This window comes from Trichosurus vulpecula, chromosome 8 (genome assembly GCF_011100635.1).
Source record: "Trichosurus vulpecula isolate mTriVul1 chromosome 8, mTriVul1.pri, whole genome shotgun sequence".
Classification (NCBI taxonomy): domain Eukaryota; kingdom Metazoa; phylum Chordata; class Mammalia; order Diprotodontia; family Phalangeridae; genus Trichosurus; species Trichosurus vulpecula.
Window position 1 is genome coordinate 63,002,025 of NC_050580.1, and position 144,179 is coordinate 63,146,203.

At 41.0% G+C, this 144,179-nt stretch overlaps 3 protein-coding genes and 1 pseudogene across 6 annotated transcripts; 2 read left to right on the forward strand and 2 right to left on the reverse strand.

Moving 5' to 3' along the window:
- Window positions 1-706: 706 nt before the first annotated feature.
- On the reverse strand, window positions 707-39,886 carry PLAC9 (placenta associated 9). Of its 2 annotated transcripts, none has more exons than XM_036737148.1 (5): window positions 39,742-39,886; window positions 9,959-10,059; window positions 7,296-7,419; window positions 4,768-4,873; window positions 707-3,907 (listed from the first exon to the last, which is right to left on the reverse strand). In XM_036737148.1, coding segments are annotated over exons 1-5 (411 nt in total). In that variant the 5' UTR covers window positions 39,821-39,886; the 3' UTR covers window positions 707-3,906. The 2 variants fall into 2 exon arrangements, with proteins under 2 accessions (XP_036593043.1, XP_036593044.1); XM_036737149.1 differs by lacking the exon at window positions 39,742-39,886 and adding an exon at window positions 31,924-32,161.
- A 3,248-nt stretch (window positions 39,887-43,134) lies between these two features.
- Window positions 43,135-45,807, forward strand: LOC118829523 (annotated as a pseudogene).
- Window positions 45,808-49,627: 3,820 nt separating this feature from the next.
- LOC118827821 (L-threonine dehydratase catabolic TdcB-like) lies at window positions 49,628-85,323 on the forward strand. Of its 3 annotated transcripts, none has more exons than XM_036734139.1 (12): window positions 49,628-49,822; window positions 52,418-52,444; window positions 62,691-63,018; window positions 68,052-68,168; window positions 69,953-70,197; window positions 73,426-73,591; window positions 73,959-74,055; window positions 75,820-75,895; window positions 76,020-76,145; window positions 80,190-80,357; window positions 81,665-81,722; window positions 84,815-85,323. In XM_036734139.1, the coding sequence occupies exons 1-12, from the start codon at window positions 49,722-49,724 to the stop codon at window positions 84,911-84,913; spliced, it is 1,608 nt and encodes a 535-aa protein (XP_036590034.1). In that variant the 5' UTR covers window positions 49,628-49,721; the 3' UTR covers window positions 84,914-85,323. The 3 variants fall into 3 exon arrangements, with proteins under 3 accessions (XP_036590034.1, XP_036590032.1, XP_036590033.1); XM_036734137.1 differs by having other exon boundaries at window positions 49,649-50,044; XM_036734138.1 differs by lacking the exon at window positions 52,418-52,444 and having other exon boundaries at window positions 49,649-50,044.
- Window positions 85,324-96,607: 11,284 nt separating this feature from the next.
- Window positions 96,608-102,388, reverse strand: TMEM254 (transmembrane protein 254). The gene is made up of 4 exons (XM_036736910.1): window positions 102,244-102,388; window positions 99,256-99,359; window positions 98,982-99,041; window positions 96,608-97,507 (listed from the first exon to the last, which is right to left on the reverse strand). Exons 1-4 carry the CDS (start codon window positions 102,331-102,333, stop codon window positions 97,387-97,389), a joined length of 375 nt encoding a protein of 124 aa, XP_036592805.1. The 5' UTR covers window positions 102,334-102,388; the 3' UTR covers window positions 96,608-97,386.
- Between the last annotated feature and the right edge of the window lie 41,791 nt (window positions 102,389-144,179).

Genomic DNA, 144,179 nt, shown 5'->3' on the forward strand with positions numbered 1-144,179 from the left:
TTAGTTGTTCCTGGTTCTGCTCTCTGTGATGTTTCTTGCTTTACTCCTGCTTAAAAGCCTAAAAAGGGGAGGAAAATTTTTTTGTAGACCAAATTGTTCAGAGGACAATCGCTGTGCTGAGAAGTGTATTCTGGGGGTCTGGGGGTGGGGTTTGCTAATAAGCTCCTGGCCAGTGAATTTGACTTTCCTGTGACTACAGAGGCAGACTTGATAATTCCTCTTAACCCTTCTAGGCTTACTCCCATAGAGGAAGGAACAATATCTGGGTTGAGAATACATGCAAACATACCTCCGGGTGAGTTGGTAGGGTTCTCCTCTTTCTGACAGGGACTTTTCTTTTTCCTTCCTCCACCCTATCCCGACACATTCTCTTTTTTGTTGGGGTTTTTATTATTGTTATTCTAGACCCATAATTTCATCTGTGCAGGGAGCTCCCAAGTGAAGAGACGCCTTCTCTGCAAGTTAAACTTTTAGAGTAGGTAATGAGGGGTTAGCTAACTTGCCCACGTTCAGATAGGTAGGCTTAGTCAGAGGAAAGACTCAAATTCAGATCTTGTCTTTGAGGCTAGCTCTCTCCTCTCTGCCTTGGCGCCTTTCACCACATGCTGCATAGCTCATATACAAGTATAGCCTACATACCTAAGTAATTATTTAAAAATAAGACCAGAAATACCAGGCAAGAAAAAAATCACACGGAACAGTTCCATAGAAACAATAATATATATAAGTCATTAACTAAATGATGTTGCGGTGGGACTTAACTACTTTACAGTGAGGTTTTGTTATAATGTATTAACGATGTTGCTAGACACAGCAGCTTTCTTTAAAGGAATACGCCTGTATGGTGACTTAGGAATCTACAAGGCACATTTTCTCGAAACAACCTTGCGAGGTAGATTATGCAAGGAATAATTACCTCCATTTTATAGATGAGAAAACTGAGGTATAGAAAAGCTAAATGTCAGTAAGAATATCAAGAGTTGAATTGCAGTTTTCACTTCAAGTTAGAATTTAAATTATTGCACCAGTGATTCCTATTTAGTGTTTTACAACCCACGCCCCATCTTCCCACCCCCCCACCCCACCATGGTCCAAAGGGTTCATGCTAAACATTCTTTAACGGTGCCATAAGCAATAAACAATTACCCAATTATGTTGCAGATAAGCTTCGATCAGTTAGTGATAAAAAGAGTTGAACCGTGAGCATGTTACATTTCTAACACACATGTATAGATTTAGGTGACTTTCCCACATCTGAGTTATCATTCATCTGTTTGAATGGAGGGAAGAGTTGGCTGTCTTCACTCACCATCCTTTTCACCTGAGTGTAAATACCATACGCCATAGCTACAAAAATTAACACATTTTGCAGACATCTCAAAAAATGAATGAACTCCGCACATCGTTAGAGGGTGTAAATGTAAACATTTCATGTTCAAGACAAAATGAAAAGTATGATTAAGACACTACAATTTCGGAATCACATAATTAAGAACAGTACTGAGCTCTGTGATATTACATAATTTTATTGGAATGTGAACTCTCTTTGGCTTAGATTGTGAAGAAAGTCATCAGCGATCACCTGAAATTTTTAGAAGTGACTTTCAATGAATAATTTCCTGAAATTTCCAGTAAATTTAATTGGACTCATGGACACATTTGATATGTCTTTTATGTCTGGCTGATTAAATGACAGTGGATGAAAAAGAAAGTTTAACTGACATATCAATGGATCTTGGACTACGAACATCACTTAAAAATGACAGCCTTGTGCATTTTTGGATAAAAATTAAAATGAGTTTCCATCTCTCAGCAAGAGAGCTTGTAAAATATTCTACCATTTTCCCTACAAACTTGTGTGATTGAACATTTCCACTTCCTTGTTTTAAATCAAAACACAGAAACAAACTTGATGGACAAACAGATTTAAGATGGTTTGGTGTTGAGCCAAATATTGCAAACCTTTGTTCAAATAAAAAAAAAAGTACAACATTGAATTTAAGTGTATGTGTGATTATAATATTAAGTTAAATATCTTCCAGGTTGTAACTTAGCTCATTAAAATGTTCTTTATATTCAACTAAATTTATAAAATAAATTTAATATGACATCTTACAGAAAATAGTAAGCACATGTGGTCTTGCTGGATTACTTTTAACTCTTACAGAATGTCTTATAAAATACTTGCAATTATATAATTACAGCTTAATAATTTTATATTTTGTTTCCATAATTATAGAATATGCAAATATTCTATTTTCTTACTCTATTATAGAATTACAGAATAATGCAAATTTTAGTTTGAGCTTTGGGGGATAGGAATTATCACCGTAGTTATTGTAAGCACTTAATGAATAAATCTAAAAGAATGTTATTACAAGTATTAAATTATCCATGGGGCTCACAACCTGTTTTTGTTGTTGAAAGATGGGATTGAGGAACAGAAAAATGTTTGGAACCACTAGGTTATTATAGTAAATGAGCTATATAGTTAAGGAGCTTTAATGATCACCTGATTCAACCACCTTGTTTCAAATATGGGGGAGACATGCACAGAGATTTTGCCCAAGACTACATAGACTAGGGGTGGAGGCCATGTGACCTCAAGGCCGCAGAGTCCCCACCCCTGATGTAGACAGTTCCACGGCAGATCAGAGGGCACCCACTCTTTGCCTTTTCAAACATCTTTCCCCCTCTTCTCTCTCCCTTTTTGGCCTTTTCTTTCTCTCGTCTCCAATTCCCTTCTCCCTTTCTCCATTTCCCCTTTCTAATCTCCAAAGAAGTAACTATCTTTGGTATACCCAAATCTCCCTTCCTTCTCTGCAGGGGGCTCTTAATCTTTTGTGTCATGGACCACTTTTGGCAGTCTGGTGGAGCCTATCTATGAACCCCTTTCCAGAATAATATTTTCAATACATGTGATTATAAAGGAAACCAATAATTTTGAAATATATATATATATATTTTTTAAAGTTCAAGGAACTCAGATTAAGTACCTTTGTTCTAGGAAGTGGAGTCCACCAGCAGGGTTTTCTTATCTTGGAGGTACCCAGTACTTTCCTTTGGGTCAGTTTGTTTCCCAAATCACTCTTTTCCTCCCATCAGGGTCTCCTGCCCTCCACCTTCCTTGCTGAAGCCCTTTGTGCCAATGTCTCTTAGCTCTTGTCAATTTCTTCTGAGGGCCTGGAGCTTCCATGTTTTCTCTCTACCCTTCTTAGTAATCCTATCAACTTCTGTCCAAGTCACAATATATATCCATCATATATATCCACCTGGACTTAATTTAGTTTGGGACCAATTGTGTTAGGAAGGAGAGGGAGAGTGTATTTGAGTCCCTAAGTCTCATGTAATTCTGGGTCGAGTCCCTAACGCCTCTCACTTATCTACAAGATGTGGACTGTCTCTATAGGGCATATATCCCTATATATGCCCCCACTGATACCAAGGATGGAGAATTTGGATGTTAAATTCATAGACTCTAGAGGACGTCTAGCTTCACCCCGTAATTTTTACAGTTGAGGAAAACAGGTCCAGAGCAGTTTGTGTGCCAAAAGTCACAAAGCACATTCAGGATTTGAACCTAGGTCTTTACATTTTCAGGGTTCTAGACTCTTAGGATGAAGATGATTTCTTGAACAATAAGCAGAACATGAATCTGGCTGATCCAGCAAAGCAAATGGAGACAAAGACAAAATAAAGAGAGAAGAATCAGACTTGTGTCTTGTCGTAACAGTGTAAGAGTCTCCAGGCTGCCGTTCACAGTACAAGACACATTTATTACATGACAGCCTTTTCCAACACATGTCCAAGTGGATGAAAGAACAGCCACCTGGGGAGTGAGTTATCCAAAAAGCCGTGGAGCCACTGCTGCCCTCAGCTCCAGGTCCTCTTGGTCCTCAAAGGGATTCTGTAAGAAACAAGGAAGTCTCATGATTGGTGGAAACAGCATCAGCACAAAAGGAAAAGCTGATTGAATGCCTGTGGGTAGGAGGGTGTTGAGATTTGCAAGGAGGGAGAGGCTCCTCTGTTGTGGAGGCTCCTTTCCAACTCCTTTGTGTTGTGGGGCTAAAATGAATACTTTGTCCCTAAAACTGGATACTTTCTTCCAATTAACCGCATGATCCTGTCTCCCACCAGTGCCCAAATGGTGCCCTTCCTCCTGGGCTCAAAGCGTTTTATTTCAGTATCTGAGAGACTTAAGATGCAAACTCTCCCAAGAGAGGAGTCACAAAAGTCTTAAAATTCACACCAATGTATAAGGTACTAATGAGAGATCTTCCCTTAAGGGGGGTTTGTTAAGAAGGAGGGAAGAGAAAGCAGGAGAGAATCTGGTGTCTGAAAGACAGCAGAGTGTGGCATGAGGAAGGGAAGTGACCACAGCACTAGAAAGGTGGTGGGTCCCAAACCCATCGCCCATGTCCCAGGTTTGCCCAACCCTTCTTTGCTCTGCTCTTCTGCATGGGCTACCCAGCCCCTTTTTCTTCAGGCACAGTTTGGACCCTGAGCTTGCTAAAAGGAAGTCTAGGGTGGGAGGGGCAGCAGGTAGTGTCTACCTGTTTCCATATATAACTCCCTTTTCCCTAGAAATTTCCAAACTCTTCTGGGACATGTCTTTGGTTGGATCTCGATTACAGAGGGAATACAAGGTGTAGAAGGGTAGTTAAGGCTTCAGGGTATTGGGGAAGGGGGTAATGCACGAGGAAGGGCCATTAGGAGGAGCAAGACCAGACCACGGTGCTGCCTGAGATCTTTTTCCCTGAGGCTTACCACATCTCCCCTCCCCCTGCATCCTCTTCCTGGGCTGCAGGGAGCTCCCCTTGAACATCAGCAGAGCTGAAGAGATGGCAAGATCCAGCTATGTCTAGTTTTCCTCCTGTGGACAGCAGGAATGGTAACGTCTTAGTGCCTGCCCAGCTCTTGAGCTTGAGCTAATGTTTCCAGAAGTAAAGGCAAAGAGAGGCATTTTGGCAGAGTGGGTATAGGCTGGGGTTTGGTGTCAAGAAGACTTGGGTTGGGGCAGGTGGGTGATGCAGTGAGTCTCTGCACCTGCCCTGGAGTCAGGAGGATCTGAGTTCAAATCCAGACTCAGACACTTGACACGCTTACTAGCTGTGTGATCTTGGGCAAGTCACTTAACCTCAATGGCCCTGCCTTCCCCACTCCAAAAAAAAAAAACCTGGGTTAAAGTCCTGCTTCTGACTCATGCCATCTATGTGACCCTCTCAGAGTGCTAGACTATAAATTGACAAAAGAAATGCTATTTTGCATTTCTAAAAAAAGTTTCTACACCAGGGAATTATCTATCCCTATGAAATCACAGGGCCTGACCACCCCCGGCATACATGTGTTTATTTATATGCATAAATAAGATATACACAATGCCATGTGTCTAAAACTACACATGACACAGAAATGTATACATATGTTATGTCTGTGTATGGTGTATCTAGTATGTATGTGTATGGTAGTATAGTATACATGTGTTATGTGTGTGTATGTAAGATATATACATGGACCCCCACATATAAGATAGATATGTGTTATATGAATATAAGGTATGTGCATTTACAACCCCTTGTGATACATGTTGATGATCATTACTATCATTTAATATCATTTTTGTAACTTTCAGTAAGGGCCAGAGGAAGAGACTGAACTGATTAACTAGCTTAAACAAACAGCCTCTTTGTTCTCTGAGTAAGCTTAGAGGATGCCTCTTCCTATGTCGACAAGGCCAGATCAGGCTGACTTAAGAGCATTCTTTTCTCTGCCTGTGGCCATTAAGGATGAGACCTTAACCCCAAACACTGTCCTGAATAATGTGACTTTTTCTTATCTTAATATTTTATGGGCATATACTATGTTATGGAATGTTAATGGTAAATTAAACACAGAGAGAGCCTGGGTTGTAATTTCAGTTGACACTTTGTCAACTCTCTTATCTTACTGTATTTACAACCTATTCCATTAAGGAAAATCCTTTTTTTGTATCATGGTTAAACATACATAGGGATCATAAAATTGAAGTAACACAGGCTTGCTGAGTTGGGACTAAAATAATGTATATAAGCTTTCTCATTTCTTTGTTCAGGCAGTCAGATTTTGTCTGGCTCCTTGTATGTACAAGTAGCTAGCTCTGTTAGCTTTAAGGGAATAAACAATCTGGATTTACATATCACCTAACTCGTTTGCCTCCTTTAACCCAACTTCCAGGTTAACAATGTGCATGGCCTATATGTACATGTGTTCATGTACATGTGCACACAAAAGTAAAGGCACACACACAAAGTAACATCTACTCAATTTCTGCCCCACCCTTCTTCCCCAGATTAGGAACCTCCTCCAGGCACCAGCTGAGCCAAACCAGGTTTTTTGGCTTACACTAAGACCCCTAAAGACCTCACATTCTGAGAACCAGATTTTCTCCTAAAAGCTGGAATCTCTCATCTGATCTGTTTTTTGTCTTTTGGTGTTCATCACTACTGAGAATGAGAAGGGGAGAGAAGAACGTTGGTAAAACTTCAGAGGAAGTGGGGCATCATCTTAACTATTTTCATGAAGGCCTAAAACCATCCTGGTCCACTTGTCTGTGTTCCATCTGTACCCATAGATCCTACCCCTTTATTCTCCCACTAAAAGACACTGAAACCATTCTACTTCCTACTTTTTGAGGTGGTTCAATAGATAGAGTGCTGGGCCTGGACTCAAGAAAACTCAAGTTCAAAACCTTACTCAAACTCTTACTAGTGTCATGTGTCATGTTCCATGTCATGTGTACTTTTAGACACATGGCATTGTGTATATCTTATCTAACCTCGGTTTGCCTCAGTTTCTTCAACTGTAAAATAGCACTACCCTCAGCATAGCCCAAAAGAAACATGAAGTGTACAAATTTGGAGACATCTCCACTTCAAATGTTCATATGGACTATTCGTGCGTGACCTGTGGTAGAGCCTTCTGAGTTTGTGCTGGTCTGCTCAGCCACAGTTAGACACACTGTACACTGACCTCGACATAGTGATGCCATTCTGGTCCTCTTCAAGAACAAAGGACAACAACCAACCTCACACAGTTGTGACGATCAAGTGAGATAATATTTGTAAAGCATGATGCCTGACACATAGCAGGTGCTGTATAAATGCTAGCTATTGTGGTTATTATCATTCCTTATCCTTCTCCCTTTTTACCCCCAGAGCCTTGAGACTCATTAAATTCCAGCTTGGAGCTCTGCTTGGGACAAGGATGAGAGGCTAAGCCGGAGCCTGGGCATTCAGGGCCGTCCCAGGGACACACACCATCTCCAAAGAGGTTCTCGGCAGGGCTCCCGGGGTCTGGGGGCAAGTTCCACGCCATCGCATCCATCAGGTTAAGCAGGTTCTTTACTTCAGACTCGAGGTGCTCCACAGTCTTGTCCAGGGTCTGGTAAGGAGACGGTGAAAAAGTCAGAGCAAGGGATAGAAAAGAGGAACTCAGAAGTGGGAGGTATATCAGGACCAGATTCCTTAGCCCGGGAGCAGGGCTGAGTCTGGACTAGACTAGCCTCTACGCTGATGCTGGATTTCATCACATTGAGCCTTGTGTAGAGTGGCGGGCCATGATGTAATTGGGAGTGGAACCAAAACTATATTATAAAAAGATGCATCATATTACTATCATGTGTCATATGTATCATAGTAATATGATATATATCTACCCTACTTATCTGGCAGCTAGGTGGTGAAGTGGATGGAACACTGGGCCTAGACTCAGGAAGACCTGAGTTCAAATCTATCCTCAGACACTTACTTGGCTGTGTGACCCTGGGCAAGTCACTCAACTTCTGTTTGCCTCAATTTCTTCAGCTGTAATATGGGGCTAATAGCACCTACCTCACAGGGTTACGGGCAGCTAGGTGACACAGTGGATAGAACGTTGGGCCTGGAGTCAGGAAGACTCATCTTCCTTAAGTTCAAATCTGGCCTTAGATACTTACTAGCTGTGGGACCCTGGGCAAGTCACTTAACCTTGTTTGCCTTGGTTTCCTCATCTGTAAAGTGAGCTGGAGAAGGCAATGGCAAACCACTCCAGTGTCTTTGCCAAGAAAACCCCAAATGGGGTCGTGAAGAGTTGGACAGGAGTGAAACAACTGAGCAACAAACACGACCTCACAGAGTTGTGAAGATCTAGTGAAATAATGCTTGTAAAGCACTTGGCACACAGCGGGCTCTGTACAAATGCTTTCACCCTTCTTAGCCATGTTCATCTGCATGGGTCCAGGTGTCTCAGATTTCCTTAAAGAAAAGGGTGTGGGCTTTTAATGGGAGTGTACAGAAAGGGAAGAACCCGTGGGTTCGGATTGTGCACCTATGTACTTGGTATAAAGTGGATGCAGGCTTTCCCTCACTTCTTTGAAGAGCTGGGGTGTGATGGGTGTGAGCTATCGTACACACTGTCAGATGTCCTGCTGGTCCTTGCTTTGTCTGGGCAGCTTTTTTTCCATATTTGTCATAAGCGAAGACTTATCGGGTTGGGAAGGAGGGAAGGCTATTTTCAGAAATGATGTCCGAAGGTATCGATCGTCCCAAGATAAATGGTTAATGAGAAAATCGGCGCTCGTCCCATCCTTCCCAAGAAAGTCCCAGGCTGCTGGCTCGCGTTACTTTTGTCGTGCTTCCCCCTAGTGGCCTTCTAGGAAAATAATGAGTTTAGCGTTGGAAAAGTTTTCCTCCATAAAAAAATGCATTGTTTTTCAAACTCTCTCAATTTGACTCTTTTTTAAATAAAATATTTATTAAAGAAAGAAGTATGTATGTGTGTGGCACATCTGGCCATTTTAGAAACAAGTATTCGGATTTACTGTCCCTTTCCCTAAGAAGAAGAACATCATGGTGATGATGATAATCAACCGTACGGTCACTAGGAGAAGAAGAATGATACAGAGAGCCGGACTAACAGTCAGGGTGATATAAGTTCAAATTCCAACTCAGATACATCCTGGCTGCGTGACCTTGGGCATGTCACTGAACTGTTCAGTGCTCCCAGACAACTCTTAGAGCAGTTTTCAATTCGCACTAGGAAAGGAAGTTTCCTTAAGGAGGAACTGCCAGTACCGATGAAATCACAGGTCTAGACAGATAATGACAATGATTATAATAACCATAATGTACCATCATTGCTCCTCTTTGTCAGCATTATCACCATGCAATTCAACAAACAATGAGCACCTACTATGTGCTCGACACTGAGTTAGATACTAGGGATATGAAAATGAAAAGTAAAACTGCCAGGAGGCAGCAGGATGTTGTGGAAAGAATACTGGAGACAGAGGACCTGAGTTCAAATCCCAGCATAGCCCCTTATTACCCATAATGCCTTGGACAAGTCACTCCATCTCCCTGCTTCTTTGCTTCCTCATGTATAAGATGAGGATGGTGGACTAGACGACCTTTAAGGTCCTTCTCAGTCTGTGATCTTGTGATCCTTGACTTCTAGTCATTACCAGTGGTCTATACTGACCCTCTCTTCCATTCATGAGCAAGGTGCCAGTGTGGGTCCCCTTACCTGGAATGTCTCCCTTGATCCTCTTGGTCTACCCAATCCTATTCATCCTTCAAGGCCCACTTCCTCTAGAAGACTTTTGCTGCTTCTTCCAGTCCATGGTGAGCTTTGCTTTTTCTGATACCCCAAAGCAGGGTAGTCTGCAATTTAGGACTTGATCTTGATTCTACGTTGTCTTATATTATTTTCTCTTCCCTTCACATGCATTAGTCTTATCTCCCATAGCTACTGGAAGAGACATGGGCACTGTCCTACGTTTCCTTGTTTTTCTCAGCAGTTGGCACAGAGCTGGACACATAAATAATTGAGCTCCCTCTCTATCGCTCCCACCTCTGCCCCACCATCCCCAGAGCTGCTAGTACTTGACTTGTCTCCCCATGCCCTCCCCCTTTTCTCCCACCCCATCCCATAGCTCCAGTACCTCTTCCACAAGGTCTAGGCGACTGTGGAGAGCTTTGTGTTCATCGCACCACTTCATCCACTGGTCTGCATTCCCAGGGGAGGACCTGAATGGTTGTGCAGCTGCAGGAAACACAAACACAGTTTAAGGCTGGGCTCTCCCATCCTACTATCACCTTCCTTACAATCCCAGAAAGCAATCAAGAAGAACACCAGGGCTCGAAGAAGTGGTAGTTCTTGTTGAAGTGAGAGAAGGACAAAGTGAATAGATGTGTATGTCCTCTGGCATCTTTACATTCAAGGCTCAGCTCACGGCCTACCTCCTCCTTGAAGCTTTTTTTTTTTTTTTTTTCAATCTATTTGTACCTATCTTTTTAAATGTTTTTTTAATTTACTTTTTTAATTAATTTTTTGGAGGGGGGAGGGCAGGGCAATTGGGGTTAAGTGACTTGCCCAAGGTCACACAGCCAGTAAAAGTGTGTCAAGTGTCTGAGGCCACATTTGAACTCAGGTCCTCTTGACTCCAGGGCCAGTGCTCTACTCACTGCGCCACCTAGCTGCCCCCCTTGAAGCTTTCTAAGACCCCTTTAGCCCAAGAGGACTGAATGACCCCTCCTTTCTCTGAGGTCCCATGCACTGAGAATATTAATAGCTCATTTTGTACTTTAAGGTTTAATGAATCACTTTTACTTACATCACCTCATTCAATCCTCACAAGAGCCCTGTAAAACAGGCACTACGATCGTCCCCCTTTTCCCCAAATTAGGGGAAGCTGAGACGGAGAGTAGTGGCTCGGCCACTGACCTGGTCAGTTACACACTAAGTACCAGGGAAGGAATTTGAACCTCAGTCTTCCCGCCTCCAAGTCCATCCCTCTGGCCTTTCAATTATGCCCACTTCCTACCTAAGTCAACAGCCCCCGATCTCCCATCGATCATGGACGGGCTTGTACCATTTTTTCCTTGTATCATGTGTAGAGAGATCAGAGGAAAAGGCTTTGCTAGCTGCTGCTGAGGATGGAATAAAATTGTCACTGTTTCACTCAGAATTCTATAGCCAGTTGCTATTTACACAGAACAGGCTTGTGGAATTCTTTATGGCCAGCAGAACAATCGCTATTTAGCATAGAACACAGGGACTGCTGGCAAGAGGTTAAAACATTTTTCCTTACCAGTGACTCTTAATCCCTTTTCTGTTTAAGGAAATGGAAATTGGGGTCTTTACTTCAGCGAGGGGGTGAGATGAGTTTAAAAATGAGTCTTTGAACATGCCAGGGGACTGTTGAAGCGATAAGCCGAGGTGAAGGCAGTGTTGTTCTCTCCTATCATTCCATCTTTCTCCATGCCACACTCCTGCCCTCATCAAGATCTCCAATCCATTTAGCCCTCAGGTCATTTCTCAGGCCACTTTCTCTGCTTGCTTTTTCCTTTCTTCCTTTTCTGAATCTCCACCATATAATTAGCCAATTCAATGCCACACTGTCCTCTGCTCAACCCCTTTTCCTGTTCCTGTTTATCCCTTGCCAAACCTCAGGCCCAGATTACTCTCACTATCCACCTCCTCTGCTCCTATTCACGGGCTACTGAAAGAAGCTGGAGAAAGCCACCACTGTGTTGAAATGGATCAATTATGAACGTATGTCATCCAACTTCAACAGGGTCATCGATAGAGAGGGAGTACAGGTCAGGGCACCTGTGTTAAGTGATGCACACAGAGGGAACGTGTGTGACCAGGACAAAGGCATGATGGGGTAAAGAATGACTTTACCACCGCAAAACTACCAATGTCTTCTACTGATGTCATTGTCTACCTGTCCCAAGTTTCTTTCCATACCAATCTATCTGTCACAGAGCCACCAAAATGGTTTTCCTGAATGCAGGTCTAACCATGTCTCCTCCCTACTAAAAATCAAATGGCTCGATTAAAAACAAAAAACATTAAGTACCTACTAGGTGCCCAGCTCTGTGCTAAGCACTGGGGATACATTAAGAAAAAGAAAGACAGTCCCATGACCTCAAGGAGCTTACAGTCTGATGGGGGAAGATATCATACAGAAGGAAGCTGGCAAAAGGCAGGGCCACCAGAGGGTACCCAGCATGGGGGCATCTTGTTCTTAAGAGATGAAACCAAGCACAGCCGCAGATGGAAAGTCAAGTGAGCTGCAAAGTCCAGGTTCTGGGCAGGATTTAGTATCCCACCCCTCAGTCCTCCAATCAGAGGGGAGAGGAGGCTGAGGGATCAAGTATAAGTTACTCTATTTAGCATTTAAATATCTTTACAACCTGGTGTCATCCCATCTTTCTGTCCTTTTTATAAATTATTCCTCTTACACGCTCTATGGTCCAGTCATACTGATCTTACCATTTCTTGCACATTCCATCTTCTGCCTTGGCACTGACCGTCCATCATTTCTACAGTGCACTCCCTCCTCACCTAGGCCTTTTAGAATTCCTGGTCTACTTCAACACTCAGCTCAAGTACCTCCACCTCCACGAGTCATTTCCTGATGCCTCCAGCTGCACATGCCTCAACCCAATCATCCCGTCTCTATTGGGTATATATTTTGGCATGCCTCTTTGATGTTAAGGTAGTGATATACCTTTGTCTTCACATCCCCGGTGCTTACCACCGTGTCTGGCATGCAACACTTACCAAAAATTTATTGATTGATTGAAGTTACACCTCTCTTAACGTAGCCCCAAATTATGTTAACTCAATGGTCAATTGCGACTTCAGAGGACTGATTGGGAAACATGCCTCTCACCTCTTGGCAAAGAGATGGTGGATTATAAGAAAATTAGGCATGTGCTCCAGACACAGCCATATGTTGATTGTTTTCCTTGGCTTTTGATATTTGTTACAAGGGAAGATTCTAAAGGACAATGATAAATGTTGGAGGGGATGTGAGAAAATTGGAACACTAATGCACTGTTGGTGGAGTTGTGAACTGATCCAGCCATTCTGGAGAGCAATTTGGAACTATGCACAAAGGGCTATAAAAGCTATATGATCCAGCAATATTATTACTATGTCTGTATCCAGATATACACATATGCATGTGTGTGCGTTTGTGTGTGTGTGTGTGTGTGTGTATTTATAAATGTGGAGAGAGGGAGAGAGATGAGAGAGATGGAGAGAGAGAGAGAGAGAGAGAGAGAGAGAGAGAGAGCTATTTGTACAAGGATATTTGCAGCAGCTCTTTTTGTGGCAGCAAAGAATTGGAAACTGGGGAGTGGCCATCAATTAAGGAATGGCTGAACAAGTTGGAGTATATGATTGTGATGGAATACTATTGTGCTATAAGAAATGATGAGCAAGCAGATTTCAGAAAAACCTGGAAAGACTTACATAAAGTAAAAGAAAAGTGAGGCGAGCAGAACCAGGAGAATATATTACACATTAACAGCAATATTGTATGATGATCGTGTGAAAATGACTTAGCTTTCTCAGAAATACAATGATCAAGACAATTCCAAAGTAGTCATGGTGAAATATGCTATCCAGGGAAAGAACTGATGGACTCTGGATGCAGATTGAAGTATATACTATTTTTCACTTTATGTTTCTGTGTTTTTTTTCTTTTGGTCTGTGTCTTCTTTCACAATGTGACTAACATGGAAATATGTTTTGCATGGTTGCACATGTATAACCTATATCAAATTGCTTACTGTCTCAGGGAGGGGAGGGGAGGGGAAGGAAGGAGGAAGAAAATCTGGAACTCAAAATTTAAAAAAAAGATGTTAAAAATTGTCTTTATATGTGACTGGGAAAATTTTTTTTAGAAATTGAAAAGGAAAGATTCTACGACAGGGGAGGAGGGGACAGAGTGGGAGAAGTTAATTTGACAATGTCAATGGTATTATTTTTTTTTTAAAGAAAAGAGCAACAACAAAGTATTTTAAAAGAAAAAAAAGATTGCTTTAGCTCTTCTGGAATCATCATGTTATATGTCTAGAGTGATTCATATTTACCAGAATTTTAGCATCTATTATCTGATCAGTCTTACAAGGGAAGAAGAGCAAATTATCCTCATCTGACAGATCAGGAACCGGATATCTCACGATGGTTGAGCCAGGCCTAGAACACACATCTCTTCATTCCTCGCTTCCGTGTCCTCTCCATTATATCTTTCTATGCAACCCTCAGCCCAAGTGCGTCCTGTAATGCAGAGGGTGAGATCCGCCCCAGAGATAGGTCGATGTTACCTTTAGTACTTTCTTATTGTTGTTCGGTCATTTTGATCATGTCCAACCCTCCATGAATCAGTGCTAGCTGCCCCACCTTTAGCAAAAGATACCCTAAAATACTTCCCATAGAAGGCCTAAAAATCAACGTCAGCTATTATATGGCCTAGGGAAATGGCTGCCATTGCTTATCTGTCACTATAGACCTTCTTGGTAACGCTGGTAATTTCACATCCAAATTATGCAAGCATTAACCATTTCTATGAGTAGCAAGGTGATGTAATGGTTAGAGCACCAGACCCGGAGTCAGGAAGACCCATTTTCCCGAGTTCAAATCTGGCCTCAGATATTTTACTAGCGGTTGACCCTGGGCAAGTCACTTAACCCTGTTTGCCCCAGTTTCCTCATCTGTAAAATGAGCTGGAGAAGAAAATGGCAAACCACTCGAGTATCTTTGCCAAGAAAGCCCCAAATGGGTTCATGGAGAGTCAGACTTGACAGAAATGACTGAACAGCAGCGATTTAGCAACTACTACCCCCATACCTTGCCATTAACCATAATTATAAGTGATGTTTATCTAAGGCTTTAAGGTTTGCAAAGTGCTTTTACATACATGATCTCACTGGGTATAAAGGGCCCTAGAGGCAGGAGTTTTTATTTCAACCAACCTGCCTAAAAAGGCCCTTTGTTAACTGTCTAAAAGATCTTCCATGGAGGCAGTCCCTGGTGGGGACCCGGTGGAGATGCAGGAGGTGACTGCCCCTCTGACTAGGACTGTTTCCATTACAAGACCTTCAACTTACGTGGTAATGATTCTGAGTCTAATGATCTTGGAAGATCATCTAACTCAGTCCCATCATTTGACAGGTGAAGATATTGGGGACCAGAATGGGCGAGTAACTGACCGGAGAGCTTAGGTTCCCTGACTCCAAGGGGCCCCAGGACCCAGTTCAAGGGCTTCTTATTAAATTTTCAGTGTGAGCATCTAAGCCCCAGAAAACTGCAAATGCTACAAATCAGACCTTGATTTATTGATTCTCTAGACTTTCTTAAGAAAATTTTAATAATGCAAATTAAACTTCAAAGCATCTCTTGCCACTTTTGGGGGCAGAGCCGGTGGTTAAAGATTTATTAGCAAACCCCTGCCTACCCCTACCACACCATGCCATGGAAAGAGTATTAGACAGTTTGTTGGTTTTTTTTTTTCCTCCTAGCATTTTTTCATCCATCATGTTTCTGATCCTCACAACACCCCTGTGAGGGAATCCCATACAACAAATACTTAGTAAGTACACGTGTCAGGCACTGTGCTGGACAACAGGAATACTGAGGCATGACATAGTCCTTTCCCTTGAGACACTTCCATTCTACCAGTAGATAGAACATAGAAACAGATACTGAAACACAAGATCATTGGAGGAGGGAGAAAGGGCTAACTGGGGGATTGAGGAAAGCTTCCTATGGAGGTGATGCCTGAAGCGAATCTTGAAGAGAGCTAAATATTAAGAGTTGGAGATGAGAGGGTCAGCTAGGTGGTGCAGTGGATAGAGCACTGGCCCCAGAGTCAGGAGGACCTGAGTTAAAATCCAACCTCAGATACTTGACACTTTGTAGCTGTGTGACCCTGGCCAAGTCACTTAACCCTGATTGCCTCTCAAAAAAATAAAAATATAAAAAGAGTTGGAGGCAAGAATGGAGAACATTCCAGGCATTTGGCACAGCCCATGCCAAGAATGAGGGCAGGAGATGGAATGCAAAGTTCAGGGAACTGAACTGGCAAGTGGACTAGTTTGGCTGAAATGTGGAATGCTTGAAGGAGAATGATGCCATATGAAGCTGAGAAGGTAATCTAGGGTTAGATTACCGAAGATTTCAAATACAAAACTGAGGAGTTTTATTTTATCCTAAAGGCAGGCACTGGGCTCACGGTCCCGAGTAATCTTTGCTCTGGTTGATGTAGTGGAAGTGAACGATGGACAACTCCCATCCTCCATCTCCTCGCCCTACTTCCTAGCATCCTTCCTTATCCAGGATCTCTGTGTCCATACAAGTCCCAGGCTTCTTAGGAACAGGCTCCATAGGGATGGAACTCCACCATGACCACAGTGAAGACTTCCTTTTATCAGCCAGGGATATGAGTTGACTTATTCTATATCAATAGTAAAATCCAGCTTGGCCTTGGTAACCAGGGCCTGGAAGGTCAATAGACACTTACCTTTGGATCCTTGAGATCAGCTCCAATGATTAACATCTCCAGTTTATAAATGGGGGAACTGAGTGTTAGGGAAGTAATGTAACTTGCCCAAGATCATTAGAAACCAGAACCCAGTTCTTGCTTCAGACATACCAGTTGTGTGGCCTTGGATGAGCCTCCTAACCTTCAAGTGCTCCAGACAAACTCTCTAACAGTCTAAGTTGTTGGTAAGTAGAATATCATCATTGGAACTTTTATATGTGTTTTTAATAGGTTTTAATTAAATATTTAAATATTTAATAATAGCTAATATTCATTAATTTAAATATTAACTATTTAATATGTTGTATTAAATGAGTGAAATTATAGGTCTGGTATCACTTGAACACTCAAAAACCTTCAATGAGGGAAGCTAGGTGGTACAGTGGACAGAGCACTGGCCCTGGATTCAGAAGGACCTGAGTTCTAATCCAACCTTAGACACTTGACACTTACTAGCTGTATGACTCTGGGCAAGTCACTTAAACCTGATTGCTTCGCCAAAACAAAAACAAAAACAAAAATCCACCATCACTACCACCACCACCACCACCAACAACAACAACAACAAAAATCAACCTTCAATGACTTCCTGTTGGAATCATGAAAACAAATGTGAAGAAAGGAGGTCTAGCGGTACCTGATTTCAAACAATATTACAAAGTGGCAACCATCAAAACAGTCTGGTACTGGCTGAGAAATAGAGTAGTAAATCAGTGGAATAGATTAGGCACACAATACATAGTAGTAAATGACCACAGTAATCTAGTGTTTGATAAACCCAAAGATCCAAGCCTTTGGGGCAAGAGCTCACCATTTGACAAAAATTGCTGGGAAAACTGGAAAGCAATTTGGAAGAAAGTAGGCATAGACCAGCATCTCACACCCTATACCAAGATAAGGTCAAAAAGGGTTCATGATTTAGACATGAAGGCTGATATCATAACTAAATTAAGGGATCACGTCAGATTTATGGATAAGGGAAGAGTTTATGGCCAAATAGGAGATAAAGAGGATCACAGGAAGTAAAATGGATAATTTTGATTACATGAAATTAAAAAAATTTTGCACAAACAAAACCAGTGAAATCAAAATTAGAAGGAAAGCAGGAAACTGGGGAAAAATTTTTACAGCAAGTTTCTCTGATAAAGGCCTCAATTCCCAAATATGTAGGGAACCGAGTCAAATTTATAGAAGAGCCATTCCCCAATTGATTAATGATCAAAATATATGAACAAGTAGCTTTCAGAAGAAGAAATCAAAGTTATCTATGGTCATATAAAAATGCTCTAAATTGCTATTGATCAAAGAAATTTAAATTGAAACAGCTCTGAGATACTGCCTCACATCTATCACATTGACTATCATGGCAGAAAAGGAAAATGAACAATGCTAGAGAAGAGGTAGAAATATTGGGACACTAATGCATTGTTGGTGGAATTGTGAACTGATCCAACTATTCTAAAGAATAATTTTGAACTATGTCTAAGGGGCTTTAAAACTGTGCATGCCCTTTGGCCTAGCAATACTATTACCAGGTCTGTATCCCAAAGAGAGCAAAGGAAAATGAAAAGGCTCTATATGCACATAAATATTTATAACAGCTTTTTTTGTGGTGGCAAAGAATTAGAAATTGAGGGGATGCCAATCAACTGGGGAATGGCTAAACAAGTTATGGCACATGATTGAGATGGAATACTATTTACTATTGTGCTATAAGAAATGATGAAGGGGATGGTTTCAGAGAAACCCGGGAAGACTTATATGAACTGATGCAGAGTGAAGTGAGCAGAACCAAGAGATCATTGCCCACTGTAAAAGCAATATTGTAATGATGATCAACTGTGAAAGACTTAACTACTTTGATTAATACGATGATCTGAAATAATTCAAAAGGATCCGTGATGAAAAGCACTATCCACTTCCAGAGAGAGAACTAATAAAATCTGAATGCAGATTGAAGCATACTCTTTTTTTAAACTTTCTTTATTTTTCTTGTTCTTATTTTTGTTTTATTTTGTTTTTGCAACATGACCAATATGGAAATGTGCTTTGCCTGATTTCACGTGTATAACAGGTATCATATTGCTTGCCTTCTCAGTGGGTAGGGAAGGGGTGAAGAGAGGGAGAGAATTTGGAACTCAAAAAAAATTTTTAAATGAATGTTAAAAAACAATGACTCTATTGCTTCTAAGACAAAAACAAAAGCTTCTTATGTGGCATCCTATTAGGACTTCTGCAATCTGACTCCAACCACACTTCATTCTTACCTCATTACTCCTCTTTATGTATTTTACATCCCATTCAAACTGGGCCAGTATTCCTTCTTTCATCTCTGTGCAGGAACACAAGCTTGGACTTGGGCTACACTCCCCCCTCTTCTCCTTCTCTTTGAGTCCTCATCTTCTTTCAATGCTCAGTTCAGATGCTATAGCCTTCCTGAACCTCCTCCCTCCCACCAACCACTTGCCCCTCTCCTACATTAATATCCCTCTTCTACTTACCTAGTATTTACTTGTCTGTGTGTTTCTCTCTAGTAGAATGTAAACTTCTTGAAGGCAGAGCTGGATTTTTCTCTTTGAATCACTAGCACCTAGCAGTTAATAACCTGCTTCTTAAATTGTTGGCCCAACCCTTCTGGGGGCAATGTGGGGATGAGAGAGGAAAGAACAGTGAAGGGAAGGAGGGGACAGAGAAATAGTGTTCGGCTTGGTCTGCGATGGGACTAGTTGTAGCTCATTCCCAGAACTGGACTGCCAAAGTTCCTCTAATTAAATGAGCTCAAAGGAAGGAGAGAGAACTCTCACAAGAACTTGCTTCTTCCCATTCCTAACCCAAACTCCTGCCCAGAAGAGATAGGGGTGTTGGCCGCAAGTTGCTTCTAGCATCTGGCTTGTACAGATGCTACAGTCACCCTTTCCCCTCATCCCATCCCCTCCAACCCTTACATCTCATCCAACTCTCACAAGTCCCCCTGGCCCTGGAAGGCCTGGATGAGTCACTGATGAAGGGCCCCAGGAGCTAGATGAAGCAAAAAAAAAAAAAAAAAAAAAGGAAAGGAAAAAAAGACCAGATTTGGGACAGCTCATTTGCCTGGACCTCTGCTCCCATTCCTTCTTGCTTCTCTCCTTTCTTCCCTTTTCCCATCCCCTGCTGCTCCCAAAGACCACACAAATGGGCAAAGAACAAAAGCAGACATGCCAAGTAGGGTTTGGGTTTGTTTTTTAAGTTGCGTCTGACCCCCCTCAGCTTGCCAAAAAACCCTATTCTTTGTATGTCTGAGACTACATCTAGCTTAGCTCAAATCTTCCCTAAGGGGAAAAGCTGTGGCTAGAGATCCTCTCTCTACATACTAACAACACTAATCCCTCAGCTCCCAATGTTCTTCATCCTTCTCAAAACATTTTCACATATATCATCTCATTGGAAGGGGAAGAGAAGGGGAAAGAGAAGGAGAAGGGAAAGGGGAAGGGAAAGACCGGGCAGGCTAGGAGAGGGGAGGGAAAGAGAGGGGAAGGAATGGGAAGGAAGAGGAGGGGAGGTGGGGAGGGAAAGAGAGGGAGGAGAAGGGAGGGAAGGGGAGGGAAGGGGAAAGAAGAGGAGAGAAGGGAAAGGAAGAGGATGGGAGGAGAGTGGAAGGAAAAGGAAACTACATAAACCTTAGCTATTATTATGATCATGCTGTCCCCAGCTATATTGTCAGAAGTATGATTTGAACCAGAGTTCTCTGCCTCCAGAGCCACAACATCTTTCTTCTGATTTTATTTTTAAATTCAGCTTAGATTTGCAATAGATCACATGAAACTATATTTGGAGTAGGAAGGGACCTTCTCAGTCATCTGGTCCATTCTTCTCATTTTACAGATGGGGAAACTGAAGCCCAGAGAGATTAAGGTCATACAGGTAGGACTTCAAGCCAAGGTCCTCAGAGTCCAAATCCAGCACCCTTTTCACGCACCAGGCTGCCTCTCCAGGGAGGTTTCCAGAAGAGTAGCCAGCACCCCTGATTCCTTGGGGTCCCCACTGAAGATATGATATAAGTGGTCTCAAAGTTGTCAGGACTCCCTGAGGATGGTACAAGTGAAGTTATGCTGGGGAAACAGTAACCCATTCCTTGCTGCTGATTCCTCCTACCTCTCTGACTCCCAACAATTGACAGTGGTCTGAGAAAGACAAGGAGACAGCCAAAAGGAGTGGGAAGAAGGGTGTAGCAATGGAGTAGGGGAAGATGTGGAAGCTGTCAGCTCCTTTGACTCTGGGATGGGGCAGGAATGGGCCAGCTGAGATCTGTGATAGAGGCAGCAGATGGATGACCAGTCTCTAGAAGAGGGATGTGATATCCATGGAACCAATGAAGGAAGGAAGGCAGGAGGGAAGGAAGGAAGGAAGGGAAGAAGGAAGGAAGGGAAGAAGGAAAGAAGGAAGGAAGGAGGGAAGGAAGGAAGGTAGGAAGGAAGGGAAGGAAGGAAGGAAGGAAGAGAGGAAGGAAGGGAAGGAAAGGAAGGAAGGAAGGACAGAAGGAAGGAAGGAAGGAAAGGAAGGGAGGAAGGAAGGAAAGGAAGGAAGGAAGGAAGTAAGGAAGGAAGGAAGGAAGGAAGGAAGGAAGAAGGAAGGGAGGAAGGAAGGAAGGGAAGAAGGAAAGAAGGAAGGAAGGAAGGAAAGGAAGGAAGGAAGGAAAGAAGGAAGGAAAGGAAGGAAGGGAGGAGGGAAGGAAAGGAAGGAAGGAAGGAAGTAAGGAAGGAAGGAAGGAAAGGAAAGGAAGGAAGGAAGAGAAAATATTGTTTACTTTGTACTAAGCACTGGGCTAATAGAAATACAAGATTAAGACTGTCCCTCCCTTCAAGGAGTTTACATTTTAATTTAAAGACATAACACATAAGGGCAATGGTAGCCAAAAAATTTTGTTTGGGAATAGAGGCAGCTGGGTGGCCCAGTGGACCAAGTATTAGATTCTAAGATCTGAGTTCAAATCCAGCCTCAGACGCTTATTATCCCTGTGACCTTGAACATATCACTTAACTTTAGTTTCCTTACTTATAAAATGGGACGGGGTTGCTACAGATGTGAAATGTTGCATGCACTTTCAGATTAGGTAACTGTATATTAGCTTTGTTACAAGAGACCTCTCATGAAGTGAGGTTAATCTGTAAATGTTTGTAATGTTAAAAAAATCAATAAAATATCTTTTAAAAAAAGATATTAGGGATTCTCTGATGTAAAGGTGAGGGGGTAGATCATACTGCATATGAGAGACAGCCAGTGGGTAGAAGATGGAGTACCATCTGTGAAGAACCCAGGGAAAATCAGGGAAATTCACCACAAAGCTCAGAGTTAGGGGTGGTGGTCAATTTCTGCCCCTTGGACAGACTAAGAGCAAAGGGGCTCTGTCTGTTTCTCAGTGATTTGCACAGCACTTATGCCACTGGACTTTGAGCAGAAATGACAATTGTTGACCAGGACAGAGTTCCTTCCTGTCCCGATTGCTTTCAGCCAAAGCTGCCTCTCTCTTATTTTTCCCTTTCCTTTCTAGCTTCCTGGCCATTTGAGAAGTCGTCTATTCTGGGCTCCGTAGGCTGAGTTCTTGGTTTCCCATATCTTGCCAGACATTCAGATTGGATAGTTGCCACGGGTGGGGCACCCTTGTTGTTCCAGCAAAAGGGAGGGAATGAGGCAGAACTGCAGCCTCCCATCATTCTCCCATTGGCTGCATCTTGTTAAAGAAACAGATTCCTACTCCTGCTCTCCTTTGCTTGTCGGACAAGCTCTCCCTGGAAGGGGACACCTTAGTCCAGTCACAAAGGATCCTCTCTGACTTTCCCAGAATCATCTGTCCTCCTGTCAGCAAAAATATTATACTCTAGTAAGTCCCCTTTGTGGTTGTCGATTAGTCGATTAGTCGTGTCCTACTCTTTGTGACCACATTTGGCGTTTTCTTGGCAAACATACTAGAGTGGTTTGCAATTTCCTTCTCTGGCTCATTTTACAGATGAGGAAACTGAGGCAAACAGGGTTAAGTGACTTGTCCAGGGTTACACAGCTAGTGTCTGAATCTGCTGTCTCTAGGGCCAACATTCTATCCACTGTGCCACCTGGATGCCCCTAAGTCTCCTCTAAGCAGAATTAAATCATCCTCCAACAATCAGAATGTTTTTTGAAGCTCTGCATAAACAGCAAAGATTTTCAAGATGATGACCCTTGGGGTATTGGGACTCTGAGATGCATTTTGAATCATCAAAGGAAAATTTACTAAGAATCATACCTCATATGTGTCTAGTACTTGACAAAGTGCTTCCATGCATATTACATTGTTTGATACTGACAATACCCCTGACAGTAGTTAGGGAGACCATTAGAACTAAAGAGGAAGAGTTCTATGGAAGCTCAGAGAAGGCCCAGGCCACCTCATCCCAGCAACATCCCTGTTTATAACAGGACCACAGGCGTGGGCAGAACATTTCATCAGGATGAGTAACTGGAAACTTCTATTTGTCGATTTTTAAAGGCAAGCTCAATAGAGCAGTCTGGTCAGGGAAATTATTTTGAATCCATCTAGCCAAAGAAACAACACCTTAACTAAATTTAAGCACAATAACTGTGCTTAGCATATTTTTAGCTTCAAACTAGAGTATGAGATAATTAAATGAAAATGTAAAGCCATTTTTTTAGACTTTTAGTGGTTCTGGGTACCCCACCCCCAGCACACCTGGACTGACCCACTTTTTCATATGAAAAAACTAAGACCTGTAGCAGTTAAGGGACTTGGTCAAGATTGCACAGCTAGGAAGTAACAAAGCCAGAACTTGTCCAGGTCTCCTAACTCCAAGACCCATAAACTTTTCCCTGGATCCTCCTGCCTTAGGTTATATTCAGTATAACTGTAGTTTTATGGTTAAATATAATGTCAGATGAGATTATATATGTATATATACACATATATATGCATATATAGTGCTTTGCAAATCTTAAAAACACCATATAAATATTTATTATTATCATAAGTATTTTAACAATAATTAACACATTCATATTGCTTTTTAAAGTCCATAATTCACTTCCTTTTTCAAATTTTCTTTTTTGTATTTGAGTATATATTTTGAATGTTGAATATTGAATATATATTTGGACTACTGTACACTATATTCCTATATTTAGCATACATGTTATATATGTATGCATGTTATAAGTGTATCTATACATTGTAAATATGTACATGTTCAGTATGTATGTATGTATATGCACACATTTATTCCTTCCAGCCCAGTTGCTTGCAAACAGAACCAAAAATTGTGCAAGAATCTGTGAGGATGATTCCCTCTGGAGTCTCCAGGTCTGCAACTGCTGGCTAGTTCTGATTCTGCACAGATGAAATCATCATTTAGAATCTGGATATCCTGGAAAGAGTGCCAGATTTAGACCCAAGAGACCTGAGCTCAAACCTCAGCTCTGATGTTTACTGGGTAACCTTGGATTAGTCACTTAATCTCTCTGTGACTCTATTGGTTCATCTCTAAAATGGGGATACTTATAGTTATGCTGCCTACCTTAGGGAGCCATGCAATGGCAAGCTCTTTATAAACTTGAAGGGGATGGAAACTGTTCAGCACCTTTTGTGGTAGCCAGGAAAATGAAAACTAAGTAGCCCTTCCCCAAGTGGGGAATGACTAAATATGTGAACATCATGGACTAGTATTGTTACCATTAGAAATAGGAAGAATTCAGAGGAGGATGAGAAGATTTATATGAACTGATGAAGAATGAAATCAGTGGAACCAGAAAACTGACATATACAATGTAAATGAGGAAAAAAAACCCTCTGTGATTTTAAAAGCACTGTAATTAGGTTGTTACATTAATTAAATTTAAGGATAAGTTAAATTCATACTTATATAATTTAAATTAAAAATTTAACTTAAATTTAAATTTATACAGTGTAGTTAGAAGGACCAAGCTCTGAGTACAAAGAAGATTCAAAAATACCCCTCCCTCCCTTTTTTCTTCTATGCAGGGATTGGGGACTATGGGTGTGGGACATTATCAGATTCTTTTGATATGTTGGTCAGTTTTGATGAACATTTTTTTTCTTTCCTTTTTCTTCTTTGTTACAAAAGATGCAGAGACGTAGTATGGAATAGTCTGAGAAGTCTTGGGTCTGAATCCCTCCTCTACATACTGACTGTGACCCTGGGCAAGACATTCACTCTCTCAGTGCTCTAGGCAACTTTGAGTATATAAATTACAGAGTAAATGCCAGCCTCCATTGGTAGGACTAGTTTTCTCACCTGGGAGTTCCCCATACCAATGAAGTCCTTGGTCCAGTCCATATCCCTCTACAAGAGATGGCTGCCTTGGGAGGGGCAGGGAAAAGGATATATTCAGAAATACAGGTTATTTAAAGACAAAACATCTGTAAAAATTTTAAATTTTAAAAAATGTGCCTAGTATTGTTGCTCTTGGCTTAAAAAAAAAAGAAATTATCAAATTTCCAATCTTTAATACCTTTCTGTAGTTCAAGGGAGACCAGATGAAAAGCATCACTCCACGCTGAAGGTTATTTGGACTCCCGTACACTACCTTTTTGCTTTGAGCCCCTCTTTCCTCAATATTTTAAGGGCCTATGGTGTCCTGTGGCATAGCAATTTCTATTACCCACCTAGTTCTCAAATCCTTCCACATCTTAAATTAGTACATGGTCTTCATGAGTTACTGTGATCAGAAAAAATTAGTCCCCTGATGGCCAAACCACTGTTGATGAGATCTGAACAAAGCTATGCTGCTCCACAACCAGAGAGCCAACACTAGTCTCTGCCAGGCTGGCATGGGAGCCCTTTGGCTTGGCAGAACCTGCCAAAACTTGTGTTCCCCTGGCCTAGACTTCCAGAACCCCCTATCCCTTCCATGACATGATGTGGCACCAGAGTAGAGCTTTAATGGAAGCCAAAAGAAATGAAAGCCACATCCTGATGGGAAGCAGACCCCAATGCTTGAGGCTTAATAAAAGCCACATCCCAGAGACTGAGAACTGTGCCATCAGAAACATAGACTCCGGCAGGGTCTGGAATTGGAAAGCTGGCACAGTTTACAAGGGACTTTAATAATAATGAACATAATAATAGCTAGCATTTGTACAAGGTTTTAAGATTTACAAAGTACTTTACATACATTTTCTCATTTGATCCTCACAACAACCCCATTTTACAGATGAGGAAACTGAGGCTGAAAGTGGTTGAATGACTAGTTCAAGGTTGTATGGCTAGCTAGTAAGTGTCTGAGGTCACATTCGAACTCAGTTCTTTCTAACTCCAGATCTAACACTCTATCCACTTGGAACTCTATCTTGTAGTAAGAAATACAGAAGGCTGAATTTGAAAAACCATTCTTTCTCAGTTGTAGAATCTGAGTGGCCTTCAGTGAAATGCACGTGGAGGCATCTACACTGAAATATTTGTTGAAGCCCTTTTTGTGGGACCAAGGAATTGGAATCAAAGTGATGTCCACTAATTGGAGAATGGCTAAACAAGGTGTGGCGCATGACTATTACTCTGCAGTAAGAAAAGAGGTAAATGATGAAAACTGAGAAGCACAGGGAAGATTTTCATAAATTAACGCAAAGTGAAATAAGAGAGATCGCTAAAATGTTTACAACAGTGTAACCAGAAAACACAAGAACAAAACAATGGAGAGTGAATGCTGTAGAATTTTAATGATCAGGCTTGGCTCCAATGAAGAGATGTAAAGAAGGCAGCATAGAACAGTGTTCTGGACCTTGAAGCAGGAAGACCTGAACTCAAATCTGGCTTCATGTGTGATGAAGGGCAAGTTCCTTAACCTCCCCGTGCCTCAGTTTCATTTTCTGTACAATGATGGGGAGAGATTTGATGGCCTCTATTGTGTCTTCCAACTCTAAATCTGGGATCCTATAAAGCCCCTTCCCCATTTCTTTGCAGAGAAGGGTGATTACCAGTGTGGAGGATCACATACACTGGCATACTTTTTTCTTAGGTTGGTTAATCTTTCGGAAGTATTGTTTTCTTGGAGGGCTGGGGGAAGGGGAGGACTACATTGGGTAATGTAGATGATAGAAGATAAAAGATAGCAATAAAAACTTTCTAAAGAATGCTCCATTCAGATCTCTGTTCCCTTTTCTCTTCTAAAGATTAGAGGCATTCCTGCTGACCTCTGCTAAGATAAACAGGGTGGATCACAAGAGTAACAGTCTGGTGACCTCAAGAATGGGCAATCTGAGAGTTCCTGATGGGCACCTCTTTGCCAAATGCCTCACTTTCCACAGATTCCCATTTGCATGACCCCCCTTCATTTTGACTGGCCTGCTTGACCCCTCGTGGACTTAGTCTAGGAAGGTCTGTCTTTCTGTCTTCATCTAAATATCACTAATAATAAAAGCTTCTATTTAGTATAGTATAGTATAAGGTTTACAAAGGACTTTTCTATTAATCGAAGAACACTTATGAAGTGTTTACTATGTACTATGTATTGTGTAAAGTGTTAGAAATACAAAGACAAAAGTGAAAGGCCCCCTGCCCACAAAGAGCTTACATTTTAATGAAGAAGCTGCGTGTATGCATATACGTATAAACATAATATATACCAGGGGAACACTTTCTTCATATAACCCCAGCTTCTTCTGCCACTCACCACAACCCAAGCAGGTAGTATGAATATCATTACCTCCCTTTGACAGATGAGGAAACTGAGGTTCAGAGAAGACTCATTCTAAGTCAGAAAATATTGACATAGAGAAAAATCACAGGTGATCAAGGGTTCAATCCTAGCTCTGCCATTGATGCCGCATCGAACCAGTCATTCAACTTCCCTTGCCCGCAGGTTCCTCAATTGTCAAATAAGGATCTCTGTCCCACCTGCCTCACAGGGGGGTGTAGTAAAGATTAAAGGGGAGGGGCAGTAGATAGCACAGTGGCTCTGGAGCCAAGAGGACTTGAGTTCAAATCTGGCCTCAGATATTTAACACTTGCTAGCTGTGTGACCCTTGGCAAGTCACTTAATTCCGATTGCCTCGGGAAAAAGAAAAGATTAAATGGGAGAACTAATATGAAAGTATGTTGAGGAGCATAAAGGGGCTGCATAATTGTGCCATTGTATCCTTACTGTCATTAATAAAAATTTATCATATACCCATTAGAGTGGCAAAATGGAAAGAAGCCTGGATTTGGCATCCAAGGACCAATTTAAAGGGCTGTCACATGGAATAGATTAATTAACCTTGCTCTGCCTGACCCTAGAGGGAAGAACCAGGAGCAATGGACGAAAGTTACCAAGAGGCCACATTAGATTTGATATCAAGAAAAACTCTTTGTGACCACATTTGGAGTTTTCTTAGCAAAGATACTGGAATGGTTTGCCATTTCCTTCTGTAGCTCATTTTACAGACGAGGAAACTGAGGCAAATAGGGTTAAGTGACTTGCCCAGGATCACACAACCAGTAAGGGTCTGAGGCCAGATTTGAACGCAGGAAGATGAGTCCTGACTCTATCCACTCTACCACTAGCTGCCAAGTGCTCTATAAATATTATCTCATTTGAAATGGGGGTTTTAGCGTATCACAATTTCAATAGGAGAAAAGTCTTTATTCATCTCTAGGCTCTACTCCTGACTCTTAGGACTTTCTCTACCATGCCCCCATGAATACCTTCCCCTCCTCTTTTCTGCTCTCTTTTATGGGTTCTCTTCCCCCATTAGAATGTACATTCCTAGGGGCAGCTAGGTGGTGCAGTGAGTAGAGCACCGGCCCTGGAGTCAGGAGGACCTGAGTTCAAATCTGGCCTCAGACACTTGACACATGTACTAGCTGTGTGACCTTGGGCAAGTCACTTAACCCCAATTGCCCTGTCAAATAAGAAATTAAAAAAAAAAGAATGCAAATTCCTTCTGGGCAAGGATTGCTTTGTTTGTATCCCTATTAGTTAGCACTGTGTTATTATCCCTATTAGCTAGCTAGAACATAGCAAGCATTTTACTTAGTAAATGCTTATCGACTTGATTTGTTGACTGTATGACCTTGTGCAAATCACTTAATTTCTCTGGTCTTTGGTGTGCTCACTGGGCTAAATGCCTTGGAAGTCCTCTCCCGCTCTAAAGCTATGATCCTATGATTTCTGTGCTATGAGCTATATAGGCTTCTAGGTGCTGGAGTCAGTCAGTAAATCAAGTATTTATTAAGCAACTACTATGTGCCAGGCAGTGTGCTAAGCACTGGAGATACAAAAAGAGGCAAAAGACAGTGCCTCAAGGAGTTCACAATCTAATGGGAGAGACAACAAACACACACACACACACACACAAACTATGTACAAACAAGCTATACACAGGCTAAATAGGAAATACTTAACTGAGGGAAGGCACTAGAATTGAGAGGAGTTGGGGAAGGCTTCCTGCAGAAGGTAGGGTTGTAGTTGGGACTTGAAGGAAGCCAGAAGGCAGAGATAAGGAGGGAGAGCATTCCAGGCATGTGAGACAGTCAGAGAAAATGCCCAGAGCCCAGAGAGAGAATATTTTCTTTGTGGAAAAACAAGGAGGTCACGACGGAGGAACATATTATTTAGAGGATTCTTCCTGAGCCAGTGTCCCTGAATGCTTACCTGTGACAGCTGAGTTTGAATAATAGGAGGACCAGATGATCAAAGTCTGACATGAATGTCCTAGCAGGGACAGGGAAGCTTTAAACAGCTTTACTTTGAATAGATGTTGGACAAAATAAAATCCACACCCCGGGTATAAATCATGGACCCAAAGAGCAACAGGAATACATAACCTAAGCCAGTCAAATGGAAAGCATGTGTTGCTTCTTTGCTATTGCAAGAGAGACAAGAGAGCCACAGCTGGACTTGTAAAAATCGTCATCTGGGTCCAAGCCACAGTTTAACACAACTGAGATTCTGGGCAGGCAGCTGGATCCTTGGTGACTGATGTAACATCTCTGGGGAGGGAATGGGTTCTGTGTTTGGGATTCAACCCAAATGAATGAGGCACTGGGTTTAACGATTCCTTGATGAAGTCCTTCATCTTCTGTCTTTCCCACTTGAACATAAGTTCCTTGAGAGCAGGGATCATTATATTCTTGAATTTGCATCCTTGGTGCCTAGCACTGTGCTTGGCACATATGCACATAGTTGTTATTTGATCAACTGGATGATCATTGGTGGGACTGGCCCAAGCAGGAGAGTCAAAATCTCACAACTGTAGAATCTCAAGAATCAGAAGGAATCTGCTACAAGCCCCATCTAAAGCACAAATCCTGCTAAGGTATATCCCTGATAGGTGGGATAAGTATTTCCAGTGTGGCTCACAGGGTTTTTAGCTAGCAGGCAATTACTATCCAGGGCAGCCTGTTCTATTTTTAGATAAATGTAAAGTATTACACTTGGATGCCAAAAACTTGGCTTCATAAATATTAGACAGTGAAGGTATGGTTAGATAGCAGGTAATCCCTTCCCATTTCAATAATAATAATCATGATAGCCAATGTTTATATAGTGCCAACTACGTACCAGGCACCGTGCTAAGTGCTTTATAAACACCATCTCATTTGAAATAGGGGTCTTAGTGGACAGCGAGCTCGACAGGAAAAGGGAGTTTGATGTGATAGCCAAAAATGTCAGTGAGATCTGGAGCTGCATTAGTAGGGTTAGAACTTCCAGGAAAATGGAAGTAGGCATCCCACTGTCTTCCACCTGGTCTAGGCGCTAAGGTTAAAAAGCTCATTGTTAAGCTAGAGAATGTCTGGAGGAGGACAACCAGGACCTGGAGTGCGTGACATAGAAGGATCAGCTGAAAGAACTGGGCATGTTTAGTGTGGAGATAAGAAGGCTCCGGGAGACACAACTGTTTCTGAAAAGCTGTCACGTGGAAGAGAGGAGACTTTTTCCATCTGGTCTCAGAGGGCAGAACTAGAAGCAATGAATGGATGTCACAAAAAAGTCAGTTTAGGTTTGTTGTCAAGAGAAACTTCTGAACAATTTCAGCTGCCCCCAAATTGAATGGGCTACCTCAAGAGGTGCTCAGTCCCCTCTCTTCGATGGTCATCAAGCAGTGGCCAGATGACCACTTGTTATGTATCCTATGATGACAGTTGGACTAGGGGGCCAGCCACTGAAGTCCCTTCTAATTCCCAAAACCTGGGATTCTGTTAACAATAGCTGAAACTTACATAAGACTTTGAAATTCAGGTTCGAAATGAATTCTCTCTCACTTTCTTTGCGTGTGTATGCATATAAACACACAAAAAAAACCCAAACATATATACATACATGTGTACACATATGTTTATAATATACGATATATCACGAATTGTAATTAATAATTATAAGACATGTTATCTGTATAATATAAATCTATAAAATATCATGTATCTATAATATATGTATGCATTTATGTGTATATGCACACACATAAATATGTGTGTATATGTATACACACATATAAAATACATGTGTCTATACGTATACATATACACACACACACACAATGTATATATATGCCTTCACACACATATAATCTCATTTGGTCCTGAAAACAATAATGCTACAAGGTATAATCTCTATTTTCAGATGATAAAACTGAGGTTCAGACTCACACAGTGAGACAAGATTAAGAAACAATCTGGCAAGCTAAAAAAATTTGGTATTGGGACAAATTGAATAAGATGCAGTTATGCTGGAAAAATTGTAAAGTCGTATGTGGGTTCAAAAAGTTCACGTTCACAAGTACAAAATCCGAAGAGGTATAACTGGACTACTGCTTGCTTAACATGGGTCAGCAGTGTGATGTGGCAGCCAAGGAAGCTAATGCAAAATGAGGCTGTGTTAAAAGAGGCTCATTGTCTAGGTGCAAGGGAATGGCTCTTCTTGACGCACCCTGGTCAGACCACATTTCACATCCATTCAGCCCTGATGGGCTGAATAGCATCCAGAGGAGAGCACAGAGGAGAGAGACTTGTCCAAGCCTTGGTATGTTCACAGGCTTGGCGGTGGAGAATGGGTGGATGGGCAAACTATCACCTCACCCTTCAATTTACAAAGGCAATTTTCCCCTTGGGGGCCCCAAAATGAATGTCTGGAACTGTGATATGCTATGGGATCCTAGATTTGGAATTTGAAAAGATTCTTCGGTTCAAGCTTCTCATTTTACACAGGAGGAAGCTTAGGACCATGAAGGTTAAGTGCCTTGTCTATGGTTGCCCAGGCAGAGTCAGAATTTGAACCCATGCCCTATGACTCCAAAGCCAGGTCTATTTCCTTTGCAGGGCTACCAGCTGTTTATACAACGCAGGCTCCATCGGCAAGCTCTCAATTTCTGTACTGTCATTACATTTCAAAACAGGACCCGAAGTTTGAGGTTTTCCCCCCAGCTGGGCTTTTGCGTCTCTCTCACACACACACACACACATACACACACAGTTCAAAATGACCACATTTTCCAAACTACCCCCAACAACCAGCTCTTTTCCCCAGGTACCCGCCCCTCCTGGTGCCCTTCTTCCTCAGGGTTCCCTTTCCACACCTCAGCCCACCCTCCCCACACTGAGCACACTCACCAGAGAAGCCTCCCTGGACCACTAAGGCCAATGGCAGAGCCCAGATGAAGAGCATGGTTTCCCAGTTTTCCAGATCCGGGTCCCACTCTCTAAAGCAGAGGTGCGCCCCTGTCAGGGAACTGCAGGAAGCCCTCCCCCCTTCAGCTGGGGAATCTCCACCTCCTCCCTGGGCTTTTATGAAGGGGTTGAGCCAGAGCACAGGGAGAAAATGCTCCACAGCCCAGCCAACATTCTGATGCTGTTCTTTTCCCCCGCCTTTCCTTGTTCCCAGGGCAAACTCACGCATGCACGAACACATACACACATTCACACACGCCCTTTCAGTTCCAGCGAGGCAGGCGGGCTGTCAGAGAGCCAAAGTTGCTCAAACTTGGGAGGCTTTTGTCCATCTGGACCCAGGCTGAGTGATACTGGGCGGCCTCAGAGAGAATGTGCCCTGGCTAAGCCATTTGTGTGAGTGGGGCTGAGGAAATATGGCTAAGACAGGGAGGATGGCATTTTCTGCCTTTCACTGAAGAAACAGTTTTTAAACTTTCTGACCTGAAGGCACTGATCCTCCAGGTCCTCGAAAAACTCTTTATTTCACTTAATTAAAAAACAACTCTGCTAACTCCAGCTCAATGTTCATCAGCCTCTTTATTGTTGGTTTTAATGGGACAATTTACATAGATGTGACTGATCTCCTCTGTTATGTACTCACTATTGCTTCTCATCCATGATCCTAGGAATCCCTCTGGGACTTCAGAGCATTCCATGCAGGGCTACTTGCAGGAGAGGGGAATTCATAAAATACTAAAACTGGAAAGGGGCTCATATCTAGTCTGTCATCTAGTCTGACATTCTTATTTTACAAAAGAAGAAAATGAAGTCTAGCTAAGGGAGTCATCTGTTACGGGAATTTTGTTTTGTTTGCTCTGTCTTTTGAAGTTCCCATGAACTCTGGAATGATTCAGAGGGGATCAGAAGTGAGTTCAAAGAGACGTTTTGTGATGACCCCACAAGAAGAGAAAGGAGGTGGTATTAAGGCCCTTTGGTACCAGAGCTATGACTTGCCTTGGTTGGTCACAAGTATTCCCTAGGTGTGTGTCTCTTTACTATCGCCCTATAAGTTTTAGCCTACTCTTAGATGCTGTTTGTATTTGAGAGAGAGTGTACCCTAAGTTTACGTCAAGGGGAGATATTTTGGAGCTACTATTATCACTGTAGCATCTTAGTAAATGACTTAGTTAATTGTATCTTCTGATTGTTCATAGGAAGCACATGGGTGGGGGCTCCTGATCAATAGCAATAGAAACCTGGACCCTCAGACTACATTGTAGAACCTAAGAAAAGCAGCCAACTTCTGAAGACACAACTCAGATTTGAGTACAGGTACAAGTATCATTAGACTGCAAGTTCCTTCATTAGATTGTAAACTCCTTAAGGCCAGGGACTGTCTTTTGCTTCTTTTTGTATCCCCAAGGCTTAGCACAGTGCCTGGCACATAGTAGGTGCTTAATACATTTTTATTGATTGATTGATTGATTGAAGTGCAAACTAGGGAGAATAGTCCAGAGGTGGTATTTAAAAGCACAATTGAGGGATCAGAGACTCACTTTACATCTGACAGTTCTTTTACTGGGTGAGATATCTTTCTCTGGGTCACTGTCTTTACTGCTAGATGATATGATCAATGGGAAGGGGAAGACAGAGAAATTCCCTCCTTCCTCCACCCCTCAGCACACAAAGCGATCATAGCCTGGACTGGCTTGAACTTCCTGGCAATCCAACTATTTCCAAGGCTCAGCAATTTAAAGCCCTGCATGCCACAGCCAACTTTAAACCCAGCCAATGGCAGCCACCCCTTCCAATCCAATACCGTGTTCATGCTTAGTAAAGGGTGGTAACACCTTGCTAACATGATTCATGACTCCTTACTTTTGTTGTCTGCCCTCAGCTTTCTTCTATTTTTCTACAGCAACTAGCTGGGGGGCCAAATGCCTTCCCCTTTCCCCTTTATTTGCAATCTTTTGTCCAAGGGACGTAATTCTTCCAGTCTCTCCATTCCTATGAGCCTCCTTTAGGTGTGGGGATTTCCCTGTATGGAAAATTTAGGATGGAAAAGGAAGAAATAAATGAACTATTTCTATCTCTGGATAAATAAGAGAACTAGACATTTACATTAAAATTGCAATGATTGATGTTTTGTGTGTTTGAATTAACAAATACAGACTGAAAAGAAACTAAGAGTGAGCTCTCCCGGGAGGTAGGGACTGGAGCCCCTTTTTCATCTCCTAGACCAGATCTGAGGAAGCAGTATTTGACAGAAGTGATAGAGGACATTTTCCCAAAGGTGTAGAATATAGTGTAGATTAATATAGGTGTAGAGAATAATGTCAGCTTTTTCAGGCTTTAGTTTCCCTCTAGTGGCTGGCAGGGATATTTCAGCCTGCCAAAAGACGGGCAGAGAGAACAGAATGACTGAGTATGTCAGTATAAGTGAAAAGGTCATTTAACAGAAGTTGGATTCTGAGTAATCAAAAAACCAATGAGGATCCCAGAGAAGCAATCCTGAAACATGACAGTGGAGGAGGAGGGGACTACCAGAATAGAATATTATCTAGATTGCTAAATGCGATCTTTTTGTTCCTTAATTATGTTTCTTTGTCACTAGAGAATGGTTCAGCCTGGGTGAGGATCACTGGGATGAAAAGACAAAAGGCATCAATAATATACATTTTAAAAAATGAAATGTTGGCGTTCACAGACACAGGGACTCTACAGGGAGTGAGTGAATGATGAATGAATAAAGCATGTATTAGGTGTTTTCTATATTTAAAGCACTGTGCTCAGTTCTAGGATACAAACCTGGAGTCGGGAAAACCTGCATTCAAATCTGACCTCAGAAACCTATTAGCTATGTTCCCTGGGCAAGACATTTAACCCTGTTTGCCTCAGTTTCCTCATCTGTAAAATGAGCTGGAGAAGGAAATGGCAAACCACTCTATATCTTTGCCAAGAAAACCCCAAATGGGGTCGTGAAGAGTCAGACATAACTCAAGCAACTCAACAACAACTTATATGGCCAGAGGCCTATGCAGCTGACAAGAACTAGGCTGGGAATATCTGCACATGCTCCAGTGAATGGTACTCATTACACCTAACTACAGCCAATTCTCAGCATTTGCGAGAGTCCAGCTATGTGTAGTAGAGACAGTGAAGAGAGTCAGCAGCGATATCAGAGACCACCAGTCTTTTGAGCAAATGGGGAAGGGGTGTGGAGCAAAAGTTGGCTGCCTCCTTTGGCTCCTTCCAGCTCAGCCTGGAGCCAAACTCTGCAGTGGGGAAAGGGAAGGAAGGAGGGAAAGATCACAGCTGCATGGTCTGAGGTGCTTAGCTAGGAAAGCAAGGTCACTCCTCTCTTGGTAAGTACTGGCTCTGCTCCCAGAACTGTTGGAACATAAAAGGGGCTGGAGATGGGGTACATGGAACTAACCATGCTGCATGCTGGCAGCCTTCTCAGCCATCTCAGCTTTTGGTTTTCAGAGGGTGGCCATGGTACAGAGGTTTACAGTACAGCAGCACCCTCACATTACCATCTGACACAGTGAAAGGTAAGATTTGGGTTAAAAAAATGTTAGTTTTAAGAATTTTATTTGCCGTACAGTATTTATGGTACTATAGATTTCATGTGTTATGAAAAGGGAATATTGTCTGAAATTAATGTGTTTTATGGAGATGTTAGCACAACAGGTCACAGAATTTTAGGGAATTACTAGTAAGAAAAATGTTTTGCATGTTACCAATTTTATTTTGTGTATTGCATTTTATGGGTTATTTCATGTGTTAGGAAAAGTACATATTATCAGAATTAATGTTTTGTTAGAAAGAATTACATGTATAAAATGTATTTTAAGTAATCTCTAGCAAAAGATTACAATTTTTGGTGATCAGAAAACCTAATTCCCTATTTGCTATAGGTTCAATGTATCTTCATCGGCATTTTAATTTTTGTACTATTTTCTTTCTTTTTTGCTTTGAAATTTTTAAAAAATTTTTCCCCCAATTACATGTCAAAACAATTTTTAATATTTGTTTTTTTGTGAAAGGTTTTTTCAGGATTGCTTTTTTTCCCCTCTTAATAGTATTTTATTTTTTTTCCCAATTACGTGTAATGATAGTTTTCAACATTCATTTTTTAAGATTTTGAATTCCAAATTCTTCTCCCTCCCTCCCTTCTCTCCTTCCTCCCTAAGACAGCAAACAATCTGATATAGGTTACACATGTACAATCAGGTTGAACATACTTCTACATGTTGTAAAAGAAAAATCAGAACAAAAGGGGAAAACCAGAAAAAGAAAAAACAACCAAATGACAATTAAAAAAGTGAAAATAGTATGCTTTGCTCTGCATTCAGACTCCACATTATATAGATATATGCTGTCTATAGCTATATAATGTATATATGTAATCTATATAATGTATATATTGTATATATATATATTCATCATTCATGATAATATTTCCATTACATTCCTGTACCACGATATGTTTACCCATTCCCCAATTAATGGGCATACATTTTCTTTCCAATTACTATTTACACTAGATATATACTAGATAGATCGATCGATAGATAGATAGCATTTTCTATCACAAGTCTTTCGGAATTGTCTTGGATCACTGTATTGCTAAGAAGGGCTAAGTCTATCATAGTTGATCATTATACAATGTTGCTCTTACTGTGTACAATGTTCTCCTGGTTTTGCTTACTGCTTTTGTGAAAGTTTTGAGTTCCTCCCTCCTTTCTTCATGAAATGGTAAACAATCAGATATAGGTTGTACATATACAATCATGTAAAACATTTCCATATTAGTCATTTTGTACAAGAAGACTCGAATAAAAGAAAAAGAATGAAAGGAAGAAAGTGAAAAATAGCATGCTTCAGTCTGTATTCAATCAATATTAATTCTTTCTCTGGAGGTGGATATGTGCTTCATCACTAGTCCTTTGGGATTGTCTTGGATCATTGTATCACTGAGAATAGCTAAATCATTCATAATTCTTCATCCAACAATATTGCTGTTATGGTGTACAATGTTCTCCTGGTTCTGCTCCCTTTACTTTGTATCAATTTGTGCAAGAATTCCCAAGTTCTTCTAAAATCATCCTACTTGTCATTTCTTATATCAGAATAATATTCCATCACAATGTTTAGCTATTCCCCAATTAATGGACATCCCTTCTATTTCCAATTCTTAGCCACAACAAAAAAAGGCTGCCATAAAGATTTTTGTACAAATACGTCCTTTCTCCCCCCTCCCCTGCCCTTTTTTTGGATGTCTTTGGGATATAGACCTAGCAGTGGTATTGCTGGATCAAAGGGTATGCAGTTTAATAGCCCTTTCAGCACAGTACGAATTTTTTGTGTGTGTCATTTTCTAGAAATGTTACCCCCACGAGCATTCAGGACTGACTGTATATTTCTTTGTCATGAAAAGAGGTCTGAAAGAGAAGTTCATACCTGGAAATAATTGATGCAAAACCAAAAGGAACCCATAAAAATTAGGATCAAACAAAAAAATGTGTTTTCCCCCAATTCTTTTTTATCTACTCAATTCAATTAAAAATTCAATGAACATTTATTGAATGCCCACTATGTACGAGGTACTGTCCTAGGCATTGGATTTATGCAAATAAAGTGATTAAAATGCCCATACCCTTTGACCCAGAGACCTTACATATCTCAAGCAGGCCATTGATAAGATGAAAATCCATATATAGACCAAAATAGTTATAGTTGTACTTTTTGTGACAGCAAGGAATTGGAAATAAAGTGTATGCCCATCAACTGGGGAATGGTTAAACATATTGTGGTACAGGAATGTAATAGAAATATGATTATGAATATGATGAATATAGAGAAACATGGAAAGATTTACATGAACTGATGCAGAGCAAATTATGTAGAGCCAAGAGCAATACACACAATGACTACAACAATGCATATGGACAGAATAATACTAAATAATGAAAGGTGAAGGTTGCAAAACCACAAAGAACAAATATGGCTACGAAGAAGAGATTTGAGAAAGATACTCTTATTCTATGCTTTTGTAGAGGTGAGTGGTCCATCATGGAGTATTTTCAGACTTTTTCTGTGTTGATCAGTTTTACTGAATTTTTTTTTCTTTAAAAATGCCTAGGACAGCACCTTGCACATAGTGGGTGTGCAATAAATGTTCATTGAATTATTTGATTGAATTGAATAAATAAAGAATTGGAGAAGAAGCAAACTTTTTTTGTTTGATCCTAATTTTTATGGAAGCCTTTTGCTTTTGCATCAATTATTTCCAGATAGGAACTTTCCTTTCAGCCCTCTTTTCATGACCCAGAGACCTTACATATCTCAAGCATATCCCTTTTCAGTCCTCAACTTTCATGGAGGTAATGTTCCTAGAAAATGGCATGAAAGTAAAAAACGTCAATGTTGATATGTTGAACCTCTGGGATACAGGGGATTAGGTTTCCCAACCACCAAAACCTGTAATCTTTTAAAATATTATTGGTTATATGGGATGGCTGTCTGGAAAAGAGAGGGAAAGAATGACAGGGGAGAATTTTTGTGATATAAAAAAAAGAATCAATAAAAAAATCTATTTTTAAAAATAGTGTAAACTTACTGAGAGAAGGAAACACTTCCCTTTTGCGTTTGTATACCCAGTGCTTAAGTTCAGCACAGTAGTAGGCACACGAGTGCTTAATAAATGCCCACACCTTCATTCTTGAGGCTCCACACTTACTTTTATTCTTTCTTGCCCTCCCCTCCTGGGGAGATCCCTTTCCTCCTCATTTGCCAGTCTCTTCCCAAATAAAAGTTCATTGGGAGCAGGGCCTTCTAATGTTTTCTAAAAATACTTAGTTTAGTGCGAGAAACATGGTAGGTATTCAATAAAGATTTAATAAAGTTCATAGTTTGAGTTTGTAAAGGACTTAATAATAAGCCAACTTAAATTACAGAAGCCATGTAAAGGAAACTTAGATATAACCCTTGCTAGTCTGCAAAGTTCTTTCCATGTATGATCATATTTCATCCATACAATGAGCCTGGAAGAGAGCTGCTATTACTATGCGCATTTTACAGGTGAGAAAATAGAGGAACAGAGTAGTTACACGATTTGCCCAGGATCACGAAGCTAGCGGGTGTCTGAGGCAGGATTTGAATGTAGGTCTTCTTGACTCGAGGCTCAGCGCTCCATCCATCGTGCTACCCAGCTGCCTTCAGAAATCTCCTCAGATCAAGCTCCTGTTTTCACAGATGAGCAAACTATGGCTCAAAGAAATTAAGGGCTGGGAGCAGCTGGATGGTGCAGTGGTTAGAGCGCCTGCCTAGGAGTTAGAAAGATCTGAGTTCAAATATGGCCTCAGACACTTATGAGCTATATGACCCTGCAAGTCACTTAACCCCAATCGCCTTGCAACAACAACAAAAAAAAAAAAGAAGAAAGAAAGAAAGAAATTAAGGCACCTTCCCAGAGTTACAACTAAAATCCAGCTCTCCTGATTCCCAGGCTAGAGTCTTCCAGTTCCTTCTTGCAAACACCAATCTCCTTTTTAAAAATTTTGTTTTGAGACCCAGGGACTGGGAGAGTATTGAAGTTTACCAAGAGGCATCTAGGTGGTGCAGCGGAGCCTGGAATTAGGAAGACCTGAGTTCAAATCCCTCCTCAGACCCATACTAGCTGTATGGCCTTGGATAAGTCACTTAACCTCTGTCTTTCTCATTTTCCTCATCTGTAAAATGGAAATAACAGGAACAATAATGAATAACTCTTACCTTCCAAGGTTGTTTTGAGGATTAAATGACATGATAAAGCGCTTAGCACATAGTAGGTGCTATGCTCTGGTGACACCATAAATGCGATCTGTTATTACTACAGTCAGGATTTCGGTGGAGATTTATAATTGCGCATTAACTGCTGTCTCTCCACGCCTTCGCTCCGGCGTGGCAGTGGAAAAGGTCCTTTTCAGTCCCTTAGTGATAGAGCAGAGGAAAAAGAGAAACTGACATAAACATCTACACCTCTGAATCAGAGTCCAAATTAGGACAAGGACAAGGGAGTCTCTGACCTCCTCCTGAGGCTTAAGCCAGGCCTAGCTGGGTCCAAATGGCATAAAGCAAGATGAATCAATACAACGTCTAAAAGTGCCTAGGCCGGGGGTGGGAAACAGAACTTTAGAATTGAGAGGGACCCTAGTGATTGTCTAGTCCGGTCCCATTTTATAGGCTTAGGGATTACAGAACCAGAGAGCTCAAGAAATTCAACTAAAAAAAACCAATGACTTTTAATTCCCCATCTCCTAATGCCCAGGCCTTTCCACTTGACCATAGCTAGCTGGACCTGGAGTCAGGAAGATCTGGGTTCACATCCAGTCTCAGATACTTACTATCTCTGTCACCCTGGGCAAGTCACTTAGCCTGTCTACCTCATCTGTATGTAGAATATAGGATTTAGGGTTTCCCCATCTGTAGAATGAGGTTAATAATGGCACCCACCTCCCAGGCTTGCCGTGAGGATCCAATGAAATAATATTTATAGAGTGCTTGGCAAATCTTAAAGGGATGCACAAATAATTTGCTGGCTATTATTATTAGTAATTATTATTCTTGATGAACGACATAATAAGGAGGAAGATGGGGGTGGGGATAGAAGGTAAGTCAAAAAGCCCTCCCCTCCCCCCTTTTCTGCTCCAAAGAGAAGAAAAGTGCTGTAGCAGGAGAGAACTGTTCTTTGGAAACTTCAGCCAAGCCAAAAAAGGGGAAGCTGAATGGAGTTTTGTGAAAGCTGGGCAGACGAGAGACTGCCCCTCTCCACCCATTTCCAAAGGCCAACGGCCAAGGCAAACAGGAAATGGAGGGAGCCATCAGTTTGGTAGGCAGGCTGTTCTAGCCCCTGAAGCTGGGGCCAGAGCCAGTGGGAAATGTTGTTGACAGCCGGAGAAGCTGGCTTGCACAATGCCCCCCTGTCTTCTCTTGCTTGGACCCCAGAAAAGTTTTAGAGAATCACAGAATTTCATACATGGCATAGACCTTAGAGGTCATCTGATCCAAATCCATTTTATAGAGAAGGAAGTCTAGGTACAGAGAAAGGCAAGACTCTGCTAGTTTGCCTCTTCTACACACAATTTTTCTTCCGGCCAAAGGAACTGTGGCCAAAGGATACTGTCTCCACGTATTAGTACAAACCATCCCTTATCCCCAACCTGGAATGCTCTTCCTCCTCATCCCTGCCCTTGTATGCATGAGCCAGGCATTGGGGGTGGTGGTGGTGGTACGTGCCAATGCTTGAGGAGGTGGAGGGGGTTCCTGTGCCATGCAGTGGTGGGGGTGCCAGGGGGTAAGTCAGCCACTAGTGCTTGATGGAAAGGTACCTTTCAAGCTGGGAGCCAGTGCCAAGATGAAGAGGACTGACATGCAAAGCATGCACCAGTGTGTGTGTGGGACTGGGGGTGGGGGAGAAGTGGGGCACAAGAGTGGGGGGACAGAGAGACAGAGAGACAGAGAGACAGAGAGACAGAGAGCAGAAGGGGCAGGGAGAGAGCGGAAGAGGGGGTGCGTAGAGAGAGGTGCCTATGAATTCTTCAGGCACTGCTGATGAAAAGGGGTCTGTCTTGCAATCTAGACACCCGTACCCAGGGAAGGAGGGATACCTCACTAGCTAGGCAACACACAATCCTGACACTACTGACCTCCTTGGCTTCCTTTAAAGACCCATTAAAATCCCACCTTCTGCAGGTAACCTTCCCTAATCCCTCTTAATTGCAGTGCTTTCCCTCTTTTAATCATTTGCTATTTATCCCATATATAGCTCACTTTGTATATGCCTGTTTGCCTGCTGTCTCTGCTATTAGATTGTAAACTCCTGGAGGGCAGGGACTGTTTTTCACCTCTTTTTGTACTCTCAGCTCTTAGCACAGAGCCTGACCCGTAGTAGGTGCCTAATAAATGCTTATTGAATTGGTGGTGGGCACTGGGCACGTGCATATGTGTGTGGCGGGGTGGGGAGTACTTGGTTGTGTCAGATAGCAGTAATGGGGGAGGTGTGTCTGTGTATTCTACCCCACTTCCAGCTTCTTAGATAGGGCCCTGGGGTTTAGGCTGACTGCCTAAAGCAGCATTTATGCAAAGGAAAAGCTTCCCTTTTGTAGCCTAATCTCTGCTCTGGGAGCCCTAAGGAAGGAGGAACCCCCGGTTCCAGATTCCAAAATCTCTCCCTGAGGGAGAGATTGGGCAATTCATTACTTATTCCAATTGCCTCCTAGGGTGGGTGGGGGTAGCGGGACTGAAATCTTTGGAAACCTTAGGAGGTGGGTTTGGATTTTTATTCAAATGATTGGCTGGGTCCTTTGCGGGAGATTAGAGGGGATAAAGGTGATTAATGTCCTTAAAGTTCCTGCTTTGATTCCTCTCTTCCTAACCCTGGGGCAGCTAGAGGGTGCAGTAAGTAGATATCCAGGCCTAGCATCTGGGTGATTCATCTTCCTGAGTTCAAATCTGGCCTCAGACACTAGCTGTGTGACCCTGGGCAAGTCACTTAACCCTGTTTGCCTCAGTTTTCTCATCGTTAAAATGAGCTGGAGGAGGAAATGGCAAACCATTCCAATATCTACCTTTGCCAAGAAAACCCCAAATGGGTTCACAAAAAGTTGGGCATGACAGAATAGCAACAAATCCCCACCTTTTTCCTTTTGGTGGTCTAGGTGGGGCGGGGGGTGGTGGTGGTGGTGGTGGTAGAGCTGGGAGGGTTGGCGAGAGCTGTGATGGAGAGAGAAGCACGTGTCAGCCTCTGGTCAAAACTGACGAGATCCAGCCTCAGTGACTGAAAGATACTGGCTCCAGCCCAAAGCAGGAATTCCCAAACTAGGGTACATATGCCCCTGGGAGGCGTGAAAAGCTTTGTCGAGGGAATACAGGGAACTAATTAGATAATCTCATTTGATTGCTTATGTGGACGTGCCAGGTAAACTATAGAATGCATGTCCTTTCATACTGAATAAGGGGCAAAGGAGGGTTTTCTGAGAGCCAGGCTAAGGCAAGTCCAGCGATCTTGATGAACACCCTTGGGTCATTGTGGATATGCCTAGCGTTGTGACTTAAGCTATTCAACTTATTTCTGTAGATGAAGGGAGGGCCCAGGTGGATCAGAGGCAGTGGGGAGTAGCCGCCAAAATGCTGGACTTGGAACCAGGGAAACTAGGTGAAACTTGGGAAAGTCACTTCATGTCTGCTTGCCTCTGTTTCCTCGGCTGTAAAATGGATGTAATAGTAGTACCTCTGTGTCTCTCCCACCCCCCCCCACCCCCACCTTGTTGTGAGGATCAAATGAGATATTTGTGAAGTGCTTAGCACATGGCAGTGGTTAATAAACACTTGTTTCCTTCCTTTGAAGTCTTTTCTCATACTGAGGCTGGTAACTCTAGCATTTGGCAAGGATCAATCATTTTAATCAGTTTTAGGGGCTGGGAAGAGGGACCCTGACCTCTGCCTGGGTAGGAGCTTTCTAGAAAAGTCAGCAAGGCTCCGGAGGTGATCGTAAGAGAAATGGTGATAGCAGCATTTACTTCTTTTTCCTTCTGAGTCTATCTTAAATCCTACCTATGTGTCAGCTCTCCTCTTATCTACCCTCACAGGCATCTCAGAATTCAACACGTCTCAACACCCTCATTACATTTCCCCCAAAACTTGCTGGTGTAATGGATAGAATTGGACTTAGAAACAGGAAGACCTGCGTTTAAATTCTACTTCAGATGTTTACAAGACGTGTAACCCTGGACAAGCCATTTCACCGTTTTCTGACTCAGTTTCCTCATTTGTAAAATGAGATAATAACAGAGGCAGTGCATCATAGAGCTCTGAACCTGGAGTCAGGAAGATCTGAGTTCAAACTTGACCTTAGACACCAACTAGCTTTGTGATCCTGAGCATTTCACTTAACCCCCATCAGCCTCGTTTTCCTCAACGGTCAAACGAGAATAACAATAGCACGCATCTCCCAGGGCTGCTCCGAGCCTAAAATTAAACAATCCTTGTAAATCCCTGTGTAGACCTTAAAGGGCTACATGCTAGCTATTAGTATGGTGTGACTAACTGGCTGAAAGTTATATCCTGTTTCTCTGTCTCATTTTCAATCACACTAAATAAAACAGGCACAGATACTTTTTCTATTATTGGGCATTCTAGGGGAGGTTGTTGGAAATCACATAATTGCGTGTGTGTGCGCGTGCGCGCGTGCCTATGTGTGTACATACACGCACATGTAGGGTACCAGGAGTTTTGTGTGGAGGGCATTAACCATTAAAGGAAAGAGTTCAAGATGAGCTTGAGCTAAATCATGAAGGAAATTAGGCAGAGACAAGGACGTCCATTCAAGGCATGATGGGGAACAGCCAGTGCAAAGGAAAAGAGATGGGAAATGAAGCAAAATGCTTCTCTTTGGATGCCGCTAGGCATGAATGAGTCGACAGAGGGCAGCAGAGCACCTACCGCATAGTAGGCATTCAATAAATGCTTGTTAAAGTTAATTGAATAACAATGGCTAGCATTTAGCTCCTTAAGGTTTACATCATTTCTACCAATATTATTTTATTCTCACATCAACCCCAGAAGGTAAGTGCTATTATTATCATCACTATTTTACAGATAAAGAAATTGAGGCAGATAGTGGATAAGTGATTTGTTCAGGGTCACACAGCTCGTGTTTCAAGGTCACATTTGAATTCAGGTCTTCCTGAACAGAACTTAGAAGTAGGATTCAAACTCAGGTCTTCCTGTTTCTAAGTCCAACTCTATCCACTACACCAGTGGGTTTGGGGGAAAATACAATGAGGGTCTTGAGACATGTTGAGTTTGAGGTGCCTGTGAGGGTAGATAGGACGAGACCTGAAACATAAGTAGGATTTAAGATAGACTCATAGGGAAGAAAAAGTAAATGCTGCTATCACCATTTGACTAACTTTAGAGTTAACTTTAAACTCACCTGCAGAGCCTTACTGACTTTCATAGAAAGCCCCTACCGAGGCAGAGGTCAGGGTCCCTCTTCCTAGCTCCTTAAACTCATTAGAGTGGTTGGTTGTTGCCTAATAAATACTTACTGACTTGACTTGAAGGATGGATTAGAGGGGAGAGGGACAAAGCCATTCGTGGGCATCTGGAGAACAACCCTGCCCTGGAGAAACTGCTGCTTCATTTTCGGGGGAATGTAGGCTTTGTGTTCACCAAGGAAGATCTGACTGAGATTAGGGATATGCTTCTGGCCAATAAGGTGCCAGCTGCTGCCTGTGCCGGTGCCATTGCCCCATGTGATGTCACTGTGCCAGCCCAGAACACTGGCCTGGGTCCTGAGAGATTTCCTTCTTCCAGGCTCTGGGCATCACCACCAAGATTTCCAGGGGCACCATTGAAATCTTGAGTGATGTGCAGCTGATTAAGACCCGGGACAAAGTGGGTGCCAGCGAGGCCACCTTGTTGAACATGCTGAACATCTCCCCGCTCTCCTTTGGGCTGATCGTTCAGCAGGTGTTTGACAAGAGCAGCATCCATAACCCTGAAGTGCTGGACATCACGGAGGAAACTTTGCCCCTTCGGTTCTTAGAGGGTGTCCGTAACGTTGCCAGCGTCTGTCTGCAGATTGGCTACCCAAGCGTTGCATCAGTACCCCACTCAATCATCAATGGGTACAAGTGGGTCTTGGCTGTGGCTGTGGAGACTGAGTACACCTTCCCACCTCCTGGCCGACCCCCTGCCGCAGCCGACCCAGCTGCTGCCGTGCCTGCTGTTGCTGCTCCAGCCAAGGCGGAATCGGAGGAATCTGATGAAGAAATGGGATTTGGTGTATTTGATTAGCAACAGGAAACAACTATTTCAGCCAGTTTATTTGTGAAACAAAGAAATAAAAGTGCTCATTTATCTCAAAAAAAAAAATCTTCCCCTCGGAATTTGCAGGGCACTTTGTAGCTTTCTTATCATATCATATCACATCATATCATTTTATGTTATTCTATACCATACTACATTATACTATACTTTATTATACTGTATGGACATTAGTTTCCTTATATAACATCCCTATAAAATGGGGTGCTGGTACTTGTAGACCTTAGCTCACAAGGATGACATTTTATAAACCTTAGAGTTTGATGTAATGTGAGTTATTAGTATTATGGTCTATGCTCTCCATGTTCCTTAAAACCTGTCCGTCCCTAAAGCAGAAATCTTCGTGATGAAAAACACTATTTTTCATTTTGGGTTTTATTGCATGCCTGCTGCATGAAAGAATTTGTCTATGATGGGAAAAAGTAGTATTTAAAGGGAAAACTTGTTAAACAATTCAATAGCCCTTAAACTGAGTTTGCAAATACAGCAGACATACTTCCCAGCACCTAACACAGCTCTATCCCCTCCCATCCCTAACCCTAAGGGTCACCAACATATTTAGCCCTTTCTTCTGGGTTGCTTACGGATGAGGATTTTTTGTGTCAGCCCCCGCCCTCAAGGAGCTTACATTCTATTGATAGAGATAATATATCTAAAGGAGGGATTTGAACTGAGGTCATCTTAACTTGAGGTTCAACTCCCCTCCTTCCCCCCTCATCACACAGCCTCAGGTGATGGAGAGGTGCACAACAGGTGTAGACCGACATACGCCTTCCAGGAACAAAGGCAGAGTTGATATGATCGTAGTTTCAAAAAGGGAGACCTTTTGAGGTTGTTAAAAAGATCTCAAGTAGGGAGTGAAGTGAAGCAAGCCTTAGGAATTCTTGAAATAATGGGCCAGGAGAGGCAGAAAAAGGGGTAGGGCTGACTTTCTAGATATAAAGTTATTAAAACCTCTAGAGCCAGATCTCTTGTATTATCTCCCCCCCCCCCCCCCCCCCCGTTAGAGTGTAAGCTTCTTGAAGGGCTGAACAGTGGGGATTTTTTGTTTGTTTGTTTTGGTTTTTGTCTTTCTTTTGTATCTCTAATCCTTAGCTTGTTGTAAGTACTGTTGACTGACTGATTGACTAACAAAGCTGGTGAGGTGAGTAGGAAATAAAGTGAAGAGTTCAGTATTTATGTGATTCTGAGCAAGTCTCTATCTCTCTGGGCCTCAGTTTCTTCATATGTCAAAAAGGGATAATATGTATGCTGCCTCAGAGGATTGTGATGAAGTTCTATTGAGAGAATATATAAATGTTCCCATCATTATTTTACAGACTAGGAAAATGAAGTTTAGAGAGGGAAGTGATTTACTTGTAGTTACACAATTAACAAGGGATAGCGGGACCAGGATACAAACTGATGTTTTCATTTTTTCCACAAAACCATCTGTAGATTATATGATCTCTGAGGTCCCTTCCAGCTTGAAATCCTACAAAAGCCTACCATTCCTTAAGGAGGCTCTGGTTTCTTCTGTATCAAGATTTACTGGTTGTTGTCCATTCTTGAAGAGGACCAAAATGACTATGCTAAAGTCAAATTCCAGTTTGTCTGACTGTGGCTGATCAGACCAAAATGAGCTGAAATGTTCTACCACAGGTTGGGCACAAATAGCCCATGTGAACATCTGGGGTGGAGCCTCTAAATTTGCGCACCTCCCATTTCTTTTGAGCCCCTTCGAGTTTTGCTCTGCTCATAGAGCACAGCACCTTCTCTGATGAGGGCACGCCATGCTGGGCAGTCAGTCCTTGCCAGTGTCTCCCATGTCACACAATCAATTCCAAAGTTCTTAAGAGAGACCTTGAGGTCGCTTCTTCTGACCACACGCTAACACTTGCCCTGTGTGAGTTCTTCATAAAATAGTCTTTTTGGCAATTATACCTTTTGCATTCACGACATGGTCAGCCCATCGGAGTTGTGCTCTCTGAAGTAGTTTGAATGCTTGGCAGTTTAGTTTAAGAAAGGACTTCAGTGTCTGGTATCTTATCCTGCCAGGTGATCTTCAGAATCTTCCTGACAATTCAAATGGAAGCGATTCAGTTTCCTGCCGTGGCGCTGGTATGTTGTCCAGTTTTCACAGGCATACAACGATGAGGTTGGCACCACAGCTCTGTAGACCTTTAGTATGGTAGTCAGTCTAATGCCTCTTCTACACTTTCCTTTGGAACCTCCCAAATGCTTAGCTAGTTCTGGCAATGCATGTGTCAACCTCATTATCAATGTGTACATCTCTGGAAAGTACACTACGAAGGTAAATGAACTTATCCACAGCATTCAAAACATCTCCATTTGCTTTAACGTATGGTTCCAAGTATGGATGGTATGGTGGTGGCCGATGGAGCACCCGTGTTTCCTTGGTGTTAATTGTTAAGCCAAAATTAGCACAAGCAGCAGAGAAGTGATCCATACTTTGTGGTATGTGAGCTTCAGAGGCTGCATTGAGTGCACCGGCTCTGCAAACAGAAAATCATGCACCAACACTTTCTCCACTTTGGTCTTATAACTTGTAGCCTTTTGTAGCCAAGTTGAAGAATTTACCATCAGTTTGGTAGCTGAACTTGATGCCGTGTTTGTCCTCATTGAAAGTATTTCACGACATAGCTGAAAACATCATGCTAAAAAGCATGGGAGAAAGCACACTGCCTTGTTTCACTGCAATCGTCCATTATTCAGAACCCAGGCAAGCATACCATCATGAAACTGATGCACAGTGCTGATGTTGCTTCTCCTGGCAACCAAATTTTGACATAATTTTCCATATGCCCTCAGAATGACAATATCAAAGGCCTTGGTTAGATCTACAAACATTGTGTACAGACCTTTGTTCTGCTTCTGGCATGTCTCCTGGCATCGTTGGGCATCAAACACCATATCGACTGTTCATCTGCACTTTCTGAACCACACTGGCTCTCAGGTAGATGACCATCTTCAGGTGAAGGATCAGCAAAAGCAGGACTCCAGCAAGAATCTTGCCAGCAGCGGGGGCAGCTGGGTGGCGCAGGGAGTAGAGCACCAGCCCTGAGTTCAAATCCAGTCCCAGACACTTGTCACACTTACTACCTGTGTGACCTTGGGCAAGTCACTTAACCCCAATTGCCCTTCCTTCCCCCCTCCAAAAAAAAAATTAAGAATCTTGCCAGCAGTGACTAAGAGACAGACCCCGCTGTGATTGACACAGGACAATCTATTTCCTTTACCTTTATAGCGATGGACAATGGAGGCATCCTCAGACTCCTGGGGGATAACCTCTTCTTGCCATATAACCTGGAAAATTTCAGTCAGCTTTTGTATAAGCAATGGATCCCCTGCCTTGTAAATCTCATCTGGAATAGAATCAGCACCAGGTGCTTTGTCTCTGGGGAGGAAGTGAGGGAGACGGCTTGGAACTTAAAATGTAACCAAAAAGTAAAGGAAAATTTGAAAAATAAAATAAACCATACCAAGGTGGGGGAGGGGGGAGAAATTTTGTGATCTCTGAGGTCCCTCCCAGCTTGAAGTCCTATGAAAGCCTACCATTCCTTAAGAATTCTCTGCGTCCTTCTTTGTCATTTTCACATGAAAAAAAAAAATCCCCTTATTCCCCTTCTCTGCTAACGGGCTTCCAATTCTTAGGTGCTTAAGCTGTAAACACCTAAAGCCCTGACTCTTTGGGGACTGCTAATCCTGCAGAGCCCTCAAATTGACAGGACAGACTGGGCCTGTGAGGTAAGCTCTTTAAATAGAAGCAAATGCTCCCGGAGTCACTGGGGGCATGTGCTGGAGGTCAGTTGGCTCCCCGGGAAGCTTTACCAAAGGACAGGGGGCTGGTGCTGAACGGGGAGAAGGGTGAGGCACCTAGAGCTATGAATTTTGTGGCCCGCTTGTTTTTCTTGAAGGAACCACTGGACCGATCTTCTGGGGCTCACTTTGATGGTGAAGAAGAGTATGATCTTTTCTGGCCAAGGTTGGAGAACTCTGCGATCTTAAGTTAGAACTAGAGTTTTGTCTGCCCCCTGCCCAGCCCTGACTTCCTTTAGCGACTCATGGATCGTCCCCCAGCTAGGAACAGACCTAGACCCAGGGGAATTGACTACCCAGAAATCCAGTCACCCTGGTTGCCTCCTTACACTGCTGTGGCTAAGATTCTGCTTCAACTCTTTGTCTATGTGGCTGTTGTATTGTTTAGGTAATGCATTTTACTCATCCTTCTCTGTCCCTGGGGCTCAGATCTTTTACCTTGCTCTTGCCAGGGGAGGGAGCTGGGTGTGTAAGAGGGGAGGGCATGGGAGTGGGGTGAAAGAAGGACCCAAATTCCTAGTGAATTTCATCTCAGCTCTACAATCTGGGCAAAAGGGTGATGGGCCATTTGCCCGTGGAGTCATTTGCGTATTTTTATTTTGACAGGAGGGTGATGGATACAAACTGCCACCCTAAGAGACTGTTAATGGTCTGGCATTTGGGGTGCCCAGTATGCTTTATGGAGAACATCCAGGCTTGATTCTGGACTCTTTATTGCTTTTAGGGGCAGAACAATGTTGTAATTGAAGTCATAGAAAAACCATACTGGAGACAAAGAGCAGAGGGGACGCGGTGACTTCATTCTAGATAGAACATTTTTCTTGGTTACCCCCAAGCTTAGGGGAGTAATTCTATTCCTTCCTTATTGCTGCTATCTGTCAGCTTTATCACAATTATCTCTTTCATGGGACTAGTGGACTATTGAGTATGAAGGCCTAGGTCCTTACGTGGACTCTACCACTTACAGTGTGACCTTGCCTAAGTCATTTAATGTCTTGGGGGTCTCAGTTTCCTCACCTGTAAATTTGGAATAATAATAATGATGATAATAATAACACTACCTACCTCACAGGATTATTGTGAAAAAAAAAATGGTTTGTAGACCTCGAAACTTTACAAGGTTCTGAGGCTTTTCCCCAGCAAGGTCAAGTGTCAGTGAAGGAAGGAAATACATTTCACCAGCTGAGAGTTTTTCTTCACTACAGGAATTCAAGCACAGATTGGACAACCACCCGATGAGGTTGGTGTATGCACAGAAGGGATGCTTGTTCGGTCACCCTTTGGACTAGGCCTCTGAAGTCCCTTCCAGATCTGAAATTCTGTGATCTCTCAACACCACCAATCAGCTCTTATATAAAGTTTTGAAGTTTGCACATTAAACATTTAATGTTTGCTCATTGTGGTGGTTATCCTTAGGGTCCTGAGTGGCTCAGAATGAATGTAAAGAGCAATTGTTTCTGCTTTGGCCAGAAACCCTGAGACACTTTCCCTCTCAGATTGATTTTTTTTTTTTTTTTGCCTAGGTAAAAAGGCCATTCTCTGCCTCAGTTCTTAGCAAGCCTTAATCACGGAACGGGTGTTGCTTCAGTTAAACTTAGATCTGTTAGCTTAAAAAGGCCAAGGTCTCCCACTACAACTGGGGTCATCTCCAGTTGTCCAGATCTATGTCTTGCCGCTGGACTCAGATGACTGTGGAGGAGAAAGTGAGGCTGGTTGCTTTGCACAGCCCTCCTTCACTTAAATCCAACTCACTTGCACGTCAGGGTATCACCTCCCTGATGTCCTAGTCCTCTTCAAGGATGAAAGACAAACAACAACAATTTTATTTGCACCCTAGGATGGGGGAGGTCTCATAGATAGGAAATGACAGAGGCTTTGAACCCAAGTCTTCTTCACTTTGATACGTCATTTTATAAAAGCAGAATTGTATAATTATTTTTGTAATGAGAATTCCTGGTATCTATATCCTGTCTCAGATTTTCCATTAGGCATGTTAACGCATACTTTAACACAGTTTAAAGCAATGCATTTGTAAAATTAGACCATCATGAGATAGACAGACCGGACTGGATTAAGGATATCCGTGACAATTTACTTAGTAGCTGGTCTAGCCCTGGAAGGATTATTATTAAATCTCCTTTAAATTCACATGTGTGTATAGAATGAGATTTCTTAAAAAAAAAAAAAAACAACCCAATATCAATCACAGTTTAAAGCTTAACAGGGTTTCCCTTGGTTCTCATTACAAGTATAGAAAGTTCACATTATCACAATACTTACCTACTTTACCTAATTTGGTCTTTATGATACTCCTGTGGGGTAGCTTGCATAAATATTATTATGCCTATTTTACAGATGATGAAACTGAGGTTTGGAGAAGTTAAGAGATGTAGCCCATCTCCCACAGATAGCACGTGGCATAGCTAGCCATCAAGGCTTCGTGATTCCGAGTCCAGTTCTCTGTCCGCAATACTGTCTTGCTAGGCAATCTTTTGCCTTACTCTGATGGAACAAATGTCAAGAGTTCTGTTTCCCATAGGGCCTTGTGGGTTGGAATATTAAGGCTTCTCAGTCAAGTACACATGGGAAAAGAAAAGGATCCAAAACTGAGGTCAAGCGTAATAATGAAAATGACATTACTGTGCGATTTTGCGAGTCAAGCTTTTTCCCTTGTTGGGGGCGGGGGTAAGGAATCTTTTTCCCCCAGACCCCGGAATGTGTCTCACTGTGCCTTCCTCATCTGATTTTGCTGTTTTCGCAGCTATGCTGAGGAGCTGATTTCCAGGAGGTAAGTTTCTTGAATCACACCTGGTCACCCCTTCTTGTACACAGATGTGTCTAACTAACCACACTAAGTAATCCCTGAAGACTAGCCGGGTGGGTGTGAAGGGCACAGAAGGGAGCATTAGACAGATAGATGGGGAGAGGCGGAGGCAGAAACAGAGAGGTGTGGGGGGGGGGAGAGAAAATATTGATTAAGCATTTATTTTGTATAGGACACTGTAATAAGTGCCAGGAGTATAAATACAAGCAAAAAACAAGACAGTCCCTGCCCTCATGGAACTTATATTTTAATGAGAGGAAGACATCATAAAAAAGAAAGCTGAAAGTACTTGGTATCATGGTGCAGTCTGAAAAGTCAGAATTGGATCTGGGAGAGGAATGAAGGCTAGCCATCCCCTGCCATTTCCTCAAAATGGAAGAATCATTCCATTCATCAGCAAACACAATTTGGTGTAGGATAGATTTGGATTAAGTAATAGTTCAGTGAGTCCAGGTGAAGCTGTGTGACTTGGTTTAACCAACATCTACAATGCCACCAAGTACCTTACCTCCACTGGCTCCTCCCTAATTCAGTAATCCCTATATGTGCTTAGTTGGGGAACAAAAATATAATAGCATTGACAGCTGACATCTATGCAATGATTTAAGGTTTGCCAAGGGTTTTATATACATTATCTCACTTGAGTCTAACAAAAACCCTAGGCCATAGCTGCTACAGATATTTTCTCCATTTTATGGATGATAAAACTAAGGCTCAAAGAAGTTGTTACTTGTTCAAATCCTGGATGCAGGACCTTAAACTCAGGTCTTCCTGACTTTGACTTTATTATTTTATGCTATTAGCAAATAGGGCAGCAAGGTGGCTCAGTGGATAGAGTGCCTAGCCTGAAGTCGGGAAGACTCCGAGTTCAAATCTGGCCCCAAACACTTACCTGGGCAAGTCACTTAACCCTGTTTGCCTCATTTGTAAAATGAGCTGGAGAAGGAAATGGCAAGCCACTGTAATATCTTTGGCAGGAAAAAAATGAGGTCATGGAGAGTCAGACAGGACTGAACAACAACAAAATTAGCAAATCACTTGGGGGTAGTTACAACTGCCTCTCCACTGGAACCCCAACACCCCAACACCCCAGTGACCCAGACCACAGGAGTGCTGAGTGTCAGTGGAACAAGTCAATAAGGTGCTTCTAGAAGGTTGTCTTTGTAAACCTCCTAGTTCTTGGAATAGTTAAACCACCTCAGGGGTGTTATTGAGACTCAAATGAGATAATAAATGTAAAGCACTTTGTAAACCTTAAAGTGCTATATAAATGCCAGTAGTATTTGTAGCAGCAGCAGCAGTGGTAGTGGTAGTGGTAGCGGTGGTAGTGGTAGTGGTAGTGGTAGTAGTAGTAGTAGTAAGCTTCCAGTCCCTGGGCATCCACTCTGGTGATGACTTCATACCCTGAGCCTCCTCCTTCACACTTGCTGAGCTCAAGCAGCATGTATAGAGCAAACAGGAGTGGGCTGATAAATGTTTAGTACCTGGGCTCTGGAAGAAAAGAATGTTTGCTTATCCTTTTCAGTTTATTCTGCATTATTGACATTCTCTTAAGTCTAGACAATCAACAAAACAATAAATCAATCCCTGATTTGTAAATCTGAGATTGAGGTGTAAATGCTCATACTGAAAATTTAACAATACCTCAATGGCTCTAACATACCTCGGGATCAGCTCCCTAGGGGCTCCCTGTGACTGGAATGACTGTGTAGGTATGTATGCATATCTGCGTGAATGTATGTGTATATATACATTTACATAAAGGTATACACACACCTCGGCCATGTGTTTGTGTATATATGTACATGCTTATATATGTACCTGCGTATTATGTTTGTGTGCATGAACACATGTGGATATATGTATTGTGCATGTGTGTGTTATGCGTATATAACTTGTACGTACATAATTCTTTGCTTATTTGTGTCTCCCTCATCAGAACTTTAGAATGTGAGCTCCTGGAGGTCAGGGACCATGTTTTTTTTTACTTTCTTCGTATCCCCAGCACTTAATACACTACCTGGCAATAGTAGGAACCCAATAAATGTTTGTTGATAGTCTGATTGACTGACCTTGGAGTATAGGAAATTTCCATTAGGGAGAAAAATAAGAAGAGAAGGAGGGAGGGAAGGAGGGTGGGAGGGAGCCAGAAACAGAGACAGAGATAGAAAGACACAGAGACAGACAGAGGGAGATAGGGAGAGACAGAGAAAGATGAAGGTGGAAGGTGCTGTGGTGTTGGGAGCCAGAGTTTCCATCGTCAAAGGAAAAGTTTTTCTGTGTTTGCTGAGTCTAAAACAGTAGCTCCCAAAATGCCCTTGATTGATATGCTAATTATGATTCCAAATAATACTCCAGCTGATATAAACCATTCATGGATTATTTTCCAATTATGCATGCACTTGATTAAAGGGCTGGGCATAGAGCTCAGGTCTAGGTGCCCTGGGGGCACAAGAGAAATAAGATACCACCTCTCCTTAAGAACCTTATAACCTGTACTGTGAGGGCTGGAAGACACCTTAGATATGATTTTATCTTATAGTTTAGCAAACTGAAACCAAATTGAATGACTTTGATGAATCCCAGGAAGCTGTTAGAAGGGCAGCTAAGGCACGTATCCAAACAAAGAATTAGATAAACAAATGCCAGTGCCTTCTCCCTTTCTGAAGAAAGAAGTGAGCCAAGCCTAGTGTCTTTCATCGAGGAAGAGTATGGTGGACTCTGAACTGATTTTACAATGGCAGCTCTTCTGCAATAAGTAATAGGAGATCAATAATCTTCCCTTGGCTATGTTCCTTCCCTTATATTTCAAAATTGCTCAGCAAAGAAGCTTCCCCAGGGCTCTGAATGAGAAGGGCATATTTGCATTTCTAGTATTCTTAGAGATTAAGAAAATGATGACCTAAGGGGTGGGGGGGTGTCACACAACTAAGAAGTAATGGAACTGGGGAAAGAACTCAAATTGTCCCTGCTCCCCAGCCCACAATCCTTTCCTTTATACACCCTAGTAAACCTAATGGATTTCCCACTCATTAGACTCTAAACTCCTTGAGAGCAGGGTCTGTTTTTTGTTTTTAATCTTTCTTTTTATAACAGTGCTTAGCACATGCCTCCCTAGAACTTAGTACGCAGTTAATAAATGCTTATTGACTGACTAGTTGCTGGGGGCTGGGGGGTATGGGACAGTAGATAATCCAAGTGGTCCATTTCATTAAATGACTTTATAATTTTTAAAAAAGGTGACAAAATGTTTACAGATTGAAGGACAAATGTGATACATACATATCTATATTTGCCTTATATATATACACATATATACAGATATATTCAAATATGTGGACCAATAATAACCATAATACTAATATACTAACCGATATTAACTAAAATACAAGTGCAGTAAATGCATAATCAATCACACAGTAGCTTTTTGTCATTGCATAAATTCTTAGTTGATTGTTACAAATAGCATTATCTAGAATTATTTTAGGAAGGCAACAAGCTTTTTAATCTTTTCTTAAAGATTAAATTTTATTTCATCTTCAGACAAAGATTAGCCTTCTCTCCCACCCAATTCCTTCCCATGCCTCCCTATCCAGAAAGCAAGAGAAACAAAATCCCAGTTACAAACATATATATGGTCAAGAAAAGCAGAATTTCTCACTGGTAATGTCTTAAAAACATTTCACGTTAATCTGCCATTACCTCTCTATCAAGAGGTGGGCAGCATGTTTCATCAAAGATGCTCAGAAATTATGGTTAATCATTGTGTTATTCAGAGTTCCAAGATCTCTGTCTCTGTCTCTGTTTCTCTCTGTTTCTCTCTCTCTCTCTCTCTCTCTCTCTCTCTCTCTCTCTCTCTGTCTCCCTCTCTCTGTCTCCATCTCATCTGCTTAGATCTACCTTCTCATCCTCTTGAACATGTATAGTAAATCACAACAATTTTCCACATTGGTGATACCCTAAAATATATTTATCTCATTCTGCATTCTGAGTCCTTCACCTCTCTATCAGGAGGTAGGTAACATATTTCAACATTAGTTCTCTGGAATCCTGGTTAGTATAAAAATGATAAGATTTATGAATGAAAATTTTATGAGAATCTACATTACTAATAATATAATAATGATAAGATAATTATAAAGGATAAGAATTCAGCACAATAGTATTCCCTCATTTTTGTTTACCATAACTTATTCATCTATTCCTCAATTTATGGGCTCCCTCTTGGATTCCGATTCTTTGCCATCTCAAAAAGAGCTATAAATATTTGTGTACATCTTTGGAATTTGTTTGCTTAGAACTAATCTCTCCCTTAATTTAGCCTCCCTTTAGTTTCCCTTTCCTCCTTTTCCCTTTCCCTCCTATTTCCTGTCGAGAGAAATGCATTTCTGTACCTAGTTGTGCACATATGTGCATTTTTTCTTCTTTTGACCAGTTCAGATGAGAGCAAGATTCAAGTATCAGCCATTCCCCTCTCACCTCCTCCTCCTTGATTGCATAGATACCTGCTTGTGCACCTTGACATGAGATAATCTTCCCGGAATCTCTTCTTCCTTCTCCTCTGGGGTATTCTTCCTTCTCTTTCTTTCCATTATTTTCCTAAAATTGTCAATACGTAACAGAACCACTCTCAGGTCTTGTTTAATTGGACTCCCTCTATGAACCCAAATGATGATACTGATCAGAGAGGATGCATGTATCATCTCCCAGTCTTCAAATGTAAGCAGTTTGTCTGTGTTTAATTCTTTACCATTGTTCAATCACGTTTAGCTTTTCCTGTTTCTCTCCACTCTTGCATTTCCACTTCGAAGTTTCTCCACAGCTCTGGTCTTTTCATCAGGAATGCTTGGAAGTTCTCTATTTCAATTAAAGGTCCATTTATTCCCCCATAACATTATACTCAGTTTTGCTGGGTAAGTTTTTCTCAGTTATAAGCCCATATCCTTTCCCTTCTGGAATATCATATTACAAGTTCTCTGATCCTTTTGTAGTGGTGGCTTGTAAAATCATTTGTGGTGCTGACTTTGGCTTCTCGGTATTTGAATTATTTCTTTTTGTTTGCTTGAGGTACTTTTTCTTGGACCTGGAAGCTCTGGATTTTGGCTATGATGTTCCTGAGAGTTTTCATTTGGGAGTTCCTTTCATGAGGCTTCAAGTGGATACTTTCTGTTTCCATTTTGTTCTCTGGTTGTAAGAAATCTGGGCAGTTTTCTTTTGGAATTTCTTGAAATATAATGTGTAAGCTCTTTTTTTAGTCATGCAGTTTAGATAGTCCAATGATTCTCAAGTTTTTTTCTCCTCAATCTGTTTTCCAAGTCAGCTGTTTTTGCTATGAAATGCCTTACCTTTTCTTCAGCCTTTTGAGTTTGTTTTAATATTTCTTGTTGCCTCATTGACTTCTTTTTGGGCTGTTTTAATTTTCAAGGAGTTTATTTGCTTGGGCAAAATTTTGTACAAGCTGTTAATTCCCTAACTCTCATTTCTTTTCCATTTTTTCCCTCAAGAACTCTCGTTAAGTTATAAATACAATTTTTTAACTTTTTATTTATTTTTAATTTGATTCATATCTTTTAGGAATTCTAGTTGAGTTTGTGTACAAATTGTGTTTTTATCTGAGGCTTTGCTTATAGATAAAATGAAGTCATTCTCTTCTGCATTTGTGTCTTGAACATCCCTGCCACCATAATAGATCATTTTGTTGATTTGTTTGTTTGTTCATTCTTCTAGGCTTCTTGATTTCAAACTTAATGTTAGGGCTGTGTTCTACAGCACTTCTGGAGAACAGGCCTGGACTGATCCTATTGCTGCTTTCTTAGGGTATTGTGTTATTCCAGGATTTCTGGAACAGGCTGGGGACCTGCAAGCTTTCAGTGCTCCCAAAGTGGTCTGAACCAAGGCAATGCCTGATTGCTACCCTCCACATGCCACTTAATCTGAGCTCTGTAACTTCCTGATCTGTTGTTTGACTCAACCCCTATCAGCCAGCTGAAAAGCTCTATTGGCTCAGAGAGACAGAATTATAGGTTCCCCTGGGATTCTTGTACTGGATGTTCCTATTCAGGCAGGACTAGATATTGAAAATGAAACCCTGCTTTGCACTTGAGGTCTGAGCCACACTACTGCTGATCTTCCTGCTTTCTCCGTACACTGCTTCCTGCCTGCTGAGTTCAAGTCTGTTTTTCACTCTGCCCTGGATCCACCTGGGATTGGTAGGTTGCCACTTCCCAGCTGGTTGCTGTCACAATAGCTCAGTATGTATGCCCTTGTTAGGGTCTGAGACCTTTTCTTACCATGATGCACACACAGCTTCTCCCTGGGTTCTAGAATGCTCCTTACCAGATCTGGCCCCTGTATCCATAAACCTCCCTGATCTGGGTTGAAGAAATGACTCACTATGACTTTTTCTGGATTTCCCCATTGTGATCTGGTGAATTTTCTAGATCTGTTTGGAGACAGTTGTGGAAGGTAACTCAGTGTTACTGCTTCTTTTCACTCTGCCATCTTGGTTCTGCCTCACAATGTAAGCATTTATTAAGAACTACTATGTGTCAGACACTGTGCAAAGTGCTTTTCAAATATTATTTCATTTGATTTTTAAAAGATCCTCAGAGTTGAAAAAGTTGGAAACAACTTTCTAAAGCACATTGCTTTGTAAACAACCTAATAAATAATTGTGTCCTGGGCTTTGGAAACGCAAAGACAAAAACTAAACTGTGCTTGTGTTCAAGATGCTTCTGTTCTATTGGGGGGCAAACAAATAAGTAAATTCAAAATATACACAAATGAAATACAAGGCAATTGGGGAGTCACTAGCCCCTTGGGGGATCAGGAAGGCCCAATGGAGGACAGGGTGCTTGAGTTGAATTTTGAAGAAAACTAGTCAGCCTGAGAGGCAGAGGTGAGGAGTGAGGAGTTGCAGGTGTGAGTGGACAGTCAATGCCATAAGTGAGGGACAATTAGCAATTCAGTTTATTGGAATGTAGGGTTCCCACAAGAGTGTTTTGTATAATATGTATGGAAAAGTAAGCTGGACCTAGGAGCAGAAAGCTCTGTCTGAGTCACAGACAAAGGAGTTTGTATTTTAACCCAGTCAATAAGGAAACTACTAGAGCTTTTTGAGCCTGGGGAGTGACAGGTCCAGAAATGTACTTTGGGAAATCAATCAGCAAATATGCAGTGGATAGATTAGATGGGGAGAGAAGGGGAGCAGAGAAACCAATCAAAAGGCTAATGTAACAAGAGGTATGTAAACGGGTAGTTTTCAGAAAAACAAACCCCAAAGCTACCTGTAGTCATATGGAAAAATGCCCTAAATCATTATGGATCAGAGAAATGAAAATTAAAACAACTCTGAGGTGCCACCTCACACATACCGGAAGTGACAAACTGGAGGGGAGGAAAGAAAAAGAGATGCACTAATGAATTATTGGTGGAGAACAATTTGGAACTATGCTCAAAGGGATACAAAACTCTTCATAGCAGCTCTGTTTTCCAAAGAGAGCACCGCCCTTCCTCTCCCCCACCCCAAAAAGGAAAAGGAGTATATGTGCAAAAATATTTATAGCAGCTCTTTTTATGGGATGGCAAAGAATTGGAAATTGAGGGGATGCTCATCAACAGAGGAATGACTGAACAAGGTATGATATATGATTGTGATGGAGTACTATCACAAGGAGGGTGGTTTAAGAAAAACATGCCAAGACCTATATAGACTCCTTAAAATGATAAGTAGTATCTATCATCCGTAAGCATTATCTGTAATGAGGATAACCTTCCCAATAAGACTAAGAGTAAAGCAAGGGTGCCCATTATCACCAGTATTATTCAATACTACTAGAAATTCTAGCTAAAGTGATAAAATGCTTGGGAGTCTACCTGCCAAGACAAACACAGGAACTATATGAACACAATAACAAAACACTTTTCACACAAATAAAGTCAGATCTAAATTGGAATGGGAAAAATATTAATTGCTCAAGGGTAGGCCAGGCTAGTATAATAAAAATGATAATTCTATGTAACTTAATCCACTTATTCAGTGCCATACCAATCAAGCTACCAAAAATATCTTATAGATCTAGAAAAATGATAACAAAATTCATCTGGAAGAACAAAAGGCCAAGAATATCAAGGGAATTGATGAAAAAAAATGTGAAGGAAGGTACCCTAGCTGTACCAGATTTCAAACTATATTATGAAATAGTAATCATCAAAACAATTTGGTACTGGCTAAGAAATAGAATGGTGGATCAGTGGATAGATTAGGCAGACAATACATGGTAGTAAATGACCATAGTAATTTAGTGTTTGATAAACCCAAAGATACAAGCTTTTGAGACAAGAACTTATTATTTGACAAAAACAGCTGGGAAAAGTGGAAAACAGCATGGTGGAAACTAGGTATAGATCAACATCTCACATCATATACTAGGATAAAGGCAAAATGGGTACATGATTTAGACATAAAGAGTGATACCATAAGCAAATTAGGGGAGCATGGAATAATAATTGGGGAAAAAATAAAATTATATTTTAAAAATGACCTATATGAACTGATGCAAATTGAAGTGAGAAGAACCAGGAGATCATTGTGTATAGCAACAGCAATGTTGTAACAACCATCAACTGTGAAAGATTTAACTACTCTGATCAATAAAATGATCTAAGACTATTCCAAAGGACTCATGATAAAAAAAAAAATGCTATCCATCTCCAGAGAGAGAATTGATGAGTTCTGAGTGCATACTAAAGTATATTTTTTTTACTTTTTTATTTTTCTTGCTTTTTAGAAAAATATGGTTAATATGGACATATGCTTTGCATGATTTCAAATGTATGATTGATATACTTGCCTTCTCAGTGGGTATTGAAGGGATGGGAGAGAGGGAGAGAATTTGGAATTCAAAATTTAAAAAGAAAATAATGTTAAATGTGTGTGTGTGTGTGTGTGTGTGTGTGTGTGTGTGTATGTGTGTATTTAGAAAAGAAACCTTTGGGATATAACCAAGGCTAGATGTGGACAAATGGACTGTTCATCAAAGATTGGCTTAATATCCCATGTGAAATGTAGTTTCAGTGATGAAGGATTAAAGAATATATGTCAAAATCTTATGACCTCAATACCAAATAACATAAAATACATTATATTGCAGAGCACTGATATTACACATTAAATTTTTTTTAAGATGGAAAGAGAGATAAGTCGGTCAGGAGAGAGTTCTAAGTTCAGTTTTGAGTATGTTGAGTTTGAGATGCTACCTGTAGAATATCCAATTGGAATTGTCCAGTAGGCAGTTGGTAGGTACTGGATCTCCAAGGAGACAGTAGGGCTGAATGTATAGATTTGGGAGTCATATGCGTAGAGATGAGAATGAACCCCTGGGAGCTAAGGAGATGACCAAGTAAAGGAGTATAGAGAGAAAGAGGGCCCAAAATAGTGCCTTGGAGGACACCGACAGTTAGGTGGTGGGGTAAGGTTGATGGTCCAGGAAAAAAAAATGAGAAAAGAGAGGCCAGGTAAATAGGACAAAAATCAAGAAAGAGCATGGTCATGAAAACCCAGAGAAAAGAGAGTATACAGCAGGAAAGTGTAGTCTAAAGTGTCAGTTGGTACAAAAAGGTCAAGAGAGATGACGACTGAGAAAAGGTAACATTTGTTGTTGTTGAGTCATTTTTCAGTTGTATCCAACTTGCCATTTTCTTCTCCAGCTTATTTTTACAGATAAGGGAAATTGAGGCAAACAGGGGTTAAGTGACTTGTCCAGGGTTATATAGCTAGTAAGTGTCAGAAGTAAAATTTGAACTCAGGTCTTCCTATCTCCAACCACCCCCTGCCGCCTTCTATCCACTGTGCCACCTACCTGCCCTTGAGAAAAGGTCACTATGTTTGTCAAATAAAAGACCACTGATGCCTTTGGAGAGAGAAATTTAAATTGAATGATGTGGCAGGAAGTCAGATGACAAGGGGAAGTAAAGCGGTAGAAAGATTTTTTTTTAATGGAGTTTGTCTATGAAAGGGAAGAGATAGGTAGGACAAAATAGCTTAAGAGGATCATTGGATCCAAGGAAGGTTTTTTTTAAGGGTGAAAGAGCTTGGTCATGCTTTTGACAAATGGTATCTTACTGAGAAATTCAGACTAATTAGGTTCCCATAGGGAGTATCTTCTTAGGTAACCAAATTCCTCTTCCTTCCTCTTCTTTCTCCCTCCAGGAACAGTGATAAAGAAAAGAAATCTGAAGCTGCCGTTCTCCAGGCAGTCTGCAGCACAGAAAAAGAGTCCTTGGAAAATAGTAGCCTTGGCCAGTGCCGGCCACCCAACCAGCTTGAGCAGTTAAAGGATTATGTAGAAGAGGATGGTCTTCAAGGAAATGCTAAGACATGGAAGTTGAAGGTGTTGGCACATGGAGAAGAGTCCCCAGTCATGCCATCCAAAGGCAGGGCCTGCCAAGAAGCATCCAGCTTTAAGTTGATCGGATTGGAAGATATTAACGCGGCAGTCTCCCAGATCCAGATGCACATCCAGGTCACTCCATGCTCGGTATGGTATGAAAGAAGCAGACCTGGATTCTAGTCCTATCTTTGCCATTAACTAGCTATGGGAATTTGGTCAAGACACAACCACCTCTCTGGCTTGAGTAAGAGTAACAATACTGTACCTGTGGCAACTGTGTTGTGAGTTTCAAATGGGATGAGATCTTCAAAAAGTTCTGGATACTAGTTCAGGGCCAGGGACTATGATTATTAAAATTAGTTTCTCCAATTTACAGACCATTTGGAGCCCAGAAAAATGTTCTAGAGCAGCCAGTCATTGAGTCAACAAGAATTTATTAAGCATTGTACTGAGTGCTGGGGATGCAAAGAAAGGCAAAACTAGGATCACCACCGCCTTCCAGGAGTTCACATTCTTATGAAGGAGGCCACATGTAAACAACTATATATATATATATATATATATGTATGTATATACCAGATATATATAGGGCAAAGGGATGAGGTGGGTAATCTCAGAGGATTCTTAACCTGGGATCTCAATTTAAACATTTGTAAAACTGCATTTTATTATAATTGCTTTCCTTTGTATCCTTATGTATTTTATTTTTTCCCTTAAGCAGAAGAGGTCCTTAAGCTTTACAAGACTGTTAAAAGGATCCACGGAATAAATATAATTTATTTTGTCTTAGAGGGAAAGAGTCATCCTCTATAAGCAGTTCAGAAGAGAGAAAGGACTAATATGCTGGTGACTCCTAGAACTCTAAAGAAAGTAATAATAAGCATCTTTCTAGCATCCAACTTAGTAACTGGAGAAGTGATCCCTGAAGTTCCTGAATAACATCACTGATGGCTGTTCTCTTATATCTCTCTTCTTCTTTTCACCTAAACTCTTTGAAAAAGCACTCTACATCAGGTGCTTCCATTTCCTCTCCTCATTCTTAACCTTATATAATATGGCTTCTGACATCAGTCAACTGGAATTGCTCTCTCCAAAGTTACTAATGATCTAATTGACAAATTGGATTACCTATTCTCAAGACTTGTCCTTCTTGATCTCTGAGCCATCTGACCTTATGGTCCACCTTACAAAATACTTTCTCTTCTATGGGTTTTCATGACACCACTCTTTCTCAATTCCCATCCTATCTCTTTCTACCTCCTCAGTCTCCCTTGTTGGATCTTCATCCATATCCCACCTACTAACCATAGGTACCTTCCAAGATTCTATCCTGGGCACTTTTTTCTCTTTGTACTGTCTCACTTGATGATCTCATCTGTTCCCAGGAGTTTAATTATTATCTCTATGCTAATGGTTCCAGGAGCTGTTGCTGGGTCCAAATTAGTGTGAACCTGCTGAAGTGGTTGAATTATTCACTGAATATTTCCATTGAGCTAGAACCAATGACCATATTTTACACAATTATAACTTTGAATAGTTTGAATTTTTTACATGGGATTGTTTCATTATTTATACCAATCGGGACCTAGCTGTGTACATCAATCATTCAGTCAATTAGCTAGTATTTATTAAGTGCCTACTATGTGCTAAGCAAGGTGCTATGCGTTGGGGATACAAAGAAAGGCAAAAATCAGTCTCTACTCTAGAGGAGAAGGATAGGTAGGATCTCATGGGCTAAAATGCTATAGAGAAACAGCCCGAGAGTGATAGGAGACAGAAAAGGAAACACTTCTAATGAGAAAGAAAACTGGTATTTGTCTGAGAAGACAGAGAACTCACCAACCAACTTAGATTTTAAAGTGACATGCACAGAAGATGGAAGTAAGGTCCAAAGATTGAGCATCAATGTTTGAACACGTCACTCTTGTAAAAATAGTGTTAGGAGTGCCAACCTTTATTCAGAATGAGCTGAAGGGGCAGCTAGGTGGCACAGTAAGTAGAAGACCAGCCCTGAAGTCAGGAGGATCTGAGTTCAAATCCAGCCTCAGACACTTGACACACTCACTAGCTGTGTGACCTTGGGCAACTCACCCCCAATTGCTCCACCTTTCCCCCTCCAAAAAAAAAAAAAAGAACAAAATGAATGGAAGCTGGCAATGAAAGCTAACGACAACAACAAAAAAGTGTTTTTTAAGCTCAATTAAGAGAAAAAAAGAGGATCAAAGGATCCTCTTGGTCATAAACAATACTATTTTTATAAATGAAGTAACAGGAAACCAAAACAAAGGTGTTTAGAATATTCAAGAAAGCACTATGCTCAGGACTGCCTTGGATGTAACCATCTAATCTCTTTTTCACTCAGCTCTAACCTCCAAATCAGGTCTCCCCAGACTAAGCCATGGAGCTATATTACTCAACTCTGGTCTAGCTTCAAACCGGCCATTTTTAGCTCTACAGTTAAGTAGGTATTTAACTCCCAACCCCATACATACTTTTTGTTCTGAGAACCATAATCAAGTTAACACTACAGTTATCTCTCGAAAGGTATATCCATGAGGTATACCCTAGGATTTTACTCTCTACCCCTTAACTTCCCAGCCCCCAAACTCTGCTAGGTCAACACTCCCCCATATTATGTCTTCTCTCTTGATTAGAATTTTCACTGAGGCCCTGAGGTGAAGGTGGGATTCCTTTTTTTAAAATTCTTAATTTATTTTTAGTTTTCAACATTCACTTTTATAAGATCTTGAGTTCTAAATGGTAGGGCTCCTTTTTATACCTGTATCTCTAGCACTTAGCAGGGTACTTGATACAGAGTAGATACTTAATAAGGATTTTTTCATTCGTTTTCATTCATTCATGCATGGCCCTAACTGGTACCTAACCACAAAAACTAGGGAGGAGATAGCTTGGCAATTGTGCAATGGATAGATTGGATAGGGGAGAGAAGGGAAGCAGAGAAATCAATTAGAAGGATATTATAGTAAGAGGTAAGGAAGGCATAAACTAGGATAGTGGTTATGTGAATGGAGAGAAGGATGTGAGAGATACTGTGGAGGTAAAAATGAGAAGAATTTGTAATTGAATGAATACAGGAGGTGAGGGAGAGGGATATGTGGAAGAGGACACTGAGCTTTCACATCTGGGTGATTGGAAGGTGGTGATACCCTCAACAGAAATTGGGAAGTTTGAAAAAAGGAGGGTGTGGCAGAGCCAAGATGGCAGAGTACAGGCTGGGACCCAGCTGAATTCTTCCAATATTCCCCTCCAAACAACATTAAAATAATTCCTCAAATCAAATTTTGGAGCAGCAGAAACACCAAAAGGTCAGAGAGAAACATTTTTACAGCCTAAGACAGTTTAGGAGGTCCACAGGAAAGGTCTGTAACAGCAGGGTGGGCCTTGGAGGTGGCTGTGACAGCAGTGGCAGTGGCAGCAGCTTTGGGAGCTCTCAGCCCAAAGACCATAAGGAGGGGTCAGACAACTGGTCAGAAAGAGATTACAGAGGATGTTTTACTGGCAATGGGTGCAGCTATTACTTATTGGTAATTTATTGCTCCTATGCAGTTCTAGGCCACAGTTTCAGAGCAGAAGGAACCTTCTGGTCAGTCACAAGGGAGCGGAGGCCTGGTCAAAGTTCAAAGCAAAGAGGAGCACTAGTGCTGTAGGGGAACAGGGGCCCTTCTTAGTAAATACCAGAACACAGACTGGGAGAACAGTCACTGCACCTCTCCCTGGATCATACCACCTTGGAAGCATCAAAAACTTGCAGATTCCCAGAATTAACTTTAAAAACAGCAAAATAAAAAAATCTTGAAGCTTAGGACAATGCCTCCTCATCCCCAAGAGAGCAGAATCCAACTTTTACATGAAGTTCAAAGTCAAGAAATAGGCTGGAAAAAATGAGCAAACAACAAAAATAGAACTGTGGCAAGGAAGACCAAGACTTAAACTCAGAAGGCCACAATGTGAAGATAGCTACCAAAAACAAAAGAAAACTTTTTTAAAAGCCCCAAAGAAAAATGCTAATTGGGCCCAAGCACAACAAGAATTTCTGGAAGAGTTAAAGCAAGAGGAAAAAGTGGTGGAGGCATCAGTTCCCTCTTGAGGTTATTCCCCTTCCCCCCCACACACACAACTTGACCCCATCCCCTGTGCTTTTGTTGCTTGCCCTTATGTTGCTTCTAAGCTTCTTAAAGCTTTTCCCTTTTCCAATTCCATACATCTTCTTATTTGGAGCAGGGTTCCTTTTTGAATCTGGATAATTAATAGATTCATTTAAATTCACCTCCTCTCAAACTGGTCCACTGTCTTTTAAGGGCCACCAATCATTTTGTGGCCAACTATGTTGCTCATTCTAATTCATTAAAAGGATGCTTTTCATACCTTACAAAGGGACCACCATATTTTGAACTAGTTTAACACCTCCTTTTTGGTTCCTTACTTTCTAGGATTAGGTTGGGATTATACTTCAATTTGCAGTTAGAGTTCATCAGATCTCTCTAGTGGTGAATAGCATTTTTCACGGAGTCCTTCCAAACTGCCTTGGAACACTATATTGATCAGAGTAGTTGTTTTTCACAATTGATCATCATTAAATATTGCTGTTACTGAGTATAATGATCTCCTGGTCCTTCTCACTTTACTTTGCATCAGTTCATATAGGTCTTTGCAGGTTTTTCTGAAACCATCCCCCTTGTCATTTCTTATAGCACAATAGTGTTCCATCACAATCATATACCACAAATTATTTAGCTGTGGTATGGATTGGATGCCTAATTGGAAGTTAAAAAAATTGGATGTCCAATTGTTGGACATCCCCTCAAAATTCTTTGCCACCACTAAAAGAGCTGCTATAAACATTTTTGTACACACTGGTTCTTTTCCTTTGATCTGTTTGGGATACAGCCCTAGTAATGGTAGTGCTGGGTCCTTTATATATATTTGAAGTATAACACTTATTTCATTCTATCTTCTCTTCTGCCCAAGCTATGGAGCCATGAGGGTCTGGCAGGTTCAAGAAATCTAAACCCTGTTCTCAGACACTGTCTTGTCCACTAGCTCTTATATAACCATGCTTGCTAGTATGTGGGAGAATGAGGAGACCATATGGGCAAATAGGAGCTAGATATATTTTGAGGACTTAGCATAGCAAACTAACTATTTCCTTCTATCTCCAGTATTCTAGACTGTCCAAGAGATATGGCATGGAGCTCTATCTAAAGAAGGAATTTCTCCAGTACACAGGCTCAGTGAAGGATCGAGGTGTACTCTGCCTCTTGGCCTCTCTCCATCAGGTAGGAATTGATGAAAAAAAGTTTGTCAGTAAGCATGTTTAGAATGTTATGGTTGATTGGGAGGGTAGGGAATGTGGATGGTGGGTGTAGAAACCAGTGATTGGTTGAATAGGTACAGACAGATAGATGATGAAGCCTATACTTGGACACAGGGCATGGCAGTGCTTTATTGAGCATATTGGGTATTCTGAATGGTGGCAGATATTCCAGATATTATCCAGATGAAAAAAGAGACCCTGCCTGCCCTATGAGTCCTAAGAGGTCCATCTTGTTGATTCTCCTTGTTAATTTCTCCTACTCTTTCCTTCTTCCCCTCATGGTACCACCATATGTATGTTATAAATATTAAATATAAATATATACATATATAAATATTAGCTATTTGTATCACTTGACTACCTGTGTTATTCACCATATTCTTCACTGGATCAAAGATGGTGAATAAGGTATAATAAGACAAGGGGGGCACGTTAAGAAGGGTTTTGAACACCAAACAGAGGGTTTGATATTTGATTCTGGAAGTGACAGGGAGCCATTGGAGTTTATTGAGTGGGAGTGGGTGGATGACATGGTCAAACCCTAAACTAGGAAAATGACTTTAGTGGCTGAATGGAGTATGGATTGGATTGGGCAGAGGCTTGTGGCAAGGAGACCAATCAGAAGGCTATTGCAATAGTCTGGGTGTGAGGAGATGAGGGACTGTACCCAGATGGTGGCAATGTCAGAGGAGAGAAGGGAGAATATATGAATGCTGTTAGGAAGCTTAAATGCACAAGACTTGGCAAAGTATTGGATATGGGGGAGGGGGGAGAGGGTGAATAATTAAGGATGACACCTAATTGTCTATGTGAGAACAGATTCATTTGGAACTCTACTCTAGTCCAATTAGTATTAAGCAGTTTGATATGATTCTCTAGGTGGAGTGATTATAAATCCTATTTATTAGACCCCAGAGCTGTGAGATGCAGATTGTAAATTCACTTGTTTAATCATAGGAAGTTAACTAGAAGTCCTCCACCCTTGGTTTTCCTCATTATGGTGACCAAGCCCAGTGTGACAGAAGTGACTCAATTACATGGAAAGTTCCCTAACTTATTTTTGTACCTCTGGACCCTCTCCCTCTCTCTTGCCCAGCATGAGCAGGTAACCACTTTATGACCATCTTACGACTCCTTAGTCAGTGGAGATGCCCCATTTGCATCCAACCAGAGGACTTCCTCCTCCCCCGCTGACATGTCATTTCTAGCTGATGTATAATTTTTTGGTCCTCAAAGCATCCAATGGGATTCTTTATTTTGTGTAGTCCCGCTAGAGTATTCAAGTATCAAATCTGGTACAAAGCCTTATAAAAATAAGGCCCGGGAAGGAGGGGGCATCTCAGACCATGAGGAAGGTCTGGGGTTCACTTCATTAGAGCCATTGGCTCAGAGTTTCTTTTATTATAGGTTGGACAATTTTAAACTCTGTACTTGGGATACTTGGAGAATCTTAGAACAAATCAAGAGCTAGGTAGTCAATAACCAATGGGGCACAGATCCTGGAAAACAACACAGAGGAGGGATCTAAGGTTCAAGCCACCAGGATTCATAGGAGCTGCAGGGTCAGAGCAGAATTAGCAAGAATTCCATCCAGGGTAACCAGTCCCTAAAAGTGGTTAGTTTGGAACTCTTGAATAGAGGTCAGAGGTCATACCTGGTTAGAGTAACGATGGCAGAATGGAGAACAGGGTCACTTCTAAGTGTTTTAACCCAGGCAGAAGCTGACAGGGTTGTATATTTGCACAGGACCAGCAAAGAAAGGGAGTGATTGTTGCCTCTGACAGCAACTTCTCCATGGCAGTGGCCTACCATGCAACTGAACTCCAGATCCCAGTGTTTGTCATCATGCCCACCAATACTTCTGTGACCAGGGTGAGGATGTGTCGGGACTATGGTGCCGTGGTGATCACCTTTGGTGGATCAGCCAAGGACTCACGGAGTCATGCCCAACAGCTAGCCCAGAAGAATGATTATCTCTACCTGGAGGAGGAGTAAGTGGACCAGACCTGGAGTCTATCAGGCTTCACCAGGAGGAAGGTGTTTTAGTCATCCTAGAACCAGGAATGCTTCACTCCTTAGCTGGCAATTTTAACCATGAGAATCAAGTCCTGGGTTCTTTCCCCCCTTTATAAAAATATTTATTAGGTGCCCATTATATACACAGAACACTCTGTTAGACAATGGAACATATATAAAATCTATTTAACACACTGCTTTCCCTCGAGGAACCTACAATATAATTGGGAAATAACTATAATTTCATATTTTAGTTAATCCATGATTTAATCAATGAGCACACTCTCTCTCCCTGTGCAGATCATAGCCTTCTTCCTGTGAAATGCATGTCTACCACACTGAGGATCTCTGAAGCTACCAACCTGTTATGACTTGTTTTTACAACACAACTAGCCCATATTGTTTCAAATAATTTATTTTTAAAATTTTTTTTTTCCAATGAACAAAACCTACTTTCTCTACCTCCCATCTTACTACACCACCTACACACACTGGGAAAAAAAGAAACAAAAACAAAACCCTTAAATCAAATATGCATTATCAAATAAAACAAATGGATATATTAAAAAAGAGTACCATTCCATACTCATCACCTTTATGTTAGAAAGTGGATGTCTTCCTGAAATGCTTCATCATTTGTCTTCTGGAATCATGGTTAGTCATTGCTTTGATCAGAAATTTCAAGTTTTTTGTAGTTATCTTTATAATGTTGCTGTTATTGTATACATTTGTTCTCCTGGTTCTGTTCATTCCATTCTGCATCAGTTCATACAGGTCTTCTGGGATTTCCTTGAAACCTTTCCCTTTACTTTAATAATTTCTTTCACCACAATAGTATTCCATTATATTGCTATACTCTAATTTGTTCAGCTATCCCTCAATTGATGGGTACTCCTTTAATTCCCAATTCTTTGCTGCCACAGAAAGAGCTGCTATCAATATTTGTGTATGTATGAGTTCTTTTCCTCTGTATTTTATCTCTTTGGGGTTTTGTCCTAGTAATAGTATCATAATCATGTAGCTTTTTGGTGTCTTTTTAAATTTATTTATTTTTAGTTTACAACATTCAGTTCCACAGGCTTTTGGATTCCAAATTTTCTCTCCCTCCCTATCCACCTTCCTTCCCCACAAGATGGCATGTAATCCAGTGTAAGTTCTACATTTACCTTCTCATTGAACTTATTTACATAATAGTCTAGTTGTAAAGAGGCCTTATAACCAATGGAATGAATCATGAGAGAGGAGAAAAGAAACCAAAAAAGAAGGAACAAAAAAAGAGAGCAGATAGTTTGCCTCAGTCTGCATTCAGACTCCATCATTCTTTCTCTGGATGTGCATAACTTTTTCCATCATGAGTCTTTTGGAGCTGTCTTTGAACCTTGTGTTGATGAGAGGAGTCAAGTGTATCAAAATTAGTCCTTACAGAGACCGTGTGTCTGTAATTGTGTATAATGATCTCCTGGTTCTGCTCCCCTCACTCAGAATCAGTTCATATAAGTCTTTCCAGGTTGTAATGAAGTCCATCTGTTCTAGTATTCCATTACATTCATATAACACAATTTGTTTAGCCTTTCCCCAATTGATGGGCATCCCCTTGATTACCAATTTTTTGCCACCACAAAGAGAGCTGCTATAAATATTTTTTGTATATATGGGTCCATTTCCCACTTGTATGATCTCTTTGGGATACAACCCTAGAAGTGGTATTGCTGGGTCAAAGGGTATGCACATTTTTATAGCCCTTTGGGCATAGTTTTCTTGGTGTAATTTTTACATGCTTCTTCTATCACCAGGAATTGTTGTAACTTGCTTGTACCTACAATATACATTTCCATTACCCTCCATAGCTTTGATTCTTTGGAGATGGTGGTGTTTTAAGATTTTCAACCACAGCACCACTGGGAGCACATGTCTTGAAAAGTCAGGGAATCACTTGGTATCATTAAAGGCACTTTGCCATTTCCTAATACAGCCCACTCTCTTCTAGTCAATTTTGCACTATGAAGCTGCCACATCTATCCTAGATTTGTGTATTGATAGTCTAACTCAATGGGATTACCATACAATTTCGTGTCTGATGAAAAGGTAATTTAGGGTTCAGGGAGATTTTTGAGGGCAGGAGGGATCATTTCTCCTGCCCATTTTCCCTACCATTTGGCAGCAAATGTTCTCTAAGTGGTTGCTTTTGTGCCAACTCAGAAGACACGCCAGAAAAATGAAAGACCGAACACCACAAAACTTATGGACCCTAATGATTTTTAGCGAAGGACTTTTTATAGTCAGCCGAGGCCTCCACTAAAAGACCAAAGACCAAAGATTTTGGCACTTCAAGTTTTCCTCCAGGTAGTAGATTGAGTCTCTCTCCAAGCATCAGTGCTAAACAGCGTTATTGTTCTCAGATCAGTTTGCAAGATACAGCCCCCACGAAGTGTTTATTACAATGAAAGGTCCCATTTCTGACACAGATCAACAATGTTTTACCAGTCTTTCACTTGTCAAGGACTCTAGGGCAATGATTATTGGGGAGACAAGGTATTATCTGTTGCTTTCACCACCAAATCTAGCTTTGTTATGGTTATGTGTTCTCTACACAGCTGCTAGTCTTTGTAAGGCACATAGTTTACTATGCCACCTCTTTGCTTTAAACTCTTCAAGGGATCCCTATTGTTCTTAGGATACAATACAAAATTTTTTGGGGGGGCAGGGCAATTGGGGTTAAGTGACTTGCCCAAGGTCACACAGCTAGTACATGTGTCAAGTCTTTGAGGCCGGATTTGAACTCAGGTCATCCCGACTCCAGGGCCGGTGCTCCACTCACTGGACCACCTACCTGCCCCAGTACAAATGGTTTAGCCTGGCATTCTAGCTCTTCCAAAATCTGGGTCCTTCCAACCTTTCCAGCTTGCTTGATATTACTGGTACACACACTTTCTATTCTGGTCAAGTTGGGTTAAGTTGTCCCTGAGTTCAAAACTCTTCCCTCCATGTATTTATAAAAAATCATCCCACTGCTGGATTTTAACTCAGGAAGATGAGTCTTCCCGGTTCCCAGTTCCATGCTCTACCCTCTACACCACCTAGATGCCCCTACTTTGCACCTACTAGATATTTAACGTTTGTGTAATTTATTGAACCAATTTCCAGTGAGTCAGAGGTGGATTTTTTCTTTTTCTTCTCTCATATCTTCTTTCATCTCCCCACAGGGAAGACAATGTCAAGTACCTTTCTGGTCTGGGCACTATGGGACTGGAAATCTTCAGGCAGGTACCAAACCTGGATGCAGTGGTGTTCCCTGCTGGAGGCCCTTGTGGACTTCTGGCAGGCTCTGCAGCTGCACTGAAGCAGCTGAACCCCAAAGTCTCTGTGATTGTAAGTTCCCACCTCCTCCCACCACTCCTGGTTTTGCTGTGAGATTCAGTGGCTCTTGTACAACCAGAATTCCTATGGCATGGCTGATCAATTCCCGGGTGTTTTCATTGGTAAAGGAGAAAGATGTGATGTGGAGAAAGCAAAGAGGGGGCCATGCAGAAAGCTAGAGCTGGTAGAAGCTTTGAGATCATCTGCTCCAATCCCCTCCTTTGACAGATGAGAATGAGGAAGTCTAGAGAGATTAAATACTTTCCTACTTGTGCATCCCAGCCAAGATGAGAACTCAGACTTTGGATTCCTTAGTTCAATATTTTTTTCCAAGGAACCGCACTTCTCCAAATCCCTTGATGCCATTCTCTCTCCCTAGGGTGTCCAACCTGAGAGTTTTCCTGTCATAAAGCATTCTCTGAAGATGAGCCATCCGGTAGAGAGCCAGACCTGGGGTGGTCACATGTTCTATAGAGGTAAGAGCTCTCCTGATGGCCTCAAGACCTTGATTTTATAAGGGCCCTCCTCTGCCTCCTGGATCTATCCTTTATTCCCCTACCTTTCACAGACCAATTGATGAACCAACCAACAAGCATTTAATAAACACCTACTATGCATTAGGCATTATACTATATTCTAGCATTGTGGTGGGGATAGGGACTTCAGCCACTCTATCATCAGTACAGTATAGGTGAAGAAACTCCTTCTATCAACGTCTAATCAAAGTCTCAGAGAGTTACCCAGAGCCCTGAGTTGTGATAGACAGTATAAACCAGAGATAGAATTTCAGCCAGGTCTTCCTGGCTTCAAGGTTAGCCCTCTGACAATGCTGCTTCCCAGGGATACAAAACAACAACAAAACAGTTCCCTGTCCTCAAAGAGCTTATATTCTTTCATAGGTTTCCTATTTAGTTATTAAGTCAACTGTTTGATTCAATATTGTCACTTAGTTAACACCAAGTATCAACCTACCTCTTATCATACTTTCAACTTCGCAGAAACTCACAAATTCCAGTCTTTTCCCTAAGAACCTGACCAGAGGGGTAACCAGGGTAAGGCAATTAGAGCTTTGTCTTAGGGCACTGAATTTAGAAGGTGCCATATTACTTGAAATCTTAGAGCAATGGTTAAACAATAAAGCTTACTGCCTCAGTGTCACAAGAATCATTAAAAGTTATTAGATGACAGTCTGTTGCAACAATTTGGCTAGCAGCTGTTGTGGAGGTGAAAGACCAACACAAGCCCAACAACAAGAATGCTGGCAGCACAGATTCTTTTGATCTGCTTTACTAAGGAAAGTACCATTAAGGGGGTTAACAATCTTACTTCAATCCAACATTCAAATATCATTCACTTAGTTCAGGGGAAAAAAACAGCACCCTGAACTTCAGAGAAAATACAAACAAATTGCAAACATCAACAGACAGATCTTGTCTGATTCAAATCTCAATTCATAGTTACCAGGGTTTAACAAAGTCTGAACATCTGGGTTTCAAGCTGGGGGGTGGGGGGCTGTTAACAGCTGCCCAGAGTCTCTTCTAGTCACATGCCATTCTTCCAGTGAGTGAGAGCCCCCAAACCAAACATCTGGGTTAAGAGCCAGGGGGGCTCTTAACAATGGCTGCCCAAAGTCTCCACATCAAAGCTCCGCCATGAGTGAGAGCCCCAGACAAAATGCTAACCTTTGAGTTTTTATATCCTGTTCAGGGCCCAAGGGATTCACAATGAATCAGAAAAGGGTACGAGCCTGGGGCTTTACACCTAGTTAGCAAAAAAGGGTGTGTGCCTGGAGCTCTGCACCTAGTAAGACTAAATCAAAGGCACTTAATTAATTTAGCATTCTAAAACAGTAAAAAAAAGTCCCACCTTAATTATCAATACACAGTCTGAAGGATCTTTCCCCTTAGCCCCCTTAGTTCCCCTTGGTCGTAAAATGGTGCTCCATTTTACAGCTTTCCCAAGAGCAGCCTCACAGCCCAGGGTGTCTTATTTTCTGTAGGGGTTACACTAACCTGATTCCTTCTACCCAAGGGCTAGCATCCTGGTACCTCTCTTCCCAATGTAGGGGATTTTTGCTCTTTTCCTTGGACTAGGGCTATGGTGCTTGGCAGAGAGCAGAAATCCCCAGTTTCTGGCTCTGCCCCATAATCTCCCTGCTCTAAAGTTAGCTGCAGTTTGGCTTAGTAGAACTTTGCGAGGGAGCTCCTTAATCTAGGGCATATCGCTTTTTTTCTTCACAGACCTGAGTGAGCCATGCTCCAGGAAAAATACTCTCCAGCTGGTGGGGGAGCTTGTGGACAAGATTGTCACAGTGACGTATGTTCCTTAGATAGCTAGCATGTGTAGAGGGAGGGGTACTCAAGGCTTGCAGCTATGATGGAGGGGAAGGTGTCCTGTCTCTTTTGCTTATTTTTTCATTGTTCATCCTTCCTTCTGACAGGGAAGAAGACATTTTGATTGCCATGCTGAGGCTGCTGGAGTATGAGAGAGCCACAGTCGATGCAGAAGGTGCCATTGGTCTCGCTGCCATTGCGGCTGGGAAGTTACCAGAGTTAAAGGGCAAAAGGTACCCTATGGATAGACCAAGTCCTGAAAAACCTGTTCATTTGTGGTTGCCTGTGTGCTCTGCATTCATTTATATCCACCAGTCAACATCAAGTCGCTATTTATGCAACCCTTACAGTGTTTAAGATACTGTGGCAGGTCTGTGGGAACACTGTTATTCAAGATATAGTTTGCTCTCAAGGACTCTAGAAGTATAGAAGAGATAAATCCATACTTACTGTTTGTTCTCTGTCTCTGTCTCTGTCTATGTCTCTCTCTGCCTCTTTCTAAATGGGGGTGAAGTGACTTACCTAGGGTCACACACTCAGGGCTGGTGCTCTCTCCACTTCTGTTTAATTTGTCCACTTATTTAATCTCTTGTGTTCAGATTCTTACCTCAAAGGTAAAATAACACCTAGCTGCCCCCTTCATGTTTGTTCTGTAAACATGTACTATGACCTTTGAAACTTCAATGGATCTGTAATCTCTTTGATGCAATCTCCTTTTATGGAATGAAAAATTCCCTTTAAGAGAATCTAGGGCAAAGATGAGCTGTGAGAAAAGGATCTAGCTTTGCAGAAACACAGCTTGGGAAATACGCTCCTTCTCAGAACAGTGCCCGATGACCCCTTCCTGAGTCAGGCTTAAGTTTTTCTCTTCTCATTCCTTTATAAATTTTTGCTAATCTCCAACCCCTGGCTCAAGGCACTCGTTCCCCTAACCTGATCAGTTGGTTCCCTGGACTTAAAGATCTATCACACACAACCAGTCCCCAATTACGTTGGCTTCCTTTTCTTCCATTACCACCTACGACCATATGGCTGATGTAGGCTTCTGCTCTCTCCCTTAACTGAGCACCATTCAGACTTGGTAACATGCTCTAATTCCCCTTTGCCCTTTGTACAGTGCATGTAAATTAGTAGGTAAAAGAGCAAATGAGGCAATGCTGATTGTGAACATCAGGCAGGGTAAGCCCTACAGGCTAGCATGACTTTCTGGTAAAAGTCTGCTTTCTCCAGCTCTCTTAGAAAAGGAGATTAAAGTGTTGACATTGTACCTTGGAGGCAAGAATCTGAACACAAGAGGTTAAACAAGTCCTTCAAAGTTAATGAGAATATCCAATTTGAAGACTTTTAGTAGGCATGTCAAGTGGCATTTGAGGCATTCCTAAAAGGTTTTCCTTGAAAATGCTTCTCCTTTTTCCTGATATTGCCAGAAATCTCTGCATTAGAGATAGGAGGCTGATGGGCTTGCAGTCAAGATGGCTTCAATTAAAATCTTGCCTTGCCTACTTAATACCCAAGTGATCCTGGGCAAGTCACTTAACCTCTCCTAGACTTAAGTCCCTCCTCTGTAAAATTGAGACAATAATAGTACCTAATTTACATATCATTATGAGGATCAAATGAGATAACATCTGTAAGGTGCTTTGCAAACCTTGAATCACAATATGAATGTTAACTAATATTCTTTTGGATCAGATATTAGCTCATCCTTCATCCTCTTAATAAAATACAAGTACTCTCTAGAAAAGGTAACACACCCAGTCCCGAACACCTCAGTGGGATTGACTTCACCAAATGACTCTTGCTTGACAGGAGTGACTCCTTACAGCATACGGAATCACTAAATGCTAGATTGTGGGGTGGGGGTGGGGAAAGGAGGTCCAGGGGGAAACCGAAAAGAGGGGAAAGGCATAGAAGAATTGGGAGCGCTGGAGAAAAAGTTCGTCACTTTTATGATTGTTCTAAGGCTTGGGGTATACCCTTGGACAGTGGGGGCAGTGAACTTTGACTAATGTGCAAGGAAAATACAGTCAAATATGTCCTGGTCTCTGAATAAGAGCACCATGTATGCCTCTGAGCTGAGAAGAGCCAGATGAGGCTCATGATAAATTATAAACTCTTCAAGGAACAGGACATTTTTAGGTTTTTTCCCCTATGTCCCTAGTGACTCGCATGTAGTAGGAACTTAATAAAATTACAGATTAATCAGCAGGCTTTTCTGGATTACTATTGTTGTTCTAGGTGGGGTCTATCTTGGGACAATAATGAATGTTAATTCCAACGGGGAGTTTCTTTCATTCAACAAATATTAATTGAACACCTACTGCGTGCTAAGCACAGACATACTATGTATAAATGAGCAGAATTTTTAAAAATTAAGTGTAAAGTAAGGATGACTGTAGGCTAAGCAGTTGAAAAACACTTCATAGGGAAGGAGGACTTGAGATGGGCTTGGGAGGATGGGTAGAATTTGGACAGGCTGAGATGACAGAGGAAGTCATTCAAGGTAGAGAGAAGGACTCAGAAAGTCACAAAGAAATGTGCTAAGTATATTGGGAAGAAGGTGAGGAGCCCAGTCTGTCTACACAGCAGAGGGTATATAGCAAAGAAGGACCACAAGATTATAGAAATGAAAGTGACCTTAGAAGTTCTTGGGTCCAACCAAATAATTTTCCAGAAGAGAGAACCGAGTTTCAGAGAAAGAAAAGATTTTCCTGAGGTTACACATGTGGTAAGAGGCAAAAACAGGATTCCAGCCCAGGCTCTCTGACTCCAAAACCAGAACTCTAGACAGGAGAGTTTAGATTTAAGCCATTGCTGACATTGAGAATCTCCACTTTGCTCGCTGAGAACAGGGTCTGTTTCACAGATGTCCTAGGAAATCTGTCCATTTCCCCATCCAAGGAAGACAGTGGTGACTCATGCCAGTCATTACAGAAATCCATCTTAGCTGAAGCAAACCCAGTAAGAACTAGAACATCTAGCATAGAGACAGCTCCCTTTCTGCATCCAGCCAGCAGACAACTAGGTCGTGTGAAAGCTAACTTTGCTGGCCAGTCCACCGTCTGCATTCCAGTGGGGAGGGAAGAGTGGCAATTAATGAAAAACAAACCAGTGTAAAAGGCCCCAGTCTTGGATACTGATGACTTGATAGGGAGACTTGTCATCTTGCACTTGGAGTCAAACTCAGTCAGCAAGGGGTGGTCTAGGCCATGTCAGAGTTGGACAGAACTGGACTCAGTGAGTCTAATGGCTGATTTAGTAACAGTTCATTTTTAAGGGCTTAGATCAGCCCAAGCTTGCTCTAAATGTAGAAACAAATATGCTTGCTACTTAGGAAATTTTCTTATTTGTACTATTATTCAATAAACATTTACTAAACTACTACATACAAGTCACTCTAGTGCACAAAGCTCTTGAGGGGGCAGCTAAGTGGCACAGTGGACAGAGCACTAGGCTTGGAATAAGGAAGACTCATTTTCCTGAGCTCAGACACTTACTGGCTATGTGACCCTGGACAAGTCACTTAACCTTGTTTGCCTTGGTTCCTCATCTGTAAAGTGAGTTGGAGAAGCAAATGACAAACCACTTCAGTATCTTTGCCAAGAAACCTGAGCAACAACAAAGCTCTTGAAGACATAATGCCTAGAATTTACAGTCTGATAGGGGAGATAGATAAGATATAGACACATACACAACCTTAGAATACCTACCAGTGATAGCAGTCATCAGAGATGTATAAACCAAATGCTATAGGAATTCAAAAGAACAAAGGGACACTTTTGACCTGAATGAATCTGGAAAGGCTTCATGAATGAGATGGCTTTTGAGCTGGGCTTCAGAGGTTGACTTGGAATTGGATTGTTGGAACTAGAAGAAAATCTATTCCAGGTAGCAGGATGAACCACGGGGATTGAAAAATTGTGGGATATGCATAAGAAATTATGAGCAGTCCAGTTTGACTGACACATGAAGGGGAGTTTTTGAGAGCCACATCATAGAAAATCTTGAGTTTGGGCTCATATCCAAATTATAATTGACTAATATCAACCATAAAAGGCAGTGTGGGGCGGTGATTGATGTGCTAGGCTTGGAGTCAGGCAGACCAGAGCCTCTGGAACTTAGCTGTATGACCATGGACTGTAAGTCACTTAACTTATAGGCAATTAAGCAGTGCCTGAATCAAATCATAATGATCTTTAAAGTACTCATCATTTTTTAGAAAGAGGGAGCCCTAAATTGTCCTCAAGGGCTTCCCTACTTGCTGTCTCCCTTTGCAGAGTGATTGTGGTCCTGTGCAGTGGAAACCTTAGCCTGACCCTCCTACAACAATGCATTCAGAGGGCCCTGACCCTGGATAGCCGGACCTGCAAGTTCTCTCTCTGGCTGAGTGACAGTGCGGGGGATATTGCCAAGCTGCTGGAAATCCTGGACCGAGAAGCAGTAAGGTAATTTCAGTTGCTTCTCTACATGGCTGAGTACCCTGGCCAGAGCCTGGGTTGAGGGATAGGGTTCCTCTCTTAGGAATGGGTCTTAACAAGCAGATGGGAAGGGAGAGCGAGACTTAGGACCAGGTGGAGAGGTTAAGTTCCAGAAAGCTCATATTACTTGACCTGGCTTCTCATTCTTCGGGCTAAAGAACTATGCAGGTTTCCGGGGAAATTTTTAAGTCACTCTGTTGGAATAAGGACCTGTTTGTAAGCTGAGGCAATTAGAATCTAAAGGGGTTACCTTCCCACCCATTTTAAATGAAATTCCACCTGGGCTTTAGAAAGTACTTTCTTTTTGCCAGGATTTGTGCTAGCAATTTCAAAGACTCATTGAAACCATTTCTTGCCCTCAAGGAATTTACATTCCACTATGCCCTTGGGTGTTCTCTGAACACTAGGGAAAGTTGATGGGACGGACCCTTGGTAGAGAAGGATTGAATTGGGAGGAGATGGTTTTACTTAGAAGAAAAGGTGACTTTTATCATTCCCTAGGTTAAGTAGGGGAAATTGAACTCTTAGGAGCATATCTTTTTAAAGCTTAAGTCACTCTTCCAAGAAATAGAATCTACGTAGAAACTGTGCCTTTGGAGAATATAGGAATGGACTTTGAAGGAATGAGGAGGAAGAACCAGGAACAAGGGAGCTGGAAGAGACCTTAGGGGTCATATAATCCCACCCCTCTCATTTTAAAGACGAAGAGCCTCAGGCCCAGAGAAAGAAAGTGCATTGTCTGAGGTCACACGAGTAGCAGAAATCGGATTTAAACCCTAATTCACTGACTCGGGAGACCTGGAAAATATTCCTGGCTAATGAACATCTAAGTTGACATATAGATTAAGTGAATCAGAGAGATATAATACGTTGTAGTGGAAAGAGCACTGGTTTCAGAGTCCAAAGACATTATAAAAACATGTTCCTGACACACCTACTCGCTACCAGCTGTGTGACTCTGGGGGAAATCATTTAACATCTCTGGGTTTCAGTGGCTTTCCAGATCTGATATTCTATTTTATTTTGGTTCATCACCTTGCAGATCAGGTTCAAAGAAAGACAGGTAGTTATTCCATTGCGAAAGGTACCTTCAACTGTGAAATAGGAGCTACGACTGCTATGTGACTGGCAGTGCCCAGTTTGAGGGCAAGGGAGTGAGACAAGTACTGTCGCTTGGCTGTGGCTTCAGTCATTGTGTAACACTGACTGTTCAACCAAAGAGAGGCATGGAGCACCACAGTACATTCCTCCTTGTGACTCTATGTCTCTTTTAGGGTTCTGGACATTCAGAAGGAACATGGGTTTGTGACCTCTAAACTCTTCATGACAAAGGTAAGAAGGAGAGGATTGGTGGGCCTCTAGAAGATGGGAGATTTCTGAGTGGTGTTTGCCAACAGGTCACCAGTTCAATCAAGTGACAGATATCACACCCCAAAATTCATTGTGGCCCAAATTCTATCCTGCTATCCCTAGGAGAAAGGGTCTTCGATTTGGATTAGATGACCTGGATTCTTTTATTTTTAAGTTTAAGCAATTTTCGTATCTTTTGTTTTTAACTTTCACTTCTAAGTATAACTTGAAAAATATATATATATATATATGTATGTGAGTATATCCAAATATGTTCTCTTCTTCCCTGTTCAGGGAATGATCCGTTGAAACACAGAATAAAAAAAGAAAGAGAAAAGGAGTGGAAAAAATCAGTAATACTAGCAAACACATCAACTGAGTCTGACAATACATGCAGTGTTCTTTACCCACCTTCTGCAAAGAAGGGAGAGAGCCATATTTTCTCATTTCTACTAAAACTCAATTAGTCATTATAATTAGACAATGTTAATTCTATCTGTTGCTGCTGTTGTTTCCATTGACATTGTAGTTATTGAGTATATTGTTTTCCTAGTTTTGCTTATTTCTTGAGCAGCAGAACTAATGTATTCTAGATCAGTTCACATAAATTTTCCTGAGCTTCTCTGAATTTTTTTATAGAGCTGACATGGTAATATTCCACTATATTTATGGATCACAGTCTGCTTGGTCATCCTCCATTCCATGGCCATATGCTTTGTGGAAGCCCTGAGTTCTAGTCTCAGCTCTGCTGTTAGCTAACTGTGGGTGACTCCTTTCCTCTATACTACATTGATGCCATTGGTCCAAGGGAGCCTCTTTTTCACAAGAGATAGGAAGTAGACAGGTAGGAGAAAGCAAAAGTTGCCCTGAGTACTTTTCCCTTGTTGATTTGTCTGGTTAAACATAGTTTTTAAAAGCTTCAAAAAAGGCCACAGTGGGAAAAACACCCAAAGTTGGTTGACATTTTTTTATAAGTTGCATAATAAAATATGTTACGTAGGGACAATATTTTATTGTTTCTCATGCTCACAAAGTTATGATGTCTCCTTAGTATTCCTAGCAACTTTATGGATAGAGACTTGGGCCTGGAGTCAGGAAGACTCATTTCCCTGAGTTTAAATCTGGCTGCAGACACTTATTGGCTGTGTGACCCGAGGCAGGTCACTTAAGAGTTTTTGCCTCATTTTCCTTATCTGCAAAAATGAGCTGGAGGATAACTTGACTAGTGTGTAAATTAATTCAATGCAAAGTTATATCTGGAAGTAATATGGGATTCCATGCCGTCTTGGGGAGGTAGGTGGAGAAGGAGGGGAGAAAATCTGGAACTCAAAATTATGTAGAACCGAGTGTTGTAAACTAAAATTAAAAAAAAAATTAAATTAAAAAAAAAAAGAAAAAAAATGAGCTGGAGGAGGAAATAGTAAACTGCTCTAGTATCTTTGCCTGAATGGGGTCCTAGAGAGTGGGACATGACTGAAAATGACTCAACAAAACAACAACAACAACAAATAAGGAATATGGTTCACCCCATCACACTGTCCAAAAAAGTGATGCACAAAACAGTACTCCAGAGGAAAGTTAACAAAAGAATTTATAAAAATAACACTAGAAATAAAAAGGAACAGAAAATGAAGGAAGAATTGAGTCTCAGTAGTGTTGTATCAGTCCATCAGCATTATCAGAGCTTTCTTTTTAGTAAGCAAGGGGGTTGAAAATTATTCTTGGTACAGTGGAAAGAGCTGAGTCAGTGAACCTTAGGTGTGCACCACAGTTCTAATCCAATGTGACCTCAGACAGGTCCCTTGTGCCTCTCTGGGGCTCCATTTCCTGTTTGTAAAGTGATGGTACGTAAGATCCCTTCGGCCCTAGATGTATGAATCCCACGGGCTTGCTTTCCTCCTTCCTTCGTGCCTTTCTACTCTTTCCCTCCATATCAACACCCCTTCACCCCAGTTTGCAAGTTGATTTTATTTCTTGGAAGAGTCACTTGCCCTCCCTTCCTAAGTTTCCTCTTCTACCAAATGAGATTGAACTTCCTGGCCTCTGAAATCCTTTCCAGTTCTAGATATGGGGTTCCATGATTCATAGCTTACAAAGATTGGCAGCCTTTCCTCACACCAATGCTGGGAGGTCGGGGCAAACCCCACTCCCATTTTACAGCTAACAGGTGATGGGACTTGGGCTCGAACCTAGATCTTATGACTCCTGAGACAAATCGTGGGAATGTAATGTTCTTTCCAACCAGGAAAACTGTTTCAGCTCTGACTAAATCAATGACAGCTGGTAGCGGTCTTCCAAGTCGTGATCACACCAGGCAAAGTGTGGCTCCCATGCCTCCACTCTCTTTTTCAGCAGTCACTAGTGTCATGATCAAATAGGAGTAAATGTTCAGATATACACTGTGTTGTGTGGAGCACCACAGAGACAAAGAAAACAAGCATATCTTGTAGTGATAAAAGCAGGAGAGGGAAAAGAACGTAAGGTGGCAATACAGGCTAGTGGCTACACATGTAACTTGCGAGGCAGAAATGTTAGATTCCGGGGGCAGCTAGATGGTTAAGTGGATAGAACAAGGGGGCTGGAGTTGGGAAGATGAGAATTCGAATCCAGTCTCAGACACTTACTAGTAGTGTGACCCTGGACAAGTCACTTAATCCTTCAATTCCTCATCTGTAAAATGAGGACAATGCCAGAGAGGGAAATGGTAAACCACTTCAGGATCTTTGCCAAGAAAACCCCGCGTCACAAAGAGTCAACATGGCTGAACAACTGAACAACAACCAGAAATGTTAGATTCCCACCCCTCCCTACTTGAAAGACCTCAAGCAAATCACTTGACCATTGAACGACTCAGTTTGCTTCTCTAGAAAATGGGAAAAGGGGCGACTAATGCTCTGTCCCAGATACAAGACTGAAGCGTTTAATGCCTTAGAACAAAAGGGTAATGGAAATGTTTGGTATTAAGAAACTTGACCAGCATGTTCCAGTACAGTAAGACTCTGCAAGGTGTTCTGTTTAGACTTCGTGGGTCTGCGACTTTTGATGACAAACCTCTCCCCTCTCCTCTACCCTAGGTCACCTGTGTTGCTGAGACTAGAGACAAGGAACAAGCAGCCCAGCTCCGAAGTGCCCTCTTAGAGCGCTACCCATCCCTGGAGTGGATGCAGCAGTGAGGTGGAGTTACATCCCTAACACTAGAGACAGCAGCATTTTTAATCCATCCAAAGAAGCCCCTACGGTTGTAGTCCCCTGATGGGCCAGAGTGGGAGGTGGGCTAGTGAAAGGCAGTGGCAAAAAAAAAAAATGCTCTGAAGGAAAATCTATAGGGTGTAAGTCATAAGAATTCAGAGATCACAAAGGGGTGGAATGGGGAAGCACTCAATTTGGAGTCATGGGTGTTGGATTCTGTTCTAGGAGAGTCCCGACTTCTGTGGGCCTAAAATTCCTAATCTGTAAAAACAATATTCAAGGTATCAAATGGAATTGGACTACATGTGCATATACACATTTAAATTCTTACAGCATCCGGTACAAAGCCCTGCCCACAAAAGAAGTTTAATAAATGTTTGTTGATTGAATCAATGAATGAGGTTGTCTGTAAGGTCATTGGAAGACTTTAAGTTGTGTGGGAATTCAAAAATTGTCTGATCCGTAAGAAAAACCATCGAAGCAGAGCTCTGAGCCAATGGTACTTTATTTAAGGGTCCATGGTCCCCGCTCATGAAGTGGACCTCAGATCTCCCTCATGATCTGAGATGCTCACTTCCTCCAGGGCCTTAGTTTTATAGTACTTGATAACCCAGACGATGCAGGTGGAACAGACCAAAAATACAGTCTTACGGGTGGATAGACCTTGCCCTTGACCCTCTACAATGACCCCCTCTTATTTGGTGATAGAAATTCTAGGGAAGAGAGGTTTACCTTCCTCAATCAACCAGACCTAAGAGACCTGTTTGGCCTGGTGTTGCCATTTCTTCTACTTCAGCTCAGCATCATTGTAGGGTACAAGGTGCTATTGTCTTAACAAGAGTGAGGTATAGTATTCATATACAGTACCACAAGTTCACACACACACACACACACACACACACACACACACACACTAAACATTTGGGTTCAAGGTACAATTTCATGATTCTCCAATTTGTCAGCCTGTACATTCCTCTATTTTGACTGGGAAAGGTCCTTCTTCCTCAAACAGAAGTGCAGCAGATTTTCACAATACCCTGTCAATAGGGCTGCTGAAATCTCACAACTCACAAAAAAAGAACTTGGAAGAAGACCCTGCCACTTGCTTCTCTCAACATTGAGTTATTATTTTTTAATTTATTAAAACAACATATATTAGGTGATAGTAATCTAGTCAAATGCATTTCAAGTTCATCAGTTCATAGAAAGTCATTTATCTTATAACTCCTGGTATTTTTTTTAATTTATTTATTTAGCATATTTAGTTTTCAGCATTGATTTTCACAAGAGTTTGAATTACAAATTTTCTCCCCATTTCTACCCTCCCCTCCACTCCAAGATGGCATATATTCTGGTTGCCCTTTTCCCCAGTCAGCCCTCCCTTCTGTCACCCCACTCCCCTCCCATCCCCTTTTCCCTTCCCCTCTTGTAGGGCAAGATAAATTTCTACGCCCCATTGCCTGTGTATCCTATTTTCTAGTTGCATGCAAAAACTTTTTTTTTGTTTTTGAACATCTGTTTTTAAAACTTTGAGTTCCAAATTCTCTCCCCTCTTCCCTCCCCACTCACCCTCCCTAAGAAGGCAAGCAATTCAACACAGGCCACATGTGTATCATTATGTATAACCCTTCCACAATACTCATGTTGTGTAAGACTAACTATATTTTGCTCCTTCCCAACCCATCCCCCTTTATTGAATTTTCTCCCTTGACCCTGTCCCCTTTCAAAAGTGTTTGTTTTTGATTACCTCCACCCCCATCTGCCTTCCCTTCCATCATCCCCCCCCCCTTTTTTTATCTTCTTCCCTCCTCTTTCCTGTGGGGTGAGATACCCAATTGAGTATGTATGGTATTCCCTCCTCAGGCTAAATCTGATGAGAGCAAGATTCACTCATTCCCCCCTCACCTGCCCTCTCCCCTGGTATTTTCACAGAAGAGTAGCTTATATAGTGCTTACCACATGCCAGGCTTTTTCCAAGCCATTTAAAAAATGGCTTTAAGGAATTTCAAAGGCCTATTTTCAGAAGTGTTTTAAAATGTTTAGTTTATGACTTTTCAGTTAGAATTTGCATTCCTGAAATGTATCAGCAAATTTGTTAACATTTCATGCTAATTAGGCAAAGTACCTATGTCCAGTTGAATTCCTACACAAGCCAGGTACCACGCTAAGAGTTTCACAATCATGCTTCTCCCAACAACCCTGGGAGATTGTCAACATACAAAGACAGATTAAATTCTTCTAATTTACTTCCATGAGATTTTCAACCCAATTAATTAATGATTTATAATTATTATTGGCAGTATTAAAATCTCAATTTTTTTTACAATGGTCCATTATTTTTAGTTAGTTCATGTTCAAAAATTCACGGTGACCCTCACAAATCCCCATTTCTGCTTTTTTGCTTCTTTGAATTACCCAACAAGCGAAATCAATTCCTTAAATTTTCTAAATTATTAATCTTTTAGCATAATTATTTAAAACAGAGCAAAGATATAATCTTTTATCAATTAATATACATTAATTACATTTTATTTTGTACTCGTATTGATTGGGGAAAAGAAACATGCAGCAACTATCAAAGAGGCATTGCTTTAAAAATTCCCAAATCTTTTCTATTTCAGTGAGATCATTTCTGACAATCACCTCCCCCAATCCACTCTCCTATCATGCTTCTTCCCTTTATCCTCTTCCCCTCCTATGACATTAGGATATTGTTAAGTCTCTCAGTTGATCAGCCAACCAGCTACTGTGCTAGCGTAACTCACAAACAGGCATGTGGTCCCCCCACTTTTTCTCTGGTTTGGGTCACACACAAATTTGCCTTCACATTGGCAGCTCTGAGATTCTCAGGAACAGGCCACTACTCCTAGATCACCACTCAAATTCTGTAAACATTCAAGGGGGGTGATCCTGTTGTTGAAAAGGAATACATTCTTACTCCTTATTATAGTTACTCATGAGTCCTCATCAATATGCTTCCCAGTTACACAATTACAATGAGGTCATTAGCTCTTATTTAACAACAGGAAAAAAGGAAGAATTATTGTGACATTACAGTTAATCAATATAATGCAAATGCAGTAATTAATACATTACAATCCACACATAAATCTCGGTCATACTTTCCCACCAATATATTATTTAGCATCTATGGGGGAAGCAGAGATTTAGTACATAAAGTAAATTCACATGCTCAAGGCAACTCACAATTCCAGACTATAAATCACAAATTCCATGATCTTGTTCTGATAATTTCTCTTTAATTACCGAAATCACATCTCTTTCATTAATCAATTATCTCTGATAACTTACCCTCAGTTAATTAAATAGCATTAAATAAACTAGAGCAAACTCTTTTCCATAAGTTTTAATTCATTCCTCTCTCTGTAAAACTCCTTAATCTGGCTTAAGTAAACAAGAAGTGTACTGGTGTTAAAATCTCTTTAATGATGTAACAAATAATAAAACAAAGATAATGATTACTTACAATTTATCGGTTGTGTTCTGGGCTAGGTCTGACTTAATCTGGTCTCCTGGTAGTTTAGGTTCAATACTGGAATGAAATGAGATGCTTCTAAGTCATTTGAAAGTTAATAAAAAGGACATTATTTTAGCTACAGTTGGGGACTGCTATTCAACATTAATATGCACTGAATACTTGGAGAATTGACTTAGTTGATTGAAATTTCCCTGCCTCTGAGTTGCCTGTCATGGTCCAACAGCCAAGCTGTTGGACCTCCTCCAAGAGAAGTTAAAGCTTTATTGGTTGTTTTGTACTCAGGACACCAGAAAGTGTCTCTTCAGATCCTCTATGTCTTCAAAGCCATGGAGGGAGTTAATTAAGAAAAATGGAGGTCCTGGGAGATCTCTGATTCTTTACTGTGGGTTTGAAAAGGAGAAAGAGAAGGTAAGATGAAAAAGAACACACTAGTATAAAAACGAGGAGGGAGTGGTGTGTGAGAAGAGAAGCACAAAAACTTGGAGGAAAAGGAGTGGGTAGGCATCAGATGAACCTCTCATCTGAACTTGACAAAGGATTAAACACATGCACATACACATAAATAATTTGATATAGAGGTACATCAGACAACAGGGAAACAAGAGGGAGGATAGTACAGGGAGTTAAATAGTCCACAAGCAAAACATATTTCCTGATCCTGAAGAATCGTAGAAGACAGTTAGTAATATCAGATATCAATGCTTTGAACCATTTTTACTCTTTTCAAAAAGAAGCTTAAGGTGATAGTGCTTAAATGTAAGAGGTCGAGTTGTTTCCCAGCCCACCACACCCACCATCCTCTCTCCATGTAACAAGGAGATGTTAATGTGTTTTAGCTGAAAAAACTAAGGAGTCCTTATATAGCTAAGCCTGTAATGCAATTATGAGAGTTCAAAGCAGTTTAGGATGGGAGTAACTTTGGGGAAAAAGATCACTATGCCTGATCCAACCATTCTGGAGAGCAGCTTGAAGCTATGCCCAAAAGACTATACAACTGCACGTATCCTTTGATCCAACAATACCACCACTAGATCTGTGTCCCAAAGAGATCCTAAAAATGGGAAAAGGATCTACATGTACAAAAATATTTATAGAAGCTCTTTATAGTGGCAAATAATTGGAGATTGAGGAGATGCCCATCAATTAAGGAATAGCTGAACAAGCTGTGGTATATAAATGTAATGAAATACTATTGGGCTGTGAGAAACGATAAGCAGGCAGATTTCAGGAAAACCTGATGCTGAGTGAAGCGAGCAGAACGGGAGAACATTGTACACAGTAACAGCAACATTGTGCAGATGACCACCTTTGATAGGCTTAGCTCTTCTCAGCAATACAGTGATCTAATTCCAAAAGACTCATGATGGAAAATGCTATCCACATCCAGACAAAGAACTATGGAGTCTGAATGCTGACCAAAGCGTACTATTTTCTCTTTTTCTTTCTTGTGGGTTTTTCCTTTTTGTTCTGATTCTTCTTTCACAACACGACTAATGTGGAAATACGTCTAATATGATTGTACATGTATAGCCTATATCAGATTACTTGCAGTCTCGGAGAGGGAAGGGAGGGAGGAAAAACATTGTAACTCAAAATCTAATAATAGTGAATGTTGAAAACTATCTTTACACGTAATTGGAAAAAATTAAGTACTGTTAAGTGGCGGGGGGAATAAAATTTTTAAAAAGTAACTTCAAAAAAAAAGAGGGTAGTAGTGGGGGCTGGGGAGGGGGGGGGAAGAGATTTTATTTTCTCATTACTCTCTATCCCCATCAGAGCTATTCATCCCATAGGATAGCTTGAATGTATTAGGGAGTAGAAACCCACACCCTCAAGACAGAGAGGTAGTATTCAAGCAGCTTCAAGAAGGGGACTTCTGGCAGCAAAAGCTAGCCAGCCATGGAATCAAGAGAGACCTAGCTCCTGAAATAGAGTCAAGTTGCACTGGGACTCTAGCTAAGGAAGACATCCAGCAGAGACTCTGAGGAGGAGAAGCTTTGTGAGAGCTCTATGCGGAATGGACACTGAGACCCCGCAGTGCCCGAGTTCTCTTGGCCAAGTGGTCTCTGTGTATTCTTTGCTTTCATTATACTATCTGTTTGTTCCCACTCTTCTTATGGATGTTCACTATATTTGTGGAAGAGGGCAGTGCAGGTTTTAGGAGGGACTTGTTTGCAGCTTTGCTTTGAGTTAATTGTGTCTCCTAGCTGTTAAAGGAAAGCATATTGGTGGAGGCTTGTTAGCTATGGTTTTAGGAGCCTGGACCCTCGAATCCTGGAGGTGATATTCATTCACTGTTCTGAGGACCCAAATTGGGAGAGTAACTCGGAGAGGCTTCTGCCTAAGATTCTGATTTTGCTCTTCAAGGTATACACCAACCACTTTGAAATTTAGTGTCAGCGCCGTATCTCCTGTCTCTTCTTTCCTCTCAAATATCCTTGTTTTTGGCATAAATGTTTTTTTTTTTAAAGATATTTCAAATACATGGAGAAACATAATAAAGAACTTACTGTGTTGAATTCCAAAGGTGTAGCAGGCTCCAAAGAGATTCTAAGCACCTAGAAGTACCAGGCTCTGTACTAGGCACTGGCAATACAAGTAGGAAAAAGATAGACAATCCCTACCCTCAATCCATCAATAAACATTTATTAAGCACCTACTTTATGCTAAGTACCAGGGATACAGAGTCAAAAGACAGTCCCTTCCCTCAAGGAATTTAAAATCTAATGGGAGGGGGGAGAAAATACACAAAAAGAAGCAGGAAAATTAGGGGAGAGCAAAAGGTGGGGTGGTATGATAAAGCAGTCTAGAAGAGTGCAGCTGGGTGGGAAATAAATGGCTGGCCTGGAGCCCCTCCTTAAATGTTTTATTTTTTTGGGAGGGGGAGGAGCTCTCCACCCTCCAAATCAGAGTGAGGGACTCTAGGGGCATCAGGTACTGATGAGGTGTGAGCTCCAGGACTGAAGTGATCTTACAGGATTGATGGGTTCCTAGGATATAATGGAGAAATCCAGAAGAATGTAGCCAGATGGAAAAATTTTAAGCATTATTAAGCACTAGTTGACTTTTTATGTCTCTTCCAACCTTGAGAAGCCTATGGCCAACATCTCAACTTTGCTTTTGCTCTTCCATAAGAGGCAATGATGAGAAAGTGGGAGAAGCATTGGAGCTGGTGTCAAAGGGCCTAGGTTTGAGACCCTGCTTGTTGCTTGTGGCACCTTGAGAAGAAGCCCTTCTCTCATAGTAAAATCGGTTCCTTCTAACTCGAAGATCCCATATTTTAAATGTCTGCCATTCATCATGAGGCTAGGGTGAGTAAGAGGGGTTTAGATAGATTATCACAAATCCACTACTGGAAAAAAGAGCAATCAAGATTGTATGTTGAACATTTTAAATGATTAATGACACAAATATCAGACTCATTCATTCAATAAGTATTTATGAAGTACTCACTACAGGTAGGTACTCTGGTAGGCACTTGAGATACAGACTACCACCTACACCAGGGATGGGGAATCTGTGGCTTCAAGGCTACGTGTGGCCCTCTAGGTCCTCAAGTGTAGCCCTTTGACTGCAGTCAAGCCACACTCAAGGACCTAGAAGGCCACATGTTGGCCTTGAGGCTGCAGGTTTCCCACCCCTAACCTACACCTATGCATTGTTGCCAAATTTTCCAGCAATTCTCGGATGAGGTGATTAAAGGATGTCTTTCAACGCAGAAGGAAAGTAGTCCATGCTTTACTGAGATAAGTCATATCCTTATTCTACAGGGCAAGAAAGAAAACCACCAGTGATCACATTCAGGTCAAGGAATACTACAATGGAGTGGCAGGAGTAATGACCCAGGAAAGTGGTGGTAGAAGAAATATTTTTGTTTTTCAATTATAGTAGTTCTACTCTGTAACCCAGCCTGCAGACAAACAGACCCCCAAAGAAAAGAGGGTATAATGCAATCCTTTCTATTATTTCAAACACTTTAAATAGTGTTTTTGCATCCACAGGCTGATCTGTCATTACAAAGCACTTAGAATGAAAAAAGAAAGATTTTGAATTTGAGGGAGTCAGTACAGTTCCCATTTCCCACTTTATTTGATTTGTGTCTTGTGCCTGCCAATTTTTTTTTCTGTCTAAAGCAATGTAAATTTTTCATGGATACATAGTGATGTACGTTTCCATTTTGTACCCCAGTAAGTTTGTCCAGACTAACTTCTTCAACCTTTTGGTAATACGTGCATGTTAGATAGGGAAATAAAATTATTCTCAGCTATCCTATTCTTTCTTCCAAAGGTAGTTTCTCCTTGAACCTTTGCGTTACAGGTATACTATCTGCTAAATTTCATTAGCATAGCTCAAAGGAAATTTTTATTGAACAGTATGTTGTGAATGCCTATGAATATTGTAGTCTTATAAAGTGAACCCTAACACGGAAGGTGAGTGGGTTGTTTCATTTTAGAATTATTTCAAAACATGTAACAATTGTAAAGTTAGTATTTTGCAAATATTAGAATATTCATTTTCAATTTGTATTTCCTTCCTTTGCAATGTACCACCTAATGGATGACGTGGAATTTTGTTTAAAAAAAAAAGTTATTTGAAAAAAAGCTTTTCCAAATTTCAGAGAAACCTACCCTATAACTGTTTGATATTTCGTGTCTCCCAAATCAGTGAGTAGTTGGGAACCAACCCAACATCGGATGTCATGTTCTGATACAGATAATATTTATTTTTAAAATAGGGATGTGTAAATGTGCCTGTGGTTTGTAAATAGAACACTTTGAGTGGCAAGAAGAACAAACAGGGTGTCAGAGGGCTGGATCAGTGGCATTTGATCACTACAAGAAAAAAACACAGCAAGACATTTTCATAGGAGATAGATTATTAAACATAAAACATATAGCAAAAAAAAAATGGTATAATGTTTGCCCCTCTGTAATGTAACCACAATGAAAACACGAAACCTTTACATTAGATCACAACACTAAAAAACCATTCAATTCAATCCATGCTCCCATGGACTTGAGATGGAGCTACAAGGAAAAGAGATCCAAGGATTCAGAACAAAGAGCATCAAAGTTGGAGTTGGGAATTACAAAGCAAAAATATACATATACATTCATTTCTTCAATGTCTATTTGAGTACCAGCTTTATGCAAAAGTTGTTCAAAGTTGTACCATAGCTTATATATACATACATATATATATATACACATACATACATACATATATATATATACACATACATACATACATATATATTAATATATATATAGGACTTTACATACATTGTCGTTTGATCTTCAAAATAACCCTAAAGAAGGGCAAGTTTTATGATTTGTGTTTTTAGTGGAAGTATTATCATTAGCCCATTTTATAGAGGAAACAAGTTTCAAAAAACCCTTAAAGTTGCTGGCCAGAAGCAACACAGGGAACAAATAGAACTAGAAGTAAAAGCCAAGTTTAATGCTCTATACTTAGCTGCCTTTAGTGTCCTTGGCCTCAAGGAGTTTGGTATCTAGTAAGGGAGATAAGTGACTAAAACTCGGAAGTGTGTGTTTCTGAGGAGTCATCCAGATGGATAATACAATGTAAGTGATATAGAAGCTTAGGGGAGGGAATTATCATTTCCGTGAAGATCTGCAAAGAGATAGCAAAAGTAGAGAAGAAAGGCAGAATTTTTAAACGGCAAAGATGGGAGGGTTAAGATGTCAAGATCTAAGAAGATAACGTACGTAAAAGACTTTGTAAACGGAAAGTACTAGATAAATGTCTGCCATTCTGGGAGCAAAGACAGGACAGTAAGATAACACTTTGGGAGATAGAAAAGTAGTTCTAGATGGCTGGAATGTAATGTTCCAGGAGAAAATAGTGATGAGGGCTAAAAAATGAAGTAGGGACAAGATCATTGAATGACAGACTAGTATGTTTGTATTCTATTCTGAAGACTATGGGGAACTATTTAAGGCTTTGAGGGGGGAAGGAGTCTAAATTAAGGTTTTGGCAATTAGAAGAAAAGGAAGTCTACGATGGAGAAACGCTGGTTACTGACCAGAGGTGAGGTGAGGATTAAGGGTGGAAAAGGAGTCAAGAGACGACTCCACAGTCTCCAAGCATGATGACTATTAAATGCAATTTATTTATTTAACATATTTGGTTTTCAGCATTGATTTTCACAACATTTTGAATTACAAATTTTCTCCCCATTTCTACCCTCCCCCCCACTCCAAGATGGCTTATATTCTGGTTGCCCTGTTCCCCAGTCAGCCCTCCCCTCTATCACCCCCCTCCCCTCTCATCCCCTTTTCCCTTCCTTTCTTGTAGGGCAAGATAAATTTCTACGCCCCATCCCCTGTGTATCTTATTTTTTAGTTGCATACAAAAACTTTTTTGTTTTTGAACATCTGATTTTAAAACTTTGAGTTCCAAATTCTCTTCCCTCTTCCCTTCCCACCCACCCTCCCTAAGAAGTTGAGCAATTCAACCTAGGCCACACATGTATTATTATGTGTAACCCTTCTACAATACTCATGTTGTGAAAGGCTAACTACATTGCATGATGACTATTAATGATAGTGCCATGAACAGGAAGAGCTGTCTCTAGGTATTTGAAATTTGAAGGGCTGTCATATGGAAGCAGGACTAGATTGTTCTGCTTGGCCAAGAAGGAAGGCAAAAGAAGGCAAGTGGAAAGAAGTTGATTTCAATTCCATGCAAGGAAGGACTTCCTAACAATTAGACTTTTCTAGAGTCAAGTTAGCTGATTCAGGAAGAAGTAGGCTAAAAAAATAAAATAAAATAAAATAAAAGTAGGCTAGCCCTCACTGAAGGTTCTCCAAGTTAAAGTTGGATGATCATCTTTGGATCATGTTCAACGCACACGTGTGTGTATGGATTATAACAACATAAATGAAGATAACAGTAAAAGGCTATAAAATTCTGGTCAAATAAACACAATCTAAGCTAACGATAATCATGAAAAATAATGCTGAAAGTAACTAATTAGATACATGTAAAATTAAATAATTCTGAGGTTCTACCTAACCACTATCAGATTGGCAAACACAGACACACACAAAGGAAAATGACAAATATTGCAAAACAAGTGTACTCTTGCACTGCTGGCAGAGCTGTGAATTAGTCCCACCATTTTGGAAAGCAATTTCCAATTATGCTTCAAATTTTATTAAACTGTGCCTACTCTTTGATTCAGAAATTCCACTATTAGACATATTGCCCAAAGACAATCTTTTTTTTAAAAATAGATTTAATAAAAGACTCAGACAAAAATGTTTATAGGACCACTTTTTGTAACAGCAAATAAACAGAAATTAAGGGGTATCCATCAATCGGTGAATGGCTGAACAAATTATGATATATTGATATAATGGTGCAATTGTACCATAAGAATCATAAAAGTAATGGTTTGAGGGAATACTAGGTACATTTATATGAACTAAGACAGAACCCAGAGCACAATTCATACAATAACATTGTAAAGACAAACAACTTTGAAAGATTTAAGAAATTTTATCAAGATAATGATTAACCACGATTTCAGGAGATGGCTAATGAAGCCACTGCCCACCTCCTGAGAGAAGTGATGAATCCAAGGTGCAGAATGAAACAGTTATTTTGGAACATGGCCAATGCAGGAATTTGTTTGTCTTGACTATGCATATTTATTATTTTCCCCCACTTAATAGTATTTTATTTTTTCCAATTATATGTAAAGATAGTTTTCAACATTCCCTTCTATAAGATTTTGAACTTTTTTCTCCCTCCCTCCCCCCTTCCCAAGATGGCAAGCAATCTGATATATACATACATGTACAACATATTGAACATATTTTCACATTAGTCATGTGAAAGAAGAATCAGAACAAAAGGGAAAAGCCATAAGAAAGAGTGAAAATAGTATGCTCTGATCTGCATTCAGACTCTATAGTTCTTTCTCTAGATGTGCATGGCATTTTCCAACATGAGTCTTTTGGAATTGTCTTAGATCACTGCACTGCTGAGAAGAGCCAAGTCTATCAAAGTTGATCACTGTACAATGTTATATGCATATTTATTATAAAGGAGAAAAAGAAGTAGGAAGGAGAAGAGGAAAGATTAGAGCTCCTTTCCCTGCCCCCAAAGTGAGGAAAAAAAAGGAAATCCAGAAGGAATCAGACAAGTAGAATGGTTTTGAAATTTATATTTTGAATTTATTACATGTTTAAAAAGAAAAACAAGTTTTACATAATCAATTTACAATTTCTTATATGACACTCTCCTTTTGTTCCCCGATATACATGGAAACGCTCATTTTGTGCTTGCAAAGTTGAGAATTAAAAAAAAAAAACATTGTTACATATAACCCCTTCATTTTGCAGTCCCAGAACTGTTAACTGACTTTGTATGTCTCATCTCTTCTGCTAGACTATAAAAACCCTGCAGTGAGTTGTTTAGTCAGTTAGTTGTGTTCCACTCTTTGTGACCCCATTTAGGGTTTTCTTGGTAAAGATACTATGGCAGTTTGCCATTTCCTTCTCCAGCTCATTTTACAGATGAGGAAACTGAAGCAAAGAGGGTTAAGTGACTTGCCCAGGGTCACACAGCTAATAAATGTCAAGTGTCGGAGGCTGCATTTGAACTCAGGTCCTCCTGACTCCAGGGCCAGCACTCTAAACATGTCTAATTCATATTGTGCCTTGCACACTACAGGCATTTAACAGATGTTTGTTGAGCTACACAGAATTCAATAAACCTAGTCAGGCAGCCTATGCTCAGAAATGATGAAAATCATCAGTTATTGGACATGATGATGCAAGAGTTTTAAAGTCAGAGAAAGAAACCAAACCTATTTGCAGTATAGACATTTTCTGAAATGATCAAAAAAACCGCTAAATTTTTTAAAAAAGATTTAGACAAAGTAGGAATGAATATACAATATACAAAAAAACTTATTTAATTTCTTCTTTACTTTTTTTTGTGATGGTCAGGTTTATATGCAAGTAGGATGGAGAGAGAAGCGACCCCGAAGAGGAATGTTTGCACACACCACAGCAGTCGAGCCCAGCCATCTGTGATACCTTTTTTACTGCATGGAAATAAACAGGACATTAGAAACATGGCCATCTTCATTTTGTATAAAGGGTTCTACATCCAACAGTTAGGATTCCTTTATAAACATAAAGACCCAAATGAAGGCAGCATTTATTCTACAGAGATTTAATGATACTAATTAAACTTATATTTTCTTGGCCATTTTTTAGATAGAAAAAACATTTAGATGCAAGCCATTTTGAATTTTTTTTTTTGGCAACCCCATATTTTGCTCGGGATGTATTTTTAAAATCAATATACTGGGATGTGTGATGATCTGGGCATAGTTTATCTACACAATCTGCTAGCACCACTCATTCTTTACTTGCTTGAACCATTTGATAATTTCAAGAGATTTTCATAACCAGATAGTCTAGTCACACAAGGTATCTCTATTACAGATGCAACCATGAAGTCCTCGGTATATAGGAACACTGTGTCTTGTTCTTTTTCCATATTCTAAACAAATTAAGAGATCTGACTCCAAAATTCTAACTTCTCAAATGGCTAAAAACATTTTTTCTTATTATGTGGCCTAGCAAATTGTGGTAAGCACGTGGCCTAAACCTAATTTATGATGTGAGGTGATGATGGGTCACCAAGAAAAAAGAGAAAGGAAGGAAGGAAGGAAAGAAAGAAAGAGAGAGAGAGAGAGAGAGAGAGAGAGAGTGAGAGAGAAAGGAGGAAGGGAGGAAGAAAGAAAGAAGGAAAGGAAGGAAGGAAGAAAGAGGAAGGAAGAAAAAAGAAGGCAAGAAAGGAAGGGAGAAAAAGAAAAAGAAAGAAAGGAAGGAAGGGAGAGAGAAAGAAAAGGAAGAAAGAGAAACAAAGGAAGATGGGATGGAGGGAGGGAAGGAAGGAGGTAGGAAGGAATGAAGAAATTAGTAAGAGAGAAAGAGAGAGGGAGGAAGGAGAAAAAAATCGAAGAGAGAAAAACAAACTGCGACTTAGTGACTTCAAACTATGAATAGTTTGTAGCTGCACCAATGCTAATATAAAAAATATTACTAGATTAATTCCCAAACCAAGTATCTTTTTCAAATTTTGTCCAAAATAGCTATTATCCTGAAAAGAACTTTCACTGAAAAGGCTTTCATTCTTCTCCCATGGTCCTGACTGGTCAAGGATGATATAAAATAAAGAGCACTGGATTTGGAGTTGAGTACCTGGGTTCAAATCCCTGTTTTCTGCTACTTGGTAAATGTATGACCTTTAGTCAAGTCTCTTAATCCTTTTTTGGCCTCAATTCCCTCATTGGTATTGGTATAGTGGATTGGATTAGATAATTTCTAAATTCTATGACCTTTTTATATGAACTCTAACCTCCCCTCAAAACACTGATCTTTATCCTCCATATCAGAAGAATTAACTGAATCATCTAAGAATAGCTCATTTTAATTTGGTTTATTTCCAATTTCAATTAATTAAAGAAAAGGAAGGAAAGAAGTTGGAAGAAAATCCTGACCACTTACTTGCACAGTATCATAGCATATATGGCTTCTCCCAAATGAATCAACCAGGCAAGGGAACACCTAAAACACAAAGCAGTGATGATTTTAGATGGATTGTTTCCAGTAAGTGAATCCTGTCACAGAAATGCAAAAGGAAAGATGCTAGCTAATTGGGAAATAGATATTGGTGGAAGATTAAAATGCAGAAGACCAATGGCACAGGCTTTCCAGATCTCCATGAGTCTCTCTAAAATATTGCATGGTCAACATCTGTTTTTTTCCAGAGCTCACTTACCCATTACGTATGAGTACGAAATAGTTATCCACCAAGTACTCAGTAAAGAGCCCCAGAGGTCCAAGTTTCTGGTAGGGGACGCTCTGAGGCCAGTAGGCTACCCACTGAAAAAGAAGCAGAAAAGGAACAGAATACACATTAGGTCACCTGATAGCCATGGAAACTTTCCCTTTTAAGAGACTGTCTGTAAACGAATCCTCACTCTACAAAGCAGGAACTGCCCCTTATCTGTATTTTGAAAGGCAGCTAGCAAACTGAGCTCTACCAAAATACATCAGATCATCACCACAGAAATTCTGAGTAAAATCCATTAGGTCCCAGCTTATTTGTCCCAAGTTCCAAAAGACCAGCAAAAGGGGAACACCATGTATGTGGTTTGAATTCTAGGTACCCATGGAAAAGTGGACACTTGAAAATTAGAAGCTAGACCAAAATTGACCCCTCCAGAAGTGCAGTTGTTAAGCCAGGCAAATTTCTTTCTGAAAGAGACCATGACTTTCATATTACCAATGCTACTGCTTTCGTGAAGTTTCCACCTGTAACGACCTTTTCCACCCTCAAACCTCACCAAGTATTTTGTTTTTCTATCTATCTGGTGCACTATCAAGATAATTGTGTACTTGTATGCTTCCACAGGTGTCTTAAGGCCAGGGAGATTATGGGATTCATGAAGGCTGGGCCTATCTTGTCTTATCCTTCAGTACAATGCTCTACACACAACAGGAACTCAATGTTTGCTGAAGTGAACATAGTTCATATTTATTCCACATACTTTTCCCATTTATAAGACTGGGGCATTGGAAGATAAATGAGTTACAACTTAATGTTGTAACTGTCTCATTTATATTATTTCGAGCATCTCTCTCCTTCTGAACACAAGATTGTTGCTAGTTCCAGATCTTACTTTGTTGCTCTCGCTCTCCTTCAGCCCCCAATTCAGTGCTTGACTTAAATAAAATCTCCCTGTCCTGTTCTACAGTCTGCCATGCTGTTTCTCCCTCTTTAGTCAAATGACATCTGAAATTCCACGGAGATTTCCCAAAGCATGGTAAAGGGAAGTGAGAGCATCCACAAATCCTATCCTGTCCCAACATGAAATGCTAGCTAGTCCTTCCTCCCTATTCTACCTTGGCAAGTAAAATTCCATTCCATCAAATACTATATTGTTACAGTACAAAAATAAAGGTATAACAAAAACATTTTTATATTGTAGTCCTACTGCCTGTTATAATGTCTAAAGTCCTTAGCACACATTCAAAGCCTCCATCATCTGACCGCATGTACTTTCTGGGCATTATAGCCTTTCTCCCTTTTAACAATCAATGGCCCCACCTATGATATTTCATTCCATCCTCCTTTCCTGCAAAATCCTACTCTCTCCAGATCCCATTCATCCTTTACGGCCTGGGTTAAGACTCCCTATCTCCTCCATGAAAATATTCCAAACCATTTTTTTCTCCCTATTCTGCCTCATGTGTGGGCTACTACATCAGGCTTGCTGCAAACAGTCGTTATCTTACTCCCTCATCACTTCGTCTCTACCCGCCTCATGGACCTTCAAATGACCTTGTCCCATCCCCCTGCTTCCCGGACCTTGGAATAACCTTGTCCCAAACCACTCCCTTTCCGGTTCTGAAACCATCATCAAATCAATTCTGCCACTGCTCCTGGACAGGGAGGATGTGCCCCTCTCCCTGCCATACCTACTAGCATGTAAGCTCTTTAAGGATAGGGCCTGTCTTCAGTTATGCTTTTGTATCCTCGGCATCATTTAGCACAGTGCTTGGCACACAGTAGTTGTTCTTCATCCTTCCTTCTGGAAGAGGACCAATGACGTCATGGGGTGATGTCTTGACTTGCCGAGGGATTTGCATTCAAGTGAGCCAGAGATGCACAAAGTCGTCAGCCTCACGTAGCAAGCACTTGATAAATGCTTTTATCCATTTTTCATTCAGTCATACTCCTGTATTGGTCATCTGGTACTCTCTTAAAGCTATCTTGGCATGGGTCTTGTCCCTCTAATCTGCCCACCATCTTTGAGAGCTGGGAATAAATGGTTTAAATTTTGAGGCTGCTACTAGCAGGCAAGGGTCAGGAGGAAGGGCCCACAATAACCGGTTTACATAAAATTGTAAGGTTGTCTCCCCTACTAAACTGTAAAATCCCTAAGAGCAGCTACCTTTTCCTTGTAGCTCGCTGCCCAGCATATAGTAGGCTTTTACTAAATGCTTGTTGCTTAACTGAATGCTGACAAATCCATTTCTTCACAACCACCCTTAACCAACCTGGTAAGCGGGTATTGCAGGTGTTTCCATTTTACACGTAAGGGAAGCTATAGTTTGAATGATGTTAAAATCAAATCAAGCATTTATTAAGTGCCTACTAAGCGCACAAAAGGGTCTTATTCAGGATTTTTATGCAGCCATTGGCAGGGAAAGCCCACTCCCCACCCTCAAACTCTTAGCCTTCTCACTCCGAGTCGAGAGGGAGTGTTTACACCCCCTGCTACTCAACCTCCAGGCTGGTCCAGCCTGACCACCCGATCTTCATCCAGACTCCTGTAACTTAGGCAACGCAGGGATGGGAAAGGGAGGAGGGGAAGGGAGATGCTCGCATGCGCACGAACCACAAGAAAAAGCAAGCCGAGAGCATCCAATGCGCCTGAGCCCCTCGGACGACTTTTAAAATTCCACCAATCCTCACCGTGAAGTATCCCAGACCTATGGCGGTGATCACCATGCCCACCGGGCTGCCCCTCCGGAAGTAAACGCCAGCCAGCTCCGAACCTTTCTTTTCCTTCTCCTCCATCCTGAAAGCTTTGTCGGCCCAGGGCACGGCTCCCACCCCCCAGCTAAGGGAAAAGTGGACTAACCCGTTCCTGGCGGAGGGCGCGTGCGCAAAGACTCGGGCATGGGGGAGAGGAGGGAGGCCGAATGCGCTTGCGCTCCGCTCTTCTGGGGCTCCTTACTCCTCGCCCCCCCCACTCACCGTGAGGTAACCGAGGGACACCGTGATCACTGCGAACCAGGGGAGGCTGCCTCTCTTGAAGTAGGCTGCACCGCTCCCCGCTGCCTCCATGGTCACCACGCCTTGCACTGTCCGGAGCGGACTGTGCAGGACTAGGCTAAGAGAGTGGACAGGGGGCGGGGCCTGGGGCGGAGCTAGGCGCCCTCTGAATACCACGTGGAGGGAGCATATTCATGCCCTGACCTGCGCTCCACCCACGCACCCTCATGCACACTCCCCCCATGCACTAATGCACCTGCACGCGCCTGTCGAGTGTACGTGCATCTCCTTTCGTTACAGAGGGAGAAACAGAGGCACAGTGATTTGCTCAGGGTCAGAGAGCTAGTAAGCCTCTGATATGGAATTGCAGCCAAGTTCTTGCTCACTACAAGTCCAGGGCTCTCCTTATGCCCTGCATCGAACATAGTTCGGTGCTCTCCTATTATGCCCTTACTTATCTTGGGTTTCAGCTGCTATCAGGTGATTTTGTACTTTCTTTCAATTTTGTGATATTCTTGGGGAGATCACTTGTCTAAATGTAAAAAGTCGCAAGCATAAGTATTGGATGATAATCAAAGATTCTATCTCGTAATTATGCATTTCATAATTATATATTCTATTCTATATATCTATTCTAAAGAAGCTGACAGTCTAATGGTTAAGACAACTAGCTATGGACAAATGACGTGTATACAGGATAAATTGGAGCAAATAGCTGAGGGAAGGTCCTAGCATTGGTAAAATCTTGTTGCAGAATATGAGATTTTAGCTGGACTTGAAGGAAACCCAAAGACAGAAGTTAGAAGGGAAGGAATTCTAGGCATGGAGGACAGCCAGCGGGGAAATGCAATCAGGGAACAGAGTCCAAGGACTCCAGTGACACTGGATGGAAAACCATGGAAGAGAGCAAAATGTAAACAGACTGGAAAGGTAGGAATGGGCCAGGTTATGAAGGACTTTAAAAACAAGACAGGATTTTATATTTTATCTTGTAGGTGATAGGGAGCCACTGAAGTTTATTGAGTAGGGGGATGACATGGATTATGGAAAGTTCAGATTCCTTTCTATGATTATGGAAAATTTTAACGCACAGAAAAATTAATGACTTTAAAATCAAGAGAAAAAGATACAGATTTTTGGGGAAAAAACCTTTCCATTAAATAGATACGATTAAAATCAGACCTCAAAAAGTTCATGGGGAGTTGACACATATATAAAATAACCATTTAACGGAAGGGTGAGTGGTCTGAGAGCATGAACAAAGAGTTTTCTTACCCTTTTAAAAATAGAATTATTTTCCAAATCACCTACAGTTCTGAATATATTCTTCCCTTCCTTTCCCCTTACCCAGTGAATCATCTTTTATAACAAAGACTAAAAAAGAAAGATGCTGGAAAAGTAGTCTGGGAGAAATTAGACTAACACCCTAGACCAGATTTCGTAACACATTCTGGGGTTTTTTTGGGGGGGAGGCAATCAGGGTTAAATGACTTGCCCAGAGTCACACAACTAGTAAGTGTCAAGTCTGAGGCTGGATTTCCCATAATATTTTCTAAATGGATATGTGACCTTAATGTTAAAGATCATACTGTACTATTAAAAAATTAGAAAAAAAAAAGTAAATCATATATCTTGCTAAGGGGCCCCTTGAACTTATTGAGTTGCCATATTTTCCAGAAACACTGGACCTAGAATATGCAGGAAGCCCTGAGCATGTCAATAATGAGCCCCCTCCCCCAAGCTGATATAATTTATTGTTTGCACCCCAAGCTGGACTCCCTGTCTGTCCTTGGGAGTTAAACCAGCTACAAAGGCAGGCACTGCCGAGTCTGCATCAGACTGAGAAACTTTTTGTTGCAGTTGGGACCACCGTAGTTAAGCAGACCCTCCTTTCTCTTCATAGTCTAGCACATGGCTGCCCAACCTTAGGTTATCTTAGGGCCGCGTTAAAATAAAATAATTATTCGAGAGCCGCACCCAGAATAAAAAATACAGTGGACTAATAGAAAGTGGGGGAATACACATCGTCAATACAACAGACAGACGAATGCACGAAGCATGAAAGCAAACACAAGACAACAAAGTGACAACACAACAGTGTAAAGGTAGGTGCATCATACAGATGAACATATCCCACAGATTGATGGAAAATTCCGTGCCATACGTTCTGCCTGTAATACTGCTTAAAAACACCAAAGAAAATTAACATCGACAAGATTATTTATTAGTGATGGAATTAAAAAGTCTAATATGCATTCCATGCAAATTATTATTTTTTTTCGCTCATGAAAATTAAAACCCACAGGCTCCCCCCCCCCCCCCCATAAAATCGCATTGTGGGCCTGCCGCATGAGGCCCGAAGACTGTATTTTGGACAGCCCTGGTCTGGCAGTTCCCAAGGAAAAAGAATGCTACTTTTGCCATTACCTTTCTCCTCCCTATGACGTCCCCCAAGGCTTTCTTTGTACTGTTGAACAACTTGAACCTGTGTAGAAGTTCTGCATGCATATTCATTTCTCTTGTAATAAATCCAATTACAACACATGTCTCACGGACTTGTGATTTTTTTCCTCCCATGGGTATAGGTATGAAATGAATTCTTAACCAAACAAGAGAGGCAATTGCATAAGATAGATTGCACAGATAACTTTGATTATATGAAAATGAAAAACTCTTGCACAGACATTAATACACCTAGGAAAAAGGAAGGTGGTTGGCCATTTTCCCATAGATGAGTGGTCAAGGGATTGGAGCAAACACTTTTCAAGCGAACGATTTAAAAGTATCGACAACCACATGAAAGAAAAACTAAATCGCTAATAATAAGAGAAATGCAAATCAAAACAACCCTGAGGTTCCCATCTTAATCCCTACAAATTGGCAGAGATTACAAAAATAGCAATAGTGTTAGAACAACTGTCAAAAGATAGACACAGTGATGCATTGTTGTTGGGGATGTGAATTGATACAGCCATTTTGGAAAGTAATTTGGAATTACCCAAATGAAATCACTAAAAATCTAAATAAAATTATATAGTTGTACATATAAGAGTATATATTATATAAGATTATATATTGTAAAATAATATAGATAAAAGTACTACCACACCCTTTGACCCATCGATTCTATTACTGGGCTTCCATTACCCAAGTAAGCTGTTGATAAGAACAAGGTTCCCATATACACCAAAATGTTTATAACAGCACTTTTTTTGTGATAATTAAGAACAAAGTAGATGACCATTGATTAGGAAATGCCAGAACAAATTGTGGTACATGAATATAATGGAATGATGTGTGTGATGAATACAGAAAAGCATGGAAAGATCTGTATAAACTAAAGCAGAATGAAGAAAGCAGAAGAATGCAAGAAAACAATACACATAGTCATTTCAGCAATGGAAAAGGAAAGACCAACCACACACAAAATAATCAAGTGTGAATGGTGCAAAATTATAAAGAATTCATATGGTATAAAAAAGAGATTTGAGAAGGACACCTCCATTCCATGCCTTTGTAAAAATGGGAGGGCTGTGCATGTTGCAAATTGCATGCTTTGGGACTTTTTCAATGTATTAATTGGTTGTCCTGATTTTCCCCTTATTTTTCTTTCCTTTGTTTGGGTGGGTGGGTGGGGTCCTTATAATACAGTTTTCTCTTCTACATTGCAACTTTCCCCATGATAGTTTTGATATATCTCCTCAGCATAAGAAATTAAGTGGGAATTTTTTGAGAGTTTTGCAGATAACACAAGATCGGCAGACAACACAGAAATTCAGAAGTGCATAAAACATATTTGTAGTATTGTATACTATAAACATACTTTATCTTTTAATACCATAATAATTCAGACTTCTCCTCCGGTAGGGCCAAAACATTTGCATGGTTTTTCCAGATTGTGAGGGTACCACACCTCTAATCCCAGGGATATGGAAGAGTTAACCATACTACCTCTTTTATGGAATGGCTCTCTGGGAAGGGGAGAAGGAAAGGTGCTGGGAGAAAATTATGATGATCTGAAATACAAAAGACATTAATAAAAGCTTATTTTAAAATTTTTTAAGGAGATAAAGGCAGTTCAGTAAAACTGTACAATGCATCAACTGCGTCTGACAGTATATGCAGTTTTCTATACCCTTAGACCCCTGCAAAAGGTGGGAGATATATTTTCTTGTCTTTGAGGACAAATTTGGTCATCAAAATTACACAGGTGTTTGACGAATTTAAAAAAAAAGTCTTTTTTAAAAACAATTTTCAAGAGAAGAATTTTTTCCACCAGAAAAAAAAAGACTTAGAGTCACTAAATGTCAAAGAAATGCAAAGTATCACAATCTAGAAGTACCATGTCATGCTCATCAATCTGGCAAAGACGCTAAAAGAAGGAAAACTCATTATTAGAGGTGCTACGAGATGATAGACATTCTAATTTTACTGTTGTCAGAGCTGTGAATTGGTCAACTGTCGTGGAAAATAATTTGGAATTGCATAGGAGAAGTTAACACATTATTCATATTCTTACATAGACATTTCTCTCTTGGGACAATATCACAAAGAAGAAACCGATAAGAAGAAAAGGCAGCAAAATGTTCATAGAATCATTGTTTATGATAACAAAAAGCTTGAAACAAAATAGGTGCCCAGTGACTGGGGGAAAGGCAGAACACATCATGGTGTATGAGTATAATGTAATTTTAATGAGTTACAAGGAATGATAAACATGAAGAATTTAGGGACCCGTTTGTACATTGATGAAATGTTCCAGAATGAAGAAATCAGAGCCAAAAGAAAAAAATATACACAATGACTTCAACAATGGAAATAAATTTGACATGGAGACACACTAAAACTCAGCTCAAACACAAAGGTCAGTGTTAATACCATTTTGTCAAAATAAGACTGTATCAATAAATCAATTTAATTTTAAAAAGTTTTTTTTCCTGAATTTAAAAATGGAAGTACAATAAATCTTTCTCTGAATGAACCTGGTGAGTCAAATAGATGCTGCCAAAGATAATTTAATCTGTAATCTGACTTAGTTTGTTTATATAGTCTGTTTCACAAGGTTCATTTCCTTAAGGAATGTATGAGACTATGACTTTGCTTACCTAAGTTTGTTCAACTTTTATGACATTGAGGGAAGAATGAGATGGTGAATTTGTCTCTTCCTTAAAAAAAAAAAATCCAAAACTTTTTGTGGTGCTTACGGTTATATTGTGTTGTGCACTCATTTCCTGGCAAAAGTCTGAGTCTCCTGACTTATAGCCCTTGATGCATACCCCCTTTGATACCTCTGAGTCTGAGTTGCTACCTATCTGGTCCCCATTACTACTTGAAGGAATTCTCTTGAGCTCTTCATAAGATGAGTGTCAAAGAAGATGCCTTCACTGGCTCAGGTTATTTTCAACCTTAACCTAACTAATCTTTTTTCTGTAATTGTGCTTCCACCTAGGATAGGAATGTTGGGCTTAAAGCCTTAAAAGGGGGAAACTGGGGAAATTTTATGGCATTATTTAAATTTAGCCCTGAGTGGCTGAAAAATCATACTTGTTGCTTAGAGACCAGATTTATTTGATACTTACCTCAGGACCTCCGCTGACTAGATACCCAGTCAGATTCAGAAATTGGTATAAGGAATGTAAGATGTTTTCTCCCATCTCAGGTATATCTCAGGTACATCTCAGGTAACTTACATGTCTTATCTGGAAACTGCCTCCATGCTGTCCAATCAACTACTGTTTTCCTTGTTCCTTTGTTTGAACCTTATATAATGTGTAATTTATGCATATTTGGGGGAATGGGACACCCCCTTTTTGGCTCTCTCATTTGTTAGATGGCTTAATAAATTTCTTTCTAAATTATTTCAGTTTAGGAGTCTTTTGTTCTCAGTTCATACTAACAACTTTATTTTTTAAATGTTTAATTTTGTTTAATTTTAATTTTTAATGTCTCATGTGATCCTCACAACAATTCTGGGAGGTAGATGCTGTTATTATTCCCATTTTACAGTTAAGGAAACTGAGGCAGACAGAAGTTAGGTGATTTGTCCAGATTCACACAGCTAGTGATTGTTTGAGGCTGAATTTGAACTCAGGTCTCCTTGACTCCAGAATCAGAGATCTATCCACTGCACTATCTCTGATGGAACAGAATAGGAAAAGATTTGAGGCAGGGAGATTGACCAGAAGGCCATTGCAACACACCATGTGTGAGGTTATAAGGGCCTGTACAATGGTGGTGGCAAAGGAAACAAGGGAATGTAGAGTCAAAATGTTAGGAAGATAGAAAAGGAGAGAAAGCCCAGGATGATACCTAGGTTACAAGTCTCCGCCCCTCCTCGGCAAATAGAAAACATTACAAAGGAAAAGGATTATATTTAAATACTTATCAAAGTATTTTTAAAAAAACAATTTCAAGTACCTCACATTAAGAAATCCCAGATAAACGATTATTGATTGTTTGATCGGTATAAACTCTATCATTTCTAAGACACCGACTTGGTAGTCCTCATAACTCTTATAATATTGAAGCCAGCAATTTTATTCTGTGTGTTGGACCAAAGATCAAGTTAATATTGCAAAGAGGACTCTACTGAATTGGACAAAGCATAGAGACACAAGTAAATATAATGCAAGGTAAATCGAGGTCAAAGAGAACAATTACAAATGGAGAGTTCAGGGAAGGCTTCATGGGGGACAGGGTATCTGAGCTGAGAGATGGGTTAGGGAACAGTCAGTTCATTTTGGCTAGAATTTAGAGCTGGTGAAAGGATAATATAAAATAAAATATAATAAATAAATAATATATAATATATAAAATAAATAAAAATATATAAATATAAAATTAAAAGGAAAATATAAAACAAAGCTAATTAGGAGAAAGACTGTAGAGGAAATTAAATACCAGCCTCTCTCCAAAGATTTGCATTTTGCCCTAGAAGTAATGAGGAAGACCTGAAAAGTTTTGTACAGAGGGGTGACCTGGTCAGATTTCTGAGGCAGCAAGATTATTCTGGAAGCTCTGTGAAGGACAATTTAGAAAGAGGAGAGACTGAAATTAGGGGGACTAAGAGATTTAGGAGGCTATCATTATATTCTAGGGGAGAGGCGATAAGAGCCCAAAGCAAGGTGGTAATCCTGAGCATAGAGAGAACACAGACCAGAGGATTATGGCAAAGACAGAAAAACAAGCAGCAGCTAGTTGCAACAAGCAATAATTGGCTAATTTTGCCCTCAAGGCAAGGTTATACTATTTCTCACACACATAATCATCCTAATGGCCTGGCATGGTATTTTTCTATGTTCCTCACTGTCTACTAGAAGTTAAGTGACCCTTATTCTATTTATGGGTCTGTCAACAACTGGTGACTAATTAGCTTTGAGGTCTGAAGGAGGGATAAAAAGCAATTATGACTCAGGTTATAAATCTGGTAGACTGAAAGGACACCAAGGTATCCTTGAGAGAAATAAGGAAGTTTGGAGCAGCGACATATTCAAGAGTTAGTTCCATTTTGGACATATCAAATCTGAGTTGCCCATAACACAGTCAAGAGGAGATAGCCAGGTGTGGTTGGAGATGTGGGACTGTGTTCATGTGTTTATGGCCAGAAGTGTACTTGCGAGAGTCATCAATATAGAGACGCTAATTGGAACTGGTGAATAAACTGAAGAGATTACTGAGAGGGCAAGCAAAGAGAGGAAAATTTCAAACAGAACCTTGTCTTTAATAATATTCATTGTTGAATAATCATATTGTTATCCAAATTAAAAGCAATGCAGCCTGAGAATAAGTGATTAGAGTAGTCAAATCTGTTTTTTTTTCAACTCCATGGAACAAGATACTCCCTATTGTTTCCCCTTCCTCCCTTCTCCCTTTGGACTGTAAGCTTCTTGAGGGCAGAGACTATTTTTCTTTTTATTAATTTTATCCTCAGGAATTAGCATGGTGCCTGGTACACAGTAGGCACTTAATAAATGTTTATTGACTTGGATTGGAGAAATTAATTTTCCCAAATTCAGAGAAGAGTGAGTACTGAGAAGGTGGACTGCTTAATCACTTCTGAAAAAAAAATGCAAATTTTATTCTGTCTGGTATTGTTTTGCTGGCGCCAATATTCAAACAGAGCCAAAGAAAAGAAAAGGAAGCAATTTGGTGCCTTATTTTCCTCATCTGTAAAATGAAGGAGTTGGACTTAATGGCCTCTAATGTCTTTTCAAGCTCTAAGTATGAATAGAACTATGACATTGTGAGCTGGAACAAAGACATCAACAACAATTGAATTATTTAAATTTAATAAACAATTATTAGTGTGTTTTTCATTTCTACCATTTGGATTTTTTTTATATGAAACTGAATCTCTATTACAGTTTGTTTTCAAAATGAATATTAAATTTAGCACGCTAATACTAATACGATCTTTCACTTCCATATTAAAGTTGTTCAGTTATATCAGACTCCCTGTGACCCCATTTGGGGTTTTCTTGGCTAAGATGCTGGGGTTGTTTGCCATTTCCCTCTCCAGCTCATTTTACAGGTGAGGAAACCGAGGCAAATAAGGTGAAGTGATTTGCTCAGGATCACACAACTAGTCAGTGTCTGAGGCCAGATTTGAACTTAAGAAAATGAGCATTCCTGACTTTGGACCTAGTACTCTATCCACTGTATCGCCTAGTGTTAAGGTCAAAATCTGCAGAGGTTAAACAGGTGAAGATTAATTGAAGGCTATTGGATTTAACAGTGAAGGGATCATTGGTAACCATGCAGAAATTAATTTTAGTTAACCAGTGAGGCCAGGAACCAGAATGAAGGGGCTGAGAAAGAGGGGCAGTGCCAAAATGGAGGCATCTAGCATAAATATCTCTTTCTGGGAAGTTGGCAGTGAAAAGAAGAGCTAAAGATGATAGCTTGAAGGGATGGGCAAAGTCAGGTGAGGGGAATGTTTAGGATGGGGCCGGAAGTAGGGAAGGAGTCAATAGAAGGGTAGAAGTTGAAGAATAGTGAGATTAGGAGAGGGGGAATGGTTGATGAGGCAAGCTCTTGGAAGGGACAAGAGGTAATGGGATAAAAATTGAAGGGGCTGGTCTTGGAAAGGAGAAGGACTATATCCTGCTCAGAAACTGGAGTAAAGGAAGAGAGAATGGGTAAATATGTAAGGAAATCTCAAGGAGAAAAATTGGGGAAGGAAAGCGCTCACAACAGACTGCCTTGATTATTTGCTTTAAAGTGGAAAGGGACACCTGTAGACAAAGGGAGTGGGTGGGACTAGCTTGGGGGCAAAAAGAAAAGCTCTGGAACTTGGGAATGAGATAAAGAAAAATGAAAGGATTTCCGAGGAACAGGGAGTACTGGAGATTAGATAAAATGAATTTGTACCGGAGCTGTCCCTTGGCAAAAGGAGGAGGTGATTGCTTTTTGGAATTCTAGAATGAAAGTTAGATGGTGGGATTGATTAAAGGTTCAGAATTAGCCAACATCTAAGGATGGAAAGACAAGGAATCAAGGGAGTAAAGTGTGGAGGAGAATTTATAATGGAATTGGTTAAAAGGAAGTCAAGACAATGATGAGAGGAGGGATATGGAGGAGATTGGTCGTTTTAATGAGGGAAAACTATAGTTTAAGGAAAAGTGAAGCAGGTGAAGAGAGGGTAGGATAAGAGATTATGAACAGTTTGGAATTGTGAAGAAGGTCATAACAGTTGTGTGTGATGGTAAAAAAAAAAATTAAAGCATAGACATTTATGAGGATTGTTATCCTCATTTTCCAAATGAGGAAACTGGGCACAGAGAGGTTAAGCCGTTGGCCCCAGGGTTCAGAGCTAAGCATGGGCATTAAACAATATGGTTAACATGAAGTCTAAGATTCTGTGCTAGGCAACGGGAACATGAAAACCAAGAGGAAACCGTTGGTCCTTCAGTTACCCTGGGAACCTTCTCAGAATAATGTTTTTTTTCAATGCATTAGATAAAACACAGAGGATTACAAAGGAAACAAAAGTTAGCATAAAAAAAAAGATGTAATTCTTTCTCATCCAAGTTCATGGACCCCCTTCGCCTCCCTCAACCTTTCCAAGTTGAGTCTCAGATTCTTATCTAAAAATAATAATAATTGACCTACAATGCCCAACAAACACCTATATAGAAAAGTCTCTACCTTGCTCTTACTTTTGTCAGAAGAATAGGAAAAGATTTCTGAAGTTGTCAAGGCTCAAATACTTTTATTTAGAGGGTTAAAGAATCCTCAACAGTGTTTCTTGTCAAAAACCATTTTTCCCCCTGCAAATTCTTCTCCAAGCCAAGGAAGAAATCCTTTTGTAATTTACCTCTTTCAGAGAAAGAATGATTTATTTAAATTTTATTAGCTCTTCCGTTATGCTAACCAAGTTAGATAAGGAAGGATTCAGGTAGCCATTAGCAGCAAATAGTTACAAACTATAGCCCTTTTATTTATCCCGCTGCTTGGACTTCTGAACTCAGAAAAGCTCCTTACACCTTTTAGGTATAGTGAGAAATCTTAAATTTGTGTTTGGTACTAATCCATTGCCAGAAAAAAAAATGGTGCTATAGCCATCATGTAGGTAAAAATGTGTTCTTTCCCACAGGTATGGAGGGAATTAGGTCAAGATGATTTCCCTGAAGAAGGTACCTCCAACTTGCTGCAATATTAATGTCAGTGCTTCAAAAACTCATGCAGGGAAAAGAATAATAAAGACATGTACAACAATAAGAAATTTGTAAAACACTTTACTTACTTTATCTCAGTTCTCACAGCAACCTTGGGGGATAGTAGAGAGGCACTATGGGTCCTCTTCAAGAATTGGATTTGGAAATACAATTTCCATGCACATCCCTTTTCTTGAGTTGGTGGAAGCCTCAGACACCCGCTTTTTGGTTGTGTAGATTGTCTGGCTCTTCTATTTTGAAATCAAACCTAAGTGGGGAGAAGAAGAAATGTAATGATATCCATTAAGATGACTTCAATTTTATTTGTACCTTGTCATAAAAAGGGGTAAATTTTTGTTTCTTTAAAGTGGTGTTGCTTACCACTACTAGACTGTATCCCAAAGAGATAAAAAAAAAAATAGGGAGGTGGGGAAGGACCTATTTGAACAAAAATATTTGTAGCAGCTCTCTTTGTGGTGGCAAAGAACTGGAAACTGCAGGGATGCCCAACAATCGGGGAATGGCTGAACAAGTTGTGGTGTATAATTATGATGGGATAGCACTATGCCATAAGAAATGATGAGCTTTAGCAATACAATGATCTAAGACAATTCCAAAAAACTCATGTTGGAAAATGCTATCCACATCCAGAGAAAGAACTAGGGAATCTGAATGCAGATCAAAGCATCCTATTTTCCCTCTTTTTAAAATATTTTTTTCTTGTGGTTTCCCCCTTTTCTTCTGATTCTTCTTTCACAACGTGACTAATGTGGAAATATGTTTAATATGATTGTACTTGAATAGCCTATATCAGATTGTGTGCCATCTTGGGGTGGAGAGAGGAAAAGGAAAGGAAAACATTTAGACTCAAAATCTTATAAAAGCAAATGTTGAAAGCTAAAAATAAATAAATAAATAAATAAACAAATAAATAAATAAATAGAAATTTTAAAAGAAATTATGAGCTCAGTGATTTTAGAAAAACATGGAAAGACTTGCACAAAATAAAGAAGAGTGAAATGAGCAGAATCAAAAGAACATTGTATACAGTAACAGCAATGTTATTTTAAGAAGGACTTTGAGCAAATAAGTTATTTTGACCATTATAAATATCCAACTTAACTATAAAGGATATATGAAGAAGCTATTTACATTCAGAGAAAGAACCAATAAATAGAATTATGTATAGAATAATATTGCATACATAAACATCTATATTTACCTATTTGTGTCTAATGATAGCTATCTGTATGGGGTGGGGGAGAAAAAAAGGAAAAAAAATGATGATAATTGTGTTGTGTATTTGAAAGGAAGAGTAAGTTGTTCATTGTAGGTTTGCAGTTTCATGTGCAGTCATCTTTTTTATTGTACTATGTTGTGGAAATGCTTGTTTTATTCCATAAATTAAAAACAAAATAAATTAAAATATCTCGCTGCAAAATTTCCTTTGAATAAAAGATTAAAACTTAAAAATGCTTATGAAACAGTCACTTAAGAATTGTGTATTTTATGGAATTGGGAACAAAAGTCAATGTCGCTCACATTCTCTTGGGTTTGAATTGGGGGGAAATGCAAAGATAAGGTAATAGAGAGGAATTTCCGGAGGGAGAGTGTCTCACTATCTTGCAGTGATCAGCTAAAGGTCTGATGTCATTTAAGGTGAATGAAACCTTGTCATTTTCCCTAGACCAGCCCTCTTAATTCAGCTTCTAGACTTGTAAAACAAGGCTTCAAAATTGTAAGGAGATAGAGACTGGACTTGGGAATTCACTGATCTAGAGATTCCCAGATGAAGAAGTTCCATCTAAAAAATAAGACATGTTAGAAAGCTCTCTGCACTTTATAGTTTTAGCCTCTTATAGCTTCCTTTACCTGGCTTATGTAGGTTCTTTTGACCAATGTCAACTTTGTTGTGGTTGTGGTTCAGTCATTTTTCAGTCTATCCTACTCTTCGTGACGCTATCGGAGGTTTTCTCGGCAAATATACTACAGATAATTTTTCCTGTAGGAGGTACTTATTCGTACATAAATGGTGAACCTGACTTCAGAGAGCATCTCCAGAAAACAAAAGGGGGCAGGATTCTTGGCTTCTATTGGTTGGAATTTGAAGGGATTGTATAAATATCCCAAGCCTTAGTGCTCTTCCGTTACTTCGTACCACTTGGATCTGATCTTTTGACTCTCCAAGGAAGATGGTCAAGCACCCAGCACCAGAGGAGAAGAAGCTGGAGTCTTTTAGTAAGTAACATGCTCTTTGTCCTCAAAGCCTGGCTGAAATTCATTTACTTTTCTCTGGGGATGATGGGAAATCTTCTGCATGGTATTTCTTTGGTTTGAATGATTCATTACTTCATTGTGGGGAGGGGGAAGATAGTTTCTGGGTTAGTCTTAGAAGACTTCTACTAGTTCAGATTTCCCCTCAGCTTCTGCTCTAGTGCACAGTAGCCATGTCCTTGGCCCTTGAAAAAAATGGTCATTGAATAAATGGCTGAGCTAAGTCTCTTACTATTATAATCCTGTACAGTTAATTGTGAAACAGAACATTGAGATTCACTGTAAACTGGAATCAATCTCTCTCCTCTCTTCTGCTTTGTTAATACTCTCTCCCTTCTCCAAATTATCCAGGACATGCTTATCAGTTTGTATATTATATTCCCCAAGGAGAATCAAACTCATAAAAGAAAGAACTGGTGGGATTATTTGGGGCAGCGTGCTTCCTATCCTTAGGGTCGAACTCAGCATCTTGAAGCGGGCAATACATGCATTGTTGAAGGAGCATGAGGGATGCTCAAAAACATAAAAAAAAGATCATTGCAGCAGTCATTACTGATGAGAGACTAGACCTGGGTGATTTCTTTTTCCTGAAGAATCGAAAAGGTTATATTCTGTTACTTCGGTTAAGGTTACTTTACTGCAATCTTGTGGGATGAGGTAACATTGGTTTTCAGAGATTATATAGCATATCATGATATACAGTAGTGGTACATATTTATCTCCCTAGAGGGGAACAAAAGGCAGAAGGTCTCAGTGGATATAAAGCTGGTTCTACAGCTAGAAAGACCTGAGTAATTAAAGATTCATCTCTGAAATATATAGGCTGGGGTAAAGAAAATATCAAACTCATAACACTAAGTAGGTGGAACTGTGGCAAGTGCAGCATTTGGGGGTCAGAAAGACCTGAGTTCCCACCCTGTCCTCAACATTTATTTAACTGTGTGACCGTGGGAGAGTCACTACATCTCTCTCTGACATCTGTAAAATGAGGACAATAAAAAAAAATCCCTGGGTTTTTCTGAGGATGTACTGAGGTAATATTTGTTGGCTATTATAATAATTTAGTAGTAGCAGTAGTAGTACTACTAATAGCAGAGATTTTCATTAGTAGTTTTCTACATACCAATGCAGTCCCAGTGTGTGTGTGTTTGTATATTCTCGAGAGTGTGATAAAATTTTAAGAAAAAAATTCCAAAGTTATCCTTAGATAACTTAAAGGCACCAAATTGCATTTGTCTATATTCCACAACAACCTATCATGATGCGTTATTTTTGTTGTTCAGTCATTTTTCAGTCACATCCAATTCTTCCTGACTCCATTTGGGGTTTTCTTGGCAAAGATACTGGAGCGGTTTGCTTTTCCTTCTTCAGCTCATTTTACAGATGAGGAAGTGAGGCAATCAGGGTTAAGTGACTTGTCCAGGTTCACACAGCTAGTAAGTGTGTGAGACCAGATTTGGATTCAGGAAGAAGAGTCTTCCTGACTCCAAGCCTGGCACTCTATCCACTGCACCACTTAGTTGCCCAGCACAGTATATGTGGCATTCAGAAGCCAACTGAAGCCGCCTAGGTAGGAAGTGGCATAGGCTGGTCTCCAGCTGAGCACCTCTGACTTCATAACCTGGATTGTTCCAATGAGGCCAGGCTTCAAGGACACAGAAATAAATACAAAGTTATGTCAAGTGGTAGAGAACTCTAACCAGTGTGTGATTATGGCATTATGGCAGGAGAGGCCTGGGGGAAGAGATGTGATACCTGAGCTGTCCTTGGAAAGAAGCCAGAAAATCTAGGAAGTGGAGATGGAAGGAAAATATATCTCATCCCCAGGGAAAAGCTTGCGTGAGGGCAAGGAGGCAGGAGGTCTGATACATGAAAACAAACGCAATCTGAAATGGGATCATAGATCTGGAGCTGGAAGAGACCTTAAGGGTCACATTGGCCAATCCTACCATTTTAGAAACGAGGGAACCTATGCTATAACTGATAACTGATATAATATGGTATGAATATGGTATAAGTGAAGGAGAGGGACGATGAGGACTGAGGAAGGGAAAATCATTGCCTCCTAGAAGGGGAATGGTGGAGAAGGCAGTCATCACAGAGGAAATGGAAAGGAAGGCAAGATGTCAACTGCCAAGAGGTTGGGCAGGGGATTCCAGGTAGAGAGAATGCCTGAGCAAAGTCACTGAGGTAGGAGAATGAAAGACTAGTTCTTCGATTTGACGGGAGAATGTAGGAGAAAGCTGGGAAGGTGGGCTGGTTCCAAATTATTTAGGGCCTTGAATGGCAGGTTAAGAAACTTGGTCAGAAGATCAACATAGATGGAGAAATGGAAAGAACTTTAGATGTCATCCATTCCAACTGCTTTGTATGGATGAGGAAACTGAGGCCAGAGTAGTTAATTGACTTGGCATCAGTTTCAAAAGCCCTTTCCGCTATTCCTTTTTCCCTCTCTGTAGGCTAGGAAGAGTGAATAACATGTTGGTGGGGGATGTTTTTTTTGGGGGAAAGGGAAGACATAAGTAATGAAAAACTAGATTAGTCTGGAAGTAGTGGGAGTAGAAAAAAGGGAACAGATGCCAGGGACACAGTAGAGACCTAAGGACAAACTTTCTGCAGGAAGAAGAAAAGGCAAAAGCAGAGGGCAAAGGTAGGGAGAAAACCATGTTAGAGAAACCAAGGGAGGGAGGACTGAAAAAGGCCGCTTGTGGCCACCTGCAGAGAGGCTGATCGAAGGCTCGGGGTTATTTATCCCAAATCTGATCTAGTAAGGGAAGGAAATGCTGTGAACTAACTCTCCAATTCTTTTCCCCTTTTCCCCTTAGATTACAATTCTCAGTCGACAATGAGAAGAAAACGAACAGTATTCACGAAAGAACAAATAAACATTTTTAAGAAGTATTTTCAAAATAACGCCTATCCTGGAATTGAAGAAAGAGAGGAACTTTCCAGGCTGACCAACATTCCTGAGGCTCGGATACATGCAAGTCAAGAGCTTATTTATATCTATATGTTTTCTGATATCTACATCTATAGACACATATGCATACATGTACATGTACATATATTTTACAGAGTAAGAAAAGACTGGAGAATGGGGATGCTTCCAGGAAGAGTATAGAGTCCAGTGGGGTCAAGAAGGGTGGGGTAGGGATGTGGCCCTTGAGAAATGAAGGGGTGGGTTTTTTTTAAGTTTCTGTCTCCTGGAGGCTTTCTTTTAATTAGATAAAGAAATCTGCCCAAAAGAGAAATGTCTTACCAACTTGTCCTACTGATTTGTCCATCAGTTGCCATAAGAGTGATACCAATTTAAAGAAACAAAAACTTACCCCCTTTTCATGGCAAGGTAACATATAATTGAAGTGAGGTTAATAGACATCCTGACATTTCTTCTTCTCACTCAGGTGTGGTTTCAGAACAGGAGAGCTAGACCATCTGCACAAGAGAAAAAGCAGGCATCTGAGATTTACAACAGCTTAAGGGGGATGTGCCTGGAAAATGTATCTCCAGGTCCAATGCTGGAAGGGGACTTCTCTGAACAAGAACTTGCACTAATTGATGCATCCAGATGTCCTTACTGGGCAGGTGAACTTAGTCAGGAAGCTGGCCCAAGGAGTGGCTGCTCCTTTGAGAGGAGAAATACAACTTCAACCACTCAGGCTGCTTGTTTATATGGATATGACATTTCCCAAAGCCCTCATTTTGTCACCTCCCAAAATATGAGACCATCAACTGAACTTCACCCTTGTACCCTCCCCAGGCCAATGATCCAGGGAAGCTCCAGCCAGTGGGTATCTTCCTGGGCCCTGCAGGAGGGAACCCAAGGGCCAGAGAAGTATAACACACACACCTCCTTCAATGAACAAGTGAAGCCACCACTGCATGTTCAGGAGCAGGGCTGGACAGTGGAAAAGTTATACTCAAAGGATCACTCATGGCCTTTTAGACATGCAGAGGAGCCTCCATATCAGTTTCAGCAGCCTCACCTCCACCAACCATCAGCCCTGCAGCCCTTGGTGCCCCAGGTGCCCACCTTTCAGGGACAGCAGCTGATCTCATCTCAACATCAGTCACAGGAGCTTCAAGACCAGACACTGACACCACCATGGGTGAAGGAGGAAGAGCAGATATATGAATTGTTCTGTTCTTTTAACCAACAAGAACTGCACCCCATTGGTATATCCAAGAGAACTGTTGGGCTTGGATCTTTGCTTCTTCCTGATGAACATCTAACTGCCTCCCAGGGGCATCTCCTTGCCCCACAGGGACCTCTGGGATAGAAGAGGCTCTTTTTCCACTTGCTGAATTTAGTGGATTTCTTTCAAAAATTGTCTTTCTTTTTACAATTTTCAATTCCAAATTCTCTTTCTGCCTTGACTCCCTCCCTCAGCCATTGATCAGGGAAGTAATTTATGGCCATTATAAATGGGAAGTCATGCAAAATGTATTTCCATATTAGCCGTGTTGTAAGTAATAAAGTGAAAAAAATTGTCCAAACTGCAACCATCAGTTCTCTCTCTGACTGTGGGTAGCATTTTTCATCATGAATCCTTGGAATTGTCCTGGATCATTGTAGTGATCAGAGCAGCTAAGTCTTTCACAGCAGACTATAGTTATCATATTACTGTTCCTGTGTACAATATTCTCCTGGTTCTTTCTGCTCACTTCAGTTTGTATCAGTTCATTTATGTTTTCTCAGGTTTTTCTGAAACCATCCCCTTTGTCATTTCTTTCAGCAAAGACTACATTTCTTGAATAGGTAGAAGAAAATAATTTTTCCCCTGTAGGTCTATGCTTCACCCTGAAATTTTACAGACCTATTTGGGGTCTATGAACTTTAGGCTAACAATTTCTAGGTAAGAGCAAGGGAGAGGTTACCATACTCCATTTCCCTGTCTCCTAGCAACAGAAGTTCACCCAGGATTGCCCAATAGAAAGAACACTCCTTGAGGCTAAGAACTCTTTACTTACTTTTGGCTTTGTATAACCATCTCCAGACACAGTCCCTTACTTAGGTTATGGTCCTTGAATGGAACGCAATTGAAGAAGATATGATGGATTTACTCAATCCTATTTCAGGAAATCTGTCATTTCAAGGAGATCCCATGACAGTTTATTGAAAACTATGTGTCCCATATTTTGTTTTGGAGACAGAGAGAAGGACAACAGTCCTCAATTGCTTCCATGGGGAAATCTGTAGAACAGGCACAAGACCAATCCCTTATCCTAAGAACTTAAAATAATGAGGGGCCATAAGACCAGTATTAAAATGAATGCCACCAATCAAGACGTCAATCCATAGATCAAGAGAGGTAGTTATGGATAGATCAACAGCTGGTCTTGGAGCCAGGAAAGAATGAATTCAAATCCTACTTCAGACATGTATTAACTGTGTCACTTGTCACTTGTCTCAGCCTCAGTTTTCTTTTCTCTAAAATTTTGATAATTATCACACAAACGTCACAAGGTTGTTGTGAGGATTAAATGATGTAACCTGAGTCAAGTGCTTTTCAAACCTTAAAACTCTATGTAAATTCTAGGACTGATTGCTGTTAGGCACAAAATGTTTGGGTGGGCAGGTGGTGAGGGTGGGAATGACTATTCTTTAAAAATTATTGATTATGATCAATGACACCCCCAAATCACCAAACTGCCTTTGCTCTGACCTAACAAAACCTAACAAAACTGCTAGATATATACTCCAAAGATCAGAGAAACAGAGAAAGGAATCGTATGTAAAAAATATTTAAAACAATACCTTTTGTTGTCACAAAGACCTGGACCAAAGCGTAAGTTCATCAATTAGAGAATGGTTGAATAAATGATGGCATTTGAATAGGATGAAGTATTATTGTGCCCTGAAAAAATGTCAAAAGGGACAATTCAGAAAGATCTGGGAAAACTTAGATGGACACCAAGGCTGAGGGAAATGAGCAGAACTATGATGAATACAACATTGTAGAGGAAAATTCAAGAACTATGACCAATCACAACTGCAAAAGAGTAATGCTCCCTTCCTCTTGGTGACATGAACAGATGCAGGATAAGTCTTTTCTTTTTATTTTTTTAATTTATATTTTAAGTTCTGAAGTCTCTCTCTTCCGCTCCTCCAGCATGGATAGGCAATGGCATTGATTGCCGTTGATAAGGCAAGAAACACACCTATTATACACATCAAATCAGAGCCATTCATTTTCCAAAAAGAGTGTTATGTGGGCCTGTTTTTACTGATTAGACTTATTTTGGGTAGCTAGATGGCACAGCCTGCAGTCAGGAATATCTGCGTTCAAATTTGGCCTTAGATACTTACTAGCTGTGTGACCCTAGGCAAGTCACTTAATCTTGTTTGCCTCATTTTCCTCATTTGTAAAATGAGCTGGAGAAGGAAATGGCAAACCACTCAAGTATGTTTGTCCACAAAACGTCAAAAAGCAATCACAAAGACTTGGATTTACTGAAAATGATGGAACAACAATAGTATTTATTTCTGAAGGAACACTTGTATTTTTGCAGGGAGTAGTGGTGGTAGCAGTAGGGGCTTGTGACAGGGTAAAAGGGGACCAGTCCTTGGAACATGTGCAAATACTGGGATTTGGTGAGCTTTCTTCTAAGTGGGGAGATAGACCTCTCCATTTTATTTCCTCACACTGGTCCAGAAGCAAGTTCACCAACCTCAGTGTTTCCATGTGCCCAAGAGTGGGCTTTCATTGGCTAGTCACCTCTCTTCCCTTACAATAGTGATACTAAATTATTTCTTTGAAAGCAAGCATCAATAAATCAATTGAAACATGCAGAAAAGAACTTAAGGAATTTCAGAAGGGGACACATTAGTGTAGGCCAGAGTTGGAGGTGTTTTGTGAAGTCTGAAACTTACCTAGAAAATAACCCAGTGGTGTGTAGTGGAGAATCACAGTTTTAGATATGGTCCTATTTTTCTTTTCTTCTTTGCCCAGGAAAGTGTTCATTTTTGTTAAAATTGGTAATCACAAAAATAAAGATAAACTTTTTAAAAAGATCTCTTAAATTTGAAACTTAATAGTATTTAAACAGTATGAAAGAATGTGTGGCTTCAATAGTCCATTTGTTCATGGAAGTGTGAAGAGGTAATAAAGGGAAATAAACGTAATGTTTAAAAAGATATTAATAGAAATTTGCAAATAAACTACACGTTTTATCATTAATGCTAATGCCTTGGTTTTATTAATGTTGCACTAAAGTACGCTATTCCTGCACCCAAAAGTGTCATACGTGCATCATAGCCCCTTCAAAGTCACCCTCTGAACTATCACCAAGAAAAAAATTCTAAGAAAAATTATTTTAAATTTTAAAATTAAGCTTAATAACAATGAAAACTGCCAGAAAGTAGAATGGGCTTCTTAGGAAGTTGTGGGTCTCTCCTCATTGGAGGTCTTCAAGCAGAGTCAGGTTTGATTTTCATGGGGAGCATTCATACCAGATTCTAGGTTCTGCGTATCTAAAACTGTTGAACCTCAACAAGTGTGCTTCTCAGAAACAATCAGCTGGCAGACAGAAATAGCTCTTAGCAAAGACATTTCTTTTTTTTTAAATTTTATTTATTTATTCACTTTCATAAGATTTTGAGTTCTAAATTTTCTCCCGCTCTCTCCCTGCTCCCCTCCCCCCTCCCTAAGATGGTGTGCAATCTGACATAGGCTCTACATATACATTCATATTAAACATATTTTCACATTAATTATGTTGTAAAGAAGAATTAGAACCAATGAGAGGAACCACAAGAAAGAAAAAACAAACAAACAAAAAAAGAGAGCAAACGGTAAGCTTCGATCTGCATTCAGACTCCACAGTTCCTTTTCTGGACACGGATAGCATTCTCCATCATGAGTCTTTTGGAGTTGTCTTAGATCCTTACATTGCCGAGAAGAGCTAAGTCTATCGAAGCTCATCAATCACACAACGTGGGTGTTACTGTGTACGATGTTCTCCTGGTCAATATAAATTCTTCCATTCTCTATAAGTCTGACATGAAACTATTCCTTGCTCTTCTAGTTTGCTTATAGTATCAGCCTTTATATCTAAATCATGTACCCATTTATCTTGGTATATAGTGTAGGATATTGGTCTATGCCTAGTTTCTGCCATATTATTTTCCAGTTTTTCCAGCAGTTTTTGTTAAATAGTGAGTTCTTATCCTAGAAACTTGGGTCTTTGGGTTTATCAAACAGTAGATGACTATAGTCGTTGACTACAGTATCTTTTGTAGCTAACCTTTTCCACTGATCTACCCCTCTATTTCTTAGCCAGTACCAAATAGTTTTGATGATTGCTGCTTTATAGTACAGTTTTAGATCTGGTATGGCTAGGCCACCTTGTCTTGCGTTTCTTTTCGTTAATTCCCAGCAAAGGCATTTCTTAAGATGGAGCAGTAAGACCAAAACAACACATGCTTCCCTTGAAAGTGGGTTGCATCCTTTCACAAACGCAAACAACATCCTTTGGGAAGAATAGGCTCAAACATAAAGTACAGTAATAGTGAAGCATACGTGTATGAAAGATTTATGGCGAAGGAGACTCAGAATACCTGATACTGCAGGATCAGGAAGTCCTTTCTCTCTGCATTAAATCCTCATAATTTTTCCTCAAATGCAGTGTCTCCTCTGAGTGGGTTGCTTAGCTGAGATACCATGGTCTTTTTCTCTGCATAACTTGACTCTGGATTGGCAGGGCTTCTTCTGTTTTGAGTCAATAGTTTGCTCTTCTTCTCTGCTTCTAGGGATTACATGTGAGAAGCAACTTCCTCCATTAGAGGCTTCCTTCTCTTTCAGTCAGCCTGGGGTATATCAGTTTGTGTTCTGCCGTGGATGGAGGTCTCTCTTTGGTCCAGTAGCCTTCAATGCTACATAGTCAATGGGTACGAAAAGGGACTTCTTGGAGTTCACCTTGCTCCAGCTGCCTTCTGTGGGTAAAATTATTGGAGCAGAACCAGGACCAGAAATTTGGGAACCAATGAGGGTTTACTGAGTTTGCCAGCAAGGTAGCATCACCCCCAAGGGCAGAGACACTCCAAGGAACCAAAGGACAAGGATCGTATAGGTTTCAATTAGTCAGGAAGCAGATTGGGTACAGGGCACCTCTTGCTTGGACAGGGCCTGTTGCTGGGGGGCTTAGGCACACAACTGGGGGCATGTAACAGGAGAAGAAGTTTTTTGGGTTTGATGGTTCTTATAACCTGAATACTTGCTGTTTCAGGTCTCAGGCAAGCAAGGAGCTGCAGTACAAAGAGGCTCTGAGGCAAGACAAGAAAAACCACAGACAAAATGGAATTGCTTTGTTTTCTCAGCTACCCACACTTCTCACCCCAAAGATTTTAACAAATTCTTGCTGGCTTGACTTCATTTGATGCTGAAGTAGGGACTATGCCTATTATCCCTGTTTCATAGATGAGGAAACCTAGCCTTAGAAGGGTTAGGTGACTTGCCTAGGGTCACACAGCTCAAGATCCAAACCCAAGGTCCTGTTCTAAAAATCTGGCTCCACCTCAACAAAATAAGGATAAAAAATTTGGTTTCCAATGTTTCTTTAAGACATATTGAGGCAGGGTGGGGGGTGGGGGGAGAGAGGCAGGGCAATTGGGGTTAAGTGACTTGCCCAAAGTCATACAGCTAGTAAGTGTGTCAAGTATCTGAGGCTGGATTTGAATTCAGGTCCTCCTGACTCCAGGGCCGGTGCTCTACTCACTGTACCACCTAGCTGCCCGAGAGGTTTCTTTTGTTCAATTTCTACTCAACTTTTGCCTGCTCCCCGTCTTTAAAGTATATTGTCCTTTCGTCTGAATCAGGGGTTCTTAAGCATTTTGCCTGTCAAGATCCCTGTGACAGATCCTTTCTCAGAATAACGTTTTTAAATGTGTAAGATAAATTACATAGGATTATAAAAGAAACAAAAGAGACAAAAATAAAAAAAAAGTCATTCCGCATTCTCATTTAAATTCATGAGCCAATTGGAAATCAGTCTTGGGGAAGAGCCCCAGGTTAAGATCAACTTATCTAAAACAACAAAGGCTTTTGTAGAAAGAAAAGTTTCTTTTCAAAAGTCCTCCTCCCTCCATTCCCCCCCAAGCCAGGAAAGCAATCTCACATACTTTACCTCTTCCAAAGGGAGAAAGTTTTATTTAAATTTAATCAGCTCTTCTATTATGCTAAATAAGTTAGATAAGCAAGGATTCAGCCTGCCGTTGGCAGCTAAAATTTACAAACCTCAGCCCCTTGTACACCTCACAGAGCTTGGGCTTCCAAACAAATACCCTGAAAGGCTCTTAACTTTTCTTCAGGAATAGTGAGAAACATTAAGGTTAAGTTAGATCCCTATTTGCCACCAGAAAGAAAAATAGGTGCTATGGCCACAGTCTAGGTAAAATCATATTGTGCTCAACAGTAGAGAGGGAGCGAGGGGAAGGTGACTTCCCTAAAGAGGTTACCCTTAACTTATTGCCACTCATCCTTAGGATGTTAATGTTGGAGCTTCAACAACTCATGAAGAAAAAAGAATCATTAAAATTCAGAATACTTAGAAGTGTGTAAAACACCTTACATACTTTATCTCAAACAGTTCTCATAACAACCTTGGGATGTCGTAGGTAGGTGTTGTGCTTTGTGTGTTTTTAAGCACAGTCATGGTCTCACAAGGTTAGGGAGCTCAGACTGAAGACTTCCCTGTACCCAAGCAGATGGACATCTCTATCTCTGCAAATGAGACTTTTAGAGGCCTAGGTTACAGAAAATGTCAGTGACTCGCCCAGGGTCCCACAGTCATTAAGTTGCAGGGGCAGGATATGAATCAAGGACTTCTTAATTCAGAGGCCAGCTCTCCATGCATAATGGCGCATTGCCTCTCACAGGTATAAATAGTTAACTCCATTTTTATACATGGGGAAACCGAGACTCAGAGAAGTTCAATGACTTGCCCATGGTCACACAGCAAGTAAGAAGCACCGTCTTCCTGATACCACATCCAGCCCTCTATTCACTGTCACTATGTGGCTCTGGCCCAGGTCTGTGGTCTGGAGAGTCCAGTGTCACATGACATTCCAAAATGGTGCTTACAAACACATGCCCAGAACCTTCAACAAACAGCCACATTTGTGGTTGTGGTGGTTCACTTATGTGTCATGCTTTGTGACCCTGTTTGGAGTTTTCTTGGCAAAAAATACTGGAGTGATTTCCCATTTCCTTCTCCAGATCATTTTACAGATGAGGAAACTGAGACAAATATCGTTAATTGACTTGCACAGGGTCACACACCCAGTAAGTATCTGAGCCCAGATTTAAGTCATCCTGACTTCAGACCCTGCAATCTATCCACTGCACCGCCTAGGTGCCCCATATAGCCACAGACATTTATTCTTTTCCTTTATGTGCAAGACACTGCTAAGTACTGAGAGAGTATCAGAGATATTAAAACCACACTTATTTCCAAGGAGCTTAGAATCCAAGGTGGGAAATGAGACAAACAGTATGCAAACAGAATTCAGAGAACACATTCTGAACTCAATTGATATCAGAAGGTAGGGGACACATGTCCTTGTCTTCTACTCCCTCTCAGTGCATCCAATGACAAATCCATCTCCCTCCCAGGTCCTCAGTTTCTTCAAATTTAAAATGAGGTGGATTTGAAGAGAAAGACCTTAGAGAGATGACCTCTTAGAACTGGGGGAACTCTAAGGAGCTTGTTGAGTCAGACGCAAAGTGTATGAAATGAATGATGGGGGATGGAGGCTCAGGCTGACACTTCTGAGCTCGATGACAGAGCACTTTGGAGCTGCCAGCCAAGTCTTTTCAAAAGTCATTTGTGTTGGCCAGACTGGGGCTGCCAGTAAGCGCCACTAATCAGTCTTCAAAAAGATGGTCTCTTACACAGACTGACCAAGTCACCTCTTAGGGCTCTAAGCAACACAATAAGACAGCAATTTGGGGGGAGGGGGAAGTGCCAATTTGCATTGATGGAGGGAGCTTCTTCAACCAGGAGTTCCTGATGCCAGTGAAGTCACAGGTCCTATGCTTACCACTAGGTCAAAGGTGAGCTCCTTCAGCAACAAGGATCATTTCTTCAAGGCAAAAGCCATTCTTTGTATCACCAGAAGTAAGCCCTGGGCCTTGCACACAGTGAGCACTTTCTATATGCTTGTTGACTGACTGACTATGTGCCTACAAGAGGTTTGGGGGATACAAAGACAAAACCAAAGTCTCCCTCTTGTAATTGCTTTGTATTTGTATTTACTTGTGTAAAAGGTTTTTCTGGACTCCACCTCTTTTCCCAGTTCCTCCTTCCAGTAGAATGGAACCTGGGAGGGCAGGAGTTTTTTTTTTTTTAATGAGGGAGGGATTGTTTTTTAATGGGGCAAAGTCTCTGCACCTTGTAAATGCTTATTGAACTGTCACTTAAGAACTGTGTATTTTATTGATATTGAAACAAAAGCCAAGGTTGTGCTTGGGGGTCGGGAGGAAACACAAAGTTAAGGAAAAAGGAATTTCAGAAGGGAAATTCAGAAGGCCTTTCCATCTGAGGGCCATCAGTTTAAGGTGTGGTGGCATTGAAGCCAAAAGAAGCCTTGCCTTTCCCCCCTCTTCATTCAGTTGCCAGCTTTGAAAAACAAGGCTTCAGAATTGTAGGGGTGGGACTGGACTTGTGAATTCCCTGATCCAGGGAAGTCCCCAGATGAAGAAATTCCTTCTAACTGATAAGACAAGGGAGCACCTTCTCTGTATTTTATAGTTCGTCAACTCTGAAGACATATGACCAAAGAGTTACGGAGCTTATGCAGCTAATGCTAATTTTGAAAATAAAATACCAGAGAGCTCACAGAAGTAATGTCCCAACTGCTAGCTCTGACAAGAGGCACAGTGCTATGCAACCATTATTAACCCTGAAAATATCAAAGAGCTCACACAGGTTATCATAATCACAGCTAACTCTGAAAAATAAAACAAAGAGCTAACAGCAGTCATAAGCAAAGAGCTTTCTTTCTTCTATTGGAGGAGGGAAACTAGACACATGTGCTTTTCTAGAAGACCCGATTTAGTGTGGCCAAACCTTGGTACAGACAGCAGTGGCTATGCAGTGAGCTGTAGCCATGATAATGAGGGGGTAACAGCAAAGAGGAAACAAGTTTGATTCATATTAGGGCTTCAGGATTGGGATACAGTTCCTGTAGGTGTTTGTCTGAGCTCAGGGACCACCTGAGGCTGGTGCAGAAACAATTCTGGGATTTTACTGCAGCAGAGCTCCTCCAAAGGCTGAGCCCAAAGGATTGTTGTTATGCCAAGCTCAGGCACAGTTAGCTTGCTGGGCCTTAGCTCTGAAAAACAGGGTAAAAAGAGAGGGGTGGTCGTGGCATGGGCATCTTGACAAGTGTTAACCTCTTCTAACCTCCAGTTACCAGGTTTATTTAAGTTCTTTCGGCCGCCGATATAGACTTTCCTTCTAGCAAATGTTTGTTGGGTGGGGATTACAATGAAGTCGGAGTTAACACCTACTTTTCTTGAGTATTTAGGTAAGAGGCTCCTAGAAGACTCTTTGGTTTTAGCCCACCTCTTAGACTTAGTGCTTTGTAGGAGGTACTTATTCCTTTACAAATAGTGAACCGACCCACAGAGCACCTCCAGAAAATAAAAGGAGGCAGGGCTCTTGGTTTCTGTGGGTTGGATCTTGAAGGGACAGTATAAATATCCCGAGCCTCAGTGCTCCTCCAACACTTCTTGCCTTTTGGATCTGATCTCTTGACTCTCCAAGGAAGATGGCAGAAAACCCAGCACCAGAGGAGAAACCGGATTCCTTTAGTAAGTAACATGCTCGTTGTCCTCAAAGCCTGACTGAAATTCACTTACTTTTCTCTGAGATGATGGGAAAGCTTCTGCATGGTATTTCTGTGGTTTGCCTGATTTTCAATTTCATTCTTTCATTTGTGGGGATAGTTTCTCGGTTACTTTCAGAAGATTTTTACTAGTTCAAATTTTCCCTCAGCTTCTGCTCTAGTTCACAGTGCCATGTCCTTGGTTCTTGAAAAAAAATAGTCATTAAATGAATTGATGAGCTAAGTCTCTTACCAGGTCTGTTGTAACCCTGTACAGTTAATTGGGAGTCAGAACATTGAGATTCATTGTAAGTTGAAATCGATTTCTCTCCTATTTTCTGCTTCGTTAAATACTTTCTCCGTTCCCCAAATTATCCAGGACGTGCTTACCAATCTGCATATTGTATCTCCCAAGGAGAAAGGAAAGAACAGGTTACAGATGGGGTGGGGGCGATATATGAAGTAGGATGCTTTTTATGCATAATGTTGATCTCAGTGTCTTGCTGTTGGCAATATATGCATTGTTGAATGAGTATAAGTGACGCTTGGAAACAGTTTTTTTAAGAATGTTATTAAAGCAGTCCTTATTGATGAGACACTAGACCTGGATTATTTTCTTTTCCTGGTGTTTTGAAAGGGTTATATCCTCTTACTCCATGCTTTGCTGCAATCTTGTGGGATAGATTAACATTGATCGTCAGAGATTCAACAGGTCATGACGGCAAGATACATATTTTAGGGGGAGGGGAAAGGCAGACAGGCTCAGTGGATATGGAGCTGGTTCCAGAGCTAATTAAAGACTTGTGTCTGAAATATATGTTCTTCTTACAAAGAAAGCACCAACCTCAAATGCAGACTAGTGGCACCTTGAATTTGGGAGTCAGGAAGACTTGAGATTCCACCCTGTCCCTTACCTGTATGGCCCTGAGCAAGTCATTTCAACTGTCTGCCATCTATAAAATGATGATAATGATGGCACCAAGGTGTTCATGAAGATGAGGTCATATTTGCAAAGTGCTTTACAAAACTTAAGTTAGTTATATCAATACACAAATATTATAATAGGTAGAGATTTTCCTCAGGAGTTTTCTACAAACTGATGTAGTCACAGGGACTTTAGGACCTTGGCCGTGTGTGCTTGGATTCTTAATAATGGAGTAGTTTGTTAAGAAGATATCTTTAAATAGCTTAAAGGCAACAAATTGATCTGTATTCCACCACAACCTAACACAATGTAGTAGGTACTTAAAAAATGTGGAATTTAGAAGCTAGCTTAAATGTTGAGAGGCAAGCCTGGCATTATGAGTAAAGCTCTGCCCTTAGAGTCACAAGACCTGAATTCTAGTTCTGCCTGTGACATAGCCCCAGCTGTGTGACTCTGAGCCAGTCTTTGAATCTCTCAGAGCTCTAGGGAAATCAGCCTAGGTCTCCTGGGAGAAGTACTTTGGTTGGGTATTGTTTTTAAGCTGGCCTTGTGATTTCATCAGTGGAGGGATCTATCTGCTCCCTCAGCCAGAATAAGGAAGAGGAAAAGTCAGGGGCAGGAATTGAACCCCTATCTACTTACCTCCAGGGGCAGCTGCCTGTCGCATCTGCACCAGGCTTTTCAATTTTGCAGCCTCTTAGGCACCTCTACCCTGGAGCTAAGCTACAGATGGGACACAGATAAATACATCATGGTGCTTCTAGGCCACCTAAGGCCTATTCAGTTCCATAAGTATCATGGCCCAGTTCTCTACAAGGTACTTTGCTAGGTAATCTGCAAACTAAGACAAAAGCGTCCCTCCCCTCAAGCAAATTGCAGGCTCCCAGTGAAAAAGCCAGGCTTATTAGGGCAGAGGTGATATGAGAAACCATATGAGAAACCAAATGAGAAACTCTCCTCATTTGATCAAGGAAGAAACTGAGGCCTGGAGAGGTGAAGCCACCCAGGAAGGATTCAGCATAGGCTCCTCTGACTCCAGACCTAGGTTGTTCCCATGGGGCCAGGCTTCAAGGACACAGAGAAGTAAATACAAAGCTATATCAAGAGATAGAGAACAATAACCAGTGTGTGAGTGTGACAGTGTAACAGGAGAGGCCTTGGGGAAGAGATGTGGTACCTGAGCTATCCTTGGAAAAAGCCAGGGAGTCTGGAAAGTGGAGATGCAAAGGCAGTATAACTCATACCTAGGGTAAAAGCTTGTGTGAGGGCAAAGAGGCAGGAGGTATAACACATGGAAAAAACCTCAATTTGAAATGGGATCATAGAATTGGAGCTGGAAGAGACCTTAAGGGTCATCCAGGTCAATCCCACCATTTAAGAAATGAGGGAACATATGCTGTAACTGCTAATTCATAATATGGTAAAACTATGGTATAAGTGAAGGAGAGGGGGAATGAGGGCTGAGGGAAAAGAACACTAGGGACAAGCAGTGGGATGGTGGAGAAGGTAGTTATCATGGAGGAGGTAGAAAAAGGAGGATATCAACTGTCCAAGAGGTGGAGGAGGGGATTCCAGATGTAGAGAATGCCTGAGCAAGGTCACTGGGATGGGAGAATGTTCAGTTTGACTGGAGAATGTAGCAGAAAGCTGGAAAGGTAGGTTCCTTCCAAACTGTTTACGGCCTTGAATAGCAGGTTAAGGAACTTGGTCAGAAAATCACCTTAGATGGAGAAATGGAAAGAACTTCAGATATCAGCTATTCCCACTTCTTTCAACAGATAAGGAAACTGAGGCCAGGGTGGTTGAAATTTATTTGCCATCATATTCAAAGGCCCTTTGACTCCAGATGCATTATTCCTTCCTGCTCTCTGTAGGAAATGAGGAATGAATGAAGGGTTGGGTGTATTGGGGGGCTGGAGCAGGGAAAGAGGGATGACATCTTTAAATTCTTCTTTGCCAGTGTCAAGCAGAGTGTATTGGATAGATGTGGAGTCGGGGTTTCTATTTAGGAGAGTATTAGAATACAAAAGCCAGAAGTAACAAAAGAGTGAATTGGCCTAGAAGTAGTAGGAATAGAAAGGAAGAAATGAGGCAAGGGATGATGTAGAGACCCGAGGACAGACTTTCTGGAATACTCATAATGAAGAAGATAAAGAAAAGGTAGAAAGAATGGGCCAAGATAGGGAGAAATTCATGTTGGGGAAACCAAGGGAGGGAAGATTGAAAAAGGCCTGTTTGTGTCCACTGCTCCAGAAAGCCTGATCTGACAGTGTCTCACCGTCTTTTATTGCTAATGTGATCTATAAGGGGAGGAAATGCTCCTGTAACTCTCAAACTTTTCTTCCCTTTTCTCCTAGAACGAGCTACTGCCGCAAGAAGGAAACGCACGCTATTTACAAGAGAACAGATTAATATTCTTGTTGACTGTTTTGAAAAGAACCCCTATCCTGGTATAGGAGAAAGGGAAGAACTGGCAGCGATTCTCAACATCGATGAGTCGAGAATACATGTGAGTTGAGAGCTGATGTCTCAGCGTACCATGTGTGTGCCTGTGTGTGTCTTTAAAGTTCTGGCATAGAGAGCATGAAGGATCCTGCAAGGCTTCTCTTTTTCATACACCAAGTCAATAGGCTAATATCCATTTGGGAACCTTCAGTAGGTCTTTCTGCAACTCATTGAGGAATGGAGACAACCCTTGGCTTCCTTTTTCCTTTAAGGTGATATTTGATCATAAAAAAATCACTGCCACTTCCCAATACTGCCTCCTACCCCCAACAAATGGAACCATCTCTGATAACAAAGGACAGTTGAGCAAAAGAAACCAGCACATTGAGCATGTGATAGCTTAAGCCTCCTGTAGTTCCCCACCTCTTGCTCACTTTCTCCTGAGTCTTCTCCATTTAATATTTCTCATGGCATTGATCTGATTTCTGATGTCTTGGTGTTTCCCTTGATCTCTCTGGACTCTTTTTGATGTTTCTATGTTACAATACTTCTTAAATCAATTCTTATGCAACCAATTTTTAGAAATTCCTGGCTCAGTAGGCTAAACTTCAAAGGATCACAGCCTTAGAGTGGGAAGGCAACTCAAGAGGTCATCCATGCAACCTGTTCATGTTACCCATGAGGGAACTGGGGCCTAGAGAAGTCAAGGTGACTTGCCCAGGTGATCCAGGTAGGATTTGAACCCAGGCGCTCTGACTCCACCCAGATCCTTCTGTAGTGTCCAGTGCTACCTCTCCTTTTATTATCGGCACAAGTGTGGGTAGAGGACAGGATTCATTTCCAGAGAGTTGGGAAAAGCCAAGAGAATGGAGGTGCTTCCAGAGGGAAGATGGAGCCCCGTGGGGCTGAGCAGGGGAGAGGGATCCACTAAGCCACTGGGAGCACTAAAAAGATTATGGACAGGAAGGAGGAACAACAAAAGACATTTCTTTTCTCTGAGTTTAAGAAACTGAGGGCAAATTTATATGTGAGTTTGCATATTTTACCGCGTCCTTTTAATATTATTTAATCATCACAAAATTCATTTGAGGAGACTGAGGCCCAAAGAGGACATGGCACCCATTAATGTTGGCACTTTGGTATGTGGCTGCTATCTCTTCCTGGTCTACCACCAGTACTGCCATTTCTCCAGTATCCTGCAATGATGAGGAAAGACAGCATTTTTCTGGAAAGCTGCAGCTGAGTAGATAGAGCTCTCTTTTTCCAGGCAAGTCCTTACACAGCAGATCCAGAAGAACCCGTTTGTTTTTGTCTCCCAAGCTATGTTTGCCTCAGCTAGCTCCAAAGCAAACTGAGCTCTGCCAGGTTCAGGCAGGTGCCCACAGGGAAGAGGTCATAGAACCCCAGCACAGAGCCTGGCACATGGTGTATCTTACCAACTTGTCTCTTCAAGAGCAATACCAGTTTGAAGAAACACAAACTTTTACCCATTTTTATGACAAGGAAAAAGTCAAATTGAGGGCAAATATAATAAAAATCATTAAATTTCTTCTTCTTTCGATTTAGGTTTGGTTTCAAAATAGAAGACCCAGACAACAGCAAAAGCGGGCATCCCTGGCTTCCACTTGCTCTAAACAGAAGAAGGAAAATTCCCAGTGCATGAGACAGTCAAATCCACTTCAACCTTGTGACCTCCTCGGGCCAATGTCCCAGGGAAGCTCCAGCCAGTGTGCACCATCCTGTGCACTGCAGGGAACACAGGGGCCAGAGAACTATGACTCGTGTACCTCCTATGGAGGAGTGATGCCACCACTGCATGATCAGGAGGAAGGCAGGGCAATGAGACAGTTGTACTCAAACCATCAGCCACTGCCTTTTCAGTATACACACCAGCCCCCACCTCAGCTGCAGCAGCCTTACCTCCAGCAGCCACCAGCCCTGCTGCCCTCAGTTCCCCAGCCCCCCACCTCCCAGTTCCAGCAGATCACCTCTTCTCTGCATCAGTCACCACAGGCACATCAAAGCCAGATACAGTCATGGCTGAAGGGAGAAGAGCAGCCATGTGCATTGTTGCCTTCTCTTAACCAGAAAGGACAACTGCAGCCCAGCAATCTATCCAAGGTTGGACTTGGGTCTACAATGCTTTTGCCTGACGAAGATGTGACTGCCACCTTGAGAGATCTGGCTTCCTCCCAGGAACATCTGGATGAAGATCTAGCTGTTTCCCAGGAATATCTGGGTGCCCATCTGGGAAATACGACTGACCAGCTGGGACATCTGGCTGAACTCCAGGAGCGTCTGGATATTTACCTGGGAGATATGACTCCCCAGCAGACATATCTAACTGCTTCCCAGGGATATCTGGCTGCTTCCCAAGGACATCTGGCTGCCCCCCAGGACATCAGTAAGCCCCCCTGGGAGATATGACCACCCACAAAGGACATCTTGTTGCTTCCCAGGGCCATCTGGGTGCTTGCCAGGGACATCCAGATCTCCCCCTGGAAGATCTGCTTGATCTCTTGGGGGATTTGACAAGAGACACCAGATTGCAATGTGCTAGCTAGAACTCTCTAGCTAGAACTAATCTAGCTGAACTATCTAGATGGCTTATTGGTTGTACTAAAAGATGAATTCTCAAATAATTTGAGAAATAAGGATCCTTTACCATCATGTAACAGTCATCATAATAAATCCTTTACGTTCCTTATCAGCAAAAATAATAGCTAATATTTATATAGGACTTACTCTGTTCCAGGCCCTGTACTAAGCACTTTACAGTTATGATTTCATTTGATTCCCACAAAAACTCTTGGAGGTAGGAGCTAGTCTTATCCTCATATTACTGAAGAGGAAACTGAGGCAAACAGAGGGTAAGTGACTTCCCCAGGGTCACACAGGAAGGAGGTCTAGCTGACTCCAGGCCCAGGCCAGACTCTATCCACTGGTAAACCTATCCCCCTTTTAAGGGGGTAAGTGTAGTATGTGGGTGCTTCAACATGTCCAAGACCAAGCTGAATGGCGGGGTAGAATTTTTATTTGTTTTGGCTTTTTGCTTGTTTTGTTTTTTTAATTTGCTTTCTGTTCTGTAGGAGCAATGTTCATTTCAGGGGTTGGCTGGGGTAGTTCTCCAGGATCATCCAATAAAATGCCAGGGTGGCAGTCATCTCTTAATTGCTTAGAGTCAAGGACTCTATCATGGTACTGGGAAAGAGAGATGCAGACAGAATATGAAGAATGCGCATGTGAAAATTTAAAAGCAAAAGAAGAAAGATTGGTACAGAAAAGGCCTGAGTAGTTTGGAATGGACCATTCTCCATGTCTGAGAGTCTATGCAAAATCCTGTTAAAAAGCAAGGCTGGACAATGAGAGTTGCACTCAAACCTTCACCTGGGATAGTGAAGAGTACCAAGACCTGTATATCAAGTGGACATGACTAATAAGGAAATGTTTTGTGGGACTTAATCTGTATAAGCTGTATTACATTGCTTTTCCTCTCAAGGAGGGGGGAGGGTTGAGGGAGGGAGGAAATCAAAATTTAAAAAAATGAATGTCCAAACATTTTTACATGTAATTGAGAAATATTTAATGAAATAAAAAATTAAAAACACTCCATTCAGTGCAGTGGGAGAGCAATTAGTATCCATGTAAACTGTGGGATCTTCCTCAGTTACCAGAAAGTAGCCTGGAATTGGGAGTGTGCCTCAGTGTGCCCAAAGCTCACCATTTTTATCTTGTTAGTCTGTAAATGGGGAAAGAATGTTAGGGGCAGTTGGATCAGGGGAGTCTCTGGTTTAGGTGATGGACCACAAGTAACTTCTGATAGAGGAGCAGCTAGCTGTCCTCATGGCCCATAACAGCAAGCTAAATTGGATGTCTTCCAGGACTATCAATCATCTCTGTTTTGACTGTGTATCCCCAGAGCTTAACACTATGACACAGGAGGTTCCTAATAAATACTGCTAAAATTGGAAAAAAACATGGATTATGACCCACCCCACCTCCCAGCTGGATTATGGATTATGGATTTGAGGAGGTAGATAAGACTAAGACCTGGCAGTCCCTTATGTACAGTAACTCCCATTAGAAGAGGGGGGTCTGGGGCCAGACCCCAAACTATACATCAGGACCAAACAGGCCCCCTCCCCATTCCATCCAAATGTATAGGAGCATAGGAAAAGTCCCAGTTCGAAAAGTAACGTTGAAAATAGGAATAAATAGAAGGCAAAAAGCCCTTCTTTGTATCCCCAGCATTTAGCACAATGCCTGGCATGTAGTAAATGCTTTGTAAGTGTTTGTGGACTAACTACTATGTAACTCTGCTAGGTTTGTAGGATACAATAATAAAGACATTTTCCATCTTGTAATTTTTTCATATATAGCTTGTATTTACTTGTGTAGAAGCTTCATCTTCTGCTCCATCCTTCCTCCTGTTCCTGCCCCAAGCAGAATGGAACCTCCTAGTGGGCAGGGAGTTTAGTTGTTTTCTTAGTACAGTAAAAGTGTCCTTGCACTTAGTGTACATTTATTAAATAGTCACTTAATAATCATGTGTTGAATTGAATGGGGAAAAGAAGTCTCTTGACCCCAAGGTGTTTACTTTCTGCTGAGGATGGGGTGGTGGAAAATTCACAGATGGGGAAAGGTAATCCCCATTCATATAGCACCAATTATGTGCTAGGCACTGTGCCAAGCAATTTTTAGTATTCTATGTGATCCTCATCACAACCCTGTTGAAGGGAGGCGAATCATTACCTGTGTTTTATGGTTGAGGAAAGTGAGCTAAACAGGTTAAGTGACCTACCCAGGATCATACAGCTAATAAATGTCTAAAGCTGAATTTGAACTCAGATCTTCCCCGATTCCAGGCCCAGTGCTCTATCCCTTGAGGAAAATTAATATTATACTGTATCAATGAATATAATCAGTATTATTTCATAATCCATCCTATTCCTCATTTTGCCAAATGCTATTTCTCAGGCTAGCTCAAAAAGAGAGCTCTTCCAGTCTAAATTAAAGGCATGGTTGAAGAGTGGGATCACTCTCTGACCAATTTAAAGAGGGACTCTTGCTTCTGTTTACCTGTAAACTGAAGAACTAGCTTGCGCTGGGTTCATCCCTAGGGAATGGCTTTTCTGGCCTTGACTTTCCTCCTCAAAGGATCAAAGTTAGGAGTGATTTGGTCTTTAAAGAGAAGGCTAAGGCGGGGTGGATTACTAGAGCTTGCTAAGTTTCCTAAAGCAATTAGCTTTTAAATTAAATTCCTTAAAGACAGAAATTGATCTGCCACACCTGAGAGTCAACCCACTTTCCCCTGCTGCAGCTGATCTAAAGGATTTTCTACTACCCAACCTGCCTCTCCCTTTCCCCCTTTTCAGATTCCAATAAATAACACCATTTCAGTCCTGTAGTTGGTTGCTGATGTAAGTGAAGGGGGACAGTCCAAACCAATTTATAAACAGTTATCTTGCTTGGAAAAAAATGCCTCAGCTTACCTTTGTTGCATTATTACTGGGCACATCATTGCATCAACAGTGGAGAGACACAAAGTAATATTGGGAGAGAGAGGGTCTTGCCATCTTAGAGACATCAGTTAAAGATATTCAACTGATAGGGAGTACATTGTCTGCAATGTATAGTTTTGACTTTTTATAACCTCTCTGTTACCAGGCTTATTTAGGTTATTATTTAGGGAAAAAGTCCACTGGAATTCCAGTTCAGTCAAAAGGAGCCCAAAGCAATTTGTAAAACTCATGAAAAGTGCCAAGACACACAAGTGTCAGCTCTCTTGTAAAGATAGTAAAGTTTTTGACTTCTGAGATGTGTAGAAGTCAATAAGTCAAATTTAACAGGGACTTTTCCTCCTGAGGTCTCAGATATAAAGCGCTGCCTTGCCCTACCCTGCCCCACCCTTAGGTATTAATACGACTAATAGACATCAGAATTTTAGTATGTGTGTATGTGTATATATTACATTTGTACATATGTGCTTATTTTCCCCCCTCCATTTGTTTATTGTCACTCAGCAAGCCCAGCTCCCAACTGAAAACAAACCAACACTTCCCCATCTGTGCATATTTGGGGCTTATTGATTTAGTAGATTTAATTGTTTTCTTAGAGCTAATGCCCCTTTATCATAGCCCCAGGCAGGCTTTGTTGGCTGAAGGCCAGGGAAATGTATGGGTAAAATTTGTCATTTGCACGATCTAAAAGAAATCAGAGGGGAGAAAAAACAAAACATATTACATTAATGGTCATTGCACTTCCGGAGAAGAATTAGTTTCTTTGAAAGGGAAAGGTATAATTTTGCTAGCTTGTGTCTCCTAGACAGAGCCATTCTAGAAAGTCAAAGGAGGCTGAGATCTGCAGTTTTATTGGTTGGTAGCTGAGGGGTTGTGGCTTTGGAAGCTGTGAATGCCCTATGAGGGAGCATCTCCAAAAAGTAAAAGCAGGCATGGTTCTTGGTTCTTATTGCTTGGTGCTTGAAGGAAAGGAGCAAAAAGATCTGGAATTGAAGCAGCTTTGGGATGGGCCATCATCACTTCTTCCCATTTGTTTCTATTCATTTGGTGCTAAAAGATGAACATGGCCCCACTGTCATGGAAGTCTAGGAAGGTGCTATTTTGTAAGAAAGATAACTTCTCTCTAGGGTTGTTTGTCCAGTGTCCCTGTGGAGTTTCTAGAGTTGTAGAGCACTTATACTTTCATTCCTCATGGTGGGTCAAGATTTGGAGGTTAGTTTTAGAAGGTGGCTTTTGGGGATGGGGATGAGAGGTCTTTGTTTTCTAGTTGGAATTTCTTCCAGCTTCTGCTCTAGTACTTAGCTCTTGGTAGGGGGAGCGGAGGTCATTGGATTAACAACTCAAGTCCCCTATTACTTATTATGAAATAACACATTGAAATTCATTGTGAACTGGAATCAAAGCCTCTCCTCTCTTTGTCTCTCACAACCAAATTAACCAGGTTATGCTTCTCAGTTTGTGTATTGTATAGCCAAAGGAGAATGCAAATTCCTACAGGAAAGGTCTGGTTGGAGTGGGAGTTTTCTTTTTGTTTTATTCTTGGAGGATGGGTTTGCTCCTTATATTTTGAATTTAGCTCAGTTGAATGTATAGTTAGTAATTGCCGATAAATGCTTGTTGAATGGACTTAAGTTTATGCTTGGATATATTTAGACTTTTAAAAATGATTAAAACAATTATAGGGGTATCATATTGCTTGCCTTCTCAGTGTGTGGGAGCAGGCGTAGAAGGGGAAAAGAATTTGAAACAAACAAAAAAAGGAATGTTAAATAAATGAATTTTAAACAAGTTACTATAGATGACAGAAGAAATCTGGATGATCTTACAGGAGTGGGAATTCTTCACTGTGATCTGGTGGGGTGGTTCAGCTTTGTCTTCCAAGGATTTGACAACAGACTAAGAAGTGAGATGTTCATTCATCTTTTCTTAGACAAGAAAAAGGCAGCAAGACAGTGGATAGAGAGCTGGCCCCAGAGTCAGGAAGACTGAGTTAAAATCCTACCTCTGAAATATAGTGGTTTTGTGCGCTGCAAAGGTGCCAAGCTACATTGGGAGAAAGAATCGTCTGCTGGGCCTTTTGTACCCATAGTCAGAGGGACTCAGAACTGTGAGTGTGAGCTTAATAAATATGTAGTCGGATGAGAGGAAATTCCAAGGAAATGTCATTATGTAGCTTATAAGGACTATTCATTTGTATTCCACGATGTAGTAGGAAACTAGGCAGTGGAGACGGTGCTGAGCCTCGAGGCATAAAGTGAAGTTGAAATCCAGCCGTAAATATTTGCCAGCTGTGTGATGTCATTCAACATCCGTTTGGCTCAGCTTCCTCGTCTATAAAATGGGAATAATAATGGCACGTACCTCAAAGAGTTCTTGTGAGAGCCGAATGAAATATTTATGAAGTGCTTAGCACAGTGCCTAGCACATAGTAGGCATCATAGAGGTGCTTATTCCCTCCCTTTATTGCTTTTAAAGCCTAGCTCCTGTTGAGAGGCAGCTCAGCATTGGGAATAGCGATCTGCCCTTGGAGTCACAAGACCGGAGTGACATAGCCTGCCTGCGTGACCCTGACTCAGTCTTTGAATCTCTCAGAGCTCTAGGGAAATCCCTCCCCCCCCCCCCCCCATCTCTTGGGAGAAGTCCTTTTGGTTGGTTATTGTTTTTAAGTTGGCCTTGTGATTTCATCAGTGGAGGGATCTGCCCACTCAGACCAGAGAAGAAAGAGGAAGAGGCAGGGGCAGGAATTGAACCCACCTCATCCCACCTCGGGGGCCGCCTTTTCTGAGGCACCTCCACCTTTGTGCTAAGCTACAGGCGGACACAGATAAGTACATCATGGAGCCTTTAAGACACCTAAGGCCTGTTCAGTTCCATAAGCACCATGGCCCTGTTCTCTACAAGGTACTTTGCTAGGTAATCTGCAAACTAAGGCAGTGTCTACCCTCAATGAGCCTGTGGGCTCCTGGTGTAAAAGCCAGGAAGCCAGGCTCATACATTTAGGGCTGAAGGGATGGGAGAAGGCATTGAATGCACTCCCCTCATTTGATCACAGAAGAAACTGAGACCTGGAGAGGTGAAGCTACCCAGGAAGGATTCGGCATAGACTCCTCTGACTCCAAACCTAGGTTGTTCCCATGGAGCCAGGCTTCAAGGACACAGGGAAGTAAATATCAAGTTGTCAAGACGTAGATCTGGAGTTGGAAGAGATCTTCAGGTAGGTTGGTTCCAAATTGTTTAGGGCCTTGAATAGCAGGTTCAGCAACATGGTCAGACATTCACCATAGTTGGAGAAATGGAATGAACATTAGATATCAGCTATTCCCACTACTTTTAACAGATGAGGAAACTGAGGCCAGGGTCGTTGATTTATTTGCCACCAGGTTCAAAGGCCCTTTGACTCCAAATGGACTACTGAATAAAGGGCCTTTTATTAAGGGGATTTGTTCTGTGAAGTTTGGATTCAGTCAAAGAGCTACACTTGAGGGCCATAGGTTCCCCACCCCTGCTACTATTCTTTCTTCCCTTTCTTGAAGGAAATGAGGAATGAATGAAAGGTTAGGGGTGTTGGGGGGTTGGATTAGAGGAAGAGGGAGGACATCTTTAAATCTTCTTTGCCACACAGGGTATATTAGGTACATGCAGAGTCAGGGTGTCTATTTACGAGAGTGTTACAATAGGAAAGCCAGGAGTAATGAAAAATTGAATTGGCCTAGAAGTGGTGGGAATAGAAAAGAAAAAAACAGAGGCAAGGGATGCTATAGGACCCTAAGGACAAACTTTCTGGAATACTCATAATGGAGCCAAGAACAGTTTTCTGTTCCTATCGACTATTTAGAAAAGAACTCATATCCTGCCAGGAAGAACTGGCAGCAAGGATCCATATTGGTGCGTCTAGAATACAGGCAAATGGAGAACTGATGCCTAGATGGAACGTATGCCCTTGTTTGTGTCTTTAATGTTCTGTAACAGATACAAATTTTCAGAAATTCCTTGCTCAATAGGCTAAGCTTCAAAGGATCATAGCTTTAGAGTAGGAAGGTAATTCAATCTAACTTGATCATTTTAAAGGGAACTGGAGCCTAGAGAAGTCAAGTTGATACCGGTGGAAAGTGACAAAACTAGGATTCGAACTCAGGTGCTTGACTCCGCTTGGATATTGGATATTAAATTCGGGACCATTTCCTCTGCTTCTGATCTCTTTGAGATAAGTGCCCAGTAGTGGTCAAAAGATGGCAACCATTTCGTCAGTTTTCAAGCATGGTTTTCTACAATGGTTGGACCAGTTACAATAGAGCTCCAGCATATTTTGGGGTCTGTCTTCCTCAATCTCTTCTGATGTGGAAATAATTCCCCTTCTTTCATCTTTGCCCATGTGTTGGTGGCTGTTGCTTTCCCCAGGTTATGCCAGTGGAAAGCCTCTTTGAGTACCTCTGTACCGGGTCCTCAATGTAAGACAGAATCTGGCATAAAAGATACTTCACTGGGGCCCATCCAAAAGACTCGTGCAAACTATCTTTTGAAAGCAGCTTCACCTCCTAAGACTGAGATTCATAGTAGAATCAAAGATTTTAGAGCCGTAAGGAAAATTGAGATTATCTGGTACCATTCTTTGCCTTTGTCCACATAAGGTATCAAACAATCAACAAAATATATCTTAACCAAATTCTGTGCCCAAGGATTCATATCTTTTGTGTGGGTTCTCACTTCATGGACACAGATTACAAAGCCCTCTCCTTGTGTTTCAGGTGATTTTGATTTACTGGGACCAAAAGAATTCATCCTTCATTAAGCAGGTTCTCAGAGATGGAGGCTATCCCAATGTGACTATGCTGGTACTTTCTTTGTTTCTTCAATTTTTAAACTTTAAACTTCAATATAAAAATAAGTGGAAGTTTTAAAGTTACAAATTGAAGTTCATGCTAAAAAGAAATATTTCAAGGAAGAAAAAAAGAAAGGAAAAAAAACCTGTCCACTTGTTTATTTTTCCACAATAATTAATGTATTATTTTTACATCCCTTTGATTTCTGAATCTATTTCTCTGCTCTCCTTTACCCAGTAAACCATCCATCTATAACAAGAAAAACAAAGATGGGGGAGGGAAGCAGTTCAGAAAAAGTAACACAACAATATAACTGAGTCTGACAACATATTCAATGTTTCCGACCCATAGAACCAAAGAGGAAAAGCTCTAGTTTCTCATCTCTTCTCTAACCTCAAGCTTGGTCATCATAATTACAAAGGGCTGAATTCACCCTATGCCCCTCCCCCTTTTATTTTGTTGTGATTCTTTACATTGTTATAGTAGCTGTCACTGCATCCACATTTCCTATGATTTCAATTGTATGGGGAACTTCCAGCTGAGGACAATTCTTCTGCCAATGCAGATCAGCAATCATTCTAAAAATTATGGCTGGGACTTGCTCCAGCAGGAAGAGGCTATGACTAACCCAGGGTCACACAGACAATGTATCAGACTTCAAGGCAGGTCATGTTGGCTTCTAAGCTGCCTCTGTAGTCATTAGAACAAGCCACCTCTCGAATTGTCACAGAGTAACTGCACGTTGTTATCCTGGGCCCACTTCTTTTATTCTACATTACTTTATTCAAGTCTTCTCATTCTTCTCTGAATTGATCATGTTCAGCATTTCTTAGGGTAAAGTAATAATCCATCACGTTCATGTTCCACAAAGGTCTTTCATTATTCTCAAATTGATTGGCATCTCCTTTGTTTGCGTTTCTTTGTTGGCACAAAGGTGCTAAGTGAATATTTGGACCTATGTGATCCTAGCTTCTGAGGTAACTTCCAGCTTGATAGCTATCCAACTCCCTGTTCAAGCACATTATTTTGTTTTTTAAATTTTTAATTCATAATTTAAATACCAATAAAATGGGCAAATGAGAGGATTGGACATGATCAGATCTCTTAGTACAGCTTCCTTTTCTTTTAACATATTCTAAGTTTTACCTTCCAAAGTGGATGTGATTGTGCTTCTTACTAGCCTTCCTTCTGACCTCATCTTTGTCCTTTTACTTTGGAAACTGCCTGCGTGACTTTTCTTTTTCTAATATTTTCCTATATCATATCCCCTTCTCTTTACCCCCACCACACCTTGCCTCCAAATGGGATGGCAAAAAGAAAAACCAAGGCTTTAAAAAAATATATGAATAGTGCAGTCACATAAATTCCCCATTATCCCTGGCTAAAAAATGTCTTATTCTGCACCTTGCATCGATCAATGTGTCCAGAAGGGGGCAGCACGCTCCATCACTT

Excerpts from the sequence above, each read along its gene's own strand:
- PLAC9 (XM_036737148.1), bottom strand. The coding sequence starts at position 39,820 with ATGGTGTCACCAGAGCATAGCACCTACTATGTGCTAAGCGCTTTATCA. Across the intron at positions 10,060-39,741 it reads CCTCAAAACAACCTTGGAAG|CTGCACAACCATTCAGGTCC; the intron begins GTAAGAGTTATT and ends TGTTTCCTGCAG. Across the intron at positions 4,874-7,295 it reads CGAGAACCTCTTTGGAGATG|GAGGAAAACTAGACATAGCT; the intron begins GTGTGTGTCCCT and ends TGCTGTCCACAG.
- LOC118827821 (XM_036734137.1), top strand. The coding sequence starts at position 49,902 with ATGGATCGTCCCCCAGCTAGGAACAGACCTAGACCCAGGGGAATTGAC. Across the intron at positions 70,198-73,425 it reads TATCTCTACCTGGAGGAGGA|GGAAGACAATGTCAAGTACC; the intron begins GTAAGTGGACCA and ends ATCTCCCCACAG. Across the intron at positions 73,592-73,958 it reads ACCCCAAAGTCTCTGTGATT|GGTGTCCAACCTGAGAGTTT; the intron begins GTAAGTTCCCAC and ends CTCTCTCCCTAG.
- TMEM254 (XM_036736910.1), bottom strand. The coding sequence starts at position 102,333 with ATGGAGGCAGCGGGGAGCGGTGCAGCCTACTTCAAGAGAGGCAGCCTC. Across the intron at positions 99,360-102,243 it reads TGTCCCTCGGTTACCTCACG|TGGGTAGCCTACTGGCCTCA; the intron begins GTGAGTGGGGGG and ends CTTCTTTTTCAG. Across the intron at positions 99,042-99,255 it reads TTCGTACTCATACGTAATGG|GTGTTCCCTTGCCTGGTTGA; the intron begins GTAAGTGAGCTC and ends TTTGTGTTTTAG.